The following is a 144,179-nucleotide window of genomic DNA, read 5'->3' as shown; positions in this document are numbered from 1 at the left end:
TATTTAGAATTCAGTGCTTTTTATTTAGAATTCAGTGTTTTTTTATTCGGATTTTTTATTTAGAATTTTGTGTTATTTATTTAGAATTATGTTTTTTAATTAAGAATTTGGTATTCTTTATTTAGAATTCAGTGTTTTTTATTTAGAATTCAGTGTTTTTTATTTAGAATTCCGTGCTTTATATTTAGAATTCAGTGATTTTTATTTAGAATTCAGTGTTTTTATTTAGAATTTGGTATTTTTTATTTAGAATTCAGTTTTTTATTCAGAATTCAGTGTTTTTGTTTAGAATTCAGTGTGTTTTATTTAGACTTCAGTTTGTTTTTAGAATTTATTGTTTTTTATTTAGAATTCAGTGTTTTTCTTATTCAGAATTTAGTGCTTTTTATTTTGATATTGGTGTTTTTTTATTTAGAACTCTGTGTTTTTATTTAGAATTTGTTGTTTTTTATTTAAAATTAAGTATTTTAAAAAATTTGAATTCAGTTTTTTATTTAGAATTTGGTGATTCTTTTACTTAGGATCTAGTGTTTTTTCGAAATTGATTTTTTAATTTAGAATTCATTGCTTTTTATTTAGTATTCAGTGATTTTTATGTAGAATTCAGTGTTTTTTATGTAGAATTCAGTGTTTTTTATTTAGAATTTGCTGTTTTTTTGTTTAGAATTCAGTGTTTTTTATTTTGAATTCAAGGTTTTTTATTTAGAATTTGGTGATTATTTTACTTAGGATCTGGTGTTTTTTAGAAATAGATTTTTTAATTTAGAATTCATTGCTCTTTATTTAGAATTCAGTGATTTTATTTAGAATTCAGGTTTTTTAATTGAGAATTTAGTGTTTTTATTTAGAATTTGATGTTATTTATTTTTAGAATTCAGTGTTTGTTATTTAGAATTTAGTGTTTTTATGTATAATTCTGTTTTTTATTTAGAATTCAGTGGTTTTATTGAGAATTTAGTGTTTTTATTCAGATTTTGGTGGTATTTTATTTAGAATTAAGTGCTTTTTATTTAGAATTCAGTGTTTTTATTTAGAATTCAGTGTTTTTTTTAGAATTCAGTTTTTTATTTAGAATTTTGTGTTTTTTATTTATAATTTGGTATTTTTAATTTAGAATTCAGTGTTTTTTTTATTTAGAATTCAGTGTTTTTATTTAGAATGCAGTCTTTTTTCATTCAGAATTCTGTGCTTTTTATTTACAATTCAGTGTTTTTATGTAGAATTCAGTCCACTTCATTTAGAATTCAGTGCTTTTTATTTAGAATTCAGTGTTTTTTTTATTCGGGTTTTTTATTTAGAATTTTGTGTTTTTTTTTAGAATTCTGTTTTTTAATTAAGAATTTGTTATTCTTTATTTAGAATTCAGTGTTTTTATTTAGAATTCAGTGTTTTTCATTTAGAATTTGGTGTTTTATATTTAGAATTCAGTGTTTTTCATTTAGAATTTGGTGTTTTATATTTAGAATTAAGTGTTTTTATTTTAAATTAAGTGTTTTTCATTTAGAATTCAGTGTTTTATATTTAGAATGCAGTGTTTTTTTCATTTAGAATTCAGGTTTTTTATTTAGAATTCAGAGTTTTTATTTAGAATTAGTGTTTTTTATTTAGAATTCAGTGTTTTTTTATTTGGAATTCAGAGTTTTGATTTAGAATTCAATGTTTTTTTATTTGGAATGCAGTAGTTTTGGTTAGAATTTGGTGTTTTTTATTTAGATTTCACTGCTTTTTATTTAGGATTTGGAGCTTTTTTATAGTTCAGTGTTTTTTATTTAGAATTCTGTGTTTTTTATTTAGAATTCTGTGTTTTTTAAGTTAGAATTCAATGTTTTTTAAGTTAGAATTCAGTGTTTTTTATTTAGAATTTGGTTATTTGTTTTTACATAGGATCTGGTGTTTTTTAGAAATCTGTGTTTTTTATTTAGAATTTGGTTTTGTTTTATTTATAATTCATTGCTTTGTTTACAGAATTCAGTGTTTTTATTTAGAATTCAGTTAATTTTATTTAGAATTCAGTGTTTTTAATTTAGAATTTGGTGCTTTTTATTTAGAATTTGGTGTTTTATTATTTAGAATTCAGTGTTTTCTATTTAGAATTCACATTTTTGATTTAGAATTCAGTGGTTTTTATTTAGAATTTGGTGCTCTTTTTAGAATTCAGTGTTTTTTTTTAATTTTGTGTATTTTATTTAGAATTCAGTGTTTTTTATTTAGAATTCAGTGCTTTTTATTTTGAATTTGGTTTTTTTTATTTAGAATTTGTTGTTTTTTATTAGGGATTAAGTGTTTTTAAATTTTGAATTCAGTTTTTTTTATTTAGAATTTGGTGATTCTTTTACTTAGGACCTGTTGTGTTTTAGAAATCAGCGTTTCTTATATATTGTTTGGTGTTTTTTTATTTAGACATCAGTGTTTTTTATTTAAAATTCAGTGGTTTTCTATTTAGAATTCAGTGCTTTCATTTTGAATTTGGTATTTTTTCTTTAGAATTCAGTGTTTTTCATTTAGAATTTGGTGTTTTATATTTAGAATTAAGTGTTTTTATTTTGAATTCAGTGTTTTTTTTATTTAGAATTCAATGTTTTTTATTTAGAATTCAGTGTTTTATATTTAGAATTCAGTGTTTTTAATAAGAATTAAGTTTTTTTATTTAGAATTCAGAGTTTTTATTTAGAATTTAGTGTTTTTTATTTAGAATTCAGTGTTTTTTATTTAGAATTTGGTGATTCTTTTACTTAGGACCTGGCGTGTTTTAGAAATCAGTGTTTCTTATTTATTGTTTGGTGTTTTTTTATTTAGACATCAGTGTTTTTATTTAAAATTCAGTGGTTTTCTATTTAGAATTCAGTGCTTTTTATTTTAATTTGGTGTTTTTTATTTAGAATTCAGTGTTTTTCATTTAGAATTTGGTGTTTTATATTTAGAATTAAGTGTTTTTATTTTAAATTCAGTGTTTTTCATTTAGAATTCTGTGTTTTTCTATTTAGAATTCAGTGTTTTTTAAATTTAGAATTCAGTGTTTTTTATTTAGAATTCAGTGTTTTTATTTAGAATTCAGTGTTTTTATTTAGAATTCTGTGCTTTTTATTAAGAATTCAGTGATTTTTATTTAGATTTCGATGTTTTTATGTAGAATTTGGTATTTTTTATTTAGTATTCAGTGTTTTGTATTCGGAATTCAGTGTTTTTTGTTTAGAATTCAGTTTGTTTTTAGAATTTATTGTTTTTTATTTAGAATTCAGTGTTTTTCTTATTCAGAATTTAGTGCTTTTTATTTTGATATTGCTGTTTTTTAATTTAGAACTCGGTGTTTTTTATTTAGAATTTGGTGTTTTTTATTTAGAATTAAGTATTTAAAATTTTTGAATTCAGTTTTTTATTTAGAATTTTGTGATTCTTTTACTTAGGATCAAGTGTTTTTTCGAAATTGATTTTTTAATTTAGAATTCATTGGTTTTTATTTAGTATTCAGTGATTTTTATGTAGAATTCAGTGTTTTTTATGTAGAATTCAGTGTTTTTTATTTAGAATTTGCTGTTTTTTTGTTTAGAATTCAGTGTTTTTTATTTTGAATTCAAGGTTTTTTATTTAGAATTTGGTGATTCTTTTACTTAGGATCTGGTGTTTTTTAGAAATTGATTTTTTTAATTTAGAATTCATTGCTCTTTAGTTAGAATTAAGTGATTTTATTTAGAATTCAGGTTTTTATTGAGAATTTAGTGTTTTTATTTTGAATTTGATGTTATTTATTTTTAGAATTCAGTGTTTTTTATTTAGAATTTAGTGTTTTTATGTATAATTATGTTTTTTATTTAGAATTCAGTGTTTTTTATTGAGAATTTAGTGTTTTTATTCAGATTTTGGTGGTATTTTATTTAGAATTCAGTGCTTTTTATTTAGAATTCAGTGTTTTTTATTTAGAATTCAGTGGTTTTTTAGAATTCAGTTTTTTATTTAGAATTTTGTGTTTTTATTTAGAATTCTGTGTTTTTTTATTTAGAATTTGGTATTTTTAATTTAGAATTCAGTGTTTTTTTTATTTAGAATTCAGTGTTTATTTAGAATGCAGTATTTTTTATTCAGAATTCTGTGCTTTTTATTTACAATTCAGTGTTTTTATGTAGAATTCAGTCCACTTTATTTAGAATTCAGTGCTTTTTATTTAGAATTCAGTGTTTTTTTATTCGGATTTTTTATTTAGAATTTTGTGTTATTTATTTAGAATTATGTTTTTTAATTAAGAATTTGGTATTCTTTATTTAGAATTCAGTGTTTTTTATTTAGAATTCAGTGTTTTTTATTTAGAATTCCGTGCTTTATATTTAGAATTCAGTGATTTTTATTTAGAATTCAGTGTTTTTATTTAGAATTTGGTATTTTTTATTTAGAATTCAGTTTTTTATTCAGAATTCAGTGTTTTTGTTTAGAATTCAGTGTGTTTTATTTAGACTTCAGTTTGTTTTTAGAATTTATTGTTTTTTATTTAGAATTCAGTGTTTTTCTTATTCAGAATTTAGTGCTTTTTATTTTGATATTGGTGTTTTTTTATTTAGAACTCTGTGTTTTTATTTAGAATTTGTTGTTTTTTATTTAAAATTAAGTATTTTAAAAAATTTGAATTCAGTTTTTTATTTAGAATTTGGTGATTCTTTTACTTAGGATCTAGTGTTTTTTCGAAATTGATTTTTTAATTTAGAATTCATTGCTTTTTATTTAGTATTCAGTGATTTTTATGTAGAATTCAGTGTTTTTTATGTAGAATTCAGTGTTTTTTATTTAGAATTTGCTGTTTTTTTGTTTAGAATTCAGTGTTTTTTATTTTGAATTCAAGGTTTTTTATTTAGAATTTGGTGATTATTTTACTTAGGATCTGGTGTTTTTTAGAAATAGATTTTTTAATTTAGAATTCATTGCTCTTTATTTAGAATTCAGTGATTTTATTTAGAATTCAGGTTTTTTAATTGAGAATTTAGTGTTTTTATTTAGAATTTGATGTTATTTATTTTTAGAATTCAGTGTTTGTTATTTAGAATTTAGTGTTTTTATGTATAATTCTGTTTTTTATTTAGAATTCAGTGGTTTTATTGAGAATTTAGTGTTTTTATTCAGATTTTGGTGGTATTTTATTTAGAATTAAGTGCTTTTTATTTAGAATTCAGTGTTTTTATTTAGAATTCAGTGTTTTTTTTAGAATTCAGTTTTTTATTTAGAATTTTGTGTTTTTTATTTATAATTTGGTATTTTTAATTTAGAATTCAGTGTTTTTTTTATTTAGAATTCAGTGTTTTTATTTAGAATGCAGTCTTTTTTCATTCAGAATTCTGTGCTTTTTATTTACAATTCAGTGTTTTTATGTAGAATTCAGTCCACTTCATTTAGAATTCAGTGCTTTTTATTTAGAATTCAGTGTTTTTTTTATTCGGGTTTTTTATTTAGAATTTTGTGTTTTTTTTTAGAATTCTGTTTTTTAATTAAGAATTTGTTATTCTTTATTTAGAATTCAGTGTTTTTATTTAGAATTCAGTGTTTTTCATTTAGAATTTGGTGTTTTATATTTAGAATTCAGTGTTTTTCATTTAGAATTTGGTGTTTTATATTTAGAATTAAGTGTTTTTATTTTAAATTAAGTGTTTTTCATTTAGAATTCAGTGTTTTATATTTAGAATGCAGTGTTTTTTTCATTTAGAATTCAGGTTTTTTATTTAGAATTCAGAGTTTTTATTTAGAATTAGTGTTTTTTATTTAGAATTCAGTGTTTTTTTATTTAGAATTCAGAGTTTTGATTTAGAATTCAATGTTTTTTTATTTGGAATGCAGTAGTTTTGGTTAGAATTTGGTGTTTTTTATTTAGATTTCACTGCTTTTTATTTAGGATTTGGAGCTTTTTTATAGTTCAGTGTTTTTTATTTAGAATTCTGTGTTTTTTATTTAGAATTCTGTGTTTTTTAAGTTAGAATTCAATGTTTTTTAAGTTAGAATTCAGTGTTTTTTATTTAGAATTTGGTTATTTGTTTTTACATAGGATCTGGTGTTTTTTAGAAATCTGTGTTTTTTATTTAGAATTTGGTTTTGTTTTATTTATAATTCATTGCTTTGTTTACAGAATTCAGTGTTTTTATTTAGAATTCAGTTAATTTTATTTAGAATTCAGTGTTTTTAATTTAGAATTTGGTGCTTTTTATTTAGAATTTGGTGTTTTATTATTTAGAATTCAGTGTTTTCTATTTAGAATTCACATTTTTGATTTAGAATTCAGTGGTTTTTATTTAGAATTTGGTGCTCTTTTTAGAATTCAGTGTTTTTTTTTTAATTTTGTGTATTTTATTTAGAATTCAGTGTTTTTTATTTAGAATTCAGTGCTTTTTATTTTGAATTTGGTTTTTTTTATTTAGAATTTGTTGTTTTTTATTAGGGATTAAGTGTTTTTAAATTTTGAATTCAGTTTTTTTTATTTAGAATTTGGTGATTCTTTTACTTAGGACCTGTTGTGTTTTAGAAATCAGCGTTTCTTATATATTGTTTGGTGTTTTTTTATTTAGACATCAGTGTTTTTTATTTAAAATTCAGTGGTTTTCTATTTAGAATTCAGTGCTTTTATTTTGAATTTGGTATTTTTTCTTTAGAATTCAGTGTTTTTCATTTAGAATTTGGTGTTTTATATTTAGAATTAAGTGTTTTTATTTTGAATTCAGTGTTTTTTTTATTTAGAATTCAATGTTTTTTATTTAGAATTCAGTGTTTTATATTTAGAATTCAGTGTTTTTAATAAGAATTAAGTTTTTTTATTTAGAATTCAGAGTTTTTATTTAGAATTTAGTGTTTTTTATTTAGAATTCAGTGTTTTTTATTTAGAATTCAGTGTTTTTTATTTAGAATTCCGTGCTTTATATTTAGAATTCAGTGATTTTTATTTAGAATTCAGTGTTTTTATTTAGAATTTGGTATTTTTTATTTAGAATTCAGTTTTTTATTCAGAATTCAGTGTTTTTGTTTAGAATTCAGTGTGTTTTATTTAGACTTCAGTTTGTTTTTAGAATTTATTGTTTTTTATTTAGAATTCAGTGTTTTTCTTATTCAGAATTTAGTGCTTTTTATTTTGATATTGGTGTTTTTTTATTTAGAACTCTGTGTTTTTATTTAGAATTTGTTGTTTTTTATTTAAAATTAAGTATTTTAAAAAATTTGAATTCAGTTTTTTATTTAGAATTTGGTGATTCTTTTACTTAGGATCTAGTGTTTTTTCGAAATTGATTTTTTAATTTAGAATTCATTGCTTTTTATTTAGTATTCAGTGATTTTTATGTAGAATTCAGTGTTTTTTATGTAGAATTCAGTGTTTTTTATTTAGAATTTGCTGTTTTTTTGTTTAGAATTCAGTGTTTTTTATTTTGAATTCAAGGTTTTTTATTTAGAATTTGGTGATTATTTTACTTAGGATCTGGTGTTTTTTAGAAATAGATTTTTTAATTTAGAATTCATTGCTCTTTATTTAGAATTCAGTGATTTTATTTAGAATTCAGGTTTTTTAATTGAGAATTTAGTGTTTTTATTTAGAATTTGATGTTATTTATTTTTAGAATTCAGTGTTTGTTATTTAGAATTTAGTGTTTTTATGTATAATTCTGTTTTTTATTTAGAATTCAGTGGTTTTATTGAGAATTTAGTGTTTTTATTCAGATTTTGGTGGTATTTTATTTAGAATTAAGTGCTTTTTATTTAGAATTCAGTGTTTTTATTTAGAATTCAGTGTTTTTTTTAGAATTCAGTTTTTTATTTAGAATTTTGTGTTTTTTATTTATAATTTGGTATTTTTAATTTAGAATTCAGTGTTTTTTTTATTTAGAATTCAGTGTTTTTATTTAGAATGCAGTCTTTTTTCATTCAGAATTCTGTGCTTTTTATTTACAATTCAGTGTTTTTATGTAGAATTCAGTCCACTTCATTTAGAATTCAGTGCTTTTTATTTAGAATTCAGTGTTTTTTTTATTCGGGTTTTTTATTTAGAATTTTGTGTTTTTTTTTAGAATTCTGTTTTTTAATTAAGAATTTGTTATTCTTTATTTAGAATTCAGTGTTTTTATTTAGAATTCAGTGTTTTTCATTTAGAATTTGGTGTTTTATATTTAGAATTCAGTGTTTTTCATTTAGAATTTGGTGTTTTATATTTAGAATTAAGTGTTTTTATTTTAAATTAAGTGTTTTTCATTTAGAATTCAGTGTTTTATATTTAGAATGCAGTGTTTTTTTCATTTAGAATTCAGGTTTTTTATTTAGAATTCAGAGTTTTTATTTAGAATTAGTGTTTTTTATTTAGAATTCAGTGTTTTTTTATTTAGAATTCAGAGTTTTGATTTAGAATTCAATGTTTTTTTATTTGGAATGCAGTAGTTTTGGTTAGAATTTGGTGTTTTTTATTTAGATTTCACTGCTTTTTATTTAGGATTTGGAGCTTTTTTATAGTTCAGTGTTTTTTATTTAGAATTCTGTGTTTTTTATTTAGAATTCTGTGTTTTTTAAGTTAGAATTCAATGTTTTTTAAGTTAGAATTCAGTGTTTTTTATTTAGAATTTGGTTATTTGTTTTTACATAGGATCTGGTGTTTTTTAGAAATCTGTGTTTTTTATTTAGAATTTGGTTTTGTTTTATTTATAATTCATTGCTTTGTTTACAGAATTCAGTGTTTTTATTTAGAATTCAGTTAATTTTATTTAGAATTCAGTGTTTTTAATTTAGAATTTGGTGCTTTTTATTTAGAATTTGGTGTTTTATTATTTAGAATTCAGTGTTTTCTATTTAGAATTCACATTTTTGATTTAGAATTCAGTGGTTTTTATTTAGAATTTGGTGCTCTTTTTAGAATTCAGTGTTTTTTTTTTAATTTTGTGTATTTTATTTAGAATTCAGTGTTTTTTATTTAGAATTCAGTGCTTTTTATTTTGAATTTGGTTTTTTTTATTTAGAATTTGTTGTTTTTTATTAGGGATTAAGTGTTTTTAAATTTTGAATTCAGTTTTTTTTATTTAGAATTTGGTGATTCTTTTACTTAGGACCTGTTGTGTTTTAGAAATCAGCGTTTCTTATATATTGTTTGGTGTTTTTTTATTTAGACATCAGTGTTTTTTATTTAAAATTCAGTGGTTTTCTATTTAGAATTCAGTGCTTTTATTTTGAATTTGGTATTTTTTCTTTAGAATTCAGTGTTTTTCATTTAGAATTTGGTGTTTTATATTTAGAATTAAGTGTTTTTATTTTGAATTCAGTGTTTTTTTTATTTAGAATTCAATGTTTTTTATTTAGAATTCAGTGTTTTATATTTAGAATTCAGTGTTTTTAATAAGAATTAAGTTTTTTTATTTAGAATTCAGAGTTTTTATTTAGAATTTAGTGTTTTTTATTTAGAATTCAGTGTTTTTTATTTAGAATTTGGTGATTCTTTTACTTAGGACCTGGCGTGTTTTAGAAATCAGTGTTTCTTATTTATTGTTTGGTGTTTTTTTATTTAGACATCAGTGTTTTTATTTAAAATTCAGTGGTTTTCTATTTAGAATTCAGTGCTTTTTATTTTAATTTGGTGTTTTTTATTTAGAATTCAGTGTTTTTCATTTAGAATTTGGTGTTTTATATTTAGAATTAAGTGTTTTTATTTTAAATTCAGTGTTTTTCATTTAGAATTCTGTGTTTTTCTATTTAGAATTCAGTGTTTTTTAAATTTAGAATTCAGTGTTTTTTATTTAGAATTCAGTGTTTTTATTTAGAATTCAGTGTTTTTATTTAGAATTCTGTGCTTTTTATTAAGAATTCAGTGATTTTTATTTAGATTTCGATGTTTTTATGTAGAATTTGGTATTTTTTATTTAGTATTCAGTGTTTTGTATTCGGAATTCAGTGTTTTTTGTTTAGAATTCAGTTTGTTTTTAGAATTTATTGTTTTTTATTTAGAATTCAGTGTTTTTCTTATTCAGAATTTAGTGCTTTTTATTTTGATATTGCTGTTTTTTAATTTAGAACTCGATGTTTTTTATTTAGAATTTGGTGTTTTTTATTTAGATCTAAGTATTTAAAATTTTTGAATTCAGTTTTTTATTTAGAATTTGGTGATTCTTTTACTTAGGATCAAGTGTTTTTTCGAAATTGATTTTTTAATTTAGAATTCATTGGTTTTTATTTAGTATTCAGTGATTTTTATGTAGAATTCAGTGTTTTTTATGTAGAATTCAGTGTTTTTTATTTAGAATTTGCTGTTTTTTTGTTTAGAATTCAGTGTTTTTTATTTTGAATTCAAGGTTTTTTATTTAGAATTTGGTGATTCTTTTACTTAGGATCTGGTGTTTTTTAGAAATTGATTTTTTTAATTTAGAATTCATTGCTCTTTAGTTAGAATTAAGTGATTTTATTTAGAATTCAGGTTTTTATTGAGAATTTAGTGTTTTTATTTTGAATTTGATGTTATTTATTTTTAGAATTCAGTGTTTTTTATTTAGAATTTAGTGTTTTTATGTATAATTATATTTTTTATTTAGAATTCAGTGTTTTTTATTGAGAATTTAGTGTTTTTATTCAGATTTTGGTGGTATTTTATTTAGAATTCAGTGCTTTCTTATTTAGAATTCAGTGTTTTTTATTTAGAATTCAGTGGTTTTTTAGAATTCAGTTTTTTATTTAGAATTTTGTGTTTTTATTTAGAATTCTGTGTTTTTTTATTTAGAATTTGGTATTTTTAATTTAGAATTCAGTGTTTTTTTTATTTAGAATTCAGTGTTTATTTAGAATGCAGTATTTTTTATTCAGAATTCTGTGCTTTTTATTTACAATTCAGTGTTTTTATGTAGAATTCAGTCCACTTTATTTAGAATTCAGTGCTTTTTATTTAGAATTCAGTGTTTTTTTATTCGGATTTTTTATTTAGAATTTTGTGTTATTTATTTAGAATTATGTTTTTTAATTAAGAATTTGGTATTCTTTATTTAGAATTCAGTGTTTTTTATTTAGAATTCAGTGTTTTTTATTTAGAATTCCGTGCTTTATATTTAGAATTCAGTGATTTTTATTTAGAATTCAGTGTTTTTATTTAGAATTTGGTATTTTTTATTTAGAATTCAGTTTTTTATTCAGAATTCAGTGTTTTTGTTTAGAATTCAGTGTGTTTTATTTAGACTTCAGTTTGTTTTTAGAATTTATTGTTTTTTATTTAGAATTCAGTGTTTTTCTTATTCAGAATTTAGTGCTTTTTATTTTGATATTGGTGTTTTTTTATTTAGAACTCTGTGTTTTTATTTAGAATTTGTTGTTTTTTATTTAAAATTAAGTATTTTAAAAAATTTGAATTCAGTTTTTTATTTAGAATTTGGTGATTCTTTTACTAAGGATCTAGTGTTTTTTCGAAATTGATTTTTTAATTTAGAATTCATTGCTTTTTATTTAGTATTCAGTGATTTTTATGTAGAATTCAGTGTTTTTTATGTAGAATTCAGTGTTTTTTATTTAGAATTTGCTGTTTTTTTGTTTAGAATTCAGTGTTTTTTATTTTGAATTCAAGGTTTTTTATTTAGAATTTGGTGATTATTTTACTTAGGATCTGGTGTTTTTTAGAAATAGATTTTTTAATTTAGAATTCATTGCTCTTTATTTAGAATTCAGTGATTTTATTTAGAATTCAGGTTTTTTAATTGAGAATTTAGTGTTTTTATTTAGAATTTGATGTTATTTATTTTTAGAATTCAGTGTTTGTTATTTAGAATTTAGTGTTTTTATGTATAATTCTGTTTTTTATTTAGAATTCAGTGGTTTTATTGAGAATTTAGTGTTTTTATTCAGATTTTGGTGGTATTTTATTTAGAATTAAGTGCTTTTTATTTAGAATTCAGTGTTTTTATTTAGAATTCAGTGTTTTTTTTAGAATTCAGTTTTTTATTTAGAATTTTGTGTTTTTTATTTATAATTTGGTATTTTTAATTTAGAATTCAGTGTTTTTTTTATTTAGAATTCAGTGTTTTTATTTAGAATGCAGTCTTTTTTCATTCAGAATTCTGTGCTTTTTATTTACAATTCAGTGTTTTTATGTAGAATTCAGTCCACTTCATTTAGAATTCAGTGCTTTTTATTTAGAATTCAGTGTTTTTTTTATTCGGGTTTTTTATTTAGAATTTTGTGTTTTTTTTTAGAATTCTGTTTTTTAATTAAGAATTTGTTATTCTTTATTTAGAATTCAGTGTTTTTATTTAGAATTCAGTGTTTTTCATTTAGAATTTGGTGTTTTATATTTAGAATTCAGTGTTTTTCATTTAGAATTTGGTGTTTTATATTTAGAATTAAGTGTTTTTATTTTAAATTAAGTGTTTTTCATTTAGAATTCAGTGTTTTATATTTAGAATGCAGTGTTTTTTTCATTTAGAATTCAGGTTTTTTATTTAGAATTCAGAGTTTTTATTTAGAATTAGTGTTTTTTATTTAGAATTCAGTGTTTTTTTATTTAGAATTCAGAGTTTTGATTTAGAATTCAATGTTTTTTTATTTGGAATGCAGTAGTTTTGGTTAGAATTTGGTGTTTTTTATTTAGATTTCACTGCTTTTTATTTAGGATTTGGAGCTTTTTTATAGTTCAGTGTTTTTTATTTAGAATTCTGTGTTTTTTATTTAGAATTCTGTGTTTTTTAAGTTAGAATTCAATGTTTTTTAAGTTAGAATTCAGTGTTTTTTATTTAGAATTTGGTTATTTGTTTTTACATAGGATCTGGTGTTTTTTAGAAATCTGTGTTTTTTATTTAGAATTTGGTTTTGTTTTATTTATAATTCATTGCTTTGTTTACAGAATTCAGTGTTTTTATTTAGAATTCAGTTAATTTAATTTAGAATTCAGTGTTTTTAATTTAGAATTTGGTGCTTTTTATTTAGAATTTGGTGTTTTATTATTTAGAATTCAGTGTTTTCTATTTAGAATTCACATTTTTGATTTAGAATTCAGTGGTTTTTATTTAGAATTTGGTGCTCTTTTTAGAATTCAGTGTTTTTTTTTTAATTTTGTGTATTTTATTTAGAATTCAGTGTTTTTTATTTAGAATTCAGTGCTTTTTATTTTGAATTTGGTTTTTTTTATTTAGAATTTGTTGTTTTTTATTAGGGATTAAGTGTTTTTAAATTTTGAATTCAGTTTTTTTTATTTAGAATTTGGTGATTCTTTTACTTAGGACCTGTTGTGTTTTAGAAATCAGCGTTTCTTATATATTGTTTGGTGTTTTTTTATTTAGACATCAGTGTTTTTTATTTAAAATTCAGTGGTTTTCTATTTAGAATTCAGTGCTTTTATTTTGAATTTGGTATTTTTTCTTTAGAATTCAGTGTTTTTCATTTAGAATTTGGTGTTTTATATTTAGAATTAAGTGTTTTTATTTTGAATTCAGTGTTTTTTTTATTTAGAATTCAATGTTTTTTATTTAGAATTCAGTGTTTTATATTTAGAATTCAGTGTTTTTAATAAGAATTAAGTTTTTTTATTTAGAATTCAGAGTTTTTATTTAGAATTTAGTGTTTTTTATTTAGAATTCAGTGTTTTTTATTTAGAATTTGGTGATTCTTTTACTTAGGACCTGGCGTGTTTTAGAAATCAGTGTTTCTTATTTATTGTTTGGTGTTTTTTTATTTAGACATCAGTGTTTTTATTTAAAATTCAGTGGTTTTCTATTTAGAATTCAGTGCTTTTTATTTTAATTTGGTGTTTTTTATTTAGAATTCAGTGTTTTTCATTTAGAATTTGGTGTTTTATATTTAGAATTAAGTGTTTTTATTTTAAATTCAGTGTTTTTCATTTAGAATTCTGTGTTTTTCTATTTAGAATTCAGTGTTTTTTAAATTTAGAATTCAGTGTTTTTTATTTAGAATTCAGTGTTTTTATTTAGAATTCAGTGTTTTTATTTAGAATTCTGTGCTTTTTATTAAGAATTCAGTGATTTTTATTTAGATTTCGATGTTTTTATGTAGAATTTGGTATTTTTTATTTAGTATTCAGTGTTTTGTATTCGGAATTCAGTGTTTTTTGTTTAGAATTCAGTTTGTTTTTAGAATTTATTGTTTTTTATTTAGAATTCAGTGTTTTTCTTATTCAGAATTTAGTGCTTTTTATTTTGATATTGCTGTTTTTTAATTTAGAACTCGGTGTTTTTTATTTAGAATTTGGTGTTTTTTATTTAGATCTAAGTATTTAAAATTTTTGAATTCAGTTTTTTATTTAGAATTTGGTGATTCTTTTACTTAGGATCAAGTGTTTTTTCGAAATTGATTTTTTAATTTAGAATTCATTGGTTTTTATTTAGTATTCAGTGATTTTTATGTAGAATTCAGTGTTTTTTATGTAGAATTCAGTGTTTTTTATTTAGAATTTGCTGTTTTTTGTTTAGAATTCAGTGTTTTTTATTTTGAATTCAAGGTTTTTTATTTAGAATTTGGTGATTCTTTTACTTAGGATCTGGTGTTTTTTAGAAATTGATTTTTTTAATTTAGAATTCATTGCTCTTTAGTTAGAATTAAGTGATTTTATTTAGAATTCAGGTTTTTATTGAGAATTTAGTGTTTTTATTTTGAATTTGATGTTATTTATTTTTAGAATTCAGTGTTTTTTATTTAGAATTTAGTGTTTTTATGTATAATTATATTTTTTATTTAGAATTCAGTGTTTTTTATTGAGAATTTAGTGTTTTTATTCAGATTTTGGTGGTATTTTATTTAGAATTCAGTGCTTTCTTATTTAGAATTCAGTGTTTTTTATTTAGAATTTGGTGTTTTATATTTAGAATTAAGTGTTTTTCATTTAGAATTTGGTGTTTTATATTTAGAATTAAGTGTTTTTATTTTAAATTAAGTGTTTTTCATTTAGAATTCAGTGTTTTATATTTAGAATGCAGTGTTTTTTTCATTTAGAATTCAGGTTTTTTATTTAGAATTCAGAGTTTTTATTTAGAATTAGTGTTTTTTATTTAGAATTCAGTGTTTTTTTATTTAGAATTCAGTGTTTTGGTTTAGAATTCAATGTTTTTTTATTTGGAATGCAGTAGTTTTGGTTAGAATTTGGTGTTTTTTATTTAGATTTCACTGCTTTTTATTTAGGATTTGGAGCTTTTTTATAGTTCAGTGTTTTTTATTTAGAATTCTGTGTTTTTTATTTAGAATTCTGTGTTTTTTAAGTTAGAATTCAATGTTTTTTAAGTTAGAATTCAGTGTTTTTTATTTAGAATTTGGTTATTTGTTTTTACATAGGATCTGGTGTTTTTTAGAAATCTGTGTTTTTTATTTAGAATTTGGTTTTGTTTTATTTATAATTCATTGCTTTGTTTACAGAATTCAGTGTTTTTATTTAGAATTCAGTTAATTTTATTTAGAATTCAGTGTTTTTAATTTAGAATTTGGTGCTTTTTATTTAGAATTTGGTGTTTTATTATTTAGAATTCAGTGTTTTCTATTTTGAATTCACATTTTTGATTTAGAATTCAGTGGTTTTTATTTAGAATTTGGTGCTCTTTTTAGAATTCAGTGTTTTTTTTAATTTTGTGTATTTTATTTAGAATTCAGTGTTTTTTATTTAGAATTCAGTGCTTTTTATTTTGAATTTGGTTTTTTTATTTAGAATTTGTTGTTTTTTATTAGGGATTAAGTGTTTTTAAATTTTGAATTCAGTTTTTTTTATTTAGAATTTGGTTATTCTTTTACTTAGGATCTGGTGTTTTTTAGAAATTGATTTTTTAATTTAGAATTCAGTGTTTTTATTTAGAATTTGGTGCTATTTTAGTTAGAATTCAGTGTTTTTATTTACAATTCAAGGTTTTTTTATTTAGAATTTGGTGTTTTATATTTAGAATTCAGTGTTTTTCATTTAGAATTTGGTGTTTTATATTTAGAATTAAGTGTTTTTATTTTAAATTAAGTGTTTTTCATTTAGAATTCAGTGTTTTATATTTAGAATGCAGTGTTTTTTTCATTTAGAATTCAGGTTTTTTATTTAGAATTCAGAGTTTTTATTTAGAATTAGTGTTTTTTATTTAGAATTCAGTGTTTTTTTATTTAGAATTCAGTGTTTTGATTTAGAATTCAATGTTTTTTTATTTGGAATGCAGTAGTTTTGGTTAGAATTTGGTGTTTTTTATTTAGATTTCACTGCTTTTTATTTAGGATTTGGAGCTTTTTTTATAGTTCAGTGTTTTTTATTTAGAATTCTGTGTTTTTTATTTAGAATTCTGTGTTTTTTAAGTTAGAATTCAATGTTTTTTAAGTTAGAATTCAGTGTTTTTTATTTAGAATTTGGTTATTTGTTTTTACATAGGATCTGGTGTTTTTTAGAAATCTGTGTTTTTTATTTAGAATTTGGTTTTGTTTTATTTATAATTCATTGCTATGTTTACAGAATTCAGTGTTTTTATTTAGAATTCAATTAATTTTATTTAGAATTCAGTGTTTTTAATTTAGAATTTGGTGCTTTTTATTTAGAATTTGGTGTTTTATTATTTAGAATTCAGTGTTTTCTATTTAGAATTCACATTTTTGATTTAGAATTCAGTGGTTTTTATTTAGAATTTGGTGCTCTTTTTAGAATTCAGTGTTTTTTTTTTATTTTGTGTATTTTATTTAGAATTCAGTGTTTTTTATTTAGAATTCAGTGCTTTTTATTTTGAATTTGGTTTTTTTATTTAGAATTTGTTGTTTTTTATTAGGGATTAAGTGTTTTTAAATTTTGAATTCAGTTTTTTTTATTTAGAATTTGGTTATTCTTTTACTTAGGATCTGGTGTTTTTTAGAAATTGATTTTTTAATTTAGAATTCAGTGTTTTTATTTAGAATTTGGTGCTATTTTAGTTAGAATTCAGTGTTTTTATTTACAATTCAAGGTTTTTTTATTTAGAATTTGGTGATTCTTTTACTTAGGACCTGTTGTGTTTTAGAAATCAGCGTTTCTTATTTATTGTTTGGTGTTTTTTTATTTAGACATCAGTGTTTTTTATTTAAAATTCAGTGGTTTTCTATTTAGAATTCAGTGCTTTTATTTTGAATTTGGTATTTTTTCTTTAGAATTCAGTGTTTTTCATTTAGAATTTGGTGTTTTATATTTAGAATTAAGTGTTTTTATTTTGAATTCAGTGTTTTTTTTATTTAGAATTCAATGTTTTTTATTTAGAATTCAGTGTTTTATATTTAGAATTCAGTGTTTTTAATAAGAATTAAGTTTTTTTATTTAGAATTCAGAGTTTTTATTTAGAATTTAGTGTTTTTTATTTAGAATTCAGTGTTTTTTATTTAGAATTTGGTGATTCTTTTACTTAGGACCTGGCGTGTTTTAGAAATCAGTGTTTCTTATTTATTGTTTGGTGTTTTTTTATTTAGACATCAGTGTTTTTATTTAAAATTCAGTGGTTTTCTATTTAGAATTCAGTGCTTTTTATTTTAATTTGGTGTTTTTTATTTAGAATTCAGTGTTTTTCATTTAGAATTTGGTGTTTTATATTTAGAATTAAGTGTTTTTATTTTAAATTCAGTGTTTTTCATTTAGAATTCTGTGTTTTTCTATTTAGAATTCAGTGTTTTTTAAATTTAGAATTCAGTGTTTTTTATTTAGAATTCAGTGTTTTTATTTAGAATTCAGTGTTTTTATTTAGAATTCTGTGCTTTTTATTTAGAATTCAGTGATTTTTATTTAGAATTCGATGTTTTTATGTAGAATTTGGTATTTTTTATTTAGTATTCAGTGTTTTGTATTCGGAATTCAGTGTTTTTTGTTTAGAATTCAGTTTGTTTTTAGAATTTATTGTTTTTTATTTAGAATTCAGTGTTTTTCTTATTCAGAATTTAGTGCTTTTTATTTTGATATTGCTGTTTTTTAATTTAGAACTCGGTGTTTTTTATTTAGAATGTGGTGTTTTTTATTTAGAATTAAGTATTTAAAATTTTTGAATTCAGTTTTTTATTTAGAATTTGGTGATTCTTTTACTTAGGATCAAGTGTTTTTTCGAAATTGATTTTTTAATTTAGAATTCATTGGTTTTTATTTAGTATTCAGTGATTTTTATGTAGAATTCAGTGTTTTTATGTAGAATTCAGTGTTTTTTATTTAGAATTTGCTGTTTTTTTGTTTAGAATTCAGTGTTTTTTATTTTGAATTCAAGGTTTTTTATTTAGAATTTGGTGATTCTTTTACTTAGGATCTGGTGTTTTTTAGAAATTGATTTTTTTAATTTAGAATTCATTGCTCTTTAGTTAGAATTAAGTGATTTTATTTAGAATTCAGGTTTTTATTGAGAATTTAGTGTTTTTATTTTGAATTTGATGTTATTTATTTTTAGAATTCAGTGTTTTTTATTTAGAATTTAGTGTTTTTATGTATAATTATGTTTTTTATTTAGAATTCAGTGTTTTTTATTGAGAATTTAGTGTTTTTATTCAGATTTTGGTGGTATTTTATTTAGAATTCAGTGCTTTTTATTTAGAATTCAGTGTTTTTTATTTAGAATTCAGTGGTTTTTTAGAATTCAGTTTTTTATTTAGAATTTTGTGTTTTTTATTTAGAATTCTGTGTTTTTTTATTTAGAATTTGGTATTTTTAATTTAGAATTCAGTGTTTTTTTTATTTAGAATTCAGTGTTATTTATTTAGAATGCAGTATTTTTTATTCAGAATTCTGTGCTTTTTATTTACAATTCAGTGTTTTTATGTAGAATTCAGTCCACTTTATTTAGAATTCAGTGCTTTTTATTTAGAATTCAGTGTTTTTTTATTCGGATTTTTTATTTAGAATTTTGTGTTATTTATTTAGAATTATGTTTTTTAATTAAGAATTTGGTATTCTTTATTTAGAATTCAGTGTTTTTTATTTAGAATTCAGTGTTTTTTATTTAGAATTCCGTGCTTTTTATTTAGAATTCAGTGATTTTTATTTAGAATTCAGTGTTTTTATTTAGAATTTGGTATTTTTTATTTAGAATTCAGTTTTTTATTCAGAATTCAGTGTTTTTGTTTAGAATTCAGTGTGTTTTATTTAGACTTCAGTTTGTTTTTAGATTTTATTGTTTTTTATTTAGAATTCAGTGTTTTTCTTATTCAGAATTTAGTGCTTTTTATTTTGATATTGGTGTTTTTTTATTTAGAACTCTGTGTTTTTTATTTAGAATTTGTTGTTTTTTATTTAGAATTAAGTATTTTAAAAAATTTGAATTCAGTTTTTTATTTAGAATTTGGTGATTCTTTTACTTAGGATCTAGTGTTTTTTCGAAATAGATTTTTTTATTTAGAATTCATTGCTTTTTATTTAGTATTCAGTGATTTTTATGTAGAATTCAGTGTTTTTTATGTAGAATTCAGTGTTTTTTATTTAGAATTAGCTGTTTTTTTGTTTAGAATTCAGTGTTTTTTATTTTGAATTCAAGGTTTTTTATTTAGAATTTGGTGATTATTTTACTTAGGATCTGGTGTTTTTTAGAAATAGATTTTTTAATTTAGAATTCATTGCTCTTTATTTAGAATTCAGTGATTTTATTTAGAATTCAGGTTTTTTAATTGAGAATTTAGTGTTTTTATTTAGAATTTGATGTTATTTATTTTTAGAATTCAGTGTTTGTTATTTAGAATTTAGTGTTTTTATGTATAATTCTGTTTTTTATTTAGAATTCAGTGGTTTTATTGAGAATTTAGTGTTTTTATTCAGATTTTGGTGGTATTTTATTTAGAATTAAGTGCTTTTTATTTAGAATTCAGTGTTTTTATTTAGAATTCAGTGGGTTTTTTTTAGAATTCAGTTTTTTATTTAGAATTTTGTGTTTTTTATTTATAATTTGGTATTTTTAATTTAGAATTCAGTGTTTTTTTTATTTAGAATTCAGTGTTTTTATTTAGAATGCAGTCTTTTTTCATTCAGAATTCTGTGCTTTTTATTTACAATTCAGTGTTTTTATGTAGAATTCAGTCCACTTCATTTAGAATTCAGTGCTTTTTATTTAGAATTCAGTGTTTTTTTTATTCGGGTTTTTTATTTAGAATTTTGTGTTTTTTATTTAGAATTCCGTGCTTTTTATTTAGAATTCAGTGTTTTTATTTAGAATTCGGTGTTTTTTTTAGAATGTGGTATTTTTTTATTTAGAATTCAGTGTTTTGTATTCGGAATTCAGTGTTTTTTGTTTAGAATTCAGTGTGTATTATTTAGACTTCAGTTTGTTTTTAGAATTTATTGTTTTTTATTTAGAATTCAGTGTTTTTCTTATTCAGAATTTAGTGCTTCTTATTTTTTATATTGGTGTTTTTTATTTAGAACTCATTGTTTTTTATTTAGAATTTAGTGTTTTTTATTTAGAATTTGTTGTTTTTTATTTAGAACTCAGTGTTTTTTATTTAGAATTTGGTGATTCTTTTACTTAGGATCAAGTGTTTTTTCGAAATTGATTTTTTAATTTAGAATTCATTGGTTTTTATTTAGTATTCAGTGATTTTTATGTAGAATTCTGTGTATTTTTATTTAGAATTTGCTGTTTTTTTGTTTAGAATTCAGTGTTTTTTATTTTGAATTCAAGGTTTTTTATTTAGAATTTGGTGATTATTATACTTAGGATCTGGTGTTTTTTAGAAATTTATTTTTTAATTTAGAATTCATTGCTCCTTATTTAGAATTAAGTGATTTTATTTAGAATTCAGGTTTTTATTGAGAATTTAGTGTTTTTATTTAGAATTTGATGTTATGTATTTTTAGAATTCAGTGTTTTTTATTTAGAATTTAGTTTTTTATGTATAATTCTGTTTTTTTATTTAGAATTCAGTGTTTTTTATTGAGAATTAAGTGTTTTTATTCCGATGTTGGTGGTATTTTATTTAGAATTCAGTGCTTTTTATTTAGAATTCAGTGTTTTTTATTTAGATCTCAGTGTTTTTTTAGAATTCAGTTTTTTATTTTGAATTTTGTGTTTTTTATTTAGATTTCTGTGTTTTTTATTTAGAATTTGGTATTTTTAATATAGAATTCAGTGTTTTTTAAATTTAGAATTCAGTGTTTTTTATTTAGAATGCAGTATTTTTTTATTCAGAATTCTGTGCTTTTTATTTACAATTCAGTGTTTTTATGTAGAATTCCGTCCACTTTATTTAGAATTCAGTGCTTTTTATTTAGAATTCAGTGTTTTTTTATTCGGATTTTTTATTTAGAATTTTGTGTTTTTTATTTAGAATTCTGTTTTTTAATTAAGAATTTGGTATTCTTTATTTAGAATTCAGTGTTTTTTATTTAGAATTCAGTGTTTTTATTTAGAATTCGGTGTTTTTATTTAGAATTTGATGTTTTTTTATTTAGAATTCAAGGTTTTTTTATTTATAATTTGGTGATTCTTTTACTTAGGACCTGGCGTGTTTTAGAAATCAGTGTTTCTTATTTTTTGTTTGGTGTTTTTTTATTTAGACATCAGTGTTTTTATTTAAAATTCAGTGGTTTTCTATTTAGAATTCAGTGCTTTTTATTTTAATTTGGTGTTTTTTATTTAGAATTCAGTGTTTTTCATTTAGAATTTTGTGTTTTATATTTAGAATTAAGTGTTTTTATTTTAAATTCAGTGTTTTTCATTTAGAATTCAGTGTTTTATATTTAGAATTCAGTTTTTTTCATTTAGAATTCAGGTTTTTTTTATTTAGAATTCAGGTTTTTTATTTAGAATTCAATGTTTTTTTTATTTGGAATGCAGTGTTTTTGGTTAGAATTTTGTGTTTTTTTTATTTAGATTTCACTGCTTTTTATTTAGGATTTGGTGCTTTTTTTATAGTTCAGTGTTTTTTATTTAGAATTCTGTGTTTTTATTTAGAATTTGGTGTTTTTTAGAATTCAGTTTTTTATTTTAAAATTTTGTGTTTTTATTTCGAAATCTGTGTTTTTATATTTGAAATTCAGTGTTTTTTATTTAGAATTCAGTGTTTTTATTTAGAATTCGGTGTTTTTATTTAGAATTTGGTATTTTTTATTTAGAATTCAGTGTTTTTTATTCATAATTCAGTGTTTTTTAATTTAGAATTCAGTGTTTTTTACTTAGAATTCAGTGTGTTTTTATTCAGAATTCAGTGCTTTTTATTTTGAATTTGGTGTTTTTTATTTAGATTTCAGTGTTTTTTATTCATAATTCAGTGTTTTTTAATTTAGAATTCAGTGTTTTTTTATTCAGAATTCAGTGCTTTTTATTTTGAATTTGGTGTTTTTTATTTAAAACTCAGTGTTTTTTATTTAGAATTTGGTGTTTTTTAATTAGAATTTTGTATTTTTTATTTAGAATTCAGTGTTTTTCTATTTAGAATTAAGTGTTTTTTTTATTTAGAATTCAGTGTTTTTTATTTAGAATTCAGTGTTTTTTTACTTAGAATTCCGTGCATTTTATTTAGAATTCAGTGTTTTTTATGTAGAATTCAGTGCACTTCATTCAGAATTCAGTGATTTTATTTAGAATTCAGTTTTTTTTATTGAGAATTTAGTGTTTTTATTTAGAATTGGGTGTTATATTTTTAGAATTCAGAGTTTTTTATTTAGAATTTAGTGTTTTTATGTATAATTCAGTTTTTTTATTTAGAATTCAGTGTTTTTATTGAGAATTTAGTGTTTTTATTCAGAAGTTGGTGGTATTTTATTTAGAATTCAGTGCTTTTTATTTAGACTTCAGTGTTTTGTATTTAGAATTCAGTTTTTTTTAGAATTCAGTTTTTTTAATTAGAATTTTGTGTTTTTTATTTAGTATTCTGTTTATTTTTATTCAGAATTTGTTATTTTTAATTAAGAATTCAGTGTTTTTTTTATTTAGAATTCAGTGTTTTTATTTAGAATGCAGTGTTTTTTTATTCGGAATTCTGTGCTTTTTATTTAGAATTCAGTGTTTTCATGTAGAATTCAGTCCACTTTATTTAGAATTCAGTACTCTTTATTTAGAATTCAGTGTTTTTTTATTTAGAATTAAGTGGTTTTTTTTAGAATTCGGTTTTTTTAGTTAGAATTTTGTGTTTTTTTATTTAGAATTCTGTTTTTTAATTAAGAATTTGGTATTCTTCATTTAGAATTCTGTGTTTTTCTATTTAGAATTCAGTGTTTTTTAAATTTAGAATTCAGTGTTTTTTATTTAGAATTTAGTGTTTTTTATGTATAATTCAGTTTTTTTATTTAGAATTCAGTGTTTTTTATTGAGAATTTAGTGTTTTTATTCAGAAGTTGGTGGTATTTTATTTAGAATTCAGTGCTTTTTATTTAGACTTCAGTGTTTTGTATTTAGAATTCAGTGTTTTTTTAGAATTCAGTTTTTTTTATTTAGAATTTTGTGTTTTTATTTAGAATTCTGTGTTTTTTTATTCAGAATTTGTTATTTTTAATTAAGAATTCAGTGTTTTTTTTATTTAGAATTCAGTGTTTTTATTTAGAATGCAGTATTTTTTTATTCAGAATTCTGTGCTTGTTATTTAGAATTCAGTGTTTTCATGTAGAATTCAGTCCACTTTATTTAGAATTCAGTGCTTTTTATTTAGAATTCAGTGTTTTTTTATTTAGAATTAAGTGTTTTTTTTAGAATTCGGTTTTTTTAGTTAGAATTTTTTTTTTTTTTAGAATTCTGTTTTTTAATTAAGAATTTGGTATTCTTCATTTAGAATTCTGTTTTTCTATTTAGAATTCGGTGTTTTTTTAATTTAGAATTCAGTGTTTTTTATTTATCATTCAGTGTTTTTATTTAGAATTCAGTGTTTTTATTTAGAATTCTGTGCTTTTTATTTAGAATTCAGTGATTTTTATTTAGAATCCGGTGTTTTCATTTAGAATTTGGTATTTTTTATTTAGTATTAAGTGTTTTGTATTCGGAATTCAGTGTTTTTTTTTAGAATTCAGTTTGTTTTTAGAATTTGTTTTTTATTTAGAATTCAGTGTTTTTCTTATTCAGAATTTAGTGCTTTTTATTTTGATATTGCTGTTTTTTAATTTAGAACTCGGTGTTTTTTATTTAGAATTTGGTGTTTTTTATTTAGAATTCTGTGTTTTTTATTTAGAATTTGGTGTTTTTTATTTAGAATTCTGTGTTTTTTATTTAGAATTTGGTGTTTTTTTATTTAGAATTAAGTATTTAAAATTTTTGAATTCAGTTTTTTATTTAGAATTTGGTGATTCTTTTACTTAGGATCAAGTGTTTTTTCGAAATAGATTTTTTAATTTAGAATTCATTGGTTTTTATTTAGTATGCAGTGATTTTTATGTAGAATTCAGTGTTTTTTATGTAGAATTCAGTGTTTTTTATTTAGAATTTGCTGTTTTTTTGTTTAGAATTCAGTGTTTTTTATTTTGAATTCAAGGTTTTTTATTTAGAATTTGGTGATTCCTTTACTTAGGATCTGGTGTTTTTTAGAAATTGATTTTTTTAATTTAGAATTCATTGCTCTTTAGTTAGAATTAAGAGATTTTGTTTAGAATTCAGGTTTTTATTGAGAATTTAGTGTTTTTATTTTGAATTTGATGTTATTTATTTTTAGAATTCAGTGTTTTTTATTTAGAATTTAGTGTTTTTAATGTATAATTCTGTTTTTATTTAGAATTCAGTGTTTTTATTGAGAATTTAGTGTTTTTAATCAGATTTTGGTGGTATTTTATTTAGAATTCAGTGATTTTTATTTAGAATTAAGTGTTTTTTATTTAGAATTCAGTGGTTTTTTAGAATTCAGTTTTTTTATTTAGAATTTTGTGTTTTTTTTTAGAATTCTGTGTTTTTTTTATTTAGAATTTGGTATTTTTAATTTAGAATTCAGTGTTTTTTTAATTTAGAATTCAGTGTTTTTTTAATTTAGAATTCAGTGTTTTTTTTAGAATTCGTTTTTTTTAGTTAGAATTTTGTGTTTTTTTATTTAGAATTCTGTTTTTTAATTAAGAATTTGGTATTCTTCATTTAGAATTCTGTGTTTTTCTATTTAGAATTCAGTGTTTTTTTAATTTAGAATTCAGTGTTTTTTATTTATAATTCAGTGTTTTTATTTAGAATTCAGTGTTTTTATTTAGAATTCTGTGCTTTTTATTTAGAATTCAGTGATTTTTATTTAGAATCTGGTGTTTTTATTTAGAATTTGGTATTTTTTATTTAGTATTCAGTGTTTTGTATTCGGAATTCAGTGTTTTTTGTTTAGAATTCAGTTTGTTTTTAGAATTTATTGTTTTTTATTTAGAATTCAGTGTTTTTCTTATTCAGAATTTAGTGCTTTTTATTTTGATATTGCTGTTTTTTTTATTTAGAACTCAGTGTTTTTTATTTAGAATTTGGTGTTTTTATTTAGAATTCTGTGTTTTTTATTTAGAATTTGGTGTTTTTTTATTTAGAATTAAGTATTTAAAATTTTTGAATTCAGTTTTTTATTTAGAATTTGGTGATTCTTTTACTTAGGATCAAGTGTTTTTTCGAAATTGATTTTTTAATTTAGAATTCATTGGTTTTTATTTAGTATTCAGTGATTTTTATGTAGAATTCAGTGTTTTTTATGTAGAATTCAGTGTTTTTTATTTAGAATTTGCTGTTTTTTTGTTTAGAATTCAGTGTTTTTTATTTTGAATTCAAGGTTTTTTATTTAGAATTTGGTGATTCTTTTACTTAGGATCTGGTGTTTTTTAGAAATTTATTTTTTTAATTTAGAATTCATTGCTCTTTAGTTAGAATTAAGTGATTTTATTTAGAATTCAGGTTTTTATTGAGAATTTAGTGTTTTTATTTTGAATTTGATGTTATTTATTTTTAGAATTCAGTGTTTTTATTTAGAATTTAGTGTTTTTATGTATAAATCTGTTTTTATTTAGAATTCAGTGTTTTTATTGAGAATTTAGTGTTTTTAATCAGATTTTGGTGGTATTTTATTTAGAATTCAGTGCTTTTTATTTAGAATTAAGTGTTTTTTATTTAGAATTCAGTGGTTTTTTAGAATTCAGTTTTTTTATTTAGAATTTTGTGTTTTTTTTTAGAATTCTGTGTTTTTTTTATTTAGAATTTGGTATTTTTAATTTAGAATTCAGTGTTTTTTTAATTTAGAATTCAGTGTTTTTTTAATTTAGAATTCAGTGTTTTTTTAGAATTCGGTTTTTTTAGTTAGAATTTTGTGTTTTTTTATTTAGAATTCTGTTTTTTAATTAAGAATTTGGTATTCTTCATTTAGAATTCAGTGTTTTTCTATTTAGAATTCAGTGTTTTTTAAATTTAGAATTCAGTGTTTTTTATTTATAATTCAGTGTTTTTATTTAGAATTCAGTGTTTTTATTTAGAATTCTGTGCTTTTTATTTAGAATTCAGTGATTTTTATTTAGAATCTGGTGTTTTTATTTAGAATTTGGTATTTTTTATTTAGTATTCAGTGTTTTGTATTCGGAATTCAGTGTTTTTTGTTTAGAATTCAGTTTGTTTTTAGAATTTATTGTTTTTTATTTAGAATTCAGTGTTTTTCTTATTCAGAATTTAGTGCTTTTTATTTTGATATTGCTGTTTTTTTTATTTAGAACTCAGTGTTTTTTATTTAGAATTTGGTGTTTTTTATTTAGAATTCTGTGTTTTTTATTTAGAATTTGGTGTTTTTTTATTTAGAATTAAGTATTTAAAATTTTTGAATTCAGTTTTTTATTTAGAATTTGGTGATTCTTTTACTTAGGATCAAGTGTTTTTTCGAAATTGATTTTTTAATTTAGAATTCATTGGTTTTTATTTAGTATTCAGTGATTTTTATGTAGAATTCAGTATTTTTTATGTAGAATTCAGTGTTTTTTATTTAGAATTTGCTGTTTTTTTGTTTAGAATTCAGTGTTTTTTATTTTGAATTCAAGGTTTTTTATTTAGAATTTGGTGATTCTTTTACTTAGGATCTGGTGTTTTTTAGAAATTTATTTTTTTAATTTAGAATTCATTGCTCTTTAGTTAGAATAAAGTGATTTTATTTAGAATTCAGGTTTTTATTGAGAATTTAGTGTTTTTATTTTGAATTTGATGTTATTTATTTTTAGAATTCAGTGTTTTTATTTAGAATTTAGTGTTTTTATGTATAAATCTGTTTTTTATTTAGAATTCAGTGTTTTTTATTGAGAATTTAGTGTTTTTATTCAGATTTTGGTGGTATTTTATTTAGAATTCAGTGCTTTTTATTTAGAATTCAGTGTTTTTTATTTAGAATTCAGTGGTTTTTTAGAATTCAGTTTTTTTTATTTAGAATTTTGTGTTTTTTATTTAGAATTCTGTGTTTTTTTATTTAGAATTTGGTATTTTTAATTTAGAATTCAGTGTTTTTCTTATTCAGAATTTAGTGCTTTTTATTTTGATATTGCTGTTTTTTTTATTTAGAACTCAGTGTTTTTTATTTAGAATTTGGTGTTTTTTATTTAGAATTCTGTGTTTTTTATTTAGAATTTGGTGTTTTTTTATTTAGAATTAAGTATTTAAAATTTTTGAATTCAGTTTTTTATTTAGAATTTGGTGATTCTTTTACTTAGGATCAAGTGTTTTTTCGAAATTGATTTTTTAATTTAGAATTCATTGGTTTTTATTTAGTATTCAGTGATTTTTATGTAGAATTCAGTATTTTTTATGTAGAATTCAGTGTTTTTTATTTAGAATTTGCTGTTTTTTTGTTTAGAATTCAGTGTTTTTTATTTTGAATTCAAGGTTTTTTATTTAGAATTTGGTGATTCTTTTACTTAGGATCTGGTGTTTTTTAGAAATTTATTTTTTTAATTTAGAATTCATTGCTCTTTAGTTAGAATAAAGTGATTTTATTTAGAATTCAGGTTTTTATTGAGAATTTAGTGTTTTTATTTTGAATTTGATGTTATTTATTTTTAGAATTCAGTGTTTTTATTTAGAATTTAGTGTTTTTATGTATAAATCTGTTTTTTATTTAGAATTCAGTGTTTTTTATTGAGAATTTAGTGTTTTTATTCAGATTTTGGTGGTATTTTATTTAGAATTCAGTGCTTTTTATTTAGAATTCAGTGTTTTTTATTTAGAATTCAGTGGTTTTTTAGAATTCAGTTTTTTTTATTTAGAATTTTGTGTTTTTTATTTAGAATTCTGTGTTTTTTTATTTAGAATTTGGTATTTTTAATTTAGAATTCAGTGTTTTTTTTATTTAGAATTCAGTGTTATTTATTTAGAATGCAGTATTTTTTATTCAGAATTCTGTGCTTTTTATTTACAATTCAGTGTTTTTATGTAGAATTCAGTCCACTTTATTTAGAATTCAGTGCTTTTTATTTAGAATTCAGTGTTTTTTTATTCGGATTTTTTATTTAGAATTTTGTGTTATTTATTTAGAATTCTGTTTTTTAATTAAGAATTTGGTATTCTTTATTTAGAATTCAGTGTTTTTTATTTAGAATTCAGTGTTTTTTATTTAGAATTCCGTGCTTTTTATTTAGAATTCAGTGATTTTTATTTAGAATTCGGTGTTTTTATTTAGAATTTGGTATTTTTTATTTAGAATTCAGTTTTTTATTCAGAATTCAGTGTTTTTGTTTAGAATTCAGTGTGTTTTATTTAGACTTCAGTTTGTTTTTAGAATTTATTATTTTTATTTAGAATTCAGTGTTTTTCTTATTCAGAATTTAGTGTTTTTATTTTGATATTGGTGTTTATTTTATTTAGAACTCTGTGTTTTTTATTTAGAATTTGTTGTTTTTTATTTAGAATTAAGTATTTTAAAAAATTTGAATTCAGTTTTTTATTTAGAATTTGGTGATTCTTTTACTTAGGATCTAGTGTTTTTTCGAAACTGATTTTTTAATTTAGAATTCATTCCTTTTTATTTAGTATTCAGTGATTTTTATGTAGAATTCAGTGTTGTTTTTTGTAGAATTCAGTGTTTTTTATTTAGAATTTGCAGTTTTTTTGTTCAGAATTCAGTGTTTTTTATTTTGAATTCAAGGTTTTTTATTTAGAATTTGGTGATTATTTCACTTAGGATCTGGTGTTTTTTATAAATAGATTTTTTAATTTAGAATTCATTGCTCTTTATTTAGAATTCAGTGATTTTATTTAGAATTCAGGTTTTTTAATTGAGAATTTAGTGTTTTTATTTAGAATTTGATGTTATTTATTTTTAGAATTCAGTGTTTTTTATTTAGAATTTAGTGTTTTTATGTATAATTCTGTTTTTTATTTAGAATTCAGTGGTTTTATTGAGAATTTAGTGTTTTTATTCAGATTTTGGTGGTATTTTATTTAGAATTCAGTGCTTTTTATTTAGAATTCAGTGTTTTTATTTAGAATTCAGCGTTTTTTTTAGAATTCAGTTTTTTATTTAGAATTTTGTGTTTTTAATTTATAATGTGCTATTTTTAATTTAGAATTCAGTGTTTTTTTATTTAGAATTCAGTGTTTTTATTTAGAATGCAGTCTTTTTTTATTCAGAATTCTGTGCTTTTCATTTACAATTCAGTGTTTTTATGTAGAATTCAGTCCACTTAATTTAGAATTTAGTGCTTTTTATTTAGAATTCAGTGTTTTTTTATTCTGATTTTTTTATTTAGAATTTTGTGTTATTTATTTAGAATTCTGTTTTTTAATTAAGAATTTGGTATTCTTTATTTAGAATTCAGTGTTTTTTTTAGAATTCAGTGTTTTTTATTTAGAATTCCGTGCTTTTTATTTCGAATTCAGTGTTTTTATTTCGAATTCAGTGTTTTTATTTAGAATTTGGTATTTTTTATTTAGAATTCAGTTTTTTATTCAGAATTCAGTGTTTTTGTTTAGAATTCAGTGTGTTTTATTTAGACTTCAGTGTGTTTTTAGAATTTATTGTTTTTTATTTAGAATTCAGTGTTTTTCCTATTCAGAATGTAGTGCTTTTTATTTTGATATTGGTGTTTTTTTATTTAGAACTCTGTGTTTTTATTTAGAATTTGTTGTTTTTTATTTAGAATTAAGTATTTTAAAAAATTTGAATTCAGTTTTTTATTTAGAATTTGGTGATTCTTTTACTTAGGATCTAGTGTTTTTTCGAAATTGATTTTTTAATTTAGAATTCATTGCTTTTTATTTAGTATTCAGTGATTTTTATGTAGAATTCAGTGTTTTTTTTGTAGAATTCAGTGTTTTTTATTTAGAATTTGCTGTTTTTTTGTTCAGAATTCAGTGTTTTTTATTTTGAATTCAAGGTTTTTTATTTAGAATTTGGTGATTATTTTACTTAGGATCTGGTGTTTTTTATAAATAGATTTTTTAATTTAGAATTCATTGCTCTTTATTTAGAATTCAGTGTTTTTATTTAGAATTCAGTGATTTTTATTTAGAATTCAGTGATTTTTATTTAGAATTTGATGTTATTTATTTTTAGAATTCAGTGTTTTTTATTTAGAATTTAGTGTTTTTATGTATAATTCTGTTTTTTATTTAGAATTCAGTGGTTTTATTGAGATTTTAGTGTTTTTATTCAGATTTTGGTGGTATTTTATTTAGAATTCAGTGCTTTTTATTTAGAATTCAGTGTTTTTATTTAGAATTCAGCGTTTTTTTTTTAGAATTCAGTTTTTTATTTAGAATTTTGTGTTTTTTATTTATAATTTGGTATTTTTAATTTAGAATTCAGTGTTTTTTTATTTAGAATTCAGTGTTTTTATTTAGAATGCAGTCTTTTTTTATTCAGAATTCTGTGCTTTTTATTTACAATTCAGTGTTTTTATGTAGAATTCAGTCCACTTCATTTAGAATTCAGTGCTTTTTATTTAGAATTCAGTGTTTTTTTATTCGGATTTTTTATTCAGAATTTTGTGTTTTTTATTTAGAATTCTGTTTTTTAATTAAGAATTTGTTATTCTTTATTTAGAATTCAGTGTTTTTTATTTAGAATTCAGTGTTTTTTATTTAGAATTCAGTGTTTTTATTTCGAATTCAGTGTTTTTATTTAGAATTTGGTATTTTTTATTTAGAATTCAGTTTTTTATTCAGAATTCAGTGTTTTTGTTTAGAATTCAGTGTGTTTTATTTAGACTTCAGTGTGTTTTTAGAATTTATTGTTTTTTATTTAGAATTCAGTGTTTTTCCTATTCAGAATGTAGTGCTTTTTATTTTGATATTGGTGTTTTTTTATTTAGAACTCTGTGTTTTTATTTAGAATTTGTTGTTTTTTATTTAGAATTAAGTATTTTAAAAAATTTGAATTCAGTTTTTTATTTAGAAGTTGGTGATTCTTTTACTTAGGATCTAGTGTTTTTTCGAAATTGATTTTTTAATTTAGAATTCATTGCTTTTTATTTAGTATTCAGTGATTTTTATGTAGAATTCAGTGTTTTTTATGTAGAATTCAGTGTTTTTTATTTAGAATTTGCTGTTTTTTTATTTAGAATTCAGTGTTTTTTTATTTAGAATTCAAGGTTTTTTATTTAGAATTTGGTGATTCTTTTACTTAGGATCTGGTGTTTTTTAGAAATTGATTTTTTTAATTTAGACTTCATTGCTCTTTATTTAGAATTCAGTGTTTTTATTTAGAAATCAGTGATTTTTATTTAGAATTCAGTGATTTTTATTTAGAATTTGCTGTTTTCTATTTAGAATTTGCTGTTTTCTATTTAGAATTCAGTGTTTTTTATTTAGAAATTCAGTGCAATTTATTTAGAATTCCGTGTTTTTTATTTAGAATTTGATGTTTTTTTTATTTAGAATTCAAGGTTTTTTTTTTATTTAGAATTTGGTGATTCTTTTACTTAGGACCTGGTGTGTTTTAGAAATCAGTGCTTCTTATTTATTGTTTGGTGTTTTTTTATTTAGACATCAGTGTTTTTTATTTAAAATTCAGTGGTTTTCTATTTAAAATTCAGTGTTTTTTATTTTAATTTGGTGTTTTTTATTTAGAATTCAGTGTTTTTCATTTAGAATTTGGTGTTTTATATTTAGAATTCAGTGTTTTTCATTTAGAATTTGGTGTTTTATATTTAGAATTAAGTGTTTTTATTTTAAATTAAGTGTTTTTCATTTAGAATTCAGTGTTTTATATTTAGAATGCAGTGTTTTTTTCATTTAGAATTCAGGTTTTTTATTTAGAATTCAGAGTTTTTATTTAGAATTTAGTGTTTTTTATTTAGAATTCAGTGTTTTTTTATTTAGAATTCAGTGTTTTGATTTAGAATTCAATGTTTTTTTATTTGGAATGCAGTAGTTTTGGTTAGAATTTGGTGTTTTTTATTTAGATTTCACTGCTTTTTATTTAGGATTTGGTGCTTTTTTATAGTTCAGTGTTTTTTATTTAGAATTCTGTGATTTTATTTAGAATTCTGTGTTTTTTAAGTTAGAATTCAATGTTTTTTAAGTTAGAATTCAGTGTTTTTTATTTAGAATTTGGTTATTTTTTTACATAGGATCTGGTGTTTTTTAGAAATCTGTGTTTTTTATTTAGAATTTAGTTTTGTTTTATTTATAATTCATTGCTTTGTTTACAGAATTCAGTGTTTTTATTTAGAATTCAGTTAATTTTATTTAGAATTCAGTGTTTTTAATTTAGAATTTGGTGCTTTTTATTTAGAATTTGGTGTTTTATTATTTAGAATTCAGTGTTTTCTATTTAGAATTCACATTTTTGATTTAGAATTCAGTGGTTTTTATTTAGAATTTGGTGCTCTTTTTAGAATTCAGTGTTTTTTTTAATTTTGTATATTTTATTTAGAATTCAGTGTTTTTTATTTAGAATTCAGTGCTTTTTATTTTGAATTTGGTTTTTTTATATAGAATTTGTTGTTTTTTATTTAGAATTAAGTATTTTAAAAAATTTGAATTCAGTTTTTTATTTAGAAGTTGGTGATTCTTTTACTTAGGATCTAGTGTTTTTTCGAAATTGATTTTTTAATTTAGAATTCATTGCTTTTTATTTAGTATTCAGTGATTTTTATGTAGAATTCAGTGTTTTTTAAGTAGAATTCAGTGTTTTTTATTTAGAATTCAGTGTTTTTTTATTCTGATTTTTTTATTTAGAATTTTGTGTTATTTATTTAGAATTCTGTTTTTTAATTAAGAATTTGGTATTCTTTATTTAGAATTCAGTGTTTTTTATTTAGAATTCAGTGTTTTTTATTTAGAATTCCGTGCTTTTTATTTCGAATTCAGTGTTTTTATTTCGAATTCAGTGTTTTTATTTAGAATTTGGTATTTTTTATTTAGAATTCAGTTTTTTATTCAGAATTCAGTGTTTTTGTTTAGAATTCAGTGTGTTTTATTTAGACTTCAGTTTGTTTTTAGAATTTATCATTTTTATTTAGAATTCAGTGTTTTTCTTATTCAGAATTTAGTGTTTTTATTTTGATATTGGTGTTTATTTTATTTAGAACTCTGTGTTTTTTATTTAGAATTTGTTGTTTTTTATTTAGAATTAAGTATTTTAAAAATTTTGAATTCAGTTTTTTATTTAGAATTTGGTGATTCTTTTACTTAGGATCTAGTGTTTTTTCGAAACTGATTTTTTAATTTAGAATTCATTGCTTTTTATTTAGTATTCAGTGATTTTTATGTAGAATTCAGTGTTGTTTTTTGTAGAATTCAGTGTTTTTTATTTAGAATTTGCAGTTTTTTTGTTCAGAATTCAGTGTTTTTTATTTTGAATTCAAGGTTTTTTATTTAGAATTTGGTGATTATTTCACTTAGGATCTGGTGTTTTTTATAAATAGATTTTTTAATTTAGAATTCATTGCTCTTTATTTAGAATTCAGTGATTTTATTTAGAATTCAGGTTTTTTAATTGAGAATTTAGTGTTTTTATTTAGAATTTGATGTTATTTATTTTTAGAATTCAGTGTTTTTTATTTAGAATTTAGTGTTTTTATGTATAATTCTGTTTTTTATTTAGAATTCAGTGGTTTTATTGAGAATTTAGTGTTTTTATTCAGATTTTGGTGGTATTTTATTTAGAATTCAGTGCTTTTTATTTAGAATTCAGTGTTTTTATTTAGAATTCAGCGTTTTTTTTAGAATTCAGTTTTTTATTTAGAATTTTGTGTTTTTAATTTATAATGTGCTATTTTTAATTTAGAATTCAGTGTTTTTTTATTTAGAATTCAGTGTTTTTATTTAGAATGCAGTCTTTTTTTATTCAGAATTCTGTGCTTTTTATTTACAATTCAGTGTTTTTATGTAGAATTCAGTCCACTTAATTTAGAATTTAGTGCTTTTTATTTAGAATTCAGTGTTTTTTTATTCTGATTTTTTTATTTAGAATTTTGTGTTATTTATTTAGAATTCTGTTTTTTAATTAAGAATTTGGTATTCTTTATTTAGAATTCAGTGTTTTTTATTTAGAATTCAGTGTTTTTTATTTAGAATTCCGTGCTTTTTATTTCGAATTCAGTGTTTTTATTTCGAATTCAGTGTTTTTATTTAGAATTTGGTATTTTTTATTTAGAATTCAGTTTTTTATTCAGAATTCAGTGTTTTTGTTTAGAATTCAGTGTGTTTTATTTAGACTTCAGTGTGTTTTTAGAATTTATTGTTTTTTATTTAGAATTCAGTGTTTTTCCTATTCAGAATGTAGTGCTTTTTATTTTGATATTGGTGTTTTTTTATTTAGAACTCTGTGTTTTTATTTAGAATTTGTTGTTTTTTATTTAGAATTAAGTATTTTAAAAAATTTGAATTCAGTTTTTTATTTAGAATTTGGTGATTCTTTTACTTAGGATCTAGTGTTTTTTCGAAATTGATTTTTTAATTTAGAATTAATTGCTTTTTATTTAGTATTCAGTGATTTTTATGTAGAATTCAGTGTTTTTTTGTAGAATTCAGTGTTTTTTATTTAGAATTTGCTGTTTTTTTGTTCAGAATTCAGTGTTTTTTATTTTGAATTCAAGGTTTTTTATTTAGAATTTGGTGATTATTTTACTTAGGATCTGGTGTTTTTTATAAATAGATTTTTTAATTTAGAATTCATTGCTCTTTATTTAGAATTCAGTGTTTTTATTTAGAATTCAGTGATTTTTATTTAGAATTCAGTGATTTTTATTTAGAATTTGATGTTATTTATTTTTAGAATTCAGTGTTTTTTATTTAGAATTTAGTGTTTTTATGTATAATTCTGTTTTTTATTTAGAATTCAGTGGTTTTATTGAGATTTTAGTGTTTTTATTCAGATTTTGGTGGTATTTTATTTAGAATTCAGTGCTTTTTATTTAGAATTCAGTGTTTTTATTTAGAATTCAGCGTTTTTTTTTAGAATTCAGTTTTTTATTTAGAATTTTGTGTTTTTTATTTATAATTTGGTATTTTTAATTTAGAATTCAGTGTTTTTTTATTTAGAATTCAGTGTTTTTATTTAGAATGCAGTCTTTTTTTATTCAGAATTCTGTGCTTTTTATTTACAATTCAGTGTTTTTATGTAGAATTCAGTCCACTTCATTTAGAATTCAGTGCTTTTTATTTAGAATTCAGTGTTTTTTTATTCGGATTTTTTATTCAGAATTTTGTGTTTTTTATTTAGAATTCTGTTTTTTAATTAAGAATTTGTTATTCTTTATTTAGAATTCAGTGTTTTTTATTTAGAATTCAGTGTTTTTTATTTAGAATTCAGTGTTTTTATTTCGAATTCAGTGTTTTTATTTAGAATTTGGTATTTTTTATTTAGAATTCAGTTTTTTATTCAGAATTCAGTGTTTTTGTTTAGAATTCAGTGTGTTTTATTTAGACTTCAGTGTGTTTTTAGAATTTATTGTTTTTTATTTAGAATTCAGTGTTTTTCCTATTCAGAATGTAGTGCTTTTTATTTTGATATTGGTGTTTTTTTATTTAGAACTCTGTGTTTTTATTTAGAATTTGTTGTTTTTTATTTAGAATTAAGTATTTTAAAAAATTTGAATTCAGTTTTTTTATTTAGAAGTTGGTGATTCTTTTACTTAGGATCTAGTGTTTTTTCGAAATTGATTTTTTAATTTAGAATTCATTGCTTTTTATTTAGTATTCAGTGATTTTTATGTAGAATTCAGTGTTTTTTATGTAGAATTCAGTGTTTTTTATTTAGAATTTGCTGTTTTTTTTATTTAGAATTCAGTGTTTTTTTATTTAGAATTCAAGGTTTTTTATTTAGAATTTGGTGATTCTTTTACTTAGGATCTGGAGTTTTTTAGAAATTGATTTTTTTAATTTAGACTTCATTGCTCTTTATTTAGAATTCAGTGTTTTTATTTAGAAATCAGTGATTTTTATTTAGAATTCAGTGATTTTTATTTAGAATTTGCTGTTTTCTATTTAGAATTTGCTGTTTTCTATTTAGAATTCAGTGTTTTTTATTTAGAAATTCAGTGCAATTTATTTAGAATTCCGTGTTTTTTATTTAGAATTTGATGTTTTTTTTATTTAGAATTCAAGGTTTTTTTTTATTTAGAATTTGGTGATTCTTTTACTTAGGACCTGGTGTGTTTTAGAAATCAGTGCTTCTTATTTATTGTTTGGTGTTTTTTTATTTAGACATCAGTGTTTTTTATTTAAAATTCAGTGGTTTTCTATTTAAAATTCAGTGTTTTTTATTTTAATTTGGTGTTTTTTATTTAGAATTCAGTGTTTTTCATTTAGAATTTGGTGTTTTATATTTAGAATTCAGTGTTTTTCATTTAGAATTTGGTGTTTTATATTTAGAATTAAGTGTTTTTATTTTAAATTAAGTGTTTTTCATTTAGAATTCAGTGTTTTATATTTAGAATGCAGTGTTTTTTTCATTTAGAATTCAGGTTTTTTATTTAGAATTCAGAGTTTTTATTTAGAATTTAGTGTTTTTTATTTAGAATTCAGTGTTTTTTTATTTAGAATTCAGTGTTTTGATTTAGAATTCAATGTTTTTTTATTTGGAATGCAGTAGTTTTGGTTAGAATTTGGTGTTTTTTATTTAGATTTCACTGCTTTTTATTTAGGATTTGGTGCTTTTTTATAGTTCAGTGTTTTTTATTTAGAATTCTGTGATTTTATTTAGAATTCTGTGTTTTTTAAGTTAGAATTCAATGTTTTTTAAGTTAGAATTCAGTGTTTTTTATTTAGAATTTGGTTATTTTTTTACATAGGATCTGGTGTTTTTTAGAAATCTGTGTTTTTTATTTAGAATTTAGTTTTGTTTTATTTATAATTCATTGCTTTGTTTACAGAATTCAGTGTTTTTATTTAGAATTCAGTTAATTTTATTTAGAATTCAGTGTTTTTAATTTAGAATTTGGTGCTTTTTATTTAGAATTTGGTGTTTTATTATTTAGAATTCAGTGTTTTCTATTTAGAATTCACATTTTTGATTTAGAATTCAGTGGTTTTTATTTAGAATTTGGTGCTCTTTTTAGAATTCAGTGTTTTTTTTAATTTTGTATATTTTATTTAGAATTCAGTGTTTTTTATTTAGAATTCAGTGCTTTTTATTTTGAATTTGGTTTTTTTATTTAGAATTTGTTGTTTTTTATTTAGAATTAAGTATTTTAAAAAATTTGAATTCAGTTTTTTATTTAGAAGTTGGTGATTCTTTTACTTAGGATCTAGTGTTTTTTCGAAATTGATTTTTTAATTTAGAATTCATTGCTTTTTATTTAGTATTCAGTGATTTTTATGTAGAATTCAGTGTTTTTTAAGTAGAATTCAGTGTTTTTTATTTAGAATTTGCTGTTTTTTTATTTAGAATTCAGTGTTTTTTTATTTAGAATTCAAGGTTTTTTATTTAGAATTTGGTGATTCTTTTACTTAGGATCTGGTGTTTTTTAGAAATTGATTTTTTTAATTTAGACTTCATTGCTCTTTATTTAGAATTCAGTGTTTTTATTTAGAAATCAGTGATTTTTATTTAGAATTCAGTGATTTTTATTTAGAATTTGCTGTTTTCTATTTAGAATTCAGTGTTTTTTATTTAGAAATTCAGTGCAATTTATTTAGAATTCAGTGTTTTTTATTTAGAATTTGATGTTTTTTTTATTTAGAATTCAAGGTTTTTTTTAATTTAGAATTTGGTGATTCTTTTACTTAGGACCTGGTGTGTTTTAGAAATCAGTGCTTCTTATTTATTGTTTGGTGTTTTTTTATTTAGACATCAGTGTTTTTTATTTAAAATTCAGTGGTTTTCTATTTAAAATTCAGTGTTTTTTATTTTAATTTGGTGTTTTTTATTTAGAATTCAGTGTTTTTCATTTAGAATTTGGTGTTTTATATTTAGAATTCAGTGTTTTTCATTTAGAATTTGGTGTTTTATATTTAGAATTAAGTGTTTTTCATTTAGAATTCAGTGTTTTATATTTAGAATGCAGTGTTTTTTTCATTTAGAATTCAGGTTTTTTATTTAGAATTCAGAGTTTTTATTTAGAATTAGTGTTTTTTATTTAGAATTCAGTGTTTTTTTATTTAGAATTCAGTGTTTTGATTTAGAATTCAATGTTTTTTTATTTGGAATGCAGTAGTTTTGGTTAGAATTTGGTGTTTTTTATTTAGATTTCACTGCTTTTTATTTAGGATTTGGAGCTTTTTTATAGTTCAGTGTTTTTTATTTAGAATTCTGTGTTTTTTATTTAGAAATTTGTGTTTTTTAAGTTAGAATTCAATGTTTTTTAAGTTAGAATTCAGTGTTTTTTATTTAGAATTTGGTTATTTTTTTTACATAGGATCTGGTGTTTTTTAGAAATCTGTGTTTTTTATTTAGAATTTGGTTTTGTTTTATTTATAATTCATTGCTTTGTTTACAGAATTCAGTGTTTTTATTTAGAATTCAGTTAATTTTATTTAGAATTCAGTGTTTTTAATTTAGAATTTGGTGCTTTTTATTTAGAATTTGGTGTTTTATTATTTAGAATTCAGTGTTTTCTATTTAGAATTCACATTTTTGATTTAGAATTCAGTGGTTTTTATTTAGAATTTGGTTCTCTTTTTAGAATTCAGTGTTTTTTTTAATTTTGTGTATTTTATTTAGAATTCAGTGTTTTTTATTTAGAATTCAGTGCTTTTTATTTTGAATTTGGTTTTTTTATTTAGAATTTGTTGTTTTTTATTAGGGATTAAGTGTTTTTAAATTTTGAATTCAGTTTTTTTTATTTAGAATTTGGTTATTCTTTTACTTAGGATCTGGTGTTTTTTAGAAATTGATTTTTTAATTTAGAATTCAGTGTTTTTATTTAGAATTTGGTGCTATTTTAGTTAGAATTCAGTGTTTTTATTTACAATTCAAGGTTTTTTTATTTAGAATTTGGTGATTCTTTTACTTAGGACCTGTTGTGTTTTAGAAATCAGCGTTTCTTATTTATTGTTTGGTGTTTTTTTATTTAGACATCAGTGTTTTTTATTTAAAATTCAGTGGTTTTCTATTTAGAATTCAGTGCTTTTATTTTGAATTTGGTATTTTTTCTTTAGAATTCAGTGTTTTTCATTTAGAATTTGGTGTTTTATATTTAGAATTAAGTGTTTTTATTTTGAATTCAGTGTTTTTTTATTTAGAATTCAATGTTTTTTATTTAGAATTCAGTGTTTTATATTTAGAATTCAGTGTTTTTAATAAGAATTAAGTTTTTTTATTTAGAATTCAGAGTTTTTATTTAGAATTTAGTGTTTTTTATTTAGAATTCAGTGTTTTTTATTTAGAATTCAGTGTTTTGATTTATGATTCTCTGTTTTTTTTATTTATATATCTTTCTTTATTTAGAATTTAGTGATTTTTATTTCAAATTTGGTGTTTTTATTTAGAATTCAGTGTTTTCTATTTAGAATTCACAGTTTTTTTATTTAGAATTCAGTGTTTTGATTTAGAATTGAGTGTTTTTATTTAGAATTTAGTGTTTTTATTTAGAATTATGTGTTTTTTATTTAGAATTAAGTGTATTTTAAATGTGAATTCAGGATTTTTATTTAGAATTTGGCAATTCTTTTACTTAGGATCTGGTGTTTTTATAAATGGATTTTTAAATTTAGAATTAATTGCTTTTTATTTAGAATTCAGTGTATTTTATTTAGAATTCAGTGTTCTTTATGTAGATTTTGGTACTTTTTTATTTAGAATTCAGTGTTTAAAATTTGGTATTTTTTATTTAGAAATCAGTGTTTTTTATTTAGAAATTGGTGTTATTGTTTTAGAATTCAGTGCTTTTAATTTAGAATTCAGTGTTTTTATGCAGAATTCTTTGTTTTTTTATTTAGAATTCTCTGTTTTTTGTTTAGAATTCTGTTTTTTATTTAGAATTCAGTGTTTTTTATTTAGAATTCCGTGCTTTTTATTTAGAATTCAGCGTTTTTCTATTTAGAATTCAGTGTTTTTTATTTAGAATTCTGGGAAGAGATTGAAAAGAAAATGAGATTCACTAAGCAAATCTTTTATGAATTGGGCCCAAAAGCAAGCAGGATATTAGCAAAACGCATGAGAACACATGGAATGAGGAATACAATAAATAAAATTCGGAACTCGAAAACTAAAAACTTAAGCTACGACCCAAACAATATATTAAACATATTACTAGATTATTACAAGACACTATATTTGAAGCCCGAAACGACCAACAACAAAGAAATAGAAGAATATTTGGAAAAACTCGATCGCCCCTCCATTGGAACATTTCAGAATGGAATCTTAAATGCACCAATTACTAAGGGTGAACTAGATAGAGCTATTAACAGGCTGAAATCAAACAAAAGCCCAGGAAGCGATGGCTATCCAAATGAATGGTACAAGATTTTCAAAGAGGAACTTACCCCACAGCTATTAGACTCATTCAATTGGACGCTAAAGAATGCTAAAAGCCCTATGTCGTGGAAAGAGGCTATAATTACGGTCCTGCCAAAAGAAGTGAAAAATAAGGAATATTGTAACTCGTATCGCCCCATTTCGATTTTAAATGTGGACTACAAATTATTCACATCCATAATCTCCAGAAGATTGGAACTCTTCCTCCCGGATCTGATAGACGAAGACCAGAAGGGGTTCATTAAAGGGCGACAGACTCAGGACAATATAAGACGCACATTACATGTAATCAGCGAGGTCAATAAACATTAAACTCCCACAGCGCTAATAAGTTTAGACGCGGAGAAGGCTTTTGACAGGGTTAGCTGGGCCTTCCTGTTTGCGGTTCTGAAAAGAATGGGCTTTAATGACATTTTATAAATTGCATAAAAGCATTATATAACAGGCCAAAGGCCACAATCAAAATAAATGGGAACCTCTCGGATAGATTCGAACTCTTCAGGGGAACGTGGCAGGGCTGCTGTCTGAGCCCTTATCTTTTTGCGTTGTTCATTGAACCGCTGGCCCAACACATAAGAGAGAATGATGAGCTGAAGGGGGTGACGATAGCACAGAATGAACATAAAATAGGACTCTATGCGGACAACGTGATAATATATCTTCAAAACCCGGACACCACTTTCACAAAGCTTATGGCAGCCCTAAAAGATTTTGGCGGTAAATCGGGATACAAACTCAATTCCACAAAAACCCAAATACTGACTATGCACTTCAGGCCCTCACAATCATTCAGACAGGAATTCAAACTCAACTGGGATGCAGACTAAATGAAATACCTAGGGATTTACCTAACACGAGACCTAAACACACTATATGAGATTAATTATAAGGACTTAAATAGCATGATACTTAAAGACCTAAGAAAATGGAAGACCCTGGGGTTAGACATCAGCTCGCGAATTGAAGTGCTAAAATCGAATGTACTTCCAAGGGTAATGTATTTATTTCTCTCTGTCCCGGTAATCATTCCAAATGTCCAATTTACCAAGTGGGAAAAACAAATGAGCAATTTTATCAGGAAAGGGTCGAAACCGAGGATACATTTGAAAACGCTTCAACTAAGGAAAGATGAGGTAGGGCTGGCTGTCCCAAATCTAAGGGAATACTATTTAGCAGCACAGATCAGATAAATAGTATGTTGGTGCTCCACAGAATACCAGGCCAAATGGAAGAAAATAGAGCTCAATTACGACACGCAACCCCCCACAAACAAAACTAGGAGAGAAGACCTCCACAAATTCTAGCAGTCAAAATCACATAATATCCAAAACATTAAAGATTTGGTGGGATACGATTATCAAATACAAAATGGGGGGAGATAACAAGGAATTGGTTTGGCCATCATACTCCCCAAGTTTTGGAGCCGGCAAGTTGGATAACACCTTTGAGAAGTGGAGAGATAGGGGAATCACAGCAGTGCACGTGCTAACAGAGGGGGGAGAATTTAAAACATTTAACAAACTGAAAACGGAATTTGATCTGGATAACAGTGATTTCTTCAGATATTTACAATTGAGACATTTCTACAATTCAGAGATAAGAAATTCATTATCTCAGGAGGGGAATGAGTTAATAATATTGATTACAGGTACTCATAAAATGTTACCCACGAAGGTCGTTTCAAAGATATACAAATGTTTGCAAAGATGGAATGGAAATGACTCTCAACACATTAAAAAAAGTGGGAATCAGAACTGCAAATAGAGATATCACAGGATGAGTGGCACTCGATGTGCCGAGTGCAACATACTTCAACTAGTTCACGACAGTGGAGGGAATGTGGATGGAAGAACCTCGTGAGATTCTTCATCACACTGCAACTTAAAAGTAAATGGACGGGGCAGCCTCAACAATGTTGGAGGCTTTGTGGCCACATGAACGCCAATCACTCTCACATCTTCTGGCGATGTGGAAAGGTTCAACCATTTTGGGAAAACATGGTAAAAATATTTGAGGACATTTTGAATTATAAAATCATTACAGACAATATTGCTGTATCTGGGGCTATGGCCGGCGGGATGTATTCATGACGGGGACTCATACCTGTTCAAAGTGATGACAGTGGCATGTAAGAGGGTGATAACAAGGAACTGGTTGAAGAGTGATCCCCCGAGGCTCGAGCACTGGTGGAAGCTGTTGGAGGAAATCTTTATCATGGAGAAAATGACCCACTATATGAGACTGCAAATGGGAAAGTTTTCAATCCGCTGGAAGTAATGGACTGCGTATAAGCCTTGCCAACCGACTGAGTATAAGATGGACTAATAGGTGAAGCATAGACATGTTCCCACGGAAGAGAAAGATTAACAAGATGAGCACTCCTGCAGTAAGGAGTTGACCCCCACCTGTTCAGTATTTGTTTTATGGGGGCTTTCTTTGTAATTTGTTTGTATGTTAGAAAAAGAAACATTAATAAAGAGTAACAAAAAAAAAACCAATGACCAGACCAGCCCACCAGTAAGGTCCCGGTTACCCCCGACAAAACACAGCTGTTATTAAACACAGGAAATGCTAATTAAAATCCTTTTGCCTCAACGCTTTGGCGCCCCCTCCAGCCTGGCGTATACACAGTGTTGGGAGTAACGCCGTTTAAATATAACAGCGTTACTAACGGCATTCTTTTTTAGGTAACGGAATAATCTAATTAATTACTTTTCCCACTGTTGCAACGCCGTTACCGTTACTGGGGACGGAAGGCTGTGCGTTACTATGTGCTTGTCGAACGTTGAGCAACAGTGTGAGGCTTTCTGACTGCCACACTTCAGCTGCAGCCAGGGAGAGAGAGGTGTCGGTAACGCACTTACAAACACATTGATGATTGGCCGGGTGGGCGGAGACCCTCACTGTCTCAGTCACTGCATGCTGTAGACACAACAGAGCAGTGATGGGAATAACGCCCTTTAAAATAACCACGTTAATAAAAAAATATTTCTTTCTGTAACGAACAAACTAATTAATTACCGTCTTCTTTTATCAAAACGTCGTTTCTGTTACTGAAAAGGAAATGCATGCGTTAAGCAGCGCGGTGTGTTGAAGCTAAAGAGGCAGATGTTTTCATCCAAGCGCATCACGGCCCGTGAAGAACGAGGAAGACGTGATGAATATCTACGGCTGCAGACCCGCAGATTCATTGCTGCAGCAGCGAATCTGCGGGTCTGCAGCTGTGCCCTTCTTAGTGTGACAGCGGGATGTCCCGAAGGTCCGCTCACCTGTTCACCGCTCAGATGTCCTGATCTTCGACCTTCCTAGATCATCCAGCTGTAACCTGTTTCTGATCATGTCTTTGGTCCCGCTGTAACACTGATGCATCAGTCTCAGACGTCATGGAGCTCAGGTGTTATTAGAACTACCTGTGTGTGTTTACCACCCAGCTTCAGCTCTTCTGTGGTTGGGTCTGACCCCAAGTTAGTAAATGTAAGTCCTCCATCAGGCTTGTGCCTCTTCTAGTGTCATTTTAAAGGATTTTATTTATTTATTTAACCATTACTAGATTAGCAGCTACAGAAATGCTACTAAAAACACACAATTATGTGAAGCTGGAAAAATTAGAATACTGTGCAATATTACATTTATTTCTGTAATTTAACTAGACTGAGAGACCATTTAAAGGCTCAGGAACCTTTACAGGTGTTTCTATTTGCAATTATAAATTTTAGCTGATTGGGGTCTTGTTAAATATCACACAGTGACCTTTTAATAGTCTAGATAAGTGTAATGCTCCTGTTAGTCGTTCCTCCTGTTAAGTGCTTATTTATTTAAATTATTCAGGTTTATAAAAAACATTTGGACATACATTTTATTATGTTCCAGTCATTAATCATTTATATTTCACTATTGTAGTAATTCTTGCATACTTTAATGAAAAAAGTAACTAAGTAGTTATGTTTCTTGGAAATTAGTTACTTTTATAATCTTGTAACTCAGTTAGTAACTGAGTTACTTTTTTGACAAAGTAATCAGTAACTATAGTTAATTACTTTTTTAAAGTAATGTTCCCAACACTGCATATACACTGCATACCCACTTTTTGCATCACTGCTTGCAGGCAACAAGCGGGGGAGGTTTTGCTTCCGTCAGCCTGCTACGGCTGTCTAAGGAGTTGAAGGATAGGATAGGGGATGCGGTGGATGGTTCTGTCTTACCTGGTGAGATATGGTCTGTAGTGTGTTGGGGTGCAGTTGGATAAGGCACTCAAGCTTAAGCGGTTTGTAGATTTGGGGTTCGAAGTGCTTGTGCCGCATGCTGAGACTGGAGTTAAAGGGGTGGCGTATGGTATTCCGAATGAAGTCCCCGAGTTGGAGGTGCTTCATTATCTGAAAGGCGTTACTGTCATGGTTGTGCAGCAACTGGGCTACAATGCCCAAGGATCAAAACCTTTGTTGCTGACTTTTAGCGATGCTGAGTTGGTTGATCGAGTTATGTTGGGCTATGTCAGCTACACTGTCAGGGCTTTTGAGAGGGCACCATTGAGGTGTTTTCAGTGTCAGAAGTTTGGCCATGTGGCGGGAGTCTGCGTATAGGGTAGGAGGCGTAGGAGATGTGGGGGCAATCGTGATGGTCTTCATTGTGTGGAAGCCTTCCGGTGCTCCAACTGTGGGGGCGGTGACCAGGCTACTTTTTGGGGGCTGTGTATTTTATCGAGAGGCAGGGACGAGGCCTAAAGGTTGGATCATAAGGTTTCCAATGCTGAAGCGGTGCGTTGGTTGAAGGATGGCAGTGGTATGGTTGCTCGGAAGGCGGGAGCGGGTGGTGTGGTTCCGATGATTGGGAACAGGGAGGTGTTGGAAGCTGGTGGTGGGAGATGGGATGCTTTTTTTTGTGGAGGGTGAAGACAGTAGCGACAAACAAGTTGGATGTGGGGTGCGAAGACTCGGCTGTGGCTGGACAGCTTTTGGGCTTTTCTGGTGTGGATCCCAGAGAGGTTTTAGGAGACTGCATGTTTGCGGGTGATGGATGATCCTGGGATTGGGGGAAGTTGAGGTGCGGTTTTGGTGGTGGATGGTGATGGAGCACCTGAAGTGGGTGGGGGACTGGTGGAGGACTGACCCTAGATAATGGAATTTTGAGTTCTGCAGTGGAATGCCAGAGGTCTGGTATCCAATGGTCAGGAGTTTAAGAGGGTGATAGAGGTTATGGATGTGCTGCCGGATGTTATTTGTGTACAGGAAACGTGGCTGAAACCAGTGTTGGATTTTTAATTGGATGGTTATGTTTATGTTAATGCTTCTATTTATTTATTTGGCAGACACTTTCATCCAAAGCGATGTACAATTGTAAACCTATAGGGCATGTTGCGGAGTGCCCGGAGGAAACCCGAGTTTAGAATCTGTAACCTTCATGCTGCGAGGCAACAGTGCTAACAACTATGCCACCATGCAAGGAGTAATACAATGAGTAACGGCGTACTTCAACACTTACACGTAAACCCCCCCCCCCCCCCCCCCCCCCCCAAACTTAGCTCATGTTTTTACAAAATGAATCAACCACCCCATATTAAACACCAAATAAACACAGAGAAAATTTCTGCATCTTAAACCTTGTTGCTGGTTTAGTTATCACATCAGCAGTCATTTCCCCTGTTGGACAATAGTTTAACAGAACCTTACCACCCGTCACAACCTCTCTGATGAAATGGTACTTGATGTCAATGTGCTTGCATCTTTGCCTATTTACAGGGTTCTTTGCAAGCGCTATGGTACCTTGGTTGTCCTCATAAACCTCTGTTTTACATAGCTACTGTAGTGTAGTTTATCTACACACTAGAATTTAACACTGTGTTCTTCAGCTTTGTTAGATTCTGTGAAAGATCAAACAAATTAGCATATGAACTTATATTTACATAGATATCCACGGATATTTATATAATCTATAGAAGTTCATACACCAACTGGCTTGGTCTATATTTAATCCAAAGATTAATATTTAATTTAACAGATTTAATTAATGGCAAAAGTTTATTTATTAAATCAGAAGATTTAAAGGAATATCTGCTTGTTCAACAACCAAATATACACCAATCTGTGTTTCATTTCAAAGAAGAGTCAGGTTTTAAAAGTTAAGAATTTATTACTAACAATTTAAAGATGACAATTTAAAAGACAATTTATAACAGCTTTGATATTAAAACTTGGTATTAAAAGCAACCTGTGTCTGGATGAGAGCTAAAATGAGATGCGTGTGTTTGGATGTGTGAATGAAATCTCAGAAGGTTTCTTTCAGAGACAGAAAATGCGTTCTGGGTGAAAGAGTTGTTTTGCAGCTAACTAGAGTATTTCTTAAGGGGAACAGCATACAGACGCAATCTGTTTTCTACCTCACCGTTCAGACGACCCTCTGTGTGGATCCGGAGGTCAAGGGAGGATATTGTCAGCCTCTGGGTACTCGGTCCGGTAGGGAAGACCTGAGTGGTACCGACTCTGGTCCTAGAGTTGCCGCAGGCACACAGGTGTTGAGTTTGCGTCTTAAATTAACTCTGAAGGAGTTTGTGTCAGCTGGTTGCAGATGGCGTTTGTTGGAGCAATTTTATCGGCGTGACAGAACAGCTTAGTGGAGGCTTCGAGCGGCCGACTCAATCCTCTGGGACTCTCGTGCCACGGAGAGATTTTGGTGAGCTTCGAACTGAGTTTGAACTGAGGAGTTTTGGTTTTATTAAACCTCAGGACACACCTTCTCAGAGATAGAAAGCTTTGGTTATGGAACACAGACATGTGAGAGCAGTTACCTTTACCCTTATGTCTGTGCCCTGCATGATGTGTATAAGTGAACATGACCTTCTTTACACTGTTTAACATTACTGATTATCATAAATAATAATTATTATTAACCAAAGAATAATACGTCATTTCAGTTATTAAATACATTTATAATGAACCATGATGATTATTTATGAACATTGTAATAGACAGTGAAAAGAGTTTATTAAAAAATGATTCTTTTAAATCTTGAAGTGTCCGTCTTGCGGATGGAATAGCAGTCAGATTAAAGATGGTTTACAGCAGACTTTGTGTCTCCTGTGATGGATAATCTGTAAACAGAAGTGCAGCCAGGACAGCTTGACCCAGCTGAGGAAGTGTGACCTTTGGGTCACAAATGAGGCCATTCATGTCACTACAGACCCCCCATGGTCAATGGCTGGTGGTCGCAGAAACCACCTGATGTTGAACAATCAGAGATATGAAGGACTCCTTTGAGCAAAGGCTGATGCGATGTTCCAGATGAAGGCAGAAGGAGTGAGGAAGCATTCCCCCATGCAGGTGAACAGACAGGATCACATCCTGAGGAAGTTGGTTAAGTCAACAAAATGTAGATCATTGTAAAGCATATCCTTGTGAAGATAGCTATTTCAATAGCAGTTGATCATTGATCATTAATAATTAGTAATTGCAAAGGACAAAGAAGCCTGTGTTCCCACACAGCGCAGACCAGGATGTAGAAGGACGACCAGCCAGCAGGATCAGGTCCCAGATGACTTTCAGACAACCCATCAGCGCAGCAGGATCAGGACGTCCAGAACCACGAACCAGAGCTCCAGGCAGCAGGCAGCATCAGGCGTAGAGGTTCCCCAGGTAGCGAAGACCAATGGTGAAGCTCAGGAGAGGAGAGGAGCAGACACAGCATGTGAGTGTCTGATGCAAATCAACAAACAAAAATAAATCTGGCACTGTGAGTACCTGCATGTTCGAGGTGGAGCAATTATGTGAATTACCATTTTAAGTGAAGAAATGCATGCAATACCTACACGTAATGGAAACAGTGGTGCAAAAAGATTAAAATTAATAAAACCCTATACTGCATATGGGAGAAATCACTGCACTAATTAAATTCCTTATCAAAATGAAGGGCCAAAATTGGTTGTAGCCCATTAAGGTAAATTAACAAAGTTAATCATAAAGTTCTCAAAACTTAATCACTGTAATAAAAGTCTATAAAAAGATTGATATGTGAGTGTCAAAGAGCACTAAAAATATAAATGAGTGAAGTTAGTAATCCCTACATGTGACTCAGGATTAGTAAAACTGAAGCATAAAAATAAACTGAAATCAGTTATCATAAGATTAAACTTCAAAAGTTATCAAAATCACTAGAATTTGAAAAGTAAAGAATACTGAGTTTGGCAAAACATAACAAGTAGTGGAGTTACTCACTTTGAACTGTTATGATCATAAATCATATGATTACGGAATACCACAGCATGACCACATCCAAGATCAACCAAGTCTGTATATGTTTAGACATGAAATTCATTCACGCACACACATACACTCACCAGGACTTACGTGACCTGAATCAGAGAACCCAGCGAGAGCGGACGGAAGTTCACCCCCCTTTTGGCACGATTCGAGTTGGGTAGTCAGCTATATTGGTGATAATAACATCCAAATTAGTGAAACCTTTGTGAGGTTTGATTTTGTTCTTGCGGACCCATAAATAGATGGGAACTTTGTTACCTTTGGTGATCTTGATCAGATACATGACCGGAGAGAGTGGTTTAGTTGTCAGGTACGGACCTGACCTTTCCTGCGAAAGGTTATTAACCAGTTTACCAGAGGTGACTTTTGTGTGACCAGAATTAGAAGCAAAATTGAGGTCAGAATGAGAGGCCCTCAGATCATGAGGAGTCATACTGCCCCCTGCTTGTTTCTTCAGACATGTCTGTGGAACAGAAAAGACAGCATGCAGATTGCTGTTAAGGCTCTGCAAAGCCCGCTCACTAGCGAAAGCCACAGCGCCACCAGACTGAACTGGCTGGAACAGCAGGTGATGGTTGGACATCAAGAGATCTGGTAGTCCTCGGAGTGAGACACCTGAAGAGGACCCCGGCTCATACGGTCGTATCAGAGGAGGCTGTGGATGGAGCACAGCCACGTTTAGGACCAGACAGAGACATGTGACTAGCAAGAGAAGCATTGTCTGTTCTGAAGACTGAAACCAAGAATGATTTAGGCTATAGACAGGTGCAGGTGCCTTACGAGGGTGCGGAACAGATGTGCTCTCTGGAGGGCCCCCGGTCGACACACAGGTGCGATCAGAGAGATCAGGGTCAGCCAGTAGAGGTACAGGGCAACATCCGACCCCCCCTTTGGTAGGTAAGTCACCCACCTGAGATTTAGAGGTCATCAGCGCCAGCTGCAGTGGAGTAAGGTCAGTGATGGCATCGGCCCCCCTCTTGGTAGGTGGTGTTCCCACCACAGAGTACTGGGCTTCAGCTGGAGTCTCAGTGCCACCATCAACTCTCTCTGCAGCAGGTGGTGTCCCCACTGCAGGGTGTGGAGTCTCAGGCGGAGCGTCGCTGCAAGCATCAGCTTCCCCTGGGTCAGGTGGCTTTCCCAACTCAGGTAGGAGTGGTTCTGCTGCAGGGACCTCACAGGCTCTGTGGACATCAATTATCTTAGAGGTACTGGATTCCCCGGTCAGTCCGGCGCCGTTGTGGTCAACAACACCTGAAAGAGGAGTGACATGAACACAAGAGAGAGCACACAGCTCAGGAACGGAGTCAAACACCAGAGAAAGATGTTGAGGAGCTTTTGGATCAGAAAGGTGCAAGATCATCCTGCTGATAGCAGCGTCCTGGAACTGAAGACTGCAAGGTCATTTTCAGAAAAGGCAAGTTGAACAGACACAAACCCATCAGATGGTTGAAAGATGGATGCATCATCAGGGGGCCACAAGGGTTTGAGAGACCCAGATGTTCCCACATCTTTACCTTGAGTGGCAAGTGGGTCTGTCAAGTTGTTGAGATGACCGTTAAGGAAGTTCTCTGGCGGAAGTCGAGTTTCAAAGCTGAGTTTCTGGCCATCAATGTAGCTGGGAAGGTGTTTACCTGCCCACATGGTGGAAAGACAAAGATTATTGCAATCAGGATATTTTAACGTAGCCCTCTTGGCATGGGTTTGGCTACGTGCCAACACTGCTCGGACGACGCCATCGCGTCAGTCCCGCCAGCCAGGCCCCCTCAGGCTCTTGTAAACCACGACCACCGAGATCGGGATGTGAAACTTCCGTTGGTCCTCATGGCCATACGGGCTACCCCCCATGAGTCTACAGGTGTCTCCCCGTTTGAAATGATGATGGGCAGACAAATGACCCTACCGCTTCACCTGCTGTATCAACGACGGGTTCGGTCCGACACAGCCCCGGCTTGTACGAGCGGCCAATACTTGCAGGACCTGAGAACTCACCTGCTTGCAGCATTCTCGTTCGCACAGGCATCTCTGGGAAAGTCGGCTGAAGGCAGGAAGTCTTATTACGATAAGAAAGCCTCGCATTCCGAACTCGATGTAGGTGATCAGGCCTGGTACTACATTTTCGCTCCCAAAACGGGTAACAATAATGCGACCTCGGGGAAGCTGGCTAAGAAACTTTTGCCCAAATGGTCGGGTCCATACCTGATTACAGATAAGATCGCTCCGGTCGTGTATCAGATCAAGATCGCCGACAAAAACAAGGCGCCCGTCTACAAATGGGTACACAGGGACCATATCAAACTGCACAAGGGTCCCACAGATTTGGCCGATACCGACAACAACAATCCACCGCCTTCAAAAGGGGGGTGATAAATACGTCCCGTTGGTTGGTTCCACAGATTTCTTTCTCTGATTACACAAATTTGTTTGTTTGTGAGAGTGCATGGTTGTCTTCCATGTTATACGTCACGTGCAGACTTAAGGTGTGTTGAGACGGACGTGCTGTGGGCTCCTGGAGTCAGGTAAACGGCCAGGTAACAGTGAGTGGGTTAGGCCACATAGTACTGTTGTCCAAAACTTTTGTGTTTTTTTTATCTTTACTAATCACAATTCCTTAGGGGTACATTAACATGAACATGATTACTAACCACTGATTTACATTTTAGTACTGATTTACATTTCTGTTTTTTATAGTATCTTTGAAGTTGATTTAAGAGTGAATATTCCTTTTGTGATTATCAATTCTTTGATTTATCTTATGGGCTATAACCAATTTTGCCCCTGTCCTGACAGCGTGTATTTACAGTGAGGATTCACTGATACCAGTTAGGGTTCTTTCATTTTTCTGCTTCTCGCATCATCCATTTTTGCATCTACAACAGACAGGGCTGCATCCATTTCTTCACTTAATGGGTAATTCACATAAAACTAACACATAGTACAAAAGGCACTAATAGAGTTAGGTTTTTATTTTATTTCTTTGATGACATGAAATGCAATTTTGTCGTGTCTACATTGAAGTGCCTGCACTGTGCTCTCTCTCCTCTGCTGAGCTTGTGAGGATCCTGCTTCCTGGGGGTGGATCCGTGACTCGTCATCTGCATCGACTACTCCTGGGTGGGACTCCGGCTCGTTGGCCTTGGACGACTGTGGTTCCGGCATGGCTGCTGGGACAACTCATTCGTTGGGATTACTGTCAACTGCTCTTCCCTTTTTGTGGATTATGATAAGTACTGTTGCAGAGTTCCATTTTTATTTGGAATATTACCCTGCCAGTGGATAAAAAAGCCAATCTTTTATTTAGAATATTACCCTGCCAGTGGAGACAAAGATCAATTTGATATTTGGAATAATTACCTGCTCGTGGATATACACAAGATTTGCTCATTCATTGCTGTTTTGCCCGTGAGGATATAAAGCAGCTGTTTCTTCAATTGTGGCTTCCATGGGGAATAATTAATAACCTGCTGACTTGTGTTCTTCCTGAGGAGTATGCGAGACTGTTCTTCGGCGTGGGGTTCGTACCTCACCACAGATGGCTGTTCCCTTGGGATCGCATCCTGTTCTGTTGTCAAGATTCTTCATAACTTGGGTTTGTTCAACGACCAAGTGGTCTCTTGAAGGACCACACTGACCTTGAAAAGGGGGGATATGTAACGTTATGAAGTTCATAATTTTCAGCTCCACACAGCTGCCCCTGTACACAGTAACACCCGTGTAGAAAACGCCAAGGTCGGGTGTTCCTCAGACTGTTTACATTCCAGGAGAAGAGCCAGAAGGAGAAGAAGAACGCTTTTCAATAATCAAAGTACTTAATTTGTGATTAAAGCTAGTCGAAACAGATGTTGATCAATAATAATCAAGTGAATGATCTGTGGAATAAAGATGTCATGATTTATGTGTTTAATGAAAACAGGACTACTGCACAGACAGACTGACCCTCATCTCCATAGAAACGCATGACACATTATTCCAACCAATCAGAGCTTTCGGCTGCTGTGAGAGAATCTGGCTTGTTGAATTAAAGTGTCCAATCCCGTTTACTAAAACTTAAAACAACTCAGAGATATAAAAACAAGGCAACGCCATTTTATGAGTAGTTCCATTTTGACTTCAGTTCTGTTCAGTTGGAAGTCCTACGGGGTTCCATCGTCATCAAAAGAGAAGTACAGCCTGGCCAGATGTGCTTTCTTCTTTAACTGAGAACTGTGAAGCTACTGGAGAGTTCCGCTGTTTACCAACAAGACGACATCCCTTCAAAATAAGAGCACCACTAGCTGACGCTGACGATGGTACCGGGGTCGACCCTTCAGACGGGCTTTGACGTGCTGTGACCGCTGCTTCAACCAGCTCCAGTACACATCCGAGGTCCTAGGACCTGGCATTTCCTGATCTACCTGGGAGACTCCACAGGGTACGTACACGGCAAAATAGCTGCTCATATCATCAGCTTCCGAAGCCTCGTGGTCCGTAGTCATAACAACCAGATACGCTCCGTCAGCCTAAAGATCCTGAACAAAACACACACACACACACCAACACAACATCCAAATCCATTTTCATCCATCACAGAGTTAGTCCTGGTAGATTTTTAAGAATTTATAATTAAGAAATTAGAGATTCTTAAACGATCCCAACTCTCTCTCTTTTCTTGTCTCAAAGTCAATACAGAGTGTTTAATTAAACTCCCTGATGATAAAAACAGCCCATCTTCTATGCTTTCGTTCTTTTTTAAACACAGAAACAGTTTTGTTTACCTGTTTGTAGCTACGGTTTCGCCGACAGCTGCCGGCTTCTTCCAGCGTCAGCCTGAAGAAGCCGGCAGCTGTCGGCGAAACTGTAGCTACAAACAGGTAAACAAAACTGTTTCTGTGTTTAAAAAAGAACGAAAGCATGGATTTACAAAGACACAGCAAGAACACACCTAAGAAGCCCATCTTCTGATTATAAAACTAGATCTACTTACAGTATATTAAAATACAACTCTAGATCGTTACATCACTCTATTTCACTACATTACAGTGGTAGGAGCGTCAGCGTCGTTAGAGAAATCAACAGAATGTGACTCTGATGAAAGCTGAATCTGTGGTGGCAACGATTCTGGGCTAGGTGGTGAACATGATGTTCCCCCCTGCTCAGAGCTACCAACCGTGAGACAGTGGAGGTCAGGAGGCAGAACTATGGCCAGAGGTTCTTCAACCCATGACCAGAGTTCAGTTCCCCCTTTCCACGTCAATGAAAGCATCAATGCGCCTCAGAAAGTCCATGCCAAGGGTGACAGGCATCCTTGCATGATCTGAGATGTACACGGGATGTGTCAGAGCCATGGGACCAATCGAGATTTGGAGGGCAGACCTAGAAGACAAGAGTAAGTCATGTGAGTAAGTCTTGTCAGTTACAGAACACGGGACAAGTTCTGGGGGCCTGACCCCCGCTCCACAGGAAATGCAGATGCGGCCGAACATAGCTCGAGTTACCAGTGTAAAGTCTGAACCTGTGTCAAGAAGAACGTTGCCGGATAGATTCTGGGTCAGTTTTACCAACACCAGAGATTTACCAGTTTTCTCCTGGGGTACTAGGTGTCCCAAGAACGTTTTGGGGACTCGATGACAGGGTGGACCGATATTTCGTCCGTTGCAGATGAACCAGTCCCCAGTGTAGCAGGAACAGGCGTTTGTTTCCTGAAGGAGAGAATCAAAAGGGTTATCCTCTGATTGCAGAATTTGTTCTGGAAGAAGATCAACAGCAGAAAGATTTAATTCTTGTACAACATCAGGATGTTGTTCAATTACATCCAGCATGTTACTCAGAGATGAGTTTCCTTCTTTTTTTGGGGGGGGGGATTTCTGGCTCCGAGTGGAAGACTGCTGCTGCAGTTCAGCTTGTCTGATCTCTTCCATTCCAATTAGAAAAGAAAGCACATAGTCATTCTGGTTTAACATATTGATAATGCATTAGAAACCTTATTTTGAGAAATAAGATATTAGTGAAAAAGAAAGAAAAGCTTCAAGCTTTATTGAGCCGGGTGAAAAACCTGCCAGTAGATGGCAGCACCGGGCTAAAGGAACGTGATTAATGGAGGCGAGGCACAGTTGCGTCACTCCCCTTTAATCAGATCCACAGGCGAGCTGAGCTTTTGAAAGCTAAGCTCTTGTTTTGGGCTAAAAACACTGTGGTTTTAAGACAAAATGTCTTGTGACATGTGAGAGCAGTTACCTTTACCCTTTTGTCTGTGCCCTGCATGATGTGTATAAGTGAACATGACCTTCTTTACACCGTCAAACATTACTGATCATCATAAATAATAACCAAAGAATTATAGGTCATTTCAGTAATGAAATACATTTATAATGAACCATGATGATTATTTATGAACATTGTAATAGACAGTGAAAAGAGTTTATTAAAAATTATTCTTTTAAAATCTTGAAGTGTCCTTCATCTTGCGGACGGAACAGCAGTCAGATAAAGGCAGTCAGATTAAAGATGGTTTACAGCAGACTTTATGTCTCCTGTGATGGATAATCTGTAGATAGAAGCATAGGCATCATTTTAACCGCGGACGCCGGGGACATGTCCCCGGCAAAATTTGGCAGCTGTGTCCCCCCCACTTTCAAAAACGCCTGCTGATGAGGATTTTTGTTTTACCAGCACAGATCTCATCCAGGGGTCAGCAACCTGTTCCCATCAAAGAGCCATTATTACCCATTTCCCACGGTAATTTTGGACGGACCTTAATAAGCAGTGACTTAAGTGAAGCAGGCAGGTCGCGCTAGAAAATTTCGTTTAAAAAGACGTCATAAATGTGTTCCCCCGTCCTTTTTATTTATAAAATATGAAGAAAAACTTCACAATTTAATTTTCATTCATTTGTCATTAATATGTAGTCCACACCCGTGCGTTAAGTGGACCATCTTCCAGTAAAAGCAAAGCATCCAGCCCACCTCTCCAAATGCGTAGAATGTGCATCAGCCGCTAGTTAGGCGTGCACCATCAGCTGATCAGCCCAGACAAGAGCAGAGCAACTAGAGAAAGAATAGAGGATAATTGTGTCTGGATGTGGATGGAGATTACATTTTACAGCAGCCTGATCATCCTTTAAATACGTAAACCATCACCTGGCTTCTAGTCCACGCTATCAGCATTATTTTAATTGGTGTGTGTGTGTGTGTGTGTGTGTGTGTGTGTGTGTGTGTGTGTGTGTGTGTGTGTGTGTGTGTGTGTGTGTGTGTGTGTGTGTGTGTGTGTGTGTGTGTGTGTGTGTGTGTGTGTGTTTTCCACTTCAAACACTGGTCTAACCAACCAGACCAGTGTGTCCAGTAACATATTAATGTTACAATTAAACAGTTTCACTTCATGTAGGCTAGGAACGTTTCACCTGCCGTGGCCCGACCGCTTCTGAGCCACATAAAATTTATGCGTGATCAAATGTCTCTACGCGTCATGCGTCTCCATATTAGAGACGGGAACAAGCGCTGTTCAGCCAAAGTTTCATAATTTCATAAAAAGAACATTTTTCCAAGTGACACATCCCTCAGAGAGACCGGGTTTCCAGACTGTTTCAGTGGGAGGAAATCTTATTGCATGCGCCGTGGTTCTGCACTGCGCTGCGAACCCCAGATCTTCAGCTCACTGGCCACCGTGGGCGCTCCAAGCCACGCTGAACACAGTGTCCAGTATAAAGCTCTGATGTTCTGATGGGAATATTTTACCTCCGCGATGTGCGTTAACGATTAAAATGTCAGCTCATCCATGCGCATCAGTGTGCGTCGGGGTAATTATTTCAAACCAAGCAACATCCTTGAGTTCATCTGTCAAAATAAACAGTCAAATGGAAATATATGTAACCTGCCGTTTAACTGTTTTGCCTTCCTGTGAAGATTGTTGCAAAGAGAAACAATTAAACTTGATTAACCCCAGAGCCACCCAGAGAACCAGAGCGCATGCGGGAAGATTCCTCCCACTGAAGCGAGTGTTTTCCAAACCCTGTCTCTCAGAGAGACTTGTCACTTAGAAAATGTTCCCTGATTATGAAACTTTGGCTGAATAGCGCTTGTTCCTGTCTCCAATGTGGCGACACATCCAGGAGCCGTCTGAGGAGAATCCCAGAATATCACATTGTCTTCAGCTCATAAAGTGCCTATATGATTACGCACAAGCGTGACGCGTCAACCCGGTCTCACAGACCGGGTTGGAACTGTTCAGGTTTACGCAGACAATCTTTACATTTAGAATTGACTTACAGATGTAAAATTAATGCAGTAAAATATAAAGCATTTTATTTAAATATCCATTCATTATTTTACAAGCACAGAGAGCCGCATCAGATGGATGGAAGAGCCGCATGTGGCTCCAGAGCCGCGGGTTGCCGACCCCTGTGCTAGCCTACTTTATTGTCCCCAGCAATTTTTAAACCCCACTCAAGTGTATGGTTATTGTCCCCAGCAATTCTGAAAACAAACTGACGCCCTTGGATAGAAGTACAGCAAGGACAGCGTGACCTAGCTGGGGAAGTGTGACCTTTGGGTCACAAATGAGGCCATTCATGTCGCTACACTACATTTACCCAAGCCAGACAATAACTGTCCTAAATAAATAGCTTCTTGTAAAGCAGCTGCGAGGGACATATATTCCGCCTCGCACGTTGAAAGTGCCCCTGTTGATTGTCTTTTTGTCTTCCAGGAAATGAGTGAGCTGTTCTCACTCAGGCTAACACAGTAACCTGATACACTGCCTCTATCCTCTTCACTGGATGCCCAGTCTGCATCACAATCAACTTTAAGCCCAACAGTGTTGGGCAAGTTACTTCAAAACTGTAATACATTATTTATTAGTTGTTACCCTCATTTTAAAGTAATTCATTACATTACAATATTACTTATTTTAAAATGTAAGGCTTTACACTACTTTTGCATTACTCTAAGTTACTTTCAACAAAACAACTTCAGTATAAGATTGGTAATCTGATGCCCGTTGAACTCATGACACATCTGGTGGAAGGTGATGTGGTGTCTGAGCTAGGATTGCTGTTAAAAACAGTTCTTTAGAATGATTGTTTATGAAATAAAAGCAACAAAAATCTGTACTCTCAGCACACTGCCATCTTATATTAACTGAGCAGGGAGTGAGGTGGTGGGGGCTCCAAGTCTATTTAGCCTTGGTCCCCAAATGCCTTGATACGGCCCTGGATGTGGGACTGACTTCGGGGGTGATCTGATTCTATCACATGTATAAATATTAAATGCTTATATATTATATTGCTTTTCACTGGTAAAAATGTGAATTGGGGATAAATCTACCTACTTTTTGTCTTTTCAGGCCCTTTGTTTTGTTTTCTTGATTTTATTTGACTAATTTCCGGCCCTTTCTCTCTCTAACCTCCCTGCATGCTGCATGTTTTCTCCGTCTTCCAGAAAAACTGTTTCCCAGACTTCCTAATTTCTAACTATCAGACAAAGGGATCTTCACATGCGCGGCGCTCCAGCAGCAATGAGTTGAAATCACCGGGGCCCAGATTAACTCAGCTGAGGCAAAGCACGTCAGAAAAGTACAGAATACCAGAGAATATGCGCTGATATGAACGATCGCAGGTGAATTATTTTGTTTTAGTGGAGCAATTTTGTGAATGTTACAGCGGCCGCGTGCAGGACGCAGCTGGAGTATTTGAGCCGGTACCGCTACGTCCTCTCTGCCTGCAAAGCTGAGTCCATAAATGACGTAATATATGCAGATACTGGATCTTTTTTCGGGTTTCCCGCAATTTGAATTTTTAAGAAACGCATCTTGATTCTGGGTTTAAAATGCATTGTAATTACTGCGTTACTGACAATTGTACCGAGTAAATATTACCATTTTCTTTCCCTGTAATGCCTCACATTACCACATTACAGCAAAAAGCAATGCATTACAGTAATTAATTACTTCTGTACCGCATTACTCCCAACACTGAAGCCCAAGCACACCTGATGTGGTTTTGTTAAAGCGTAACTCCTTTTCCTGGGTTCCTTTGGGGTATCTAAACACATGTTTAACAGCATTCCCGTGTTCTTCTGTGGGATTTCCAAAATACTGAGAACGTTTACTCACTGTAAAGCTCAGGTCTGGTCTGGTACAGGTTGATAGGTAGATGAAACTTCCTACTGCTTCCCTGTACTTTCTCGATTCTGTCATTTTCTGTCCTTTGTCAGAAAAGTTTAGTGTTTGCTCACAAGGGGTTGCCCTTGGCTTGCAATCCCTCATTCCAGATCTCTCTAGTATTTGTTCACATAGTTACTCTGTGACATTTTGACTTGATCTTTGTTTTGTTGGAAATCGATTCCCAAAACATTCTTTAGTCTCCCTAAGTCCTTCATTTTAAAGCTGTCAAAGAGCATCTGCTTCACATCACTCAATGCTTGTTCACTGTCTCCTGCAAGGATAAGATCATCGACCCAAATCACTAAGATCATCTTTTCATCGTTTCTTTCTCTGCAATATAAACAATGATCGGCAGAATTCTGTTTTAAACCATTACCAGTCAAATATTCGTGCAGCAATAAGTTCCATTTCCGACCTGGTTGTTTTAGGAGGAGTAGGAGAGACTTATGGGCCATTCCCATCTGTACCGGGTCGGCCCGGGTCGGGTAGCCCCAGTCGGCCCCTGCCTGGCCCGGTTGATTCCACACATCCTTGTCTTAAGCCCATGTGGGGTGATTCTACCCACCAATCAGAGGCTTGCTCTAATGGAAGGTGTGAATTTGCTGTCAGCAGTGGGTGTGTTGGCCCTGGTCAGCCTGAAGCAGACCCCCTCAAGAAGAGGGCTGAGAATGAGCCTTGGTTGGCCCGGAAAAATACCAGGCCACCCAGATATGTAAACAACCTACGCTACCCTGCCCGGGCCGACCAGGTACAGATGGGAATGGCCCATTACTTAGCTTACATACTAATTTCTGGCCTGTTTTTGTTTTCTTCTCAAAACCTTCTGGTTGTTCCACAAACACTTCACGATCTATCGGAGCATGCAATAGGCTGTCTTAACATCCATCTGATGTAAGGTTAGACCTTCCTGTGCTGCCTTCTGTTCTTACACTCATCATGTCAGCAGTGGGTGAGAAAGTCTCACCAAAATCTGTTCCTTCTTTCTGGATGTACCCCTTAGCCACAAATCTTGCTTTATATTTGTTACCACCATTAACATCAGTTTTGAGTGTATAGACACATCTCCCACCTACTGCTGTCTTGTTTGCAGGTAGCTCTGTAAGAGAAAAGGTCTCATTGTCAGTTAGTGACCTCATCTCCTCCTCCATAGCGGTTTTCCACTGCTCTGACTCTGTGGACACTATAGCTTCCTTGTAGCTATTGGGAATGTCACTCTCTGCCCTGTAACAGAAATCAATACACGTCTGAAGATCATCTCCACATTCCATGTCGTAGTCCTCGAGGTAAGCTGGTTTCTTCTTGGTTCATGTCGGATTCTTTGGTTGAGTTGTGTCCTGGATTCCGCTGTGCTGTGAGTTATCAGACCCTTCTGGTAAGATGTTAGAAACATCACATCAATAGCAACACTTTGATCAGATCCATCCTTTTCCTCTGTTGAGTCTCCATCATTGCTCACTCCCGGTGGAACCGTTTCATGACCACACCAAATGTGACTCTGGGGTCTGTGTCTGTTTCTCACAGGTGGCCTTGTTAATAAATTTCACTAACCTATGCTCATGGACTCTGCCTTCATCTGGGTAATAGACAAGGTAAACTGGGCTGTACTTATACTCAATGAAATTTCCTTCAGCACACCTGGACTCACTTTCCTTTCTCTTTGTAAGGGAAGCATGTTGTACCAAACTTATGCATTTTTGCTACGTTTGGTTGCTTTCCTGTCAACATCTCATAGGCTCTTAGTGCGTCTGTTGTAACACCTGTTTCTGATATATGCTGCAGCCTGTATTACGTAGTTCCAAAGTTTATCTGGCAGCCCGCTTTCAATAAGTAAACACCTACTCATCTCTAGGAGGGTACGCCAACCTCTTTCTGCTGTGCAATTCTGATGAGGCGAGTAGGGGGCAGACTTTTCATGTCTGATCTTATTTTTAGTCAAGAGTGTCTGAAAATCCTGGCTTGTAAATTCTGTGCCGTTGTCTGAACGAATGCACTTTATCTCACCACATGGTGCTGCATCTGCTATGAATCTCTCAGTTGCAGCAACTGCATCGCTCTTTGCTTTCAGAAAGAACATAAAAATGGTTCCTGTGTAGTCGTCAGTAAAAGACTGTGCATATCTGTAACCATCTAAACTAGTCTGCATTGGTCCAGCTAAATCCGTATGGACCAGTTGAAGTGGTTTTTCAGCTTTCACATCTGGCTCTCTACTTCTTGTCTGAGTGGTTTTACCTTGAGTACACACCCTGCTTGTGTTCAGCGATTTATTTTATTTTATTTTATTTTATTGTTTATTTAACCCTTATTTGACCAGGGAAGTCCTTTGAGAACAAGTCTCTTTTGCAAAGGTGCCCTGGCCAAGAAGGCCACCATAAAAATTCCGTCTAAAAATACAGTTAATGAAAGTAAAAACATAAAATTTAACATTACAGGAGTTCAACCAAAACTAGTAAATAACACATGCACATGTGCACACACATACACACACACGTGCATGTGTGCATGTACACGTACACAAACATACACACCAGCATACACACAAATACAATGGGAAAGACATACCAGACATGATGCATTAGTATTACAATGATTCGGTCAACATTAGGGAATGGAAGTTTTCGTCTTGACCTACATCATAGGCTTATCCTAACATCGGAAGCAGGGACAGGGACCAAATGTGCCTGCTTCCTGTTCCTTTACTAACCACTAAAATTGACCCAGAGACCGGCTTTTCTAGTTTTAAGTGGTTCTGTAGCTGGTTCCAGGCTGATGGAGCAGATATCCTAAATGCTTGCTTACCTAATTCTGTATGAGCTCTAGGCACAGCCAGCTGGAGATTAGCATTAGACCGAAGTGAGCGAGTGCTGGTCTTGAAAGACAGAAGCCTACATAAATAAGGAGGCAACATCCCGATGATGGCTTTATATATAAATAGTCGCCACCTGGTTAGCCTACGCTGAGCTAATGAGGGCCACTGGACTAGATTATACAGAGTGCAACTACAGTATGTGTCCGACCTTTGCACCCTGTAATAAATCTCAGTGCTCCATGATAAACTGAATCTAATTGATACAGATATTTGTTAGGAGCATGCATATATAAAAATCACCATAGTCCACAAGGGACAGAAAAGTGGCCTCAACCAGCTTCTTCCTTGCTGCAAGAGAAAAACAAGCCCTATTCCTAAAATAGAACACTAGTTTTAACCTAAGTTCCCTGACTAAACTTTGGATGTGAATGTTAAAGGTCAGATGGTCATCAAGTACAAACCCCAAGTACCTGTACTCAGCCACATGCTCTATTAGATTTCCCTGTAGAGTAATAATGTTTGGGGGGACAGCTGTAGAGTTCCTATTATTTGAGAAGAGGACCAGTTTAGTTTTGCTTGCATTCAACACAAGCTTCAAGTCAGATAGGTGGGATTGTGCGATATCAAAAGCATCCTGCAGGTGTTCAAAGGTCTGATGAATGGTTTCTCCGCCACTGATTAATACTGACTCTCCAGTCCAGAGATGTCACCAGGCACAACAGGTTGGAACTAGTTTGCGTGTAGCAGGACTCTTAGGGAGTCGGAACTGTATCAGCTTTGTTCTGCAGGAGCCGTTTGCGATGTCAGCTTCAGCGTGTAGCAGGTTTTTGACAGCGTGTCAAAAGATGCTCTGGGTTAAAGAGGTTTTTGCTCCAGTTGGCCGGTCCGTAGCTTTCTCTAGAACTTACTCACGGCGAAGTGAGCTCTGTTTTAATGATCGCCATGTTTTGATTACGTGGCCATTCGGGACATGCCAAGTTAAGAGGCGTTAACAACAGACCTCAGAACATCACGCCTTCTTTCAGATACAGGATGCTCTGATTTGTGGGTAAGAAAATATCTATGTGCGGTGATGTTACTTTAACTTATATCTTATGAACATTGTGTATGAGTGTAGTTAATGATTCACTTGTTAAACCAAACATTACTGATCACACCATAAAAATATTCATTTCAACAACAATTGCACAAATAATATCCAAAAAGAACGCACAAACTCTACTACTAATGGTCTAAGTTGAGAGACTGAAAATCGCGGAACAGTTTTCAGGCGAGGCAGAGGCTCTACTGAGGCCTTTCCATGGAGATAGCTCTGCGGTCACGTGGGTCTGATGCTCATTAATCATTCAGAATTTTAGGCATTTAATACACTTACAGAAGAGTGACAAAAAAATTCACCCCCTCAGAGTTGTCATGAGTGTAAACTAGATCATTTAAACCAAAAACATGTTTTGGAACCAGGCTGTAAACATGTTTATTTCTGCTTTGAAATTGGTATTTTTAACATGGATTTTTAACATGAGGATTTGCTCGCTTCTGACACCAGCCCCTAGTGGATGAGGGTGGAACTGCAATTTATTTCACTTCCACGTTGGCTTCAATTTCATACCAGTATTATGGGGGCTTGAGCAGAACGTGTGCAACCCCCCACCCCCTCTCTCATGGAGGAGAGCTGCGGGACTGACATGTTCTAATATTGTCCAACGAAAAACAAAATTTCAGACGCGCCGTCTCATCTGCTTCTTTTCTAAATTTGTAGTAATATGTCAGTAACAAAACTGTTTGAAAGCCACTATTTGTGGATTCTCTCATAGTTTCCATGGAGTCCATGGCAAACTTATTTTTTTCGTTGATCCTATCGTCTAATCTCACAGCTGAAACATCCTTAACAATCTGTGCAAATGAAGCTTACAACGCTGTAGTAAAACAAAAGGTATAATAATTTCTTATTAGTAAAACCTTGTTGCAGCACTAAAGCAGCAGAAAAATTAGGTTTTGCAACAAATATGCTAAACATTTACATATGAATTGTTTTAGTGCCCTTTTGTTGGCAGAATCTGATATTAATTTTAGCTCTTCACCTGGGGGGAAAAAAATGGCTCCTAACGTGGTTTGTGTGGTGTTGCCATAGACTGCGTTTACATGCAGCCAATATCCGGGTTATGATCAGGTTAAGGTCAGTATTCGGGTTTCTGAGTTGATCAGATTAACCCGTTTACAAGCATAAATAGAAAGAGTTACCTAACTTGCATAACCCGATTTAAATGCAGACGTTGGGGTAGCGTCAGGTCGTATGGACTACGTCCAGACGCAATATGCGTCATTTACGGTTCTTCTTGTTCCGGTATCCGTGAAAACAACATGTTTCCCAGTTCGGAAGATATAGCGACCGCGTTTGTTTGTGCTTTAGTTTCCTCGTCACTCCAAAAGTGTGGTGCTGTGCCGCGACTCGCCATGTTGCTCCCAACTTATTGTTTACTTCCGGTGTTCTGGCGCATACAAGACGTCTCGCTACTCAAAAGACCAAGATTCCTTGAGAACAGAGCATGCGCAGAACACACGCTTTGATGGGGATATCCCGGTATGCGTTTACACGTCCAAACATTCGGGTTAGAAAAGAGTTACCCCAGGTGTAGTAACCGGGGTTTTAAAAACCCGGTTATGAGCATATCCGGGTTTTTGGCGTTGTTTACATGGACCTGCGGAACCGGGTTATTGTGAATATTCGGGTTTTAAAAGGGTTACTAGCTGCATGTAAACGCACTGATAGTGTGATGTCATTGGTAGGCACAGATCCCCTGCCCTCTTTTTTGGAAATGGAAATATGGCCATACATGTTGATGGGGTAAACATGTAAATAACTTCAACGGTTTCTGAATAAGCATAACAAAGGACATGCTAGCTGTGGTAATGAGCTAAACTGGAATGCTAATGGCGTAATGACCTGATGGAGCTTCATACATAAACCTGCTTCTCCGGCTGACAGAAACAAAAGCCCGAGTGTGTTCTTTTGTGCGTGTGAGAGAGTCACGCCCAACTGCAGACTAGCTCAAATATCACCCATTTGCTCAGATTTACTGATAGCGAGTAATTGAATATTTTTAAAACCTCTTATCAGTTGATAAAGTTGTACATTCTTTGTATGTTAAAGGACAAAAATGTACATTTATCTCAAATCTGAATTTATTTTTAGCTTATTGAAACATGACAATCTTGTCTACTGCACTAATGACCTATCTTAGATGCATGTGTTCATCTCTATAAAAGCAGAATGATAGAATGTTCATTATGTCAACAGACGTTTCCTCAAAATAAAGACGAGAGAGTTTTGGAGCCTTTAGATGACCTGATGACCCCAGGAGGTTTGCCTCACCAATAGGACTTCAGTAAAGCCAGTTCACAAGAGGCGCTGGTAAGTGAAGTTTACACCATGAAACTTGTCTAAATGATTTATGATATAAATACAATGTGCACAATGTTGGTTTATTTTATTGCAGAAAAATCGGCCACCATTAAAATCCATATAATTATAATTTTTCGTTGTTTTGCTTACATAAATTTGTGTTTTATTACCTAAATTTAGATTTAGAAAAAAAAGTTCACTTTAATATTCATAACTTGTCACACCTGTAGTCATCATCAAGGATAAGCTCATCATTTTGTTGCACAAAGCTGGATTGAAAACTTGATTTAAATTATTTTATAATCTAACAAATAAATGATGGCTGTGAGGAAATCATGTAGATCATTCTTATGGTGCCACTTTCTTGTTGGCTTCAAATTTGCTGCAGAATTATGGGGACTTGGTTAGGCGTAGTGGAGTCACTAAAAGGAATGGAAGTCAAAGGAGGTCCATACAAGCATATAAACAAAAATGTGTGTGTGTGTGTGTGTGTGTGTGTGTGTGTGTGTGTGTGTGTGTGTGTGTGTGTGTGTGTGTGTGTGTGTGTGTGTGTGTGTGTGTGTGTGTGTGTGTGTGTGTGTGTGTGTGTGTGTGTGTGTGGCCTTATAAGGAGAGAAGGTGGCATTCAGTTTGATGTTGTGTAAAGGAGGTTGTTAGGTTGGTAGCAGAGCTCTCAGGTTTTGTGAGAGATACAAGTCAGCTTTAAAAACTAAATGAATTATTTAAGACACTAAATAAAATAGTTTTTCTAGTTTTTTGTTGTTGAACCCAAGGGACTCACTATCTGAATTTTCACACTTGTTGGATCGTGAATCTGTTTTAAATGTTGCTCTATATGTGCCCCTTTTTAATTTTGAGCACCCGCCCCTTCAAAGGTCTGTGCACGGCCCTGCTCACTGAAACTATCAGACCCGGTTCAGAACGCCGGTCCAGCCGTAGCCAATCAAATCACACTACTGAACCCCGGACCAATCGCATAGACGCTCTGCAAACATGCGTGACGTATTTCCGCCAGCTGTTCTTGTTTCGCTCTATTCTCCTATTTTTTTTCTCGGGGTTCTGTAGAATAGATACCCACAGGACCAACCCGGAACCGAACTGAAACACCCGCGAGACCCGCTACCGGTCCGGGCCGACCCACGTTCCTGCCTGTTGGACTTGACCACTGCCGACATCGAGCATCTAGGTTGTGCCGGTCCCGGTCCCAGGCGCCCTGTTCGGTTAGAGAGAGGGAAAGGGGTCGGTGGGAGTCCGGATGGAAAGCGCAGATGGAGCGAACGAACCGGGACTCCGGCTCGGCTGCGTCGCCTTCAACCAAGACTCCACGTAAGCGCAGCTGGACCGGATCGGTTAGTCGAGAGGGCCGATCCGGTTCAAACCTCAAACACGGACCGGTACCATTCTGGAGCCTAAATCCAAACTAACACACCCATTTGGCTGATCCGGTTCGGTTCGTATTTCAGTCAAGTCTGGAAAAAAATAGACACGTTACGTCATTAAGTGCTCTTGATGGGATTTCAGTGGTTCTGGTGGGTTTAGTGGACCCGGCACCAGAACCTTATCAGGTTCTGGTATGTTCTACAGGACCAAGGTCCAGACCAGAACACAAGAAGTCACTTTTAAAATGACTTCAGGAGGCACAGAGAGAGAGAGAGAGAGAGTTAAAGTCCCATTAGTTGTCACACACACACACTGATGTGTGTGCGAAATTTGTTCTCCGCATTTGACCCATCCCCTGGGGGAGCGGTGAGCTGCAGACACAGCCGCGCTCGGGAACCATTTGGTGGTTTAACCCCTCAATCCAACCCCTTAATGCTGAGTGTCAAGCAGGGAGGCATTGGGTCTCATTTTTTCAAAGTCTTTGGTATGACCCGACCAGGAATCGAACCCTGATCTCCCAGTCTCAAGGCAGACACTCTACCACTAGGCCACTAGAGAGAGAGAGAGAGAGAGAGAGAGAGAACTTGTGCTGGATGTCTGATCAGGTTCAGCCCATTGATGTCACATCACTAGTTCCCTCACTCATTCATTCACTCTGCTAGCATCATAGCCACAGCTGCAGTCTGACAGGTGAGGCTGCTATTTTAGACCAACACAGGTGAGTGATTCAGGTGAATCGTCTTGCTCAAAGGCACATCAGCAGCATTCCCAGGAAGGAGCAGTGGTCAAACCTCCTCTATCTCCTGAGCTATTGCTGCCCCAGAAGGACAGGACCAGTCATGGACCCCTCTGCATGACTAGATGGACCTTGGTTACCAGACACGTACAGTTATAGCTATGTCATTACGGAGGCAGCATGACTAGATGTTCACCCTCGAGTTATTTTACAGGTTTATGTTTCAGGATGTCTGCTCTTTAATTAAAGGAATGGACGCAAACATGGAATGTTTGTCTTTAAAAACCTTCAACAGCTGAGAGATAGTCAGGTTTTACTGCCTGTCCAACTGGGAAGGATTCCAGACCAGTTAGCAGGTTAAAAGGTCACAACAGGTTGGTAAAGTTTTCACTGAACCAGCCACGTTCTTCTGGGTCAATAGGAGCAAAACCAACACATTTACCCATAATGCACAGCAGCTCTAACAGCTGATTCCAGCTGTCAGAGCAGTGGTGGAGCTGAGGGTTTGGGCTGGTTCTGCAACAGGAACTCCTCTGGATACCAGAGTGTTCCCGAGTCCATCTGACCGAACTGGGTCATGAAACAGAACCACCATCCCAATATCAGAGCTACAACAGAACCAAGGCATCGCAGCCCGGACCACAACCCAACAGGTGTGCGTGTGTGTGTGTGTGTGTGTGTGTGTGTGTGACGCAGGTCTTTGGCCTTGGGGACGAGGGCTGGGTACCAGCTGTTCTCTCTTACTCTGGTGGAGGAGCTGGACTGCGTTCACAAGAGTGGTCAGTAATCTGCTGACTCAGCACTTTTAAACCTACCTTAAGTCTATCAGGTTCGGTCGGGAGGTCCAATCAGGATTCTCAGAGCCTTTCATGTTTGTTATGTGATGAAATATTGTCAAAGTTCTCTTGATTGTGTAATCCATCTAATCCGTTAGTGACTGATCTACCACTCTGATGGCTAACTTCACTCCTCGTTCTGTTCATACAAACCTCAGTTTAGCTCCCTAAGCTAACAAGATCTTCTCACCATAGGTCCTAGATATTCTAAAGCCATCAAAATATTCCGGAAAGTTCAGAGCGGAAGTTTAACGTTTTCAGAAGTCAGCCTGGCGGGTTAATAAAGTTTGTCTACTGCGTTCCTTTTCAGCAGACACACCAGGCATCTACATCGCGGAGCGCCTGTTCTCCAGCTCTCTGGTGGTAGTGGTGAGCTCCAACGAGCCACAGCGCATGCACATCTATCACTTCAGGAAAGGGACGGAGATTTGTAGCTACAGCTACCCACACCGCATCCTCTCCATCAAGCTGAACAGACAGGTACACGTACACACACACACACACACGTAAAACAATCAAACTACACCATCAGTAGGGAGTTACAATAAGCTTAACAGGCTGTGTAATGACAGATGAACAAGTGTGGCTGGAGAACAATGACGTAAGTGTTTACCACGGTTGTGTTTAATGGTCATCAACACTCATCTTCCTGTTTCTTCTTCTTGTGTTTATTGGAAAACAAACTGAGCTTCTTCACGGTCTTCTTGGACATTTAGTTTGGCTACAGTCAAGTTTATTGAATTCAACCCTCCCACTGTCTTTATGGGTGACCCGCGAGGAAAGTTGACCATTGAGCAGAACTGATGGTTTGTCCCTTGAGGTCACTCCTCACACCTGCCACGTGGACCCATGGGATAAACCATCAACCCTGCTCAATGGCCAACTTTCCTCGCGGGGTCACACCCATTAGGACAGTGGGAGGGTTAAAAGAAAAAGGAAAGTGATGCCAGGGTGCACTCGGTGTGTTAGCCGTTCTCAGCAGAGATCTTTGAAAAGACAAAAAGAAAGAAAACGATCTTTTCTATAGCGCCTCTCCAGATAAAAATCACGAGGCACTTCATAAAGTATACAAAATATTTTTAAATGATTAAAAATATGTTTAAAATGAGAGGAAAATACATATAAATTGTGATTAAAAAATATCATGTAAAGAACGGGAGAGAGAAAAATAACAGGAAAGAGGGAAATCAGTGGATCGTGGGAAAGGCGGAATCAGTAGAAGAGCAGAACAAGGAGAGGGTGATGAAGGTCCCACCAAAGCCTGAACAGGTGAGTCTTCAGCTGCTTCTTAAAGGAGACCACTGAGTCCACTGATCTCAGGCTCAGGGGGAGAGAGTTCCAGAGTTTGGGGGCCACAGCAGCAGATGATCTGTCACCTTTGACCTTTAGCCTGATGCTGCACAACCAGTAGGCTTTGGTCACTGGACCTCAGGGACCTGCTGGGGGTGTAGGGACTGTGGTTTCAAGTCTGACGAACAAATCAGTAATGTGTTTTTCCATCTAAGGCTCCTGATATATCTAGATTTGATTATTACATCTGTCTTTACAGCCCCTCCTATATATTAAATTTGAAGAGTCACTCAGTATGCAAGAATGACATCCTGTGGTCAAATGTGGTTACTGCAGTCTGTTTTTCTAAGCAAAAATATTACTTTCTCACCTCCATTTTGTGAGTTTCTGGCTGTAGCCGGTTCTGGAACAGCACCAGAAGATTCTAGATGACAAGCAAAGATGAGCCATAGACAGTAAGTTAAGTAGATGAATACATCATCATGGTGTTGGCATCTTGGGTGTTTTACAGTTTTTTACACCTATTACGGTAGTTTGTCTTCGGCATTAGAGGAAGTGTTGTTGTTAGCTTGTTGTTATAGTTCTGAACGACTCACCAAAGGAAGTAAAACACCATGACTGACCCATTTTTCACTTCACACACACACATTTCACTGGTAGTAACTGAAAAAGTAGATTTAGGTATTTTAGAGCCGACTGTGCTTCACCGTTAGCATTGTTAGCTCAGTGTTAGCTCAGTGTTAGCTCAATGTTCAAAGATACTTTATTAATCCCAGAGGGAAATTAGAGACAATGTTAGCTCAATGTTAGCCACTAGCCTGCTTCACCTGATATTAGAATAAAACAAAAAAATGCAGTGGCTTCTTAGGGCAGGGATATACGTGCTGTTTAACCTCGTCTTTGCTTTACTTGCTGCTGCATTGCATGCAGTACTGGTGGATTTTGTTAGGGGGCGCACTAGAGAACTCAGACCAGAGAGAGCTGGGTTCGTGGGTACAACTAAAACAAACATGGTATCAACAGAAGAGATCAGTAACTGGTTCGTTTTAAGATTATGGGAAAAAAACAATACGGGTATTGTAGATAGTATGAAGGACCTTTAAACCAGAGATGGAGTGGTCGTGGTGAGAGTGTTTCGTTCGTTTTGTCAACTCCACCAGGGAACTCAGATTTCAGCGTGCAAATGTGTCACGTTAATTTTGGGAGGCACGCACAAATGACACTTCAAATCAACGCGAGTTATGCGCGGCAGCCATTTTAAACATGAGTACACGTCGACAAACACCAAGTTTCTTTCCAGCCTTCTGGAGACAACTTCTGGGTCGCTCCGGTTTATTGGCTTTGGTTCTACATACAGCAAAACTCTGGAGCTTGCCTGCTGGTGTCAAACTACAAATGACCTTTGACCCAGTAGAAAGTGGTTTTCTTTTCTTAGCATGATCATGGTTTTGACTTGGAGGCTTTGAGACAAAACATCTGTCATCCAACAGGAAGTGAAGACTGTGTTTATGTTTAAGAGCTGAAACAGTAGCAGAACACATGTATGTCAGTATCACATCTGTGCCGATGGGACAACCTCTGTCAGGGTGAGGTCATAACTCCTGTCTCTCAGAGATCTAACTGGATTTTCATCCACCTTAAAAAAGGTCTTCAGGTCCGATTGACGTTTTCTCTCTTTTGAGCATCAGTGGGTTTTTTCTGTGGGAACAGGAGGGCTGTGCTACTCCGGGGTCACCAGCAGGTGAGCTCCCGGATGCCCTCTGTCCTCTGGGAGCTGGTTTTCCTGCTTTTCACTGGCATTCCTCTGTCTTCCAGAGGCTGGTGGTTTGCCTCCAGGAATCCATTTATATCCACAACATCAAGGACATGAAGCTGCTCCAGACTCTGTTCAACACTCCATCCAACCCCTCAGGTACCACAGAACCACAGGAAGGGGTTCTGGACCTCTGCATGCTTCCAGACCAGAGAATTCAAGTCTGTTTATTTTATCACAAGGTTAGAAAGGTTGCAGCAAGTTTCAAACTAATCTAGAGCGTATGATTTAATCCCAACCCCACCTACAGAAACTTCTCTAATTGATCTTCTGATATAAAAACAAACACGGGAATCTCCTATTTATTTCAAATGACAGAATTTCTGTCAGATTAAAGTTCTGTAGTAATGAATGATTTCTCTGCAGGTCTCTGTGCTCTGTCTGTTTCTCAGTCCAGCTCCTACTTAGCGTACCCCGGCAGCGCCACGGACGGGGAGGTCATCGTGTACGATACCAATAGTATGGTGAGAAACTGCTTCTGGTCATCACAGTGTCAAAAGTACCCCAGGTTGTTACCACAAACAAAACCTTTTAGCTTCAGATGATGTTTTAGAACCCCCCAAAGCACTTTAGTCGTTCACCCGGGTACAAACACATTCACACACTGGTGGTGATGAGCTATAACGTAGCCACAGCTGCCCTGTGTGTTTGTATGTCAGTGCACGCACACACACACACACACACACACACACGCGCGCGCGTGTATACAGTACAGGTCAAAAGTTTGGACGTGAACTTCATCTCTTAATCATTTAACGTGTTGTCTTTATTTTCGTGAACATTTACGTTGGGAGATTCTCGCTGAAGGCATCAAGACTCTGAATGAACACATGAGGAGTTATGTACTTCAAGGTGAAATAACTGAAAACATGTTTTATATTCTGTTTTCTTCTAAAAAGCCTCCCTTTGCTCTGATTACTGCTTTACACACTCTTGGTGTTCTCCTGATGAGCTTCCAGAGGTAGTCACCTGAAATGGTTTTCCAAGGAGTTCCCAGAGGTGTTTGGCACTTGTTGGCCTCTCTGTAAATGGTCATGGTCTTGGAAATAAAGAAAACACTGAATGAGAAGGTGTGTCCAAACTTCTCGCCTGTACTGTATGTCTGTCTTAATCTGTCAGGTCAGAAATGAAGAGTTTTGGCTCTCCTGTGGTTTCAGAGCTCCTTGACAAAGATCCCGGCCCATGATAGTCCTCTGGCAGCTCTAGCCTTCAGCGCCTCTGCCACCAACCTCGCCAGCGCCTCAGAAAGGGTGAGAGACGCCACCTCCCTCATCATGCCTCTGACACTCCTGTGTACGGAGACCTGTGCTGTTTTCCACCTGTAACCTCGCTGTCAGGAGGAATTCTGCTGGAACTAATATTCCTATTTTTATGTGTGGCTTTAATTATTAAAGAGCAAGTCACCCCCTACCAGAGTCTAACTCCACTCCCACTTCATGTTTGAAAAATGCAACAAATGCCGTTGCCTAGCAGACCGAGAGGGCGGAGCCGCTAACAAATACACACACACAGGTTCACCACAGCATTATGACATCATAATGTACCAGTTTACATCATAGCATACCTCTTAGCCAATAGCGGTGGCAGATTTAAATTCAAATCAGTGCAGAGTTTTTACCTGACAACGGCACAACACTGCCAGTTTTAGGCAGAATATTTCAGTTTTAACTAAGATGCACTGAAGTGCCAAATTATTGACGACACGTGTCTGCAGCATGATTAGACACTCGTTTATTTAGTTTATCAGCCAAAAAAAAGTTGATTTGGGGGTGACTTGCTCTTTAAGGGTCCTATGCAAAGTCCACTTTTTGGAGCTTGCGACCATGTCATATTGTTATTTAGTCATTGTTACAGGGACAGCAGCAGCTCAGGAGGTAGAGCAGGTGGTCCAGTAATCATAAGGTTGCAGGTTTGATCCCGGCTCCCACCAGAGAATGCTGCTGTTGTGTCCTTGGGCAAAACCCTTGACCCAGCTTGCCTGCTGGTGGTGGTGGGAGGGACCGGTGGTGCCTGTGCATGACAGGCCTCGTCTCTGTAAGTAAGAAAAGACAAGACTTTATTTATCCCACAGTGAGGAGATGTGTGTGTTAGCACAACTCAGACAGCAAGGGAGAACAAAAGTGACCAAGAACACGAAAGACAAGACAGTGGATACACAACAGTAGTTCCTATGTAGACACTTACACGGTAAGCAGTATGGATAGGGGGTTGTGAAACATTGTGGAAGTAATAATACTTATAAATATCAGCTGTTCTACTACAACTATGTTTCACTGTCCAAGTGATAGAAATCTTTAAATACAGGCATGAATATGTAAGCGCACACGTACAAATGTACGTATATCAGGTGTATTATGGATGGAGTACTGACCGCTGGGTGACTCATGACATCATAATGTCATGAATCTTAACTGCTGACTGAATGATCTATGGAAGCGCCCCTTCCTGCAGCAGGGGCGTAGCAGTCTCTGACTGGAGGAGCTGCTCAGCGCACCCACCGACTCGTGTAGAGGGTGGTGTGTGTTGTTCATGATGGACGTCAGCTCAGCGAATATCCTCCTCTCGCCCACCACCACCACAGAATCCAGAGGGCATCCCAGTACGGAGCTAGACCTCTGCAAACGTTTGTCAATCCTGCTCTTGTTCCTGTCTGTACGCCCGCTCCCCAACAGGCCACTGCTTAGAAAAGGGCCGATGCTTCCACCGAATCATAAAAAGTCCTTAACAGAGTCCTGCATATTCCGCAGGACCTCTGTCTCCTCAGCAGGTAGAGTCAGCTCTGGCCCTTCTTATATGAGGCATCTGTATTCGTAGACCAGTCCAGTTTATTGTTGAGGTGAACACCCAGGTACTTGATCAGGGGTCGGCAACCTTTTCCCATCAAAGAGCCATTATTACCCGATTCCCACAGTAAAAACATGTCTAACCAGTTCAGAATACAAATCCAGGCTCTGTCTCGCTGGATTGTTGTAATTAAACTTTGTACTGGACGAAACTTTACATTAAACTATGTTGGAAAGGTAAGAAAGGATCAGATCTATTAGTTTTTCCCTCATTTCCAGCGATGGTTGGGGTTAGATAACGGCGCGTGGCTCTGGTGTAAATCAGGTTCATGTTTCGGTTAAATGGCAGGGGTTGCAATCGTTTGCTTGTTTACGTGTTTCACCGTTTATGTTGGCGGAGAAACCTCAAGGCTGCAGATGCGCTGACATTTTAATAGTTACACATCGCAGAGGTCGCTGAATGAGTCCAGAAAAGATTCCCGTCTGGCCATTATACCGGACACTGAGCTCAGCGCAGCTCGCTGTCGGCGCGCACCTGAGGTGGTCAGCGAGCTGAAGATGTGGAGAGGGGCTTGGAGCGCGTCAGTCCCAGGCAGCAGCAGAACCAGAGCCACGCGGGATGTTCCTCTCACTGAAGCGAGTGCTTTCCAAACCCGGTCTCTCAGAGAGACGAGTCACTTAGAAAATGTTCCTGATGATGAAACTTGTTCCTGTCTCCAATGTGGCGACGCATCCATGAGCCTGTCTGAGGAAAAAGTCCAGAATCTCATGTCCTCTTCAGCTCAGAAAGCTCCTATAGAGACGTCTGATTACGCACAAACAGGTGACCTGCCACTTCAGGTCTTTATCATTTTTCTTTAGATTTTAAAAGATGACAATCTTTACATTTAAAATCGACATATAGATAAAAACTGATGCAGTAAAATAAAATTAATTTTACTTAAATATTCATTCATTATTTTACAAACACAGAGAGCCGCATCAGATGGATGGAAGAGCCGCATGCTGCCCCGGAGCCGCGGGTTGCCGACCCCTGCTCTAGATGTTCACCGTTGCTGTAGGGTGTGACTTCCTCCTGAAGTCTATGACCATCTCCTTCATCTTGCTGGCATTGATCTGAAGAGCATTGGTCTTACACCATCCGACGAGGTCACTGATGACCCCTCCCCCAGTATTCCTGATCGTTCCCATCCGTTACACATCCGATGATGGCCGTGTCTGAGAGCCTTTGTAGGGGGCACTGGTCTGAGTTATAACGGAAGTTGGAGGTGTACAGGCTGAACAGGAAGGGTGAGAGAACTGTAGAAGTGGACTGCAATCACAATGGTACACTTTTATTGTGCCCAGTCTCTCCGTGTAGTTGGCGGGAGTTTATTATAGTTGTGAATAAGTGATTTTTTTCTTACCTAGTCTGTCTCCACAGGGAACCGTCATCCGGGTCTTCTCGGTTCCTGAGGGTCAGCGTCTCTTCGAGTTTCGCAGAGGCATGAAGAGGTCAGAGTTCTGGAGCGTGGCTCATGAAGAGGTGCTGGAGCTCAGCTTCAACAAATTCTTTATTTAATGTGTGTGTGTGTGTGTGCGTGTGCGCGTGTGTGTGTGTGTGTGTGTTTCTACAGGTATGTCAGTATAAACTGTCTATGCTTCAGCCCTGACGGACACTTTCTCTGCGCTTCCAGCAACACAGAAACTGTTCATGTCTTTAAACTGGACCCCCTGGGACCAAGGTACCCCCCCCCCCCCCCCCAGTTCACTCTTACTGTAAACATAAACTATTTTACTGCTGACCTGTATGGATCCATAGAAGAAACCATAAATCTGTGTGTAAGACTTGGTCCACCTGCTGAACTTTGACCTGAAGCTCCTCCTCATCAGAACAGCTGATCAGTGTTTCTGATGGGGATTATGTTTTTTCACACGTGTATTTAGTACTTTGGTTCATTTCTTAATAACCAAATAAAAGCCGGGAAATCTCAGGAATTCATGTGTGGCTGGACTGACCTGGTTTGACGACCAGCTGTTTGTTTTCACTGTGGTTGTATTAAAACTGAATTAAACAAGATTCAACTTTAGCCGTTCTACATCCGTCTGGCTGGTAGCTCACCAGTCAGACCTGCTCTAACTGAAGCTCCTGATTCTGTGTAGTGGAGGGGATGGTGCAGCCACCTGGACAGCTTATGTGGGGAAGATGTTCTCCGCAGCCAGCAGCTACCTCCCTGCTCAAGTGTCTGGTGTGATGAGCCAGGACCGGGCTTTCGCCACTGCTCACCTGCTGTCGACCGGCCAGAGGAACGTTTGCACCTTGGTCCCGTGAGCTTTTTTTTTTCCTTGTTTAGAACCGCAGCTTCAGCAGCCATGGTCAAACGTTTGGAGGACAACTGTTGGTTTTCACAAAGTTTTCTGCTTCAGGGTTTCTAGACCTTTCTGTAGGGAGTTTCTATGGTTACGGAAGTAGAATCACACAATTTCAGAAGGTCCAAACTAGAAATGCTTGAAGAGCAAGTCACCCCCAAATCAACTTTTTTTTCCTGATAAACTACATAAATGCGTGTCTAATCGTGCCAAGTGGTGCTCGCTGCAGAACCACAAAGGCGGAGCTGCACCAGAAGGTGGAGCTGCACCAGAGTCAGCCCCGCCCATTCCAGAATCAGCCCCGCCCATCCTATCGGAGTCAGTCCAATTCCTTCCAGTTGTCAGACTTGATAGCATTCTGGAAACAAAGAGGGTGTTATAGCTAAAAAATGCAAGATTGAGGAGGGAGTTGAGAAGTTAATTGAACAGTTTTTGTAAAGGTTCCATATAATTAAAAATCTAACTTTTGGAACTTTTAATCATGTTATATTGTCATTTCCTCATAAGAAACACGCCAAAGCCATTTTTGGCCTCATTCATGCATTTTCTTCCCATCTCAGCTTCAATTTGGTCTCCTCCCCCAAAGTGGGTCTGGTCTTGGTTCTCAAATCTGGATATTCTGTGAATTTTCTGACAATTTATTTCTGAAATGACTTCTACTGAGACACCGCCAGAAAAATCATACATCCCATCTACAAAGACACACCAAATAACATAATAAAATGTAACGCCACCTGATTTTTATCAGATGTGGTGGTGTAGTGGTAATGGTGTCAGGTTGACATGCAGTTTTGCGCAGGTTCGCCTCCCAGCAGTGGAAATATTCTATAATCTCTTTTCCTCATTTCTAGCTACACTTGCCAGTACTATGTTTACAACAATTTATTGGTATGCCGTTTAACATATAATGACTAATGTGTTTTTTTTATTTATTCATTCGTTTATTTAGCCAGTGTGAGTCCATCTGTGAGCAGAGTTTCAACTAAAATGCTGTTTAGGAACGACCAAATTCAAAGAACTTGTAGAGACATAAATATTTTGCTATAAATGAACATTACAACTAAAATATGAACAAATTAAATGTTTCAGCTGGCTGAATAGATTGTTGCCGACCCCACCGAGAATCGAACCAGCATCAGCTGAGGGGAAAGCAAAACGTTAGTCAGACGATCTTGCCACTGGACTACCAGAACCCACAGGAAGGGTACATGCTGTTGTACAGGACTTTTGTTAGAGCGGCTGTGGGCAGATATTCGCTACGAGAAACCTTTTTATTTCGGGATATATTCAGACTTTGTCATGTAGCAAGTTATATTTATCTTGTTTAATTGGAGCACAGAACATAGCATTAACGACTGTAAACTAGTAACAGCCGTAATTCATGTGGGTCAGGTCAGTTTGCGATAAAGTTGAAAACAAAAACGGAAGTCAGTGGGCTAGGCTGAGTTTGCGTGAATGGGCGGGGTTGACTCTGGTGCAGCTCCACCTTATGGTGCAGCTCCGCCTTTGTAGTTCTGCAGCGAGCACCCTCTCAATCGTGCTGCAGACACGTGCACTCAATAGTTTTGCACTTTAGTGCATTTTAGTTAAAATGTTAATTTTCTGCCTAAAACTGTCAGTGTTGTGCCGTTGTCAGGTAAAAACTCTGCACTGTATTTGAATTTAAATCTGCCATCGCTATTGGCTAAGAGGTACCCTAGAACGTTAGCTGGTACCATATGATGTCATAATGTCGCTGTGAGCCTGTGTGTGTGTGTGTGTGTGTGTGTGTGTGTATTTGTTAGCAGCTCCGTGCTCTCGGTCTGCTAGGCAACAGCATTTGTTGCATTTTTCAAACAGGAAGTGGGAGCGGAGTAATACTATGGTAGGGGGTGACTTGCTCTTTAATATTGGCTTTTTTTTTAAACCAAGATCTGATATACCAATTTAGTCGACTCAATCTCCAATACCTATGTATGCTGTGTCCCTGTATGTTGAATTAAAAACTAATACATCTGAGGTTGCTAACATCACATATCTTCTATCACGCTTACGTTTTAAACATTTTCTATGATTTCCGTCCAAGTCAGTAACAGGAACAGTACCATGTTTATTTAGCCTCCAACAGCAGCTGACTCTCATTCTCCCAAAGCGTGGAGCTAAGATGTGAGTATTAGTTAGTCATTTATTTGTTCTTTTCTGTATTTTGCAGTTATGATGATAAAACATTTATTAAGATCTTCAGGTAAGAAAAACAAGCCTTAGGTAAAGATTCTTGTTCTGGTTTTAGTCGTTTTTTAACTGCTAGCTACACATAGCTTCGTGTCGTGAGGACAGCGTACGTTCACTACACAGGGCTAATTTCTGCTTCACAAGTTGTGCCAAATAAACTAAAATGTCTCAGACTTTTCCTCAGATCTGGTGTATTTTTACTTTTTGAGAGAAAAGGGTCATAGCTGAAGAGTTTGATGTGTAACGTGTGTGTGGTATCTAAAGGTTGTGTCATTTTAATGCCAATATCGGCCGACATTAATGGTAGACTGATCATTTAGAAAAGTTCAAACACTTATTTTTGACAGTTACTGATTCAAAGAGTCCACATCTCCAGTGGTCCTCTGTAGTTCACTCTGACCTGGTGTCAGTCAGAGCAGTAGCTCACCAGGTGGTTCCTGGGCCCAGACCCAACATGCGGATGTTTTGTTCCTGATCCATTAGTTCTGACTCTACGAGTGAAGTGGCTTCTGTGCTGTGCTTCTCCATATCAGCTGGGCATCCTCCTTGAGCAGCACTGGTGGCCCCAATGCCAGAGCTGGATCAGCTTTAGGAGGTGGTCCTGGACCTTCTTACTGACCTGAAACCTTTTTCAGGAACACAGTAAAAATGGGTTTTATGGGGTTACATATCTGATCTCTTATCTGAGCTTTCTGGAGTTCCTGAAAGCATCATCAAACCTGAGGCAGTGAACTTTGTGATACTTGTGTCATTGGTGCTCTACATTTCTGGCCTTGGCTGTTTCAGTGGTTTTTGACCTCATGAGAAGCTTTAAACTGTGAAATAAGCAGAAACCCACTGATCTGGTCCTTTTACATAAGCAGTGATGAGATTGTTAAAAACTAAACCTGGCTCTGATGTTTCAGGATCCAGAAGCTTCTTCGGCTGCTGGTGGCCACTGCTGATGGCCAGCTGTTCATCTATGACGTAGATCCTCAAGATGGAGGCGAGTGCAGGTTGGCTCACAGCCACAGGTGAGGCTCTGTAAAAAGCTACAGATCGGCACTTTCACTACATATCCTCACTTCCTTCTCTCTCTTCAGGCTTACTGGGGTCGATGACCTAATGGACTTAGAGGGGTCAAAGGTCTCAGCTCAGGTTTCTCCATCTTATGCTGAAACTGCTGCCCTACCAGCCTCTAGTGTCGTTGCTGCAACTCTCACTGGTTCGTACTCTCAGACTGTTTGTATCAACGCTAAACCATGTCTGAATGCTTATTTAAATGGTTTCAATGGTTGGTTTAATGGGTAAAGATCTGTTTGAGGATTGGACAAAACCATTGACATATTTACTGGATAAATATTGTCCATAGAATCAAATTATAAGTTTTTGTTTCCAAATGGGAGGATCCCACCACCGCCATTTTGACTGTGCCATACATCTTGTCACGTCCAGACAATCCAAAAATGGGAAAAGAGGTGGAGCTGAGGGTGGAGCTGTTAATGGTTGGAACTAATGAACCAGTGTAGCTACTAGCTAACTTAGCTAACCCAAGAAGCTAATAGGGGGCTCCGTGGCCCAGGGTATCCCACCCACACGACCAGCTCATTTCCGTGCGAGGCTGTGGTCATGCTGGTTGCCTGTGGAGATCTGATGTGGACCAGGACTGTTAAATTACAAGCAGAGCCTCAGACCGCTGCGATCGTAGCCGGGCGCCGTGGCCTTTTACATCACCTCATGTTCCATGGCCGGAGATCAGTGGGACATTAGCTACATGCTAACCCAAAGCTAACAGAGTTTGTCCAGGTGTTTTTAGTAAGAAAAACAGAAAAGGAATGAGAAGAAATCCTTAAGTCTTTAGAGGCATCCCCAGAAGAAGGAATACAGAGCTAAATATGTAAAGCTAAACTAGAACTTAATGGAATTATTTACAATAAAACACTATTTTTAGCACAGATTATGAATAGAAAACTTTGAATATGGTAACAAATAAAGCAAATTCTTAGCTAACCAGTTAAAAATAAATAAAGAAAAAACTACCATAGCTACTATTAAAGACTAAACCAGGAATATAGTGTATGATCCTGAAAGAAGAAACAACACTTTCAGAGACTTTTATAAAAATTTGTACTCACCACAGATAAACCCAACAGATATGAGGGCAATCAGTTTCTTGACAAAATAATACTTCCTAAATTATCAGTCCTGGACTCACCACTAACATCAGCTGACTCCAAGAAGCCCTTAAAACCATGCCCATTAGGAAGGCTCCAGGTCCAGATGGGTTTCCAGCAGAGTTTTTCAAAGAATTCTGGATCATTCTGGCTCCAACATTCTTCAGAATGGTGAGAGAAATTGAAAATGGCAGATTACAGCCAAACATGAATTCAGCCAACATTAGTCTCTACCCTGTAGTTCTCATGGCTGTCGCCCCATATCCCTTATTAATGTTGATCTCAAAATAATTTGTAAAGCCCTGGCAAAAAGACTAGAGAAGGTAACCCCTTTCATAATACACCCTGACCAAAGTGGTTTCATTACGGGGAGGCATTCGTCCACAAATTTACATAGATTACTTAATTTGATATACTTTTCTTATTGTAGAAACATAGAAACTAGTATGTTATCTTTGGATGCAGAAAAGGCTTTTGGCAGAGTTAACTGGAAGCCCTTACTTGACGTTTTGCATAAATTTGGTTTTGAAAATCCCTTCACCAGCAGCCCTCCCCTCACTGTTTGCTATCTTCAATGAACCACTAGCAGCAGTCAGGCAAACTCCAGGTATTAAAAGCATAAAGAGTAAGAGCATAGAACATAAAATCAGTCTTTATGCAGATGATGTGTTACTTTTTCTCTAGAATTCTCAATCCTCTCTCTCCCAAGCAATTGAGATTAAAAGAATGAAGCTTAAAAACTCCCAGACCTCATTTCATGATTGCTAATCAGCTATGACTGATTTATTGTTTGGATCACAGTGAGTTACACTAATTCTAATATATTTTTATTTCTATTACACATACATACTTTTTAATTATTATTTTCACATGACTGTTATCAGGCTCTCTTGTTCTGGTTCTCATGATAATTCAGTTTCTTCTAGTAAGTTATCGTGCGCTGACTTCATCTGTATAATGTCTCTTTACTTTTGGTGAATTGTACAGAGTGCAGAATAAAGGCTACTTGGCTGTACAATATACAAACAAGTATTAAGTTTTAGAAATATATGAAATGTATTTAGCCTGCTAATTTATCTCAAATACTAATAACTAGCGTATTTTCCGGACTATAAGTCGCACTTTTTTTCATAGTCTGGCCGGTCCTGCGACTTATACTCCGAAGCGACTTACATACCAAATTATGTAGGCTATACCGCGTTGCTGCTGCGGGCTGGCTCTGGACCAGGAATGAGCTCCCCTGCCCCGCTGGGAATAAAAACCACTCAGCCATCACCTACTGGAGCCTGTGGCACACTGGATCCGGCCCAGGTTTCAGCCCCTCACCCCGCCATCACCTGCTGCAACCTGTGGCGCGCTGCTGCGGGCCGATCCAACCCAGGAATGAGCTCCCCTGTCCCGCTGGGAGGGTTTCAAACACTGCCATCCTCTGTTGGAGAACGTGGCGCACTGCTGCGTCCACATTGTTTATTCTGTTATTGATACTGGTACTTGTCTTGCAATGTGAAAGGCTTGGTCTCAGATTTTGTAAGAAAAATAATAAAATTTCCCTCCAAAATGCGACTTATAGTCCAGTGCGACTTATATATGTTTTTTCTTCTTCATTATACATTTTATGGCTGGTGCGACTTATACTCTGGAGCGACTTATCCTCTGGAAAATATGGTACATTAAAAATATTGAAAACTTGCTCAAAGCAAAATATATTTTCATTAAGGAAATAACTTATAAACTTACCGATTTAATACTTTTTTATTCACAGAAAGATAGTTTTCATGAAAAAGCGCCGCAAACCTCCACACAAACTCCGTGTGAGCTTCAGGTCGCTGGTGTTCCAGTTAACTCCACAACCGGAGTTAGCTCCGGTTGTAGCTAGGTTGCTACCTCCATTAGCTTAGCTCCCACCTCTGCGTTAGCTTTGGGTTAGCTTCAGGTTAGCTTTTAGCTAGTTCGACCGGGTGTCGTCAGTTGATCCCAGCCTCACAGCCCCACCCTCAGCTCCACCTCTCTTCCCTTTTGTGGAATTGTCTGGGCTTGACGGAACCTGTGACACGGTCAAAATGGTGGTGGTGGCCACCTTCCATTTTAACTCAAAAACGTATTATTGGAGTCTAAGGAAACCCATTGTCCATATACATATGTATGTTGATGGCTACAACAGCAGAAGACCCCACCGGGTACCACTCATCTCCATTACAAATAGGAAAAAGAGGCTACAATTTGCACCAGCTCACCAAAATTGGACAGTTGAAGACTGGAAAATGTTGCCTGGTCTGATGAGTCTGGATTTCTGTTGAGACATTCAGATGGTAGAGTCAGAATTTGGCGTAAACAGAATGAGAACATGGATCCATCATGTCTTGATACCACTGTGCAGGCTGGTGGTGGTGGTGTAATGGTGTGGGGGATGTTTTCTTGGCACACTTTAGGCCCCTTAGTGCCAGTTGGGCATGTTTTAAATGCCACGGGCTACCTGAGCATTGTTTCTGACCATGTCCATCCCATCATGACCACCATGATGGCTACTTCCAGCAGGATAATGCACCATGTCATAAAGCTCCAATCATTTCATATTGGTTTCTTGAACATGAAGATGAGTTCACTGTACTACAACGGCCCCCACAGTCACCAGATCTCTACCCGATGGAGCATCTTTGGGATGTGGTGGAACGGGAGCTTCGTGCCCTGGATGTGCATCCCACACATCTCCATCAACTGCAACATGCTATCCTGTCAATATGGACCAACACTTCTAAAGAATGCTTTCAGAACCTTGTTGAATCAACGCCACGTAGAATTAAGGCAGTTCTGCGGGTGAAAGGTGGTCAAATTCTGAATTAGTGTGGTGTTCCTAATAATCCTTTAGGTGAGTGTCTATATTGACCTATCACTGATTTATTAGATTTCCAAAATGTGTTCCCCCCGCCCAATAATAAACTCATTCCTACGCCCTTGGTTCCATCACATAGCGATGATGGAGGGTCATTGATATTGTTCTTCAGGATGCTGTGGTTGATGTGGTGGAGGGTCCAAATTTGGAGTATTCGGAGGTTCCCTGGGGGTGGGTTCACTGGGGGGTCTGGGGCTAGGGTGTTGCTGCCCCACTCTGGTGGCGCTTGGTTGGGTGGCCTCGGTGGGTGGATTTATGGCGGCCACGTGTGGGGCCTTGGGAGGTCTTAATGGGGGGCCACAGGTCGCTGCCTGATGGCTGTATCATCCCTGGGTGGGTCAGGGTGAGGGCATAGTGGCTAGGGGTATGGGGGTGGTCGTCCCCAGATGGGGATCTGAGCTGGGCCTGGGGGATTGGGTCCTGGCTTGTATGCTGCCGGCAAGTGAGCGAGAGCAAGCGGCTGTGCCTGGCCCTGGCCCGAGGGCCTCGGGTGGACATTGATTCCTCCTGCAAGAACGCCTCTGCTCCATCACGGAGGAGGGGGGTATCCTGGAGGGGGAGGCCCCAACTTTATCTGGGTGTCTATGTCTTACATAGTGTGGAAGTTGATCAAATGCGGGGATGGCAGTTGATACTCTGCTGGGGTCCGCCGTTGTCAACAGTCTTGTCTCTGAGAGCGTCAACTCGGCTCCTGGTTGCGTGTCACATCTTTGACAGCTTCATAAACCGAAGGGCATCTTTAATCCAGTGGGAGTGTGTAGGTGGATGAGAGTCCTTCCAGCACATTAAGATAACTCTGCTAGCTAAAAGCGTAAGGAGTGATACAAAGTCAGCAGAGTGTGATGGCAAGGAATCACATCCATTACAAAAATGGCATTTTTAACATGGGAGTCAATGAGGATTTGCTCACTTCTGCTGCCAGCCCCTAGTGGATGAGGGTGGAACTGTAATTTTAGCCACTTTCCTGTTGGCTTCATGTTCATCCCAGGATTGTGGGGGCCTGCATGTAAAACTGTAACCACAGTGGGTTTCCCTCTCTTCACACAGACATGCTGGACCTAACATCTCGCCCAGTCTGTTGGTGAAATCTGTCTTGAGATGATTCTCAGCTTTGTCTCAAATGTCATGAACCTGTTCAACACAAGAACGAGGCAGCGACGTGCAGTCAGAGAAGGCAGGGGAGGGGAGGGGGGGAGGTGCTGCCTCCTCGTTATCGTGACAAGCACTAATACTGAAATAAAATCTGTGTGTCCACTGACTGGTCTATACATTAATTTCCTGTATGACCGCATGGTCAAAATCTCTAAATTTACACATTTCAAGATCAAACACATCGCAGAAGTGCAAAGGGACACAGACGAGCTCTGCTGTGCCACACACACTGATGCAGGCAGAGCGCATGCACCAATTCTCTGTATCAAGTGTGTTCCATGAGAGGTTAATACATTTTTAGTCAAATTTGCCTTGATACGTAAAATTATTTTGGTTTTCTTGCTAGTGTTTTGTTGAATAGTTTGAAATTGATTAAATCATAACTAAGACGCTTTAAAATGGCAAAATACTTCATTCAAGGTCAAAAATCAAAAAGAAGCTTCTATTTCGAGATCATATATTTGCATGACTCCAGAGCAGTCAGTGCCTTCCCAGTCATGAACACCACCACACATCACTGGACAGAGCCATGAGACTGAGAAACCTCAAGGATGTTTAAAGACGGTTTAGAGCAGTGGTTTTCAATCCTGATCCTGGAGGGCCAGTATCCAGCACGTTTTAGTGGTTTCTCTTCTCCAACACACTATTTTCAGTGGTTGAATCACCTGTGCAGCAGCTCATCAGGCTCTTCAGAAGCCTGTTAATCAGCTGCTGATGGAAATCAGGTGTGTTGAAGCAGGGTTAAAACTAAAACGTGCTGGATACCGGAGGTCCAGGATTGTGAACCACTGGTTTAGAATGAATGTGGTTCACATTGTGAGGAACCGGGTCTAACAGGACCGTGTCTGACTCTTTCAGACACTGACAAACATGACAGGATTCCTGCTCCTGCATGCAGACAGATGGTTTAATGTATCGTTAGCTATGAACTAATGGCCTCTGTTGTGGGATTGTTCCTCTCCAGGCTACTCTGAAGATGGTGGGGCCAAAAAGGGAGAGGTCATTCCAGAGCACGAGTTTGCCACTGGACCTGTACGTCTAGACGATGAGAACGAGTTTCCCCCTGTGAGTATCCAGAAGGGCCAAACACCTGGGGCCTCATTCATCTAACGTTCATAGAAATGTTCCTAAATTCCTTCCTATGAACAGAATTTAGAATGTTCGAACGAACGATCACGATCCTGATTTACGAAACACGCGGTGGCCTCTCGTACGCACGTTCCTCCACACTCGTCTGATGATGGATCCCACCTGTGTGTACCCAGGAGCTCGTGTCCGTTCTCATTTCCATACAGGAACGCCCTCAGTTAACCATATTTGGTCACGCTGCGTCCTCAGCTCGTGAGGGGATTCCCTGCTTTCTACCCGGAAAAAGAAAACGTGTGAGATAGAGACATTCTGCCGAAGTGCAAAAGAACCAAACAAGCAGCAGAGGTTATAAACGCGGTGGAGACAGAGCAGAGGTTCCTGTCAGGAATAAAAACTTTAATGATGAACCGAAGAGTAACGGGTTGTCATTTACATTTTACATTTAAGGAGTCCTTCTGCATGGAGTTTGCTTTATTTGAAAAAGTCCGAGTGCAGCCTCCTAGCTGTCATTCATTGTGGTTACCATGACAATGTGTGTATGATGGGGAGCAGAGGAGGGTGTAAAATGGAGCATGGACTGGAGTCGTATTTGTACGGTTTATCTGTCGCTCCACAAAGGATCCGAATCCCAGCAGAGCGCCAGGCGGATCTCCTGTCAGCGAGCTCACGGAGACACGTTTCCTCCAGAGAGGAGCTCTGACTAACCGAAACGATAATATAGAAACGTTCTTTTATCTAACGCATCTCGGGCAGAATCACGGGATACTTCACAAGGACACAAATATAACATCATTAAATTACATGAAAAATGATATGAATGAATTAAAGTGATTAAAAACAAAGTAAAAATAAGAAGATTAACTATTGCTCACAAAAACACAAACTCCATTCTACAATATCCGATTCCCGTCGGGTGTTTAAGCTCCAGTTATGTGACTCAGCTGCTTTTCCACCTGAATAATTATTTATCAGGTAAAATAATTAGTGGATGAGGAACATGTGTGGATGACTGAGACTTTCGCTGTTGCGGTTCCCCGTTCTACCACTAGCTGCTGTTCCCACATGGTCTGAAGTTTTCTTGTGTTTAGGAACTGACAAACACAAAAGACAAGACCGGGGCTTAAATACACAGAGAACAGTGATCAAGGAAACAGGGACCAGGTGTGTGGGGCGTGTGAGCTGATGCAAGGCAGGAGAGACTAATGAGCTAAGTGGAGAAGAAACACAATATAGTAAAGGGAGAAACTAACTAAAATAATACAAGCATACAGATGAGTAAACGAATAAACCTGAAACCAGAGACACAACAGGGCTAGGGAGAATAGCCTAAGCTTAAATAAAGGACCACTGAGACACACAAATAAGCAAAAAACACTAAATATTTAACTCAGGATACTAAAGAGACAAGAACCAAAGAGGGAATCTAATACTGGGAAGACTAACATGGGACCCACTAAATATGATGAGACTAGAGGGAACGTGGAGGGAAACCTGGAAGGGGCTGGGGACCACAGGACACAAAACATGACGGCATGTTTCAGGTCAGTCGTAGAGTCACGTTGCTGTTATCCAATTGGAAGCAAAATGTCAAAAAATAAGACTCCAAAACCTGCCGTTTGAAGCTCGGTTGTGATGCATCACCTGTTTGACCAACACATTATCCGTTGATTTGCTATTATTCGTTTGCAACTTGGTTGTACAGAGTATATACCAGCATCCTTCACACACCTGTGTACACATCTCTGTACACTTTTACTCTCACCTAAAGGATTATTAGGAACAGCTGTTCAACTTCTCCTTAATACAGTTATCTAATCAACCAATGACATGGCAGTTGCTTCAATGCATTTAGGGGTGTGGTCCTGGTCAAGACCATCTCCTGAACTCCAAACTGAAGGTCAGAATTGGAAAGAAAGGTGATTTTAGCTATTATGAGAGTGGCATGGTTGTTGGCGCCAGACGGGCCAGTCTGAGTATTTCACAATCTGCTCAGTTACTGGGATTTTCACCCACGACCATTTCTAGGGTTTATAAAGAATGGTGTGAAAAGAGAAAAACATCCAGTATGCGGCAGTCCTGTGGGCCAAAATGCCTTGTTGATGCTAGCAGTCAGAGGAGAATGGGCCGACTGATTCAAGCTGACAGAAGAGCCTAACCCTAAACCTCGTTATAACCGAGGAATGCAGCAAAGCATTTGTGAAGCCACAACACGCACAACCTTGAGGCGGATGGGTTAAACCACCAAATAGTTCCCGATCGCGGCTTGTCTGCAGCTCACCGCTCCCCTGGGGGATGGGTCAAATGCGGAGAATAAATTTCGCACACACACCTGTGTGTGTGACAACTAATGGGACTTTAACTTTAACTTTACAACAGCAGAAGACCCCACCGGGTACCACTCTTCTCCACTACAAATAGGAAAAAGTGGCTACAATTTGCACCAGCTCACCAACATTGGACAGTTGAAGACTGGAAAATGTAGTCTTGTCTGATGAGTCTGGATTTCTGTTGAGACATTCAGATGGTAGAGTCAGAATTTGGCGTAAACAGAATGAGAACATGGATCCATCATGCCTTGTTACCACTGTGCAGGCTGGTGGTGGTGGTGTAATGGTGTGGGTGATGTTTTCTTGGCACACTTTAGGCCCCTTAGTGCCAACTGGGCATGGTTTAAATGCCACGGGCTACCTGAGCATTGTTTCTGACCATGTCCATCCCTTCATGACCACCATGTACCCATCCTCTGATGGCTACTTCCAGCAGGATAATGCACCATGTCATAAAGCTCCAATCATTTCAAATTGGTTTCTTGAACATGAAGATGAGTTCACTGTACTACAACGGCCCCCACGGTCACCAGATCTCAACCCGATGGAGCATCTTTGGGATGTGGTGGAACGGGAGCTCCGTGCCCTGGATGTGCATCCCACACATCTCCATCAACTGCAACATGATATCCTGTCAATATGGACCAACACTTCTAAAGAAGGCTTTCAGCACCTTGTTGGATCAACGCCACGTAGAATTATGGCAGTTCTGAAGGCGAAAGGTGGTCAAACACCATATTAGTGAGGTGTTCCTAATATTCTTTAGGTGAGTGTATGTTTTTATGCATTTTTCTGTACATGGAGCTATGTTGTGTCTCCATCTATATTCCTTTTGCTATAAGAGTTGTGGAACAGCACTCTGACACAGTGTACTCTGTCTGAGTTGGGGGGGGGGGGTTCTAGGTTCAACTGGATGGGCAAGAGCAGGCTGCCATGATGCAATAATGCCCCATCCAGCCATTTGCACTAGCTTAGCTAAAGAGAAGCTGGAGCTGAGACAGCAAAAACCTTTTTTGGGGTGTTTCCTATAATAACAATAACATGGTAAAAGCTCCAAAAAGTGGATTCTCCATGATATAGAAAACTCCCAAAACAAGAAGAGGAGGGTCGAGCTGAGTTGAGTAGCGGTGAGAAACAAATACCTTGGAACAATAAGCAAACTTGTTCTGGTCATTCAGAAACCTCTTGGACTCATTTAGGGTAAGCTTAATGATCTCTGCCTGCTTTCATAACAACACATTCTGCACCAGGACCAAAGCCTCTGAGAAATCCTAACGTCTCTGTTGGTGTGTTTTATTAGATTGGTTCGTGCCACTGTGGGACCGGAAGTGGACAGAGGTGATGCTCCTGAGAGGTACAGATAAGCAGACAGAAGACAAGAAGAGCGAAAAAGAACTGTTCTAGGATTCCAACGGTTTCTTTGGTTTACAACTGAGCTCAACAGGAAGGTCTCCATAACGCCGAGGAAGTAAAAACCATCAAAGTAGATGTTACAGATGCAGCCTCTCGAATCTGGCCCCTCCTCACGATTGATTCAATCAATTGAATATTTTATCTGATCATACATGAAAGCAGACATGGGGAACCTCGGTGATCTCTGGACTTCACAATCAGATGTCTGTATCTACCAGCAGGTTGTTTGGTCCTGCTCAACTACTGTTTGGTTCTCAGATATTCTCAGGTGTTTTTAGCTGGACGTCTGGGTTCATTGTTCTGCTTGAGGACCCGTGGTCTGAGACTGAGACCAAACTTTTTTACTCTGTGTAGCACATTTGCTCCAGAAGGTCTTAGTCTTGAGATTTGATTGGACGCTGAACAGATTCCAGACTTCCTGGGTCAGATGCAACAAAGTAGGTCCAGAACAGAACCGGGTCTCCTCCAAGTCCCCCTGTAGGCCCAGTGTTCTTAAAGCTGATGTGATTCATTCAATTCAGTTTATTTATATAGGGAGCCTAAGTCTCCTCCCCTTCCGGTCGGCTCATGGGTCCCCGGAAGAACGGAAAAATGAAGTAAACGGGGCTAAAAACGCTATTTTCTAATCTGCTTTGCCTTACGTCCTGGATCGCACATATGCTGTACTGCAATTTAAATGAAAAGTAATGATGGGTGTTTCGACCACGCCAGTCACGTACTTTCAAGAGAAAGAGAGAATTTGAAGACACCTTCCAGTGCTACTTAGACACGTCATCAGTGAAGAACCCGGGGTCATGGGATGTTTCGGGTCTTTAATCTTCATTCACCCTCACCCGGGCAACCCAGTTGGGGGTGATCAGTCCCCAGCTTGTGTTCAAGTGGCCTATTGCTCCACGGATCCCCCCTGCGGATCCACAGCCACCGTGAGGCCCTCTCTGCGGCCTCGAGGATGGTTTTGGTGGCTTTCTTCAGTTACAGTCCTCTTACTCCAAGGAGTTTGAGTGTTTGCAGTAGTGAGTGGCCAGCAAAGCCTCTGCACCCAACCTCGACAGGCTCACAGCGAACTTTCCAGCCATTGTTCCGGCACTCCGAGCTCAGCTCTGCATACTTGGCCCTCTTTCGCTCATGGGTCTCTTCGATACGGTCTTCCCAAGAGACTGTCAGTTCTAGGATGACCACCTGCTTGGTAGACTCAGATGTTATCACCATATCTGGGTGGAGAGACATAGCTGTGATGTTTGCTGGGAACTTGAGCTGTCTACCTACATCAACTTGAAACTGCCAATTGCGAGCAGTAGAGAGAAGCCCCCCTTGGGAGCTGGGCCAGTGGTATTGTGCCTTCTGCCCTGCTTTAGGTGATAGCTTTTTGGGGAACTGCCTGGGTCTTGCTGTGCTGGATTACTGTGCAGATTGAATCCGCCAAAGCTTTAAGCACCTGGTCGTGGCGCCAGCTGTAATGTCCCTCCCCTAGCACGTTTGAGCAACTGCTTAAGATGTGCTCCAGGGTGCCTCTCTTCTGGCACAGCTTACACTCAGGAGTGTCTGCCAGTCCCCAGGTGTGTTGATTGGCTTGGCTTGGGAGGACGTCATAGACGGACTTGACAAGGAATTTGATCCGAACAGGCTCGGCTTTCCAAAGCTCTGTTCAGGAGATTCTGCGAGACTCGGCTTGTTCCCACCTGGTCCACGCTCCTTGTTTGGACATGCCGGGCATTTTGGCGCAGCGTTCTTCTTCCACCTCAGCTCAGATCTTATCCTGAATCAGTCTGCACCTCTCTTTTCCCAAGCCAGATTGTAGCATGGCATAGGAAAACAACCAAGACCTGCTTGTCCTGTTGAGTGAGTGAGAAGAGAGATACAGATATTATGCAGCCAGTGATTATCCCCTTTGCTAGTTGGTGCCAGGAGGATGTTACTTGCCCTGAAGAGACTTGTGCGCTGAAGTTATTGTAGTAGTCTATAATGAGATTGCGGACCTTGACACGAATATGATGTCTTACCAGTTTTAACCAGCTTGTGTGGAATAGATCCATAGACATTGGCCAGGTCCAGCCAGATAACTGCCAGATCTCCTTTGCCTTCCTTAGCCTCCCGGATCAGCTGTGTCACCACCCCTGTGTGGTCCAGACAACCAGGTACTCCTGGAACTCCTCCCTTTTGGACTGAGGTGTCAATGTAGTTGTTTTTCAGGAGGAAGTTTCAAACGCTGGGACACGATCTTGAAGAAGATCTTACTTTCAACACTGAGCAGCGAGATGATACAAAACTGTTCAATGTTACAAGACCCCTCTTTCTTCAGGATCCAAACTCCCTCAGCATACCTCCATTGTGCGGCAACTTTCCCTCTCCACCAGATCACCTTCATGAACTTCCAGAGTTGTCTCAGGAGCTTCAGACACTGCTTATAGACTTTGGAAGGGATCCCTCTGGGGCCAGGAGCAGAGCTAGATCTTGCTGCTCTAACAACTTCTTCCACCTCCTTCAGTGTTGGTTCTGCGCTGTTGAATTGTGTCTCTGGTTCGGGAGGTGCTACCAACTCCCTACAAGGTCCAAGGTTAAGGTCCCTCATGATGTCACAGAAAGTTGCGTGCAGATGGTTGTCAATTTCCTCTACCGGGCACACGAGGTGGCCACTTCGCTTCTGTCCCAGTAGTTTATTGGTGAAGCCGAAGGGATTGCAAATGAAGGCAGCTTGTAAAGTTCATAGTTAGCATGACTACAAACTACACATCAGCACGTCACCACAGAATCTCCTCTCCCCTAGCGTAGCTGCTACTTACCATATGGCCAGATTCATGGTGGTTCTTCCCCCCCGAAGGAAGGATTTTAAGTTTGCTAAACTTAGTCATCTTCCCTCTGTTTTTCTCCGTGTCTGGTTCAGTGACACGAATTTGTAGTCCTGGACTTATTTTCACACAAAACCTTAAATAAAGTTTCCACCTGTTAGAAAACAAAAGCGTTCTTGGTATCAAAATGCATCTGTAAAATTCACGGATATCATTTATGAAATCCATGGCACATAACAAGCGGAATTAGAAAATAGCGTTTTTAGCCCCGTTGCATTCATTTTTTTGTTCTTTCGAAGACCCATAGTCCTTAAGTAGATGGGCGTGACTTAGGCTCCTTATAGCGTCAAATCAGGACAAGAGTCATCTCAAGGCACTTCACAAAGTAAACATCCCAGTACAGGCCAGGTTACTAAGCCAATCAATTAAAAGTTTCCTATATAAGGAAACTAGCAGGTTGCATTGAGTCACTGACTAGTGTCAGAGTCTTTACAGCAATCTTCATATTAAGCAAGCATTTAGTGACGGTGGAGAGAAAAACTACCTTTTAACAGGAAGAAACCTCCAGAGGATCCTGGCTCAGTATAAGCAGCCATCCACCATGACTCACTGGGGATGGAGAAGACCGAGGTCCCAGAGGCTTTGGGACTGGTCAGCATGGACTCTGGTTGATGACCACCTCGTGTGGATGTGATGTAATAATGTGTGTGAGATAACGCTGCTCCTGAAGCTATTCTGCATCCACAAGTTTAGCTTTTAAACATTAACTGTGACCCGAGTGAGAAACTGGGGGAAATAGTTTGTCTAACAATCGTAGGTGCATGCTGCAGAGGTGGCATAACCATATAACATTTTTACTCAATAAATATCTTTCTATTCATTTGCATTATAGTAGCAGCAGCCTGGATTCCTATTAGATTACATATCATTTGTTTTGGGATGTGTAAGATTTGACTTGTATTCTGTGTTTGTGCGTGTGTCTGCTGGTGGAAAGGTGATTTTTTTTTGTGCCTGAAACCTTTAAAAGTTAAGCGTTTTACTGAATACCCAAAACAGGAAAAAAAAACTAACAGAAAGAACAAACTCAGAGTAAGACTGAACCTATGCAAAACTCTGTTGTGTTATTTTGTGCATCTGATGAATCAATAAACAGTTGTGCTGATGTTTATGATTTGAGTGTGTAACTCTTAGCAAACAGCTTTACAGAAATAATGTGATAACTTTATTTAACAATATAATTTTCACATTTTTACAGTACACACATGGATCATGTTAGTACAATATAATTATACAGCTCCTTCTCAAAAAATTAGCATATTGTGATAAAGTTAATCAGTAATGTACTGATAAACATTAGACTTTCATGTATATTAGATTCATTACACACAACTGAAGTAGTTCAAGCCTTTTATTGTTTCTAATATTGATGATTTTGGCATACAGCTCATGAAAACCCAAAATTTTTATCACAAAAAATTAGCATATCATGAAAAGGTTCTCTAAATGAGCTATTAACCTAATCATCTGAATCGACTAATTAACTCTAAACACCTGCAAAAGATTCCAGAGGCTTTTAAAAACTCCCAGCCTGGTTCATTACTCAAAACCACAATCATGGGTAAGACTGCCGACCTGACTGCTGTCCAGAAGGCCATCATTGACACCCTCAAGCAAGAGGGTAAGACACAGAAAGACATTTCTGAACGAATAGGCTGTTCCCAGAGTGCTGTATCAAGGCACCTCAGTGGGAAGTCTGTGGGAAGGAAAAAGTGTGGCAGAAAACGCTGCACAACGAGAAGAGGTGACCGGGCCCTGAGGAAGATTGTGGAGAAGGACCCATTCCAGACCTTGAGGGACCTGCGGAAGCAGTGGACTGAGTCTGGAGTAGAAACATCCAGAGCCACCGTGTACAGGTGTGTGCAGGAAATGGGCTACAGGTTCCCCAGGTCAAGCCACTTTTGAACCAGAAACAGCGGCAGAAGCGCCTGACCTGGTCTACAGAGAAACAGCACTGGACTGTTGCTCAGTGGTCCAAAGTACTTTTTTCGGATGAAAGCAAATTTTGCATGTCATTCGGAAATCAAGGTGCCAGAGTCTGGAGGAAGACTGGGCAGAGGGAAATGCCAAAATGCCTGAAGTCCAGTGTCAAGTACCCACAGTCAGTGATGGTCTGGGGTGCCATGTCAGCTGCTGGTGTTGGTCCACTGTGTTTAATCAAGGGCAAGGTCAATGCAGCTAGCTATCAGGAGATTTTGGAGCACTTCATACCTCCATCTGCTGAAAAGCTTTATGGAGATGAAGATTTCATTTTTCAGCACGACCTGGCACCTGCTCACAGTGCCAAAACCACTGGTAAATGGTTTACTGACCATGGTATTACTGTGCTCAACTGGCCTGCCAACTCTCCTGACCTGAACCCCGTAGAGAATCTGTGGGATATTGTGAAGAGAAATTTGAGAGACAAAAGACCCAACACTCTGGATGAGCTTAAGGCCGCTATCGAAGCATCCTGGGCCTCCATAACACCTCAGCAGTGCCACAGGCTGACTGCCTCCATGCCACGCCGCACTGAAGCAGTCATTTCTGCAAAAGGATTCCCGACCAAGTATTGAGTGCATAACTGAACATAATTATTTGAAGGTTGACTTTTTTTGTATTAAAAACACTTTTCTTTTATTGGTCAGATGAAATATGCTAATTTTTTGAGATAGGAATTTTGGGTTTTCATGAGCTGTATGCCAAAATCATCAATATTAGAAACAATAAAAGTCTTGAACTACTTTAGTTGTGTGTAATGAATCTAATATATATGAAAGTCTAATGTTTATCAGTACATTACAGACAATAATAAACTTTTTCACAATATGCTAATTTTTTGAGAAGGACCTGTATTGTATGGGTCCCTCATCATCATCCCTTCAGTGTACGCGTGCATGTGAGCGTCTTTAAGTCTGTAAATCCACCAGCTGAGCTGCCAGTCTCTACAATATTCTTACACCAGGGTCAGAGTCGGCTTAAACATACAGGATCTCAAAATTGAATTCAAGACTTTTTAAGACCTTCTAAAAATAAAATTAAGACTTTATCGCAAAGAACTAATCAACTGTTAAACACTCTTACATTGTTTTTAAATACTGCATTGCTTGTTTTCCACTTCATCAGTGGTTGGGTTACGTCACATCTGGGACAGCAAGGCTGTTGCAATAATACGTAAAGCCATACGGTACAAAAACACAAGCAGATAGCTGGCATAGAAGAACAAAAAATGATTTCATTAGTTTGCATGCATCTGTTTTCATACCTGCAAACTCAGAGGCTGTGATAAAGCAACTTCCCCAAAACAAGGTTCTTGAGACTTGCATTTATTCTACAGTGGATTTTGTGGTGACCTCCAACATTTACATACTTTTGTTGTTATATAATTCTTGTCTTATATATTCTATTTGAATTCATCTTGAATTGGCAAACAGCAAAATCTTTAATAATGTTTCTCAGTTCCTCTCCAGTTACCACAGTTTATCTCAGGCTCTTTGGACCTTCTACACTGGCTCTGAGTAACTTTAGCTACAGTTATTTTAAACAATCAACATAGAGAGAGAGAGAGAGAGAGAGAGAGAGAGAGAGAGAGAGAGAGAGAGAGAGAGAGAGAGAGAGAGAGAGAGAGAGAGAGAGAGAGAGAGAGAGAGAGAGAGAGAGAGAGAGAGAGAGAGAGAGAGAGAGAGAGAGAGAGAGGATGGATGGATGGATGGATGGATGGATGGATGGATGGATGGATGGATAGATAGATAGATGGCTTAAGCAGCTTTTCAAGGATTTCATTGAATATTTATGCTAGGGCTGCTCAATTAATCGAATTTTAATCACAATTACAATCTGAGTTTTGAACGATTATAAAAATAAAATGAGCCGATTATTTGCTCCGCCTTCTTGCGCTGCTCCGAGTTACAAATCAAGCGCTCGTCGCACCGCGTTTCCAACTTACGACTTTTGTCGCTATTTCTAACAACTTTTCAAGCCCTCTTCTTGACTTTTTAAATCCTAAAAGTACCTTGCGAACAACAAAGAAGCATTTCTGGTAACCCTTAGCTACTTTCTGGATATCTGTCAACATTTTCTGCAGGTTAGCAAAACAGGTAGGTGTGAGTCGTGATAGAAACAGCTCACAGAACCGGCTCCCTCTTGGATAGCCAGAGTGAGTGACACACCTGCAGGCTCCTGAGCCACTAAAAAACTACAAAATGTGTGCGTGTGGCATGTTAAACGCTCACATGCAGCTTGCCTCTGCATTGCTGTGAGATCGGGTTGGGGGGTAGGGGGGTGGAAGCACACCTCCGATCGCTGCCTGGAACAATCATTACATTAACTGATGGCACCTGTTAATAAATAGTTTAGAAATAGATAGAATTAAGTTTCTCACACTGATAAATATTCATTCTTCTCTCTGAGCGACACGTTGCTGGTTCACTTCCCTACAGCACCGCTGGACAGGTCTAAATTATTATTATGCAACATTTTAGTTTATATGTTTGTATTAATTTATATTATAAATGCACTGTATAATTCTTGCTGTCAGTATTTGCAAGCTTGGGTCTGTACTAGGTATGCGTAAATAAGTTAAATCTCAGGCCTAGTCCACACGTAGCCGGGGTTTTTTTTTAAACGAATATCCGCCCCTCCAAAAACTTGCATCCACACTACCTCGTTTTAAAAGAAAACTGTCCACACGTATCCGGATAAATACGTTGTTAAGGACATGCCAGACCTGTAGGCGGCAGTACTTCCCCCGTTCTTAACCTCGTCCTTCGTCTGTGGTCTTCCGCAAGGAGCAGTAATTCCGCTTGCAAAAACAAACAAGCAAAAAGCACTTGGACAAGTGATAAAGCGAGCGCAGCTCTGAGGCTTCCTTGCTGTCGGCTAGTGTAAACACAGGTCGCACACGTGATGTCAGCATTTTTTTGTCGCGGAAAGTGACGTTGCGGACCTTAAAACTCCGGTTATGTCTGTCCACACGCAGACACCCAAAACGGAGAAAACACAGATCTTCACTTTGGCCGGAGTTTTTAAAAAGTTCCGTTTTCGTGTGAAAAAACTCAGTTTTCGTGTGGATGGCAGGCCAAAACGTAGAAAAATATCTACGTTTTGGCAGATCCCCGGCTACGTGTGGACAGGGCCTCAGCCTCATGAAGAATGAGCAATTGGCCTTTTTATACTATAGGAATCAGGAGTTGTTTCTGTGATTATTTTGTTTCTTTTTCTTATTTATTGTTGTCCTGATTGTGTCCTTTGCAATTTTATGACAGACTAAATAATGCAATGGATAAATAAAACCAAGATTAATTTAAAAATCATCTTAAATAATCAAGATTTCAATTTCAGTCAAAACAATTGTGATTATCATTTTTGCCATAATCGAGCAGCCCTAATTTGTGCTGACTTCCCACCACAGAATGATGGTGCCAGTAACATTTTTAGATTTATTTATTTATTTTCCACTCATATAAACATCTCATTGAAAACATCTTTTGAATATTCATTCTGTGTTTTTCTTCTTAATGCATTTCAAGTTCTTTTTTAAACACAGGAAAGTTTTTTTTTACCTTGCTGACAGCTTTGATCAATATCCATACTCTTGCAAAATGTTCTTTTTCTTAATTTCAAATCTTTTTATAATCTGTGGGGAAGATGTGTTTAGCTTGTATGTATCTGAAACAACAAAACCTGTTTTTGACCCAACACTTGAACTCAACCCCCTCAAAAAAAAACTACAAAAAAACAACAAAAGCCTCAGTGGCATCAGTAAAGGCTGAAACTGAAACGAGATAAACCTGTTAAAGTTCTTGACAGAAAACTGGTATTTTGACAGGATTTTGTTTGATTTATGAGCTCCAACCGCTGTGAGATGTTGAAGCACCTGTAGAGGCGCCACACCTTGTTTTTGCCTACCTGTCTCCATGACGGGAGCGGAAGCCTGGGCCTCCCAACTTAGGCTGCGGCCTCTGAGACTTAATACTTAGACTTTAACGCTTCTTTACACACTCCATTCAAGGGGATTTTGCCTCTGGCCAATATCTTTAAAGTGTTTTAGCACTGACCTCTACAGTCATAAAGTGTTTTGAACGGTTAATCAAACCACTCATCACATCCAGCTTACCTGCTCTACTGGGTCCACATCAGCTTGCCTACTGCTTAAACCATTCCACCGAGGATGTTATATCCCTCACCTTGCACACAGTACTCACCCACCTGGAGCAGAGGAACTTCTGTTTTTAACACCATCAAACTGCAGAAATTGATGGAAAAACTTCTCTTTCTGGAACTTGACCCCACCCTCTGTCACTGGATTTTCTGGCTGAGAGACAACAGACAGTTCGTGTTGGAAATAAGACCTCCAAATCCATCACGCTGAGCACAGGTGCCCCCCAGGGATGTGTGCTCAGCCCACTGCTTTATACTCTGTTGACCCACGACCGTGTGCCAAGACACAAGAACAATCTGATTGTCAAATGCGCTGATGACACCACAGTTGGGGGTCTGATTCACAGGAATGATGTATACGGTTACAGAGAGGAGGTCAAGCTGTTTGAGGGCTGGTGCAGAGCAAATAATCTGGCACTCAACGTGGACAAGACCAAGGACATGATTGTTGACTTTCGGAAATCCCAAACAAAGCACACTCCCCTCTGCATAAATGAATGTGGAGTCGAAAGAGTGGAGAACATCAAGTTCCTGGGCATACAGATCTCTGACAACCTCAGCTGGGAAAAGAACACCTCAAGTCTAGTAAAGCGAGCTCATCAGAGACTGTACTTCCTAAGGAAGCTTAAACAGGCCTCACTTCACACCACTATCCTGACCTTATTCTACAGGGGAGCAGTGGAGAGTATGCTGACCTATGCAATCTCAGCTTGGTTCTCCAGCTGTAACATAACGGACATAAGGGCCCTCCAGAGAGTGGTGAGATCAGCAGAAAGGGCTATGGGAATCTCCCTGCCCTCTGTCCAGGATCTGTTCCTGAGCTGCTGCAGAGGCAGGGCCCTGAACATTGTGAAGGACCTCACACATCCCCTGAACTGCGTCTTTCAGCTTTTACCCTCCCAGAAGCGTGATCGCAGCATAAGATGCTCCACCACGACGCTACCGAACAGCTTTCTGCCTAAGGCTGTCCAGGGGCTGAATACAACTGGACTGTGAGCAGGAGATACTAGCACTTTAAAAAATCCTGCTAAGTCCAGTGTGAATTGTGTGAATACATGTATGGAGGGGTGTGTGTGGGTGGGTGTGATTGTCTGTGTGTGTGCATGTGCGTGCGTGTGTGGGTGGGTGGGTGCAAGTGTATGAGTTTAATTTACTGGGAGCTTTCTTATCTTATTTATTATAGTTTTTAATACCATTTGAGAAATTGTTTTCTAAATTTAGCAGAGTTGTGCATGTATGGAGCGTGTGACTCAGACGGATCTCAATAAAGAAACGCTTTTTCGTTGTGTTTGTACTCTGTTATGAACATAATGACAATAAACCTGATTTGATTTGATGTACCACTTCTTGTATGTGGAGGAGAGAATCTGCTATGTGTGTGGTGGTACCATCACGTTCCTCCGGGTAAAGGCTGAGAGTCACAGCTGACTGTCTGTCGTCGGGCTGTTCCTAGAAAGGTGCTGTGTTATGAATTCTGTTATCCATCAGCTGTGCTTGAGAACTCCAAAGTCCAGCTCATTTATGGTGCACATGTTGCGTCACACCTGTAGATCAATATATAGGTCAAAATTGACCCTTTCTGGGCGTTACACACATCACAAGAAGGTCTCTGGACTTCCTTTCTTGGAGAGAAACTCTTATTGGAACTAAAGGAAGGGTGTGTGTGTGTGTGTGTGTGTGTGTGTGTGTGTGTGTGTGTGTGTGTGTGTGTGTGTGTGTGTGTGTGTGTGTGCGTGTGTGTGTGCGTGTGTGTGTGCGCGTGTGCGTGTGTGTGAATTCTGCTACAGAACAAAGTGTTTGTTTTGGTTTAAAGAGAGCTCTCAGTCACACGCTGACTGTGATATCAAGCATCATGCTGTACGAAAGCCAACCAAACATTCCTGTGAGAATCAAGAATTGTCCTCTTTGAAAGTGCTCCGTAAAAACCGGCTAAATCCTGAAATCAGCAGGTCTCCTCAGTGTGAGATACCACTCCTGTGCCAACCTCCAGCAGCCAGACGCGCATGGACTCAGTCAGGCTAGATTACACAAGTCACTGAATCACCTGGACTCAAAGGTCTTTGACCTTGTGTTACAAGAACTTTGGTTAAACTGACTAAAAAGCAAACCAGTGTAATCCTGGGTCATCACTGATAGGATGGTGCATCTGAAGAGGACCAGAACCACTCCGCCTCACAGGGTCTTAGAGATGATGGAATGAAAAATCTGCTAAACGATAGGGCTGTCGCGGTAACCGCAAAAATGAAATATCGCGATATGAAGAAACCCACCGCGCTGCATCATGGGCCACCGCGATTACTGAACTTGGTTCAACTCAATGATGCATGTTGAGAAGGATGGCTGCACTGGTATCAAAACGAAACGTTACTTCGCTCCTTTGGGAGCGCTTTGGTTTTCAGTACGTCAGCTGCTGCGCAGCCAGAGTCCTTGGCCGAGACAGAGCTGCCACCAGCGGCAAAAAATAAATAAATAATAAACGCTCGGAGACCTCCTGAAGTCCCGGACAAGCACTGCTTCTGCAACCGTCCCGAAGAGAGTTTGAGCCGAGCTGGAGCTCACTCGCTACCTGCAGGAGGAATGCATCCACCCTAAAGAACCCCCCTGACATGGTGGAGCGGAGAGATTCCCTTTGCTCGCCAGAGTCGCACGCAAGTTGAGTTCGGAAGCGAGCGGGGCCGGACCGGAGCGGAGGGGAGCGGAGGTAGTGGAATTTGGGGTAAGTGCAACGAGCGCACCATCCGAGAGGGTTTTCAGTGTTGCTGGAAATGTTGCCACCCCTCTCAGATCCTCTCTCAAACCGTATATGGTTAACATGCTGGTTTTCCTTGTATGTAACAAGGACGTGACCGAGCTATAAATCACCGTCATTCATATGTGTGAAAGTGAAATGATAGTGCGCCCGCCCCCCGGCGCGCGCGCGCCCGGTACATGTAATTTTTTATGCTTGATTTTAAACAACTAAACAAAATGGGGACTTGTTTCTTATTTGTTAGATGCTGCAGCCAAATTTGCATTTAAAAGTTTAACCTTCTCCTGAATTTTGTTGTTTTTAAGTTCAGTCGTACTCCAACTGTCGGACAAACAAACGTTACTGCGATCTGTGTTGTTACTGCCCTTTGATCTGCATTAAGTAAAGCGTTATAAAAGAAGGCACGGCAATTTTTAACCTTTTTTAAATGTGTAAACATTATGTTTAGATAGTACTGCAATAAAAAAGGACTGCAATAATATCGCATACCGCAATATTAAGCCACCCTGAATCACCGCAGGAGGAATTCCTCAACCGCGACAGCCCTACTAAACGACTTAGCATAAAACATTTTTCTTGCCTCTCAACAACATTCTAACATAGTACAGCTATATATTACTATTATTATGGAAATTAAAAAAATGACCTAAATAATGAAGTGGTTCTGTTTGTACTTGTCTAAAAACCTGCGCCAATCACAGGGGCGGCGTTAAGCCCGGCTACTTGGGCTGAAGCCCCGGATGTTTCATGGAAAGCCCCGGATCTAAATCGCGGAAGTAACATGCAGTACCAAAGTCCAACAGAGAGGGAGTAGCTGGCAGTAGTTTGTATACAGCCTGCCTGAGCCTCCACCACTGAAGAAGAAGCCCTTCAGCAGCCGGCTTCTTTTACACTCTGCCTGAAACGCATGAGTGAAGATGGACATAAGGATGTTTTTTAGACCAAAAGTATGGCGACAGAACCCCAGCTTTGATGAGACTGGTGTTGACTCAGGTTTGTGAGTCTTATTTGAAAATATTTGTTGTGCTGCTGGTTTGGCTAAAGTTAGATTACTATCAGGTAAAGTTGATGGAGAAAGAAAGGGAATATTTACTATCATCTCACACTAAACACTAACAGGAACAATACTCTGCCCTGAAAATGCTTAATATGTAGCTTCAGATTAAAAATTATGTGGTACAAGACATATATGATGTTGACTAGTGTGTGTCACGTGTGTGTGGGTGTGTGTGCGCGCGCGTGTGTGTGTGCGTGTGTTAAGCCCCGGATGTTCTTCAGTCCTTAATCTGCCCCTGGCCAATCACACCGCTTGGTGCAAAAGCAACCTCTGGACCATCCTGTTGTCGGTCTCGCTGAACCGCTGCCTTGGGTCCTCTACTCATCACACACACTCGTGTTTAGCAGCAGAACACCACATGTGCGAGAGGTTCTCCACTCAGTAATATCAGAGAACGAGAGACACCACTTCAGCTTTAGGACAAACTAACAGGGTCCCAGAAGGAAAAGCATCATTTGAAGCTACAAGACGTGTGGACCTAGAAAACAGAGATGGATGTTTTGGACTATCTCGTTTGCTATGGCAATGCGTGCTCCCATATCAGGGGGCGTGGCTTAGGGATGAAAGCCGATAGTAGGAGTGAGAGTTCAGTGACTGGGTTTGTGTTTAAAAGCTAGCTTGTTTAGCAGATTTGCTGTTGCAGCTTTAAAACATCAGGTATGAATAAAGTACAGCTTATTTATTCCCAGCATGCCTCTGCAGAGCTGGAGTATTTACTCTTAGACTACATAAAACACATGATGAAAATTTAAAAATTAAACAAAGTTTGTGAAGACTGATGATATCAGACTGGATTTTTACCCCATTCTCAGGTGGTTTGTAACATTAGTCCTCCTGGAGACAAGATTCAGCACTTTGGCGTCTAAATGAAAAACGTAGGAGCATTCATCTGCAAATAAAAGTGTTTTTTTCTTCCCCCCGTCCTGTCTGGCTGTGAAGCAAACAGAATTGATGTCTGAATGCTGGTGACAAGCCTTACAGATTTACTCTCAGGTGGAGCATCAAAGCTTCTGCTTTAATGTCACGCCTGATACTTAAAACTTTATTGTTATTGTTTTTTGGATGCTTTATAATTTCGACCAGACACGGAGACAGAGGTGAAAGAGAAAGGAAAAGGGGGGTGGCTCCACAAAAATAAACAACAATGAACAAGAGTCTGCTTCTAGACCTGCAGAAAGAGAAAGAATAGAAAAAAGGGACACACAACAATACAACAGGAGCAAGCTATCACTGCATCAACCTGATGAGCAAATATAAAATCTGCATTTTTTTACTGAACAATCACGATAATAAATCAGTGCATTTAGTGCCAACCACAGCCTTAAGACCTGTGTTGAACGTGCTCAAGTCCATACTTATGAGAGCACCATGTGAGCACCTGTGTGTGTGCACGTGCTTGTATATGTAAGGTTTCTCTATAGGAGCGTCCAATAGAGAGTGTGAGGGGCCACAGATCTGCCCCCAAAGATGTGTAGGAGACGGAGGGAGCTCCAAGTCCCATAGATCCAGGAGCTGCCCCAGAGCACAAGGACTCCAAGGAGACTGCAACCAGAAAAGCCCCTTCCCCCCTCGAGTGGCAGAGGATTGCCCCGGGGGGTCACAAGCAGCAGCCGATAGAGGCTCGCCCGCAGCCTCCCACCCCCTAGCTGGCCGAGCCCGGGACCCAGCGACCAGCCCCGCCGGGGACCCAACAGAGCCCAGAGACTCAGATCCCACCGGGCAGTGACCGGGATCAATCAGACAGACTCCAAAAATCTTAAACTCCCTGACCCGCGAACACTCAGGCAGACCGAGGCACCGCACTCCACAACAAATGTGGCAGGGGGAGGGCAAGCGAAGATGCGTAGTAGCATACGAAGTCCGAGGAGAGAGGAGGAGTCCAAGACCCCACCTGACATATCCAGCCATGCACAGACACAGTCACACACTCCCTCCCTCATGCTTCACATACACATACAACCTAAGACTTACAAAAATGAATGCTAGACACCCACTCATGCTCCCCATACACACCTTATTCACTCTGGTCCCGGTACTGCTACACAAAGGGTACAACCATCATCGGTTCCCAGAGTTCACCCCTTTCAAAATAAAGATATTACAAAAATGTTTTTGTGAGATGCATATGTATTTTATCCTTGTTTGTCATTTAAAGCACCTGTTAACTGACTTCCTCTCTCAGGAGAAAAAAACAATCAGAGAAATATCCACCCTAGGTGTTCTATCAGAGTTTGGGCGGGAGGTGGTCTAGCCCAGGTTTAGACACACCCCTGCACCACAGGAGCAGTTATATCAGGCCCAAGAGTCCAAAGAGTTCACATGAGCAAAAAGAGCCTTCCCACTTGGACACAGGTAAGTCTTACTATACTGGATACGTGATGCAATGTGTTTAAGGGTCAGACAGTTGTGAGGTATATGCTCTGCCCTTTACAGGCTCAGCTTATGTAAAATACCAGTTCAAAATATGCTGATGTTCTACTTTGAGATGGTTTATCCATGCTGTCTTATCCCAGAACTTCACCAAGGTGAAGACGGACTATTTACCTGTCATAGGACTACAGCCTTATGTCCAAAAATCTGAGATTTTACATAATGAAGAATTAATTTAAACCAAAGGGAGGGGCTTCAATCAGTATGTGTGTGGTCAAGTCTGGACACTTAGTCCAATAAACATGAGGTAGAACGACACTGTACAGATAAAATGAAATGAGCACAATATGACACGCTTAAAAAATAATCATGAGAACCAAAACAAGACATTAATAACAAATTAATTAATAACAGAATATAATATGTGTGTGTGTGTGTGTGTGTGTGTGTGCGCGTGTGCAACTTGGATCGGGTCTGTGCTGTTGCAGCCGGCTCTACCGCTGCTAAAGGAAGCTGCTGTAACCGGCTCTCAGCTGGAATAAACCTGTTCATCCCGGCGTGTGACTGGTGTCTGGCGGAAATGTGTTCTCGGGTTCAAAACTGCTCCCAGCTGGGTCCTCTGTTACATAAATGTGGTTTTAAAGCTCGCGCTGATAAAAGATTCAGACTTTTTCTTCTTGTTAAATTAGGAAGAGAACATCCTGATGTTTGAATGTCATCCTGCTCGGAAGGGAAGTTTGACAAAACATTTATTTAAAAAAAAAATTAGGTCTTCCTCACTCTTTACTTCATATGTAACTTAATCTAAAATGCTGAATCTTCTGAGCTAAAGTGTCAGCAGATTGTCAAGGAAAATTTGCAAAACCGAAGGCTTGAAATTTGACCGAATTTGTCAAGTGGCGGAAGTGATTGACGGGGAAACTAATTTCAACAAGACACCTGCACGAGTTTAGTCGCGCGCGACACACGGTGAAGTTGCGTTCGCATGACACGTGTACTCGTTAAACACCCATAAATAAAAGCCACGGAGAACTGGTGAGACTAAACAACCAACCGGAGTCCTAACCCGTGTGACCCAGTTCACCACAGCGTCCACACCCATTCTGTCGTAACATTGTTACACCAGCACGCATGCGCGAGACTGACGTCAGCCGTTGCGCTCCGCATGGTCGCGTGCACGCGTGTGGATACCGGCTTGAGCCGGTAGAGAGCTGCCAAAACAGGCAGACAAGACGGTTATCCGACCGACAGCTCGGGTTTAACGTGGTTTACAGGAAGTTTGAGAGACAATGACTCTCAGATAAAAGCAGAAGCTTGCTACCGTCCCCACTCCTCCGGTAAGTGAACGTCATAACTCGCTAAAGACAGTATGTTTCCGGTCAGCATTGGTCTCTCCGGTCTGATGAAGAAAGGTTTTGGGAAACATGGTGTTTCGCGGCAGGTTCGTTACTCGCCTTCCCTAAGCGACAGGTTTCTACTCCGGTAACGGAGACCGGAGGTGAGCTGGTCGCTTCAAGTCGTCTCCCACCGCAGTGCGTAAAACCGGCTCTTTTGTCTCGGGTTAAATAAAGGGTACCGTTCTACATGTAATAACCAGAGAAAAGCAGTAATTAGCTGATCACCTCATTAGTCAAACACTGATCCTGATGTACGAATTTTAAATAACATTAAACGTTTGTGTTTTGCTAGGCTCCAGTCAGCTGTTCGGCTTTATGATGACCTAACAAAGCCTAACAGCTGAAACATGTTAGTTCAGGCTGTCTGGCTCCATTCATACACTTGAATTTAAATTATTCGTGTAGATCATTTTCCCCTTTGAATTTACTTTTGACTGAACTCAAAGGGCCTCCATCATCATGAATTATTCTATCATCCATCACTCCTGCAAACACCTGAGAGGAGGAGGCTGCAGACTGATCCAGACCCCCTGGCCAAGAACAACAGGACTTCAGTCAGGGGCCTTTAACCTGATACACGAAATAACATTCAGAAGAAAGAGATTCAGTTAAAGACTTGTGTAAATAAAATATAGAATTATTGGAAACTATTTGACAGGCAGATACACAAGGTTATAAAGCCCGATTTATACTTCTCCATGAGCTCCATCAGAAAGGTTTTTACATGCGAGCTTCAGAGCAGGCAGCGGATTGTTGCAAAACAATTACCCGCCAGGACAACAGAGGGCGTAGCGCTTTTCTGTGGTATCCAGTCCACTATAGTGTATTTACTAATGTGTTTATATACTTCACAGACTTTATAACGGAACAAATTTGACCTTCATCTCCTCCACCTCTTCATGCAGTCGCTACCCCTAAACTCACGTTTCTCATCTTTTCTGTCCATGAGTAAAACGCTTACTGCATATCATTGTACTCCCTCAGTCACGGGTGATTAAACGCTCGTGTTTTCAGACTTTTTCCGTGACGTGTCCTTCAGTCTGTTCTGGGTCTTCTGCTAAATATCTTTTTACTTTTTGACAAGGCAATGGCAGTGCTGGTGACGAATTTACAGGAAGCGTCATCCTGACCAATCACAAGCTTACGGTCTCCATCACCCACTGTGAGTCCGGCGGAGAGCTCTTGCGCTGACACATAATGGCATGGCGTGTCTCCACACTGATGCAGACGGAGAAGTAAAAATCAGACTTTACCTGACTGGCATTATCTCCTGTAGTATTTAAGTCCTCCACAAGTTGGCAGTGGAGCAAAAGTTTGAGGATTGTAATGATCCTGTTAAAAGGGCAGTAGAATTTAAAATTCAATTCAAGTTTATTTATAAAGCGCCAAATCATGACGAGTCGTCTCAGGGATCTTCACACGGTAAACATTCCAACACAGGTCAAGTTATTAAGCCAATCAGTAAAAAGTTTCCTATATAAGGAACCCAGCAGGTCGCATCGAGTCACTGACTCGTGTCAGTCTTTACAGCAATCCTCATACTAAGCAAGCATGCAGCGACTGTGGAGAGAAAAACTCCCTTTTAACAGGAAGAAACCTCCAGAGGATCCTTGCTCAGTATAAGCAGCCATCCACCACGACTCACTGGGGATGGAGAAGACAGAGCACACACACACCAAGCAATGTGTCTATGGTTACATTGTGATTTCTTCGTAAACATTCTATTTGGTGAGAGATAAACTTTATTGTATTTATCCTAGTGAATCTATAATTAAACGGGTAAACTAGTAGTGGCACATTCAATGTCAAAGAGAGTAAAAAGTTATTATCAGGAGAGGGAGAATGTTTAAGTGGTTAGCAGCAGTGTGCTAGATGATGGCCCCCTCCATGAGGCCACCACAGCTCAGCAGAACATCATTCTAGCTTCTTCTGGGGAGAAAAACTTGAGCATTAAATGCATTTTTTGTTAGAAATTAAAAACTTTAGATTACAGTAATACTAACCATGTCTTTTGTTTGATTATCTGTCTCATAATTCTAATAAAAAACAATTGCTTTGAGGGCACATTTTCCTGAACGATTAAAATGTAATTAATTAATTACGAAGCCTCTAATTAATTCAAATTTTTAATTGAGTCCACCCATACTTATAATATTTATTCAGATAATATTAATTAACATAACCTGTTTGCTAACAGTCTTAAGCCACACAGTGCTCAGTAATTTTGCTGTTGCAATTAAAGTTCTGACAGTTCATGTGAAAATCAGATGACATGTAATCTGTTGTTTTTCTCCTTCATTGTGGATTAGATGAGAAGAAGGGAATAAACTGATGTGAACAGGAAGCAGCCAGTGTTAATGAAGCACAAAGCGGAAGTTGAGAGAAACTCTCAGAGCAGAGATGGGATGTTTCACAAACAATGTGGCTGCTACAAATTTTCCTCTACCAGAGACAAAAATGTCATTTCCACCCCTGGCCAAACATGGCTATTTTAGCTGGACACATTTATGAACACAAGTCATGCTTGGTTTCAGGAGCCTACCTCCATTTGACTGCAGCATTTGTATTAACAGGTTAAAGTCGTTTGATAAGCCATCATCTTGTCTTTATTATCAGAAGGCACATGGCTGATCAGACTAGAAGCTAATGATGGTGCATTAGAGCATCCTGGTGCAATAAGCTAAACTTTTATGAACGACACGATTAGTCGAGTATTAAAATAGTCGTTTGTGGAAGCTCTAAACCAGGATCCATCCATGTCAGTCGTTTACTCTCTTTGCCTGCTGGTGGTGGTCATAGGGAATGTCAGTGTAGCTGTGGCTACGATGTAGCTCATCACCACCAGTGTGTGAATGATAGTGTAAAGCACCTTGGAGTCCTCTGGCTCAGAGAGGTGCTATAAAAGTGCAGGTTGTTTATCATGTAAGTCTGAGCTGGCTGGTCAGTAGAGCTGTAGCGAAGCCTCGACGGCTCGATTCTAAAAATTTGCCGACGTCAGATCCGGTAGTCGACGCACCACGCCCACTTGTTGCATCCCCAGGAGTTTGTAAATAGAGGAGGAATCTGCCTGTTTTTCCTCTAGTTCGCCCTCTTCTCCGCCTTCACTAACATCTCCACCAAATACCGAAGACCCGGAACAATGTCCGTCCGCTACTAGATTCCTTTCCTGTTTTGCCTGCCTTCCTCTCTCGGCAACGGACAACAACTTCCGGGGTCAGATGTGCTGCTCCGTCTCTATCGCAGATGTAGAAAATCACCGGGAGCGTTTCTCCCTTCATAAAGGAGCTTCTTTCAGACATGAGGAGAGCAGTTTTGGTGGTAGCAGTCTCTCCTCCGTGCTGGTCTGTTTGCTGCTGGGTGTTTTTGGTTTATTTAAACTTGGTAACTTGAACTTAACTTGGTAAAGCTACTGTTAGCATTTTTGCTAACAGCTTCTTGCGTTTGGATAAGCAGTTATGTTTTGGTTTAGAGTTAATCTTTTTTGTGGTGTAGATCTCCCTTTTATTACATTTAGAGTGTTGTGGGTTTTCGGTTTAGTTTAAAATATCACCTTGAGTTTGGTTTAACCGCCCAGTTTAGAGTTTGGACCTTTGGAGATCCTTGGTTTGGTCCAGAACCCAGTAATCTTTGCACAGTGGGACATCCCTAGTTATTTGTACTTTTGTTTTAATTCCCCACAGGCAGAATTAGTTTTATTATTCCCAACCTGTGGATGGAAAGATTTATGATTTATTGTAGTTGTAAATGAATCTGATCATCATTTTAACTTTTAAATCCCGTTATTGTCCCTTCCTTTTTACACACGAGCCAAACTCCCCAGGAAGGGTCGTAACACCACTCGCCTCACGCTCATAAGTGACCAAAACAAAGCAACATGGAGACACTCCGTCTCCCACCACCTCTCAGGCAGCAGCCTGCACTCCCAAGTTCTACACGTCACCAGAACGTAACCAACCAGCGCAATAAAAGCAGTGTTATACAAAATGGAAGGCCTGTAGTGTTTATTCTCTTACAGTAACAATTTATCAATTTTTTGAGGAATTTATTTGAGATTTTTTGGTTTTTATTAATTGTGCAATGGAAAAATAATCATTAGATTAATCGTCTAAATACTCATTAGAATAGTCGACTATTCGATAAAATAATCGTCAGAATAATCGTTTTAAAAATAATCGTTTACCCCCTGCCCAACTGGTCAGGTCAGCACGATGCTGTTTTCATGGGGTTTTCTCTCTACAGGTGGCTCACCTGTTGTAGCCATGAAGATGCCCAGAGACCTGTGCTGTTTGAGTCCAAATGTTTACCCTGAGGTGCCCGAGGGTGGCTGGGGCTGGGCCGTGGCTGTGGCCTTCTTCCTGGTAGAAGTTAACACATATGGAGTCCTCAAGAGCCTCGGTGTCTTCCTCCAGGACCTGATGGAGGAGTTCAAGGAGAGCAACAGCCGGGTTTCTTGGGTCATCTCCATCTCTGTGTTCATCTTTGCCTTCACTGGTTAGTCCCGGGTGTTTTACCTGCTTATTTAATAATAATTGGTTGCCATGGGTTCAGTTCATCACATCCATCACAACGTACTGAGGTTAGATCTTAAACACAGGTGTTTGTTTACTCTCACCCCTCTCAGCCCCTTTGGCATCGATGCTGAGCAACCGCTTCGGCTACCGTCCTGTAGTAATGATGGGAGGCTTCCTCATCAGCCTGGGGATGGTCACCTCAGCCTTCACCAGCTCCCTCAACGAGATGTACATCACCCTCGGCATGGTCTCAGGTAGCAGAACCTCACAGCTCACCTGTGCTTTCATCCACCACTGATCGTGTGCACTAGCACACCCTAACTTGCTGAACCTTTCCTCTGAACAGAAGCTCTCTCACCATGAACGAGTGAAGCTGACCACAGCTGACCTGTTTCTCCCGTCTCTGTCTTTACATACATTTTGTCTTTCAGCAGCAGCTGTGATAAACCCGAATCCCCTCCAGCATCCTGCCCAGCAGCTTGACCTGTGACCCACCCCTAGCCCGAGCCAGTGGCTGTCACGTCCCCTCTCTCTTCTGTGTTTACAGGACTCGGATTCTGCCTCTCCTTCATCCCCACCGTCACCATCTTGGCCCAGTACTTTTCCAGGCGGAGAGCCCTCGTCACCTCCATCGCCTCCTCTGGAGAATCCTTTGCCATGTTTGCGTTTGCCCCTGGTGAGTTGACTGCCACCAAGGGCAGAGAACTTTGTTTGTGGTTTAGCTCAGACCGATAACCACTCATGTGTTTGCAGCTTTCACCAGACTAAAGGACGACCTTGGCTGGCGCTCATGTCTAGTCATTATCGGGGTGTTTCAGGCATCTGTGATTGGCTGTGGACTACTTCTTCGTCCAATCATCATCAAGCCACCCGTAAAGGAGGATGACCAATCAGACTGTGTTTCTCTGAAGCAGCTGCAGAGCGTTTATGAACTAGAAAACGAAGAAACCAGAAACTCCATCACTTCCGTGATCTCCAGGGGCTCTGGAGACTCGGGTGTCACTTCCCTGTCAGCATCAGATGAAAACCTTAGGAACTCAGAACCACAGGCCAAGTCCCTGATGGAGTTTGTGGTGCAGGCTGAAGGAGATCTAGATAAGTCAGAGTCCACGCTTCCTAATCCAGTCAGGGAGGTGTCAAAGGGAGGGGCCGGTCCTCTCCAGCCCTCTAGCCCCAGACTCCTGGACTTCTCAGTGCTGAAAGACTGGGCCTTCATCTGGTATTCACTCTTCGGCCTTTTTGCCTCGCTGGGGTTCTTCGCTCCACAGCTCTACATCATTGAGCTGAGTAAGAGTCGGGGCGTGGAGCCCAGCATGGCCTCCTGCATGCTGTCTGTGATGGCCATCGCTGATGTCTGTGGCCGCCTAGCCATCGGGATTGTGTTGAACAGGGTTCGCTGTAGGAAAACCCTGGTGCTCCTGGGCTGTGTGATTCTCATGTGTCTGGTTCTGGTGGCCTTTACAGTCGTGTGGGAGTTCTGGGGCCTGGTGGTCTGCTGTGCCCTCTATGGGTTCTTCATGGGTACTGTGGGCTCCACACACATCCCTCTGCTGGCTGAGGAGGAGGTGGTGGGCATCCAGAAGATGCCTTCATGTGTGGGTGTCTATGTCTTCATTCAGAGCTTTGCTGGACTGGCTGGACCACCACTAGGAGGTACAGAACTGACCTGGGTTGTGCTGCTGCCTCTGTTGTTCCTAGGTTGTAACTCTTGATTCTGTTCCAGGTGTGCTGGTGGACGTCACACAGAACTACGGAGCTGCCTTTTACTCGTGTGCAGCAGGGATGGGTCTCAGCGCCATCTGCTTGGCTCTGGTTGGCATGGCAAATCCCACAATGTGCCGAAGGCACGCAAGAAACAAGGACCTGGGCACAGATGAGCAGGAGAAAATGTCCCAGGACAGCCAGCAGGTGGACTTCTTGGAGGTTGACTTAGCTGAAGATGATCTAGTCAGATGGGCTGCAGGTCTGAACGAAACCACAGTTATTTAAGCATTTTACCTCACTGTAGAAAAGGACCAGAACCAAGAAGAACCAGAGACCTGATAGAGGTTGGGATGTCCTCAGGTGTTGATCTGTAATAGAAAGTCCCAACTCCAAAGACTTGTTTGAGTCCAAAGATCTGGCACTGCTAAGAGCACAAAATAAAGTGCAAAATGTCATCATTACACACGTTAGATAATTGAGTTTTCAAAATAAAAGCTCCTGCTGACTGAAGTTTAGAATAAGCCTACACCGTCTTGCCGAAGTAAAATGTATTACCTCTAGGATGGCTTCCTGGGACCAGCGTTTGTTTACATCCAGAAGACTCGATGTTGGTGAGTCAGCAGGTTGTTGAGCAGAGCGGGTCCCGCATCAGATCCAGTTCTGCTGGACTGTAGGACTCGTGAAGTCGGTTAGACTCCAGAACCAGACTGTCCTTATGTCACCTGTTGGTGCTCTGTTATCACAACACACACGTTAAAGGTGCAGTATGTAAGAATATAGGAGGAATTTTACTGAGAAAATCCCAAAAGAGAAGGAAGGTCACACTGAAACATGTTTCATGTCCAGCTGCTTACTGGATTGTCAGCTTTTCTCCTTTCAAAACAAAGGAAGGAGGGATGTTGCTACTGTTGAGCATCAGTGAGCGTGGGGGTGTCGTGTCCTGCGAGCTGATGCTGCAGCGCCCACTAGTGTAATGTGACGATGGCCGGCGAAAAGCTCCAGAGTTGTTAGAAGTGGTTGCACCACATCTGACTACAGGATGGCCTTTTTACTTCATTTCTACATAATGCACCTTTAAGTGTGTAAAATTATGATTAACTGATTTGAGACTCCAGTTCTTGCTGCCTCAGGTCGTGTCTTTGTACACCTCCCACACACAGTTTTAATAGTTTACCATTTTTATTTAATGTTCTTTTTTATCCTTTTTCTTATTTTAATAAAATTCCAGGCAGGTTCCTTGCTGTTCTTCATTCTCATGTCTTTTCTTACTGAATAAAATGTCCAAACTGAATGTGTGTGTGTGTGTATCCACGGCTTCATCCGGGTGAATTTTTTCCCCCAACAGGCCCTTGGAAACATCTCAGTGAGTCATCTTCCATGGTATCCTCTCAGTCATGGGCTTCCTCTACATCACAGCTCCAGACAGGAAGTGGTGATGTTTTTACCTCATAGCTCTTCATCATACCAAGTAGAAACTCCAGCGTTCCCCTGTGGGACCATCAGAGCTTCTGCTCCATTTCTAAACTTCTTGTTTTCACCCAGCAGCTTTTTGACTCACAACATTTGTCAGTCCGAGTTGGTAACCATGGTAATACTGATGAGCCACTAGCAGCTGCGTCGACATCACATGCAGATGGATCAGAATCTTCTCGGTCCTGGATTTTCTATGAAACCCCACACGCCGCTGCACCTCAGGTCATTGCTGATGGATTTTAACAGAAACTGCTCAGGAGCAGCACCTCCGCTGCTTTAATGGAGGGGGTGATCGTGACTTTTTTAATGATGAGATCACTTGTTATGAATCAGCTGATTTATTGAGTGGAGGTTTAATCTGAAAATACCAAAGTGAGAAGTGAAGTACTTTGTGAGCATGAAAAAAACATCAGATTTTCAAATGGCATAAACACAAATGTGACAACTTTTTACACAAACGTACAGAAAAACAGGAGGCACTAGACTTCAGTATATTTGGCTGATTAATTTGTGATCTTAGACAGTAGGAAGCTCTCCGTGAGTGAGGTTATGTTCTAACATGATGAAACACTGGACGAACAAAACCATTCAACAGAAAAAAACCACCTATGATTCATACATGCACATGGCGATGATCCCCCCACCAAGGGTAGTGGCATGAGCCACTGAAAGTGGGTAGAAGGCAGCTGCAGAAGGATGCCTGGAGCAGAACCCGGCTGTAAGGCTTTCATTCAGATGGCTTTAGCGAGAACTCACTTGTTCTGGGGATGATCTGCTCTTCCTCATGAACTGTCCACAAGAGAGAGAAGTCTCAGGTGGTCAGCAAAAGGACAGCTGATCTTGGTTCTTTAAAGGCAACAAGGCCAAATTACAAATAAATTAATCTTCTACTGCAGCCTTGTCTCAAGGTGTGTGGGAAAAAATCTAAATGTGTTTTACTGTAGACCAAAAACCCAGATGTGTAAACGGGTCAGAGTGTTGGATGGATTTGCTTCAGTCAGTCTGGTTCTGACAGCCCGTCATCGGGGTTAGACCTGGGGACAGGTTTGTCCCCTAGAGACTCGTTCAACAGGTTGGTCCACAACTGCCCCCCCCACACACACACACACACACGCACAGTTCTGTAGCTCATCCCTCTACATTTACAGTTTCTATGTCAATGGGTAATAAATAAGTCCTTTTAAAAGTGGGGGGGAGGGGTCATCCAACAGGCTTCCACCATCAGTTCACTTACTTAATACTCGTGTGTAACACTCATATATAATACTCAGGGTTTCCCCCAGAAAATGATTAAAGCCTGGTGGCTTCGGGGGGTGTCGCGCGCTCTGTCCCGCAGCGCTCCTCTGTGAGAGCGGGGGTTGGGTTGGTTGTACACGTTCCACTGCGGTTTCTCTCCAGTATCAGCTGATGGGAGGGCTCTAGTTTCGTTGCGCCATGTGTCAGCGGGCAAGGTAGGGTCGGGGAGGGGGGCGGGGCATGACGCTTAGCCTGGCGGGCCACCAGGCTTATAAGGCGCTGGAGGAAACCCTGTAATACTCGTGTGTAACACCCGCATGTGTAACACTCGTATATAATACTCGTGTGTAACACCCGCATGTGTAACACTCGTATATAATACTCGTGTGTAACACACTTATATAATACTCGTGTGTAACACACTTATATAATACTCGTGTGTAACACACTTATATAATACTCGTGTGTAACACACTTATATAATACTCGTGTGTAACACACTTATATAATACTCGTGTGTAACAGCCGCGTGTGTGACACTTGTGTGTGTAACACCTGGACAGTTGACTGATAATGTTTGGAGATAAACAAGCCATGTTCATCTGATTTGCTGCCGACAACCACAGCTGTGATCAGAACATCTAAGACTTCTTGGAACTTCTGATCCCAGAGTGGGGCCAGAGCTGCGCGGACTTGTGGAAATGGACCAGTGGAAGCAATCTGAGGTCCCTGGGAAGCTTCAGGGATGAGGAGAGGGACTGGGACTCTTCAGAAAATTAAAACCATCCATGACAACAGAAACACCTCACCTCTACAGAACAACACTGGATAGTCTGGGAATGAATCTTCTGAAGCCTGGACATCTACGGTTACAAGAATGGACCTCTGAGGAACGGGTTCCAGACTTCACGTTCTAGAACTGAGGATTACCCACAAACAGGAGATTCAAACGCCAGCACTGATTCTAACGATAGACCCAGTCTCAGGCTGACCTCAGCAGCTTTCTCACGTGTACTTCTGAACAAGAACTGTAATTAAAGGCGAGCAGAGACATGATCAGACTCTGCATCATCAGAAGACCACACAGGCAGGTCAGGTGTTCTTCAGCCTCCCTGACGTTCTTCTCAGGAATGTTTCTGATTCAGAGGAGTGGACCTTAAATCCTGGACAGTTTATTAACATGAAACCATCATTCTTTAATGGTTTAGTCTCAACATCTTACCAGAGAAAGTTGCTGTTCTTGATTTCTACTCATACATGAAAGTGAAGGTATGTAACCCCAGAAGATGCTGTTAAAAACAGGGCTGAATAAAACGGTCAGTGGTGAAGCTCTGTGGGGAGACTTCACCACACAGGCAGCACTGTTGGGTCTCCACACAGGAGCCAGATCCTGGCGGGACCTTCTGAAGCCCTTCTGACCAAATGACGCCTTGAACGCATCAGGTCTGGTCTGAAGTTGTGCTTGGCTTCAGATGAGAGGAGTGGTTAATACAGAGCCCTGAGAGCAGGCAGCACTCTGGTTCTAATCCAGTGGGTTGAACCAGAACCACCTTTATACCTGTAACAGAGTCCACCAGCAGCCACGTCTTCAGCTTCTGAAGCATCGCTACGATCCGTCAGAACTACAGTTAGAAGACGAGGTGGGTCAAGAGCCCTCCACAACAGAGCCATGTTCTACACAGGAAGGCAACACATGAAATTAGCATTTTCAGACTTACAGGACACTTAGATGATTTAGTCAGTTTTGCCCCCCCCCCCCCCCCCCCCCCCCCCCCCCCCCCGAGCAGGTCTAAGGCTGAATGTCTATGAGGGAGTCAGAGTAACAACAGGATGGGGTCTAGAAGAAGTCTGCAGCTCTTAGCGTCACAGTGAGGAGGGGTCACAGGGGTGGGGGTCTCAGTCTCTGGTCTAAGGTGAGCTAAAGGTCTTCAGAGGGGAGGAAGGAGGGGCACTGCGGGCTGGTGTCTGAGGGCTGAAGGCACTGTGATGCCCGTTCTGTCTGCTTAACAAATCCCTCCTCCCAGTCCGGTCCGGCCTAGTCCTTCACTCCAGCATCAACTGCTTCAGGTTGTCGTGCAGGATGGTGTCCTTGACGTCCCGGAACACCAGGCGGATGTTCTCCGTGTTGATAGCCGTGGTGAAGTGGTGGTACAGTGGCTTCTGCTGATGGTCGTGGTGGTACAGTGGCTTCGGCTCTTGGTCGCGGCGCTTTTTGCGGAAACAATCCACAAGGAAGTCTTGGACGTCCCTCAGGCTGCTGGGGTCACCCATAAACTCTGGGAAGTAGTCCTTGATGGAAACCTGCTGCACCTTCTCCTGCAGCAGGTCTGTCTTGTTAAGGAACAGAATGATGGAGACCGTTTTGAACGCCCGATTGTTGGCAATGGTCTCAAAGATGTTGAGGGACTCCCTTAGCCTGTTGGTCTGCCGGTCCTCCATCAGCACCTGGCGGGGTCAGACAGAACAGGTCAGTGGTTGTGACATCAGCAGCTGCTCTTGTTCAGCTGGTTTTAAACAACCGTAACCGTCTGTGGAACATCTGCCTGGAAACAGGAACACTAAAGAGGATGTCACAGGCAGGAACCCACAATCTCACAGCTTCTGCTTTTCAGCTCAGCCTGAGCTTTCATCTCTTCCTCCTCTGGAGTTTCCAACTTTGGGTTGAGCCCCCGCCCATCGCTTCCCTTCCCGCAGGTGTTTCTGGCTCCCGTGTTTCAAATATCCAAAGTAAAAGGGCCACCCGCTGGACTGGACCATAGGGTACCATGACAGCTGGTCTTTATTAATTTAGCCAATGGTAGACATATGGACTATACAAGCTGATGATGTCATCAACGTACATCTTCTTTGGACAAAGAGGGATAGAAAAACCTCCAAAGCATCACTTTACATGGAGTCATTCACTACTGAAGACTCCTTTAAAAGTGACCTGAGACTTTCTGGTTAATCTTTTGTTATACTGCTTACAAAGCTCGTCACACACCAATGAGCTCCAGAAAATGTAACGTTTTGTTAATAAACATTTGTACATGAACTGTACAAAGCTGCAAAATAACCTCATTTAGTCCAGCGCCAGTCCTCCTAATGGACTGGATCAAAACCCCTTCGAGCGTCCCTCACCCTGCCGTACAGAACACCCTCTGTGCACCAATCGCTCGTTCTTCAGCCAAACAAACATCTGCTAACAAAGGCATTTTTATTATGTACGGGTTAGCAATAATCTAGTTTATATTATGTTCACAGATGGATGAGTTTATGAATTAAATGCTACAGTGGCTTGCCATATTCCTTTAGTGGTGTTGGGCAGAGCAGACTCGAAGCAGCAGCCCAACTGCAGCAGCGCCGGTTCTGCTCCGTAGCGCTGCAGACAGCTAATGAACAGGATGATGATGATGGGAACTTTTCTTTGACTTGTAGTTTCACAACCATCGTGTTTTTTCAGAACCCGTCATTCATGAGCCTGCTACCTGCTAGCATTAGCTAATCTGCTTGTAGTTACACTTTTGATACCAAACTTTGGACCGTTTCTGCCTCCGTGTCTTTGCTGGTTTCCGTTTTCCTCCATAGCGCCTAGATTAAAGGCATCTTCCTTACACAATACCTACACGTGACACATACGCGTCTCTGTTCTGGTCAGCCTCGGTCTGCTCTGCGCACATTAACTGTTATGAAAATTGCACAACATGGAAAAAAAAGTTGCACAACACAACGAATCGATGACGAAAAGCGTTGCCAATGCATTTCTTCATCGAATTTCACCGATTCGTTGTTGCAGCCCTAATCGATCGACATTTATTGTTATTGATTTATTGTCCAGCCCTAAGCCTGAACTAGTACCAGGCTGATTTAACTCTAAAACCGGTTGCTGTTTCCTTCTTGAACATTCCAGTCTCCATAGCAACTCGTTGCTACATTTCTGATGGCTATCATAAGAGCCACACTTGCTGAGATTTGAAAAACCAAACATTAAATGAGGAGTTTTGATTTATTTTTTATAATCAGTTACAGATCTTTAGTGTTGCAGCAGTTCCTTGGGATGCTCTAAAAGGTCAGGCGAGGCAGCTTCAGGTCAACTCACCTGGTCGTATTCAGAGGAAGAGACGAGAAACAGGATTGAAGTGATTGAATCAAAGCATTCGAACCAGTGTCGCCTCTCAGAGCGTTGGCCACCGACATCCACCATCTTGAAGGGAACTTTCTTAATCTTAAAGTTGTACTCGTGGATGCCCTTGGTGGGTTTCCTGGCCAGAAGGATGTCCTGCTGTGTTGGAAGATAATCCTGCAAGCAGACCGCAGCAGGTACCAGGTATAGTTACTACAGATGTGTGCAGATCAACCAGACCTTTATGACCCCATAACAGGGGGTCGCGAGTTCCAACCTTGCTCAGTCAGACGCTGTTGTTGTGTCCTTGAACAAGACAATTCTAGAAACCCACCGTTTGCTTTGTGGTATCGGACTGAGCTCCTGAGAATGACTTTTCATTTGGTGCTCAGATCAGATGAAAATCCAGACACTTCATTATGTAAAGAAAAGACCTTGCCTTTTATCACTTCTAAAAACAAATCCCTAAACAATCCCTACAGAAGTTAACTATTTAGATTGTAGCCGTCCCTATGTGGTGATCAGGGACTCTAATCTCTAACCACAACTTCTGACAAAGTCCAACACAAATATCGTCCTAATGGATGCCTAATCAACAATCCTGCATCTAAAACCCCCTTCGGAGGAAAACCAGGTACCCGGACGGAGACATTAAAGGAGAGAGACGTAGTGGCAGATAGAATCAGTGGCCATCTTGGACATCCGTGTAGGACGCACCACATTCCTGAAACACCAGAGCACATCAACAAACCAGAGGCTGTAGGCTGACTCTACGAACCTTCTGGTGTCACATTAATATTGGGTCTGCAGCTTAACTATGGAAATGTATAATCTTCATAATTATAAAACACCAGAAAACATCAGATTTTGAGCTGGGAAAGACGACATTTGTCTTCTTTTCACACTGCAGTGTAAAATAAACATGCGAGTAACAGCCAGAGCACAGGTGTGTTCTCTTAGACCCATCTCTAAATTTCCGTTCATCTCCAAGATCTTGGAAAAGGTTGTGGCTAAACAACTCACAGCTGCTCTTGATGAACATAACATCTATGATAGCTTCCAGTCAGGTTTTCGTAGAGCTCATTCTACTGAAACAGCTCTTCTTAGGGTCTCTAATGACCTTCTGACTCACAGTGATGCAGGGGACTGTTCTGTTCTGGTCCTGCTGGACCTGACTGCAGCCTTTGACACTGTTGACCATCACCTGCTACTGGAGAGGCTGAGAGACTGGGTAGGCCTATCAGGATCTGCTCTGGAGTGGTTCTCCTCTTATCTCTCTGAGCGCTCCTTTTCTGTGGCCGTCTCCAAGTTTAGGTCCTCCACCACCTCTCTTACCCATGGTGTCCCACAAGGTTCTGTGCTGGGGCCGCTACTCTTCCTCCTCTATCTGCTTCCTCTTCAGCACATCCTGAGCTCCTTCAAAGGAATCTCCTACCATCTTTATGCAGATGACATCCAACTGTACATCTCCTTTAAGCCCCATGAGATGTCTAAGCTGCAGCTGTTACACACCTGCTTAGACTATCAAAACCTGGATGGCTGGGAGCTTTCTTCAGCTGAATGAAGATAAGACTGAGATCCTCATCTGTGCCCCAGACAAGCTGGTTCCCAAAGTCAGAGACTCTCTTGGTCAGCTTGCTTCTCACACCAAACCTTCTGTCAGGAATCTTGGTGTGACCTTTGACCCAGCTCTCACCCTGGATTCTCATGTCAATTCTCTTGTTGGCTCTTCCTTCTTCCATCTCAGGAACGTTGCTAAGCTGAGTCCCATTCTGTCTCGCTCTGAACTTGAGACAGTTCTCCACACCTTCATCTCCTCACGCTTAGACTACTGTAACTCTCTTTTCACGTGTCTGAGCAGAACCTCCCTGAACCGTCTACAGGTGGTTCAGAATGCCTGTGCTCGGCTTCTGACCAAGTCCTCCAAACACACCCACATCACCCCGCTTCTCCTCCAGCTTCTCTGGCTGCCAGTCAACTTCAGGGTTCATTTCAAGATCCTGGTTCTGGTCTATAGGGCCTTACATGGACAAGCACCATCTTACATTGGTGATCTTCTTAGTCCCTACACCCCCAGCAGGTCCCTGAGGTCCAGTGATCAAAGCCTACTGGTTGTGCAGCACCAGGCTAAAGGTCAAAGGTGACAGATCGTTTGCTGCTGTGGCCCCCAGACTCTGGAACTCTCTCCCCCTGAGCCTGAGATCAGTGGACTCAGTGGTCTCCTTTAAAAAGCAGCTGAAGACTCACCTGTTCAGGCTTTGGTGGGACCTTCATCACCCTCTCCTTGTTCTGCTCTCCCCACCTATTCCACCTTCCTCAGGATCCACTGATTTCCCTCTTTCCTATTCACTCTCTCGCATGAACATTTTTTAATCACAATTGTCTATTTTTTGCTCATTTTAAATATATTTTAAACCATTTTCTAAATCTTTTGTTATTTTTACATTTTTTGTTTTTGAGAAGCACCTCATGATTTTTATCTTGAGAGGCACTATAGAAATGATATTTTCTTCTTCACGCAATCTCCGCTTTATAAATCAGAAAGTATCTAGAAATGTGGTCAGCTGTTTTTTTATTATAATCCCGCCCTCACCACGCCCACTTTCTGCCATAAATAGTCAATGCAAAGTGCCTTGTGGACCTCATGCATATACATAAGCCGGCTCGTTGCAGCGCTCCGTCAATGACATGGCGACCATAGATCAAGACAGATCAAGGAAGCACCATTTCACAGAAGCAGAAATTGAGGTACCTGTGGGTAAGGTGGAGAAATGAAAGGAAGTGCTTTTGCAAAACAAATAAGCAGTGTTGGGCAAGTTACTTCAAAACTGTAATGCATTATTTATTACTTGTTACCCTCATTTTAAAGTAATTGATTACATTACAATATTACTGATTTTAAAATGTAAGGCATTACACTACTTTTGCATTACTCTAAGTTACTTTCAACAAAACAACTTCAGTATGAGTTTGGTAATCTGATGCCCGGTGAACTCATGACACATCCGGTGGATGGTGATGTGGTGTCTGAGCTAGGATTGCTGTTAAAAACAGATCTTCAGAAGGATTGTTTATGTAATAAATGCAACAACAAACTGTACTCTCAGCACGCTGCCATCTTACGCCGGGGACACACCGGCCGCGGAAGCGCCGAGAAGCGAATCGCTCACGAAATTCGGCCACTGCTCGCCGCTCAGATCAGACGCGCTCCAGTCGAGGCGCGCCTCGGCTCAGCTGTAGTTTTTCTTTTAAACACTTGGTGTCCTCCATTTTCTCTCTGCCTTTTCTCAGCTCTTTTCCTCTACGTGTGTGTGCGTGCGTGCGTGCGTGCGTGCGTGTGTGTGTATGTACCTATGGTATGAGTTGTTGCTCCAATTCTGCAGCTGTATCCTAGCAGTTTCTTCCGAAATGGGTACGTAAATAAGCATGTTTTTCGGGGGTCGTACAGCTCCTTGTGTTTCTCAACTTCCATAATTCATTTAAAGTCATCCATCTTAACTGCTTGCCTCAGACTTTCTGCCTCTCTGTCCTGTTTGCTCCGGTGAAAAGACACCCAAAACCACACACCCCTTCACGTGGTCACGCACGCACACAAGTTCAATGTGTGTGTATGTGTGTGCGTGTTTGTGTGGTTTTTCTGCAGTGTCTGTTTACGAACACATTTGACTATTGCGGAATTTTATTTTGAAATGCTTTATTTTGTTAACTTTACCGGCCTGCCTCTTATTATTGACGCGATTCACCCGCGGCTCGCGAAAAAAATTAGAGCCAACGCCGAAATGATCGCTGCACGGCGCGGGCTGGAGCGCCGGTGCGAGGCGATTCGCGGCGCTTCAGCGGCCCATGTGGTCTATAGAATAGCTTAACAAGGGAGCCGAATGAAGGCGGTCCCATTTTCGCGGCGCTTCCGCGGCCAGTGTGTCCCCGGCGTCAGATTAACTGGGCGGCGAGTGAGATGGTGGGGGCTCCAAGCCTATTTGCATTGGTCCCCAAATGCCTTGATACGGCCCTGTATGTGGGACTGACTTTTGGGGTGATCTGATTCTATCACATGTATGAATATTAAATGCTTATATATTATTGCTTTTCACTGGTAAAAATGGGTATTGGGGATAAATCTACCTACATTTTTTCTTTTCAAGCACTTTGTTTTGTTTTCTTGATTTTATTTGAATAATTTCCTGCCGTTTCTCTCTCTAACCGTCCTGCATGCTGCATGTTTTCTTCGTCTTCCAGAAAATCCATTTCCTAGATTTCCTACTTTCTAACTATCAGCCAAAGGGATCTTCACATGTGCGGCGCTCCAGCAGCAATGAGTTGAAATCACCGGAGCCCAGATTAACTCAGCTGAGGCAAAGCACGTCAGAAAAGTACAGAATACCAGAGAACATGCACTGACATGAACGATCGCAGGTGAATTATTTTGTTTTAGTGGAGCGATTTTGTGAATGTTACAGCGGCCGCGTGCAGGACGCAGCTGGAGTATGAGCCGTTGCTGTTGCATCCTCTCTGCCCGCAAAGCTGAGTCCATAAATGACGTAATATATGCAGATACTGGATCTTTTTTCGGGTTTCCCGCAATTTGAATTTTTAAGAAACGCAGCTTGATTCTGGGTTTTAAAATGCATTGTAATTACTGCATTACTGACAATTGTACCGAGTAAATATTACAATTTTCTTTCCCTGTAATGCCTTACATTACCACATATTACAGCAAAAAGCAATGCATTACAGTAATTAATTACTTTTGTACCGCGTTACTCCCAACACTGCAAATAAGAGAAAATCCACGGAGTGGCACAGCGTTGCTGAAGCCGTCAATGCTGAGTTCTTCAGTGAGACCTGTGGCGGATATTAAAATAAATGGTCCGATCGGGATTTGATCCCCAGTCTCCAGAGTGAGAGTCAAGTGCGCTAACCAGTCAGCCAAACAGATCCCCCATGACCAAGTAGCCAGGACGTATGCTTAATCAGGTTACAATGACAGGACGGTCACACTGTCACAGACGCATGACATTCTGTCTCAAACTGTCCCCCTGCTGATGCTTCTTCTGATTTCTTTTATAAATCCCAAAGTTTGCGTGCAAAGTTCCTTACCCCGTTTTCTGCGTAAGCAAGCTTTTATAAATGAGGCCCCAGACCCATATTGGAATGTTTACTGTGTGAAGTGTCTTGAGACAACTCTTGTCGTGATTTGGCGCTTTATAAAAAGAAAATAAAAAAAGAAGAAAGGATACCATTAGATAGAGCCCCAGTAATTCTGAAAAATCTCCTGCAAAATTCCCCAATTGGGAGTCACTCTTGGGCTGGGTGGTGGCACTGAAGCAAGAAGGTTGCAGGTTTAAATCCCACCTGTACACAGTATGCATGGAGTTACCATGTTCTCCCCATGCATGAGCAGAGTTAGCATGTTCTCCCCATGCATGAGCAGAGTTAGCATGTTCTCCCCATGCAGGAGCAGAGTTTGCATGTTCTCCACATGCATGAGCAGAGTTAGCATGTTCTCCCCATGCAGGAGCAGAGTTAGCATGTTCTCCCCATGCATGAGCAGAGTTAGCATGTTCTCCACATGCATGAGCAGAGTTAGCATGCTCTCCCCATGCATGAGCAGAGTTAGCATGTTCTCCCCATGCATGAGCAGAGTTAGCATGTTCTCCACATGCATGAGCAGAGTTAGCATGTTCTCCCCATGCATGAGCAGAGTTAACATGTTCTCCCCATGCATGAGCAGAGTTACCATGTTCTCCCCGTGCATGAGCAGAGCTAGCATGTTCTCCCCATGCATGAGCAGAGTTAGCATGTTCTCCCCATGCATGAGCAGAGTTAGCATGTTCTCCCCGTGCATGAGCAGAGTTAGCATGTTCTCCCCGTGCATGAGCAGAGTTAGCATGTTCTCCCCGTGCATGAGCAGAGTTAGCATGTTCTCCCCGTGCATGAGCAGAGTTAGCATGTTCTCCCCGTGCATGAGCAGAGCTAGCATGTTCTCCCCGTGCATGAGCAGAGTTAGCATGTTCTCCCCATGCATGAGCAGAGTTAGCATGTTCTCCCCGTGCATGAGCAGAGTTAGCATGTTCTCCCCGTGCATGAGCAGAGTTAGCATGTTCTCCCCGTGCATGAGCAGAGTTAGCATGTTCTCCCCGTGCATGAGCAGAGTTAGCATGTTCTCCCCGTGCATGAGCAGAGTTAGCATGTTCTCCCTGTGCATGAGCAGAGTTAGCATGTTCTCCCCGTGCATGAGCAGAGTTAGCATGTTCTCCCCATGCAGGAGCAGAGTTTGCATGTTCTCCACATGCATGAGCAGAGTTAGCATGTTCTCCCCGTGCATGAGCAGAGCTAGCATGTTCTCCCCATGCATGAGCAGAGTTAGCATGTTCTCCCCATGCATGAGCAGAGTTAGCATGTTCTCCCCATGCATGAGCAGAGTTAGCATGTTCTCCCCACGCAGGAGCAGAGTTAGCATGTTCTCCCCACGCATGAGCAGAGTTAGCATGTTCTCCCCATGCATGAGCAGAGTTAGCATGTTCTCCCCATGCATGTGTGGGTTTCGTCCTGAAAATCAGTTACATGAATGTTCAGCTAACTCAGTGCTTCTCAATTAGTGGGGGGTGCAAGCGGCAGGAGGATCCACTATTTTAGCATCTTTTTCATGGATGAATGCTTAACTAGCACCCTTTAGTCACTTGATGACAGCAATACTTAAGCTTGGTTGATGCTTGACGCATTCACTTTCAGCTTGGTGATGCGGCTCGCGGATGGAACGCGCTTCACAACTTGCAGCGTTTATGGTTCAGGCGGCTTGTCTCTGCGGTGACCCACTATTCTCCCAAACTGTAGGGGGCAGCACGGAGCTCTACAGCATGCATCCAACACTACACCATAGTAGAAGTAGAAATTACTGTTGTTTACACATGGCATTCCAGCATTGTTTAACAGCATCCTCGTCTTTTCCGACAGTGCGAGCTATTTCTCTCCAAGAATTATTAACAACATGTTGATCACGGTGATCTTTGAGCTGAATCATACAAATGTCTGTATTTACGAACCTCTGCCATACCAACTCTTGCCGGTCCGCCACGTTTTCCGCGTCCGACCATCCACGTGGTTAGAAAATTTCCTAGGTGCGCGGTGCGGAAATTATGGGCCGTGCAGAGGCGCGGTGGAGGGGCGTGGTTGTTAAAATGACGCAATTTTGCGGCGCAGAGCCATGCGGACCTCGCAGACGCGTCATGCACAAACCAACCATTACCCGTCCTTTCCACCAGAGCCATGACGGAGCCGTCAGCAGCACGTTACTGCAGCAGCACGTCATAGCTGCTGATAGGAACCGCTGTGGTCAACAGAACCTTTTCCACCGGAGCCGTCAGCAGCGCGGGTCGGCCGCGTCTCAGGAGCAGCCGGTTCTATTTTCTACGCACTACGCCTCTGAAACGGGTTAAGTTCGACATTTCTGGGGAAGGAAAGACAGGAAATCGGACGCGGAAAAGGAGCGAAGCTTCCAGAGATTTTCAGAATAAAGAAACGTACTGCCTTCCGGTTGCTTTACTTAAAAAAAATTTTTATCACCTAACTAGCGGTCTCCTTTGTTTTTCCATAATAGACGACGAAAGGTTGATTACTGAAGTGATTACTCCTGCTTGTTGTTATGTTTACTAACGAAGTCACGCGTGATTTTGCTAATGTCGCGTGACTTTGTGCTCTGTCGGTGACAGCTGCTCCCCTGCTGCTTCGCGTCTCGTGGGAAGGGCCAAGCAGCAGCATACGCGAGCAAGACGTGCTGCTGACGGCTCCGGTGGAAAGGAGGGGTTAGACCAGACCTGGGCATTTTACGGCCCGCGGGCCACATCCGGCCCTTTGGTTGACTTTGACCGGCCCGCGTAAGGTTAATTGGAAATTACAAAATAAATGTATTTTCTCATTTTACCTCATGCATGGGCTAAGGCTGCATTGCTTTTATTTTGAAGTTGTTTTTACGTGCACAATGACGCAATACGTATAGCAACAAGTGCCCGCGGTTGACATGGTGATTGTAGCCTGAGAAATGTCCGCTCATGCAAAAAAAAAAAAAAAGTAAGATGCCAAATACAGGATTTTCAACAAAAATTGGACTGCTAAGTATTTTTTTTTACTGAAGTCGGAGGTAAAGCCGTGTGTTTGGTTTGCGGGGAGGAGATTGCCGTGTTTAAGGACTACAATTTGAGTCGGCATTACGACAAGAAACACTCAGAAAAATACAAGAACTTGTCTGATGCTGAGAGGGCACGGACATCCGAAGCTTTGCTAGCAAAGTTGCAAAAGCAGCAAGGCTTTTTTACTAAGCTTCACACATCCAGGGATGCAGCAACCAGGACCAGCTTTGTGATATCCCACAAAATAGCTAAAAACAGCGAGCCGTTTTCGGAGGGAGAGTTTGTCAAAGAGTGCATGGTGGACTCTGCCGCACTAATATGCCCTGAAAAAAAAAGGCGCATTTGAGCAAATCCCGCTGTCCAGGTGAACCGTGACCAGGAGGATCGAGGACATTGCGGGGAACCTGGAGCTTCAGCTGCAACGTGAAGTGGCAAGTTTGGACTTTTTCTCATTAGACGGGAGCTGTGATGTCCGGGACACAGCCCAGCTGCTCGTATTTGTCCGGGGATAACGGACTTCAAGCTCACAGAGGAGCGGGCAGCAATGCGGTCGATGAAAGGGACAACGACAGGGAGTGATCTTTTTACAGAGGTAAATGCGTGCATGGACACTCTGGGATTGAAAGAGGAGAGACTGTCAGGTGTCACAACAGACGGTTGTCCAAATCTTAAGCCGGGCGTACACTGTGCGACTTTTTCACTTTTTTGAGCCGATTTTCCAGTCGTGCGAGAAGCCACGACATCGGGGCGAGTTTTGCGCCGAGCGGTTGTGTAGTGTACAGGGGGTTACGAGAGGCGATTAACACCACGTGACCAGCCGCCGATCAGCAGTCGTGTGGTCGCATGGACTTCTGGTGTGTTTAATATTTCGCTCGTCCCTCGTGAGGGTATCGCACTGTTGAAGCGGCGCTGCGAGCAGCTGCGACCCAAAAAGTATCAGAACCGCTCACGGCGCATGCGCAATCCTGCATCAACGCCGGTCGCTCGCTATTTCCCTAATAACACACGCTGTTCGTTTTTGTTTCTACATGTTTTTTTTACTCACAAAGATTGTCAAGAAAGCGTGTTTGTCGTGTTCATGTCAAATTAAACTGATCACAAAACACAGATTTACTTTCTTTATTTCGTTTTCCTCATCCAATCCCCCATAAATCCCTGTGTGTCCTCCTGCAGCACTCCCGAAGGACAACAGGCAAAACAAGACAAACAAGTCTGACGTGTTGAGTAAAAACTGCTATTTTTAGCACATTTTTAGGGCCGAAGTGTTGCTACCAGACGTACAGTGTGAGCAGTCAGGTCGCATACGAGAACTGGGTCGTACAGTATGAGCACATGACTCGTGAGATCTGCTCTGCGAGGAAGTCGTACAGTTTGAGCTGAAGCTGAGGGCTGCGAGTGAAAAAGTCGCACAGTGTCCGTCCGGCTTTACAGGGAAAAATGTCGGACTTTTGAAACGCATGCAAGATAAAGTGACAGAAATCGATGCAGATCAAAAATTGGTGTTTTTGCATTGTATTATACACCAACATGTGTTGTGCAAGTCAGTGCTAAAAATCAACCATGTTACTGATGTTGTTACTAAAATAATAAACTTCATCAGGGCGCAGGCGATGAATCACAGACAGTTTGTGGCTCTTTTGGAGGACTCCACACGGCTGTCAGATGGCTCAGCCTGGGGAAAGTGCTGAAGAGGGTTTGGGACTTGAAAGCAGAGATTCAGGATCTCTGCTGGATTTCTACTCTTCTCTTAAGGAGGACTTTCCAAACCTGAGGAGACATGCTCAGAAGATGTTGGTTCTCTTCAGCTCTACCTACATTTGTGAACAAACATTTTCAATGATGAAGTTTACAAAATCCAGGTATAGATCCTCTCTCACTGATGATCATTAGTCAGCTGTGCTTCGCTTCTCCACCTCAGACATCCAACCTGACTTTGATGCACTCGTTAAAGCCCAGCAGAGACTAGATTTCTCTCACTGAATAAGAAAAAAATTGCTTAAAAACACAAAATAAGGTGTTTGGACCACAAATGTAGGCAACTAGCAGTGAACTGGGACACTTTTTTTTAAACCTCTTTCTCAAGATCACAGTTCAGTGATTTTATTTTACAGACAATACTGCGTGTCTGTAGAATGCTAAGAACCTATTTCCAACAATATTTGAAACTCAGAATGTGTTTTGGAGTGAATGTGACTGAAACTGTTAACTAATATAAGTCACAAATGTTTAACAAAAACCAAATGCGCACTTTGTTTACCATTGCCTTGGGAAATTTGAATAAATCACATTTTTGTAAGACAACCTCACTTTTTCCTTTTTGCTCATTTATAACATTTAGTCTACTCTTACCAGCTTGAAGAAACAATGGTATTTACTGCTTTTTATAAAGAAATGCCATTAATATTATGCATAACTGACTTCAGCCTTTTGGCCTGGCCCTCCACAATATTTTCTATTTCTCATGTGGCCCCATGGAAAAAATAATTGCCCACCCCTGGGTTAGACTAATCAACAGGGCAGCAGAAGTAGCCTATAAACACTCAGGTCCACTGAGCTGACGGAGAAGGTCCGGTGGAGCTAATGCGCTAATAGATTTCCCTTCTCAGTCCAGCATTAGAATTCAGAGGAACTGCTGGAAAATGACTTCAGTTCCACGGTAACAAAAAATAACAGTAGGGCTGTTGAAGATCCAACGTGGTGACAGAGCACACAAGTCTGTTCAAGAGAAATAAACAAACAACCTCTTTACAATAAGAGCCGTAGCTAGTGAGTGATTAGTGCTAAATGACCCGCACACATAGCACCTTCAGCGTCAGAGGACTCCAAAGTGATTTACACTACACCATCATTCATCCATTCACACGCTGATGGTGGTGAGCTACATTGTAGCCACAGCTGCCCTGGAGCACACCAATAGAAGTGAGGCTTCCAAACACTAGCGCCACCAGTCCCTCCGACCACGACCAGCAGGCAAGGTGGGTTGTCTTGCCCAAGGACACAACAGCAGCGTTCTCTGGCAGGAGCTGGGATCCAACCTACAACCCTCTAACTCCTGAGCTACTGCTGTCCTATGCTAATAGCGTAGCATACTAAGCCCTTTTGGTCTGCTGACTCAACATAAACATAAAGGTAAACCAGGGACGGTCACAATCTTTTCCTGTGTGTTCCTTCTACAACTAACTGGTATGGTGGACTGTGGGTATGGGGAGGGTGAAAAGTTTTATTTCTCCTGGGGGTGGGGGAGGGAGTGGTTGTTTGTGTCCATGTGTCCCTGTGGTGGACTAAAGAGACCTGTCCAGGGTGTCTCCTGTCTCTCCTTGGATGACTGCTGGAGACACTCACAAGCTCCCTGGGACCCTAGTGAGGATGTTCCTGCTTGTTCTGAGCTTCAAGTGCTGCCTGGATTTCCAGTTCCAGGTGGACCTCCTGGGTGATAGCTTGGTGCAGCTGTATGTGCTAGCAACCATACTCGTTTATGTAGGAGGAGCTACATTGTTGTTGCTGTGGTTGAAGTCTTTTGGTTTTATAATTCATACTTTCCGCCACCTGCTGATACAAATCAATGCCCGTGTTTTTATTTAAAGTGACAATGTGTAGTTTACCATTAATCTCTGAAAATATCAATTAAATTGTTGTTGAAAATGAATTAAATTATGTCCAGTTGTTGAAAAATATTGACGGCTTTGTAACATATAACCATAAAACAACCTGACACCCTGTTTCCCTCTACGGGAGCCCGTGAGGACAAAATGCATTTACTGATTTGTAACAATCGCCTACAAAACTTTTGTCATTCTTAAATGTTGTTTTACACATTTACCTCTTCACTTGTTGCCAGATGAAAGGGAATCTGGTGTGCTTGTTATTTTTCTCCCAGGGATTTTGACCTAATGGGCATCCGTTGGTAAGGTCTTACTCAAACACAAAAAAACGCTTGCTTGCAGTGATTTAGGTATCTACTGCCCCCTACTGCCAGGGAAAATACACATTGTCACTTTAAGAAATGAACTCTGGAAGGTGTTTCCCATTACTGAGTGATGATCACAGTTTACCAACTGACCTAAATAATGTAAATACAATTGGTTTACCTTATTTGAGCAGCTTTACTCAATGGTGTTTGTCCTTAGACATGACTTGGAGTATTTAATCCTGACAGCTATGGAGTGTAACAGTAACCAATCAGAGTGAAGTCGTGGCCCCAAACAGGAAAACAACACTTTCACTTCCCTTTTCAACAAACCACCATCTGCTCCATCAGCCATCCTCCTTTTTTTGGTGTGTGTGTGTGTGTGTGTGTGTGTGTGTGTGTGTGTGTGTGTGTGTGTGTGTGTGTGTGTGTGTGTGTGTGTGTGTGTGTGTGTGTGTGTGTGTGTGTGTGTTAGAATGGGAAGGGACTTACAAACATTTCAAGCCTTTCCAAATTGTCCAGGAAATACTTGACCGACTCCCCCTGAGGACCGAGAGAAGGAAGATGAAGGTAATCATAAACACCATTAAGCGCCCCTACTGTGATGTAAACATTAAAGCAGCTGGACATTAGAATAGTTCAGTCATTCCTGGGGTTGAATCCTGATAATAGATGACAGATCAAACTACATGAACAAGAATCAACAAAAACACTACCAGTTTAGATGTAAAATGGTCCTTAATGACCCCCCCCCACCCCCCCACCCCACCCACACACACCCCTTGGTTTTCTTCCACAGCCATTTAGTGGGTCAAAGGTGAAAGGTTTGAAAAGCACTGGCATAGAAGCGGAACCTGAGGACCTGACCTTTACTGATCATGGTATAAACTGAGAACCTTTCGTGGAAGTAGAGGTCTAATAGAGAATGCTGCTAACATAACAGAACATTGTGTGTAAATGTGAGTTCTCTCAAGAGCAACTAAATATATTGCATGCTGTAACGTTTTCCTGTGTGTTCAAAAGGTTAACCAGAACATGCACCCTCCTGCTCACCAGCTGGAACTCCCTGCGGCGATCGTAGGCTTGCTGGATGCCCTGGTCAGCCCACAGCTCACGGATGGACTGAACATAGCCAAGAAACACTTTGGGCTCCACCATGCCATGTCCCTGGGTCATGGCTGATCGGGTATCAAATGCCATCATGCGATCCCCATGCTGCTGGTTGGATGGGTTGCCCCATGGGATGTGCAGCTTTTCTCTAGCATCCACCAACACTCGCATACCTGAAGGGAAGAGCAAAGACTTGGTCAGGATTGTGTATTTTAGTCCCTCACTAACAGCACGGGTGTTGGCATGACCAACTTGCATTTCCATTAATGGCTCTAACATGCACAGCCACGGAATAGTTTGGGACGACTCCCGAAATTGTCTTGTTTCCTGGGAACAATCATGAAATTAGTCTGAATTAAAACACAGCTCCTGAACAGCACATACAGATGCTGTCAGAGCTACCAAGATTCCAATGGAAATGACCTTTGACCCGAACCATTTTCCAACTGCACTGATTGGTAATTCCCTCTACTTTCCAGTCCCTGCTTCCTCGGGGTTCCGACGCCGAGCCAGTATTGCGACTGTTGGCCGCTGTTGGCTAGGGGGTGGAGTCACTGATTGCTCTGGAGCATTCTGGCTGCTGCTTCACTGCCTGCAGCCATTTCCTGGTTCAGAGTCCGACAAAAAGCCATAAAAGTGAGCTGAATGCCCAACATCACCACCATTTTTGGTGCCGAGTTGAGTTTCTGTGGAGCATACAGGTCACCTCACATAGTTCACCGATCACCTGGTGCTATTTTTGTCTCAAGTAAAGATCTGATGAAGTCCTGAGTTTACACTCCCTCACTCCCTGGGATTCACATCAAAACAAGTAGACCAACTTTGGGTGAAAAACATGGCTCCACTGTGACCTGGTGATGTCACACCTACTGTGTTTACAGATGTAAACGTGATAAATATGTGTTGGTAGTCATGAAAGGCTTGCTTCATTGTTTGCATGTGTCTACCCGGGTAAAACCACTACTCAGTAATGCTAAAGTCAGGTGAGACATGTAATAACCACTCACACTTGGCACTTCTTTCCTGGGTGACCCGATACAGGTGTGAACACCTAGTACATATTGGAGAAATCCACACTCCCGCCACCCTCAAAGGTCTAAGATGCATTTATCATGGTTGGGTTCATCAGCCCTGATGAGCTCAGGGAAGGTTCTTCTTTTCTCTTCTACAGTCAACAACAGCCGTGCAACTGGACGAGAGTGAGACCCACGAGAATCTAAGTCGTGTTCACGTCTGAATAATAAAGTTCAGATGTTTGGGTGCATTTATGTTTTTATAAAATCATGGGTGGACCTGCGACTGTTGTTTGTTCCTTACAATTCTCGGCACTGCAGTATTTGCTCGCAGGACACCCCCCCACACACACACACTAGGGCCCGACCGATGTATCGGCCGATATTGGGGTCATTAACAGTATCGGCTATCAGCCAAAAAGACGGCCGATATTGCGCTACCTATACAGCAGATGGCGCCACTTTATGAACTCATGTTGTGTGGCTCCGAAGCCCCCCACAATGGAGCTCTAAAATTGGAGTAAGGTCTAGCTGCAGACGCAGCCCTGTCCAAACACGCCACTATGTACAAAACACGGGTGCATGTACGAAGACGAGAACTCGCATGTGTGTTGCAACAGATGGAAATGACGGTTCAGGTAAAGACAGATTTAGAATTTTACAACTTGCGAAGATTTTGTACTTTAAATTTGAACGTTTAAGACATAGTTTGATAGATAGCGCAATCGTAATTTTTTTCTGAAACACTTTTATACAAAATTAAGCATTATTGGCAGTGGGGGAAGACGTCATGGATGCAAATTTTTTTTAATATAATTTTTAATGGGCTACATGCAAGCCTTGTGGCCAAAATAAACATAACAATAGGCTATTTATTTGACCGTTTATGACTCCTCATCTAATAAGCAGCAAACTCACAACGGCAATGTGGTAGCCCGGAGGTATTCTACAAACACAAGAACAGTGCTAATGCCTATATGTATTGTTTTCACATTGTTTATGACAGCCTCTAGGTGTAAATGTCATTTTTACTAATTGCTATTTATCTTTGTCTCATTAGTGAGAGGCAGCTGATGTCCTATGCCATGGAACTGCTCATATACTCGAAGAAATTCAGAAAAGCTCTGGACTCATCTGAATTTTTGAAGAGGCTGTAGCATTGTGTGGACATTTTATTTATTTATTTATTTATTTATTGGAAGGTTTTTGTAAAGCCAATAAAAGCTGTTGCTGATTGTTTCATTTGTCTGAACTTTTTTTCTAAAGCCAAACTTTTCTGCTTTTGTGTTTACAGCATATTCTTTCTAGATTAGTGTATGGTCAATATCAGTTTACTAGTCTTGTGAATTGTATACTTAATGCAAAATATTTTAGTAATTTCTAAATCAATACATTTTGTGTCAAAGGGCCAGCAATTATTCCTGTCAACAGAATATATGAAATGCCCAGGGGTGGACCTTTAAAGCGCCCGAGCGCCAATGGCGCTAAATTTTCTCGCCGGGCGGTAAATACTTGACGACTTACCGCCCGGGTGGCGCCCAAGCTTTATTTGTCATTTACACACCGGCTTTCACCTACATCATGGCCCCGCCCTGTCGGAAGCTGCCGTTTTCGTTTCGCGCGCGTGAACCTGCGCGCCTCTAGCCACGTACCGCACGATTCTAGTTCACGTGAACTATAAGTTCACTATTAAAGACGAAGTGGAACCACGCTAGAAACACACAAGCACGCAGGAAGATCGCGCCACCACAGGGATTGGATTTCTTGATGAAATCTCCGGCAAAACGCTTTAAAACTGGTGAGGAGAAGCGAGACAGTTCGAAACGGTATGAAGCAGAGAAGCGTGTGCGTAGGTGGAATGATTCTTGGAGGTTTAAAGAAGACGGGAGGTGCGGAGAATGGCCGTATTTGAGTTGAGTAGCGGCTCGCCTGGAAAACAGACGGAAGCAGCAGGGGGAGTGGCTGAAAGCCGGCGTTTAACGCCGGGGACACACCGGCCGCGGAAGCGCCGAGAAGCGAATGGCTCACGAAGTCCGGCCGCTGCTCGCCACTCCTCAGTTCAGATCAGACGCTCCCCATTCGAGGCGCGCCTCGGCTCAGCTTTTTCTTTTAATTACTTGGTGTCCTCCATTTCCTCAGCTCTCTTCCTCTACGAGAGAGAGAGAGAGAGAGAGAGAGAGAGAGAGAGAGAGAGAGAGAGAGAGAGAGAGAGAGAGAGAGAGAGAGAGACAGAGAGAGACAGAGAGAGAGAGAGAGAGAGAGAGAGAGAGAGAGAGAGAGAGAGAGAGAGACAGAGAGAGACAGAGAGAGAGAGAGAGAGAGAGAGAGAGAGAGAGAGAGAGAGAGAGAGAGAGAGAGAGAGAACGAACTAGTTTTTCCCTGCATGATGGATGAAGATATCGAGTTAGCATTCACACTTGTTCAATTTTCAATTTTAATTCTGGTGCCTGTTAGCAGCTGAAACACATCCTCACGTGCTTGTGGATATCATATATTGTATATGATAACATGACTGTAATAATAAGTAAAGGTTATCAGCTGTAGCTTCAGTGTGCTCATAGGAAACGTGACAAAAGAACACAAAACACATTTCTCCTTATGGCCTATATAGTTGTCATCATCAACATAACATGATTTACAGAATACATGTGACCAACTAACATTTCATTTTCTACCACCGGATGTTTGGATCAAAATGTGAACCAATCAGATCTTAGATCAGGTGAGAGCCAGGCGTTTCCCATCATCCTCTATGTTTTGCAGCTGAGGGAGAGCAACTGCAGCGCCTTGCTCCAAAATCTGCGGCCGCCTTGATCTCACGAGGTTATCGTTGCCTACGTATGCATGACGTCAGAGCAAGTCGGCGTCAATTTGGACACAAATCTAACCGGCATGCACTGCTCGCCGATCACCGCTGGTCTAATCTGCGCAGAACTGGCTCATCTCGAACACAGCCAATGGCTCGAGTACAGCAAAGCGGAGTTGGTGATGTACTGCGTTGTATGCCGGAAGTATGCGACGACAAAATTGTGTTTTGTTGAGGGAACAAACAAATTCAAACTTGAATACGTTATTATGTTTGTGAATGTGTACAAAATAAAGGTTTATTACATTTAAAACGGTTCAGTTGTTATTTTGACTCGTTTTGGCGGCTGACCAGCGGGGCCGGTAGATTCTTGGCGGGGCCGGTAAATATTCAGAGTTACCGGCCCGGCTGGCCGGTTGGTTTTGAAGTTAATGTCCACCCCTGAATGCATATATACACATATAAATATGCCTACAAATTACACATCAGCAGCTTTTCACTGTAAAGAAGCAATAAAAAAATCATAAATAGTAACATAAATATTAACTACTCACTCGTATGAACTTAGACCTACTGTTAGTGCCAGTAATAACAAATGGTTGAAAGCTAAATGTTGCTGTAGGAGGCGTGCTCCAAAAAGTGGAGGCTAGTGGGCTTAAGGGGTTAATTAAAACGATTTCCACTAATTACTTTTTCTGATATTTAATTTTATTGCATTTAAAATAAACACTTGCACATACATTACTCACCTGCTAACTTCAGTAAGCATAGGTATGTTGTGCCTATTGTCCGGCAACTGATTATTTGTTGGTGGTATCTGTGTTTTATAATCTCACTGGGGATGGCCATAAAGTGTGTATGCAAGAAAAAAAATCCTTACATTCATATTTAAACCTGGAGTCCTGTCTATTTAATTACATTATTACTATTTCTGTATAAACGTATTCTTTCAATTGTGTGGAGCTGCTGGAGCTGACAGCGGGATGCTCCCCGCCCGCTGGGAGGGCCGCCGTTATTGAGCTCGGGGGTAGCTCAACAGGGGGGCGTGTTTGGCCGGGAGCGTGTTTGGAGAGGGTCTGCAGCTAGGTATTATTGTAAAATTGAGTCAAACATGGAAGTACCAAAAATTGCAGTTCCACCCTCATCCACTAGCGGCTGGTGTCAGAAGCGAGCAAATCCTCATTGACTCCCATGATAAAAATACCAATTTCACAGCAGAAATAAACATGTTTACAGCCTGGTACCAAAACATGTTTTTGTTTAAATGATCTAGTTTACACTCATGACAACTCTGAGGGGGGTGCATTTTTTTCTCACTCTTCTGTTTAAGTGTATTAAAAGCCTAAAATTCTGTATAATTAATGAGCATCAGACCCACGTGACCACAGAGCTAGCTCCGTGGAAAGGCCTCAGTAGAGCCTCGGTCTGGCTTGGAAACTGTTGCGGGATTTTGAGTCTGTGTTTGTGTATTCTTTTTTGGATATTATTTGTGCAATTGTTGGACAAAATGACTTGCTGTGGCATTAATTGCATTAATAGAGCGTCCAAGAAGTCTCCACTTCATTTTTTTCGGTAAGTAAAATTATATTTATGTATTTTAGGTCACTGCCGAGCTGAGCTTAGATTTTAACATGTACTGTTTAACCATGAAATTTAAATGTAATAGGGTAAAACCCTGTGCATTTAACATAATGCTGCACTTTAGAAAATGGGTTGAAATTAGGGATGGGTACCGAATTCTGTACTTTTTAAGGTACCGACCGAATTCCACAGTACCGACCGAGCACCGATTCACTTCATTTGAAACGGTGCCTCGTTTCGGTGCCCGTCCTTCACAACGAGAACTTGCCTAGACAGCTGCGCATACACAAGAGCGTTATGTCGTCAGTCGCTGAGAGCGAGTTGTAAACAGAGCAGCATGGTAGAAAGAACACACGCTAACGCTTGGGTCCACTTCACTAAATGCGACGGGTGACTGGTTGAAGATGAAACCAGTGACAATGATTTAAGTGTGAGGCATCATCGTTTAAATCTGCTTCAGCAGTTAAATAAACTGTTTAAGATAACGTAGCTTGGTATGTTAGCTTCCATTGCCACCATTGTTATCATCTAATGGTGCGTTCGCTTTCTCCTAGGAAATTCTAACTTCCCAGTAGGAAAAATCAATTGAAAAAAGACGGCAAAAGGAATGAAGATACACAGTAAATTTAGTTCACAGTAAAGATGTTTGCTTCAGTTTAATTATCAGCTTATAAAACTACAAGGACGATGTTAAAATACAAACAGTTGTATGTTATTTATCGTGATATTTATCAAATATTGTTATAAATTGAGAAAAATATATATCTAATTATAAAAGAGAATTAAAATAATAAACACTCAAAAGTATCGAAAATTGGTAACGTTAAGTACCGGTATCGATTCGTAGGTACCGGGAATTAGTACCGGATCGATTCAAATGTCAAAGGTACCCATCCCTAGTTGAAATATAACATGTTGGTGGAGCTGGGTTCCGACTATCGGCTTGTGGAGCTCTCGGGAGACCGATGTTTTCCACCAGGAATGCCGGCTGTTTCTCCCCTCCCCGCAGCCCGGTCCATCTCTGTCTGATCGCGGCTTCTGTCTGGTGCGCGGGCTGACGGCTTGTGGAGCTCTGGGATGGAAACCTTTCCACCCGGTTCTCCCCAGCGGCAGCTCTGCGCATCTCAGATCGCAGCGGCACTTGTCTGCTGTGCGGCTGCTGGCTTGTGGAGGTCTCCTAGACCTCTGTGTTCCACCCGGTTTTACCCAGCGGTCAGCCCGGCGTATCTCTGACTCAGAAGCTCTGGTGTTGTGCACAGTTAACTCCGGTTGTAGCTAGCTTGCTACCTCCGTTAGCTTAGCTCCCACCTCCGTGTTAGCTTTGGGTTAGCTTGTAGCTAGTTCGACCGGGTGTCGTCAGTTGATCCCAGCCTTACACCCCCACCCTCAGCTCCTCCTCTCTTCCCTTTTGTGGAATTGTCTGGGTTTGACGGAACCTGTGACACGGTCAAAATGGCGGTGGTGGCCGCCTCCCATTTTAGTACAAAAACTTATTATTGGAGCCTATGGAAACCCACTGTCCATATATTAATGTCGATGGTGGCTCCACTCCTTTGAACTTTGAACAGAAATTATTGTTATGGAACTTTTTATTTATTTATTCTTATGTGCAATTATTTCCTGTCCAGGGTGAATAAGTTCACCAAGTTACCTTCCACAGAGTGTTACTTTGTTACAAAGCACAAGTATTACGTTTTATTTATTGCTGCATTTTTAAAATTCTAATATTCTTACAGGGATCTTCTGTCCCTAAACTTGTGTGTGTTGTTAGATTCCCCAGAGTTAGCCAAGTCAGAGAAAAAATGTTGTAACCAGTTGTTTTAGCATACAGCAATGGAAGGGAAGGCTTGCATTCACCTACATAAAAACACTATAATCTATGTGAATTCACTTACATTGTTTTATGCTGAACTAAGAAAAACACCTGCTGCCAGGTCACATTGGGCTGGTTATAAAATGCTTTTTCTGACTTGTCTAGCTCTGGGGAATCTTAACAAAACAGTTTTACTGAGTGGTGGAATATTCCTTTAAGTTAAAATGTATTTGTGGAAACCACAGTTTACAAGAAAAAACTTGAATGTTAGATTTATGCTGTGACTGAGTTTGTATGTTCTGTTGTTTTTGAGATCTGCTAAAAAAATCGTATTTGCATCACTTGGAAACCCTCGTGAGTTATGGAGACAGTTCTTTGGTGTGTAATAAATAAGTTTGCATCAAAAAGGCAGAGAATGAAGGGTTTAGCTTAAGAAAATTTTTATTTCTTTTTTTTTGTGAGGGAGATTTATCGGCCATTATATCGGCCTTTGTTAAAAGTTTTATATCGGTATCGGTCCCAAAAAAAAGCATATCGCCCCCCCCCACACACACACACACACTGATGCTAAACAGTAGCTCCGTCTCTCCTTCCTTTGGTTTGAAAGGAGAAAAACTGACAACCCAGCAGCCAGCTGGATAGTAGGGCTGGGGGTAAACGGTTATTTTTAAAACGATTATTCTGACGATTATTTTATCGAATAGTCGACTATTCTAATGACTATTTAGACGATTAATCTAATGATTATTTTTCTATTGCACAGTTAATAAAAACCAAAAAATCTCAAATAAATTCCTCTAAAAATTGATAAATTGTTACTGTAAGAGAATAAACACTACAGGCCTTCCATTTGGTATAACGCTGCTTTTATTGTGTTGGTTGGTTATGTTCTGGTGACGTGTAGAACTTGGGAGTGCAGGCTGCTGCCTGAGAGGTGGTTGGAGACGGAGTATCTCCATGTTGCTTTGTTTTGGTCACTTCTGAGCGTGAGGCGAGTGGTGTTACGACCCTTCCTGGGGAGTTTGGCATAATAACACAGGATTTAAAAGTTAAAATGATGATCAGGTTTATTTACAACAACAAAACATAAATCTTTCCATCCACAGGTTGGGAATAATAAAACTAATTCTGCCTGTGGGGAATTAAAACAAAAGTACAAATAACTAGGGATGTCCCACTGGGCAAAGATTACAGGGTTCTGGACCAAAATAAGGATCTCCAAAGGTCCAAACTGTAAACTGCGTGGTTAAACCAAACTCAAGGTGATATTTTACACTAAACTGAAAACCCACAACACTCTAAACGTAATAAAAGGGAGATCTGCACCACAAAAAATATGAACTATAAACCAAAACGTAACAGCTTATCCAAACGCAAGAAGCTGTTAGCGAAAATGCTAACAGTAGCTTTACCAACGTTAAGTTCAAGTTACCAAGTTTAAATAAACCAAGATACCAGCAAACAGAGCAGCACGGAGGAGAGACTGCTACCACCAAAACAGCTCTCCTAATGTCTGAAAGAAGCTCCTTTATGAAGGGAGAAACGCTCCCGGTGATTTTCTACATCTGCAGTAGAGACGGAGCAGCGCATCTGACCCCGGAAGTTGTTGTCCGTTGCCGGGAGACGAATGCGGGCAAAACAGGAAAGGAATCTAGTAGCGGACGGACATCATTCCGGGTCTTCGGTATTTGGCGGAGATGTTAGTGAAGGCGGAGAAGAGGGCGAACTAGAGGAAACAGGCAGCTTCCTCCTCTATTTACAAACTCCTGGGGATGCAACAAGTGGGCGTGGTGCGTCGACTACCGGATCTGACGTCGACGAATTTTTAGAATCGAGCCGTCCACGCTTCGCTACAACCCTACTGGACATGAAACATGTTTCAGTGTAACCTTCCTTCCAAAATGACTGAAACATTAGACTCATTGGGAATTTACTCATGGTAAAATTCTCACTATGTTCTTGCATATTGCACCTTTAAAGCTGAACAGGGCCAGATATACACCTGATTTAGGGCTCCACACGAAAGTGGCCTAAGTCTAATTTGTGCTGTTCACATAAAGTCTAAGAGATATGACAACTGGTCCACTTTACCTAAATTGTGAAAAGATGTTTGGTTACTAGTATAAACCAGAATCTGGGGCACCCTGGGATGATGGTGCTGCTTACAAAGCCAAAGGCATCAATTCAAGGTTAGTTCCTGTTTTAAGGCCGTTTAACTTAGATATTGTTGTTTATATCAATATAGATTACTAAATAAAACGATCACCATTTGCATCCCAACTAAAAAGCAGTTATGTAGAGCGACAACCAGAACCGCGTCCTGTTTCAGATGTGTAACATCACTCTGGTGGATAAGCAGGAAGCTGTTTTGTTGGTCAGAGGCGGCTAGAGTTGTGTCATGGTGACTGATGCTAGTGTCACCATAGTACCGTGTCCGGAGGGACCGGACCCGTGGTGGTCTACGGGCAGAGGAGCGGTGGGGGGCCGAGAGGCGTCCTTAAGCGGAGGAACATTTTCAACCATGTCAAACATTCCGACCGATGAGTGAAGCTGAGGAGCCGTGGTGATCCCATCGCCGCTCAGTTAACACAACCATGGGTGGTGTCTCTTGGTTAGTTAGCCAGCTAACCAGACTGGGGCTGTCCCACACTCGGCGTTACGCCGACAAAGAGCTGCTAGCATCATGGTTTTAACTTCCCACATACACTTACCCACCCTGAAGGCAGGAACACAGGCCCAAACAGCCGATCAGCACCGCATAAACACAATAAGCCGCTGCCGTGGCCTTACCTTTAATCACGTTACTATAGATCGTAGGTCGGAACTCTTCTCTTGCCGTCTTATCGAAGTCCTGTCCGTGTATAATACGCATCTGTTTGAGGAAAGTAGACTTGCCGCTTTCGCCTGCTCCGAGTAGCAAGATCTTTACCAGCCGTTTAACATACGTCTTATCTCGTTTAATACACTTATCTATCTCCTTCGACTTTCGCTGCTGTTCTGCCTCGCCGCTTGTGAGGAGACAGCTAGGAAAACACACAGATAGAAGCGAGTGGGACGGCAGGAAGTCCGCCATCTTTGAAACAACTTCATCGATACAGTAGTCAGTGAGGAGGGCTGTGCTCGCCAGACCACTGCTGCGTTCACGTGCTGCAGGAAACCGCGAAGCTACACGAGTCCGCTTTCCCTCCGCCCGAACATTTTATTTCAAGACGAGCCTGTAAATGAGCAGTTTTCTTCCGAAATCTAAAATACGTAATAGTAAAACATCTGGACAACCAGAAGTCGACAAAACAGCGTCACTCAAGTGAAACTGAATCGAATACGTTTGCATGTGACAAGCACTTACGGATTTTTCATTAAAAAAAACTTTAAACGCAACACAATGTCGGAGGGGTGGCGTGAACGCGCCTTGTGGCCAGTGGACGGGTGGGTCGCACTGATTTCTCCTAATAGCATGCCTTCTTCTCATTTCTGCAGCATCATCTCGGTTTCAACACTGATCTGACCGGTTGATGCCAAAACTCAGGCTCATGGTACACCATTACGCTAAAAACTATCATTTCAAGATCTACTTTCAATAGAATAAAATAAAATTTATTGGTCCCACAGTAGGGAAACTCACTTGATTCAGCAGCACATACACTTGAAGAAAAGGAAGAAAAATCATAAGATTACAGGTAAACACACAACAGTGATAAGCTATTATTGTAACCTTCAATCACTGAAAGCAACATATAAAAAAAATTAACTTATGTTTCCAGAACTACAGTGCATCCGGAAAGTATTCATAGCGCTTCACTTGTTCCACTTTTGTTTATGTTACAGCCAGGGGCGTAGCACCAAATTCTGGGCCCTAGGTACAAGTCTTCTAGGTGGGCCCCCATGCTCAATTGTTTAATATCTCTCTTACACATTTTTTGTCATGCTATAAGACAAGATAATAAATATGATCTTAGTTTAACCTCTATATTGAGCAAATACAAATGCCAGCATAATAAAAGTGAAATGCCCAGACTTCACATATAATTATTTTTATTTGCCAACAATGTGTTCAAACAAAAATCCTGGAATTTATTTTCCAGTAAATGCCCACTGACGGGTCTTCATGTTAGCAAAATCACTTATGAGATCTTTAAAGTCCAATCCTTTGGCTAATTGGCTTTCAATAGAAAGAAGAGCTAGGCTGTTCAGTCTATCCTGGGACATTGTTGATCTCAAATAATTTTTCACCAGTTTCAGTTTGCTAAAAGCCCGTTCACCCCCAGCAACAGTCACAGGTAGTGTGCAAAATGTCCTCAGTCCAATACAAACTTCTCCAAAAATGCTCTGTAATTGCATCCTGTAGATGGCATTAAGCAGCTCAAGAGGAGACCGAATGTGTGGAAATGTGGCACCATATATTGTTCTCAGGTGTAGCATCTTATTCTCAAATTCAGCTGTGAGATCCTCGTCAGTCTTCTGACAATTGTATCTCTCTGTTGACCAGTGAGCTTCTCTGGCCTTAGTCCTGGATCATCTGGCAAACACTCATCTGTGTTGCTCAGCCTCTCACTGTCTTCTTCTTCTGGCCTCTCCTCATCATCCTCACTACCTTCAGAGCAACCATCCCCTTCCC

At 37.8% G+C, this 144,179-nt stretch overlaps 3 protein-coding genes and 1 pseudogene across 6 annotated transcripts; 2 read left to right on the top strand and 2 right to left on the bottom strand.

Moving 5' to 3' along the window:
* The first annotated feature begins 66,183 nt into the window (after nucleotides 1-66,183).
* Nucleotides 66,184-93,582, top strand: wipi1 (WD repeat domain, phosphoinositide interacting 1). 3 transcript variants are annotated; one of them, XM_070546971.1, is made up of 13 exons: nucleotides 66,184-66,532; nucleotides 68,019-68,101; nucleotides 68,472-68,638; nucleotides 71,264-71,360; nucleotides 71,628-71,725; nucleotides 72,419-72,511; nucleotides 75,468-75,538; nucleotides 75,661-75,768; nucleotides 76,187-76,351; nucleotides 79,510-79,617; nucleotides 79,687-79,808; nucleotides 85,764-85,864; nucleotides 89,516-93,582. In XM_070546971.1, the coding sequence occupies exons 1-13, from the start codon at nucleotides 66,462-66,464 to the stop codon at nucleotides 89,555-89,557; spliced, it is 1,326 nt and encodes a 441-aa protein (XP_070403072.1). In that variant the 5' UTR covers nucleotides 66,184-66,461; the 3' UTR covers nucleotides 89,558-93,582. The 3 variants fall into 3 exon arrangements, with proteins under 3 accessions (XP_070403072.1, XP_015824391.3, XP_070403073.1); XM_015968905.3 differs by having other exon boundaries at nucleotides 68,469-68,638; XM_070546972.1 differs by lacking the exon at nucleotides 68,019-68,101 and having other exon boundaries at nucleotides 68,469-68,638.
* On the bottom strand, nucleotides 90,448-92,477 carry LOC129163615 (uncharacterized; annotated as a pseudogene).
* Nucleotides 93,583-104,644: 11,062 nt separating the features above from the next.
* slc16a6b (solute carrier family 16 member 6b) lies at nucleotides 104,645-113,688 on the top strand. Of its 2 annotated transcripts, none has more exons than XM_015968909.3 (6): nucleotides 104,645-104,767; nucleotides 110,422-110,673; nucleotides 110,804-110,947; nucleotides 111,241-111,369; nucleotides 111,447-112,346; nucleotides 112,417-113,688. In XM_015968909.3, exons 2-6 carry the CDS (start codon nucleotides 110,442-110,444, stop codon nucleotides 112,680-112,682), a joined length of 1,671 nt encoding a protein of 556 aa, XP_015824395.1. In that variant the 5' UTR covers nucleotides 104,645-104,767; nucleotides 110,422-110,441; the 3' UTR covers nucleotides 112,683-113,688. The 2 variants fall into 2 exon arrangements, with proteins under 2 accessions (XP_015824395.1, XP_015824394.1); XM_015968908.3 differs by lacking the exon at nucleotides 104,645-104,767 and adding an exon at nucleotides 104,801-106,122.
* Nucleotides 113,689-116,875: 3,187 nt separating this feature from the next.
* gna13b (guanine nucleotide binding protein (G protein), alpha 13b) lies at nucleotides 116,876-142,677 on the bottom strand. The gene is made up of 5 exons (XM_054742213.2): nucleotides 142,355-142,677; nucleotides 132,295-132,524; nucleotides 131,734-131,784; nucleotides 119,185-119,385; nucleotides 116,876-117,551 (listed from the first exon to the last, which is right to left on the bottom strand). Exons 1-5 carry the CDS (start codon nucleotides 142,635-142,637, stop codon nucleotides 117,150-117,152), a joined length of 1,167 nt encoding a protein of 388 aa, XP_054598188.1. The 5' UTR covers nucleotides 142,638-142,677; the 3' UTR covers nucleotides 116,876-117,149.
* Nucleotides 142,678-144,179: the final 1,502 nt, after the last annotated feature.

This window comes from Nothobranchius furzeri, chromosome 18 (assembly GCF_043380555.1).
Source record: "Nothobranchius furzeri strain GRZ-AD chromosome 18, NfurGRZ-RIMD1, whole genome shotgun sequence".
In the NCBI taxonomy this organism is placed as follows: domain Eukaryota; kingdom Metazoa; phylum Chordata; class Actinopteri; order Cyprinodontiformes; family Nothobranchiidae; genus Nothobranchius; species Nothobranchius furzeri.
This window is presented reverse-complemented; position numbering and strand designations above follow the sequence as displayed.

What these genes read in the sequence shown, in the direction of transcription:
- wipi1 (XM_015968905.3), top strand. Translation starts at nt 66,462, where the DNA reads ATGGAAAGCGCAGATGGAGCGAACGAACCGGGACTCCGGCTCGGCTGC. An exon ending in CCATCAAGCTGAACAGACAG is followed by an intron (nt 68,639 to 71,263) that starts GTACACGTACAC and finishes TCTGTCTTCCAG; the next exon opens with AGGCTGGTGGTTTGCCTCCA. An exon ending in TGTACGATACCAATAGTATG is followed by an intron (nt 71,726 to 72,418) that starts GTGAGAAACTGC and finishes CTGTGGTTTCAG; the next exon opens with AGCTCCTTGACAAAGATCCC.
- slc16a6b (XM_015968909.3), top strand. Translation starts at nt 110,442, where the DNA reads ATGAAGATGCCCAGAGACCTGTGCTGTTTGAGTCCAAATGTTTACCCT. An exon ending in GTTCATCTTTGCCTTCACTG is followed by an intron (nt 110,674 to 110,803) that starts GTTAGTCCCGGG and finishes CACCCCTCTCAG; the next exon opens with CCCCTTTGGCATCGATGCTG. An exon ending in CATGTTTGCGTTTGCCCCTG is followed by an intron (nt 111,370 to 111,446) that starts GTGAGTTGACTG and finishes ATGTGTTTGCAG; the next exon opens with CTTTCACCAGACTAAAGGAC.
- gna13b (XM_054742213.2), bottom strand. Translation starts at nt 142,637, where the DNA reads ATGGCGGACTTCCTGCCGTCCCACTCGCTTCTATCTGTGTGTTTTCCT. An exon ending in CTATAGTAACGTGATTAAAG is followed by an intron (nt 132,525 to 142,354) that starts GTAAGGCCACGG and finishes TCTTCCCTTCAG; the next exon opens with GTATGCGAGTGTTGGTGGAT. An exon ending in CTTCCTCTGAATACGACCAG is followed by an intron (nt 117,552 to 119,184) that starts GTGAGTTGACCT and finishes TGACCCCGCCAG; the next exon opens with GTGCTGATGGAGGACCGGCA.